The sequence below is a fragment of the Caretta caretta genome, chromosome 9, assembly GCF_965140235.1.
Source record: "Caretta caretta isolate rCarCar2 chromosome 9, rCarCar1.hap1, whole genome shotgun sequence".
In the NCBI taxonomy this organism is placed as follows: domain Eukaryota; kingdom Metazoa; phylum Chordata; order Testudines; family Cheloniidae; genus Caretta; species Caretta caretta.
Window position 1 is genome coordinate 18,284,278 of NC_134214.1, and position 118,362 is coordinate 18,402,639.

The window sequence follows — 118,362 nt, forward strand, 5'->3', positions numbered from 1 at the left end:
TGATCAAGATTTGATCACATTTATAATGTGTAAACAGTATAAAGTCCAAACCAATAATATATATACTTGGTTCTTTAAAAGGGCCAATTTCACAAAGCTGAAAACAAATTATGAGCCAAATTATCAGGAAGGAAGAAATTAGTCAGAAAAATGTGAATGACTAAGTTGTTTAACACTTTATTAGATAGCGAAAAAGCCACAATAGCACAGTTCAAGGAAGAAAGTCATATTGGTTAAAAAATAACCTGGTTTAGAAGGAAAACGAAGGCAGTGAAGGCAATAATATATAACAAATGGAAGAAACAGAACTAGATAGTAATGAATATAAATCAGAAGCTATGAATTGTAGAAAATTGATAAGGGACACAAAGGGACACAAGAAGAAATCTATGACCAGCAGAATGAAGGACAATAAGGACATTTTAACTATATTAGAAACAGAAAGAATCCTAGTAATGATATTGGTCGTACTAGATGGAAATGGTAGAATTATCAATAGTAATGCAGAAAATGCACAAGTTTTCAATAAATATTTCAGTTATGTATTAGGGGAAAAATGATGTCATGTTATATGAGCATACATTCCATTTCACTGGTATCTCAGGAGGATGTTAACAGCAGCTAGTACATTTAAACACTTTAAAATCAACAGGTCCAGGTAACTTGCAATGAGGGTAATATAATCAGAGCCCATCAGCCTGGGTTCATGGAAAATAGATCCTGCCAAAACTAACAACATCTTTTTTTGATGTGATTACAAGTCTGGTTGATAAAGGTAACAGTGCTGATACAATATACCTGGACTTTTGTAAAGCATTTGACTTGGTACCGCATGCTATTTTGATTAAAAAACTAGAATGATATAACGTTAACAGGGTGCACATTAAATGAATTAAAAGCTCACTAACTGATAGGTCTCAAAATGTAACTGTAAATGGGGAACCATGATCAAGCAGTTATGTTTCCAGTGGGGTTCTGCAGGAACCAGTTCTTGGCTCCATCTTATTTAACATTTTTATCAATGACCTGGAAGAAAACATAAAATCACTGATAAAGTTTGCCCATGACAAGAATTGGGGGAGTGGTAAATAATAGGTGGGACAGGTCTTGGAAACAAAGGGTTCTGGATCGTTTGTTAAGATAGGTGCAAGCAAACAATATACATTTTAGTATGGCTAAATTTAAAATTTATACAGTTAGGAACAAAGAAAGTAGGCCATGCTTACAGGAAAGTGGACTCTATTCTGGGAAGCAGTTACTTTGAAAAGGATTGGGGGGTTATGGTGGATCATCAGCTGAACATAACTTTCCAGTGCAATGCTCTGGCCAAAGGGGCTAATGCGATCCTTGGATGCATAAATGGGAATACTGAGTAGGTGGTCATTTTCACCTCTGTATTTGACACTGGTGTGATCACTGCTGGAACAGTGTGTCCAGTTCTGATGTCCCCAATTCAAGAAGGATGTTGATAATGGGAGAGTTCAGAGAACAGGCATAAGAATGATTACAAGATTAGAAAAACATGCCCTATACTGATTGAGCTCCTTGAGTATCTATTTAACTTAACAAAGAGAAGGCTAAGGGGTGACTTGAGCTCAGTTTACGAGTACCTACATGGGGAAACATATGTGACAATGGGCTCTTCAATCTAGCGAAGAAAGGTTTAACACAATACAATGTATAGAAGTCAGGTTGGAAACAAGGCACACATTTTTAACAGTGAGGGTAATGAACCATTGGAACAATTTACCAAGAGTTATGGTGGATTCTCCATCACTGGCAATTTTAAAATCAAGCTTTGATGTTTTTCCAAAGGGAAAATTCTACGAACTATTGCATGAAGTTCTATGGCCTGTGTTATCATAGAATCACAGAAATATAAGGTGGAGGGGACCGTGAGAAGTCAACAAGTCCAGCCCCCTGTGCTAAAGCAGGACCAAGGAAACAAAGTATACAGGAAGTCAGACTCAATGATCACCATGGTCTCTTCTGGCCTTGGACTCTATGGAAATATAAATTCCAATTTCTGAGTTAATTTGGGGGCTGATTAGGAAATAGGATTCTCTGTGGAGGCGATATTGAGGTTGTAAATTCTTACTCAGAGTCCAGAACACAATACATAAAGAAATTTTGTGAGGCCAATTTGTAGCAGTACTGGGGTAGTTCCACGGCAGAAGGTGCTGCTAGATAGTTGCTCAAATGGCTCAGCCTGCCTGAGGGGGTGGGGTGGGGTGGGGGGCGTATCAGCCACTCAGTGGATCCTCCTGCCCAGTTTCCATGAGGCATTTGTAACTAGCCTCCATGGAGAGCGTCATCCTGCAGTATGGCTTGGGAGGTGCGTGCTCAGTTAAGTTTCCTTTCGTTCCTCTCAACGCTTCTTCCCAGCACTCATCAAGCTCTTTGGCCTGAGCACTAGGCTCAAGCTTTGAGCCTGGGAGCATGAGAGAGTGTCCCACGAACAACAAAGTGCCAAGTTTTGGACGTTCTTTCCCTTGTACAGCATGTAAGAAGTGCCTGCGAGGGCTTGGTTTAAACTGAAAACATACCAGGAAATTATGTGAATAATTCCACCTAAAGCTCAGCCAATACCTTTTTCAGAAATTAGGCCTCAGCTTGCTCCCACTGAATTCAAAGGCAAAATTCCTATTGACTGGAAGAAGGAACCACATTGCCTCTTACCCGCAGACTCTATTTTCTGCAATAGACTGGATTCCAGCCCTACCACCTTCTTTCTTTTTCCCTTTCACCTTTGTTAGGAATTACAGTTCATTTTATATTTTACACAATGTGGGAAGTGATAATTATATGTCAGCGTCTGGCACTGGCGGGTACTTTCTCTTCCTTCCTGTGAGTGGGTGTGGCATTTATTATCCCATCTCATATTTAGAGTGGGGCATGTATCATTATGTTCCATCTGGCACTTTGTTCTCAGTAAGAAGTTTAGGAAGAAAGAGGATTAGATTTCATTAGACATTTATTTCACAAACTGAACATCATTTTCACACATTTTAGGATTATCTGAAAGAGCCTTTTTTGTAGACATGCTCTTGTTGCTCACTACTGTGAGAGAGCTGTGGAGATAGAATTAGTGAGTAGAGCCAGGCAAACATTGGGGTGGGGGAGGAGCGAGGCGGGAAAATATCCACAAATATTTATGTGACTATGTAAATGATTTCAGTTCAGTCATGCTCTGTGCTCACTATTCACAAACATTCATGCAATTTGAGTTTTACTGGCATCAGCATTCACGGAAAGTGAATTTTTAAAGTCACATGCAGGAGTATTCATAAAAACAGCATTTTAGATTCACATGTGGGAGTCTTAACAGAAGAAGGGCTACCACAGTTATCCAACAGATTATATGTCACCACGCACGAACTCCTAGCCCCACTGAAGTCAGTGGGTGTTTTACACCGACATCGAAGAGGTCAGGATTTCACCCCACAAGTCTTATCTGAACCATCACAACGAACCAGCACAGTGAATACTAAATACTTACTTTCAGAACAGTTCACAATCAATCCAGAGAGTTAAAAAGATTTGCATAAGAGCATTCAAATAATGAATGAATTACAAGACATTACATTCTGCTTGCAAATATTTCAAGAGAGACTACATTTTTCAAATAATTAATAAAACCAGATGAATAATTTATCAAGTTTTGCCACTGGTAATATTTAAAAAACTGTAGACATTCTAGTCTAGTCTTACTGATCATGATAGCTTTGAGGTGTAACAAATATAGTACTTACGAATTAAACTTTTGCAGTACAATTCACTAAAATAAGAAACACAGCTGTTGACATGTATACAATTTTATTTTAAGGACTGACACAGCAATCACAATGACAGCAACAGAACCATTATTTTAATACTGAAAGCTTTCCTCCATAAACTTGGCTTGTAATTTAAACCACGTTAAATATGGAAGTATTTCAACAGTGTCTTAAGGTACATTGTAAAACACAGCAAACCTTAAATATATCAATTATAAACTCAGTGTGCTTATTTCCCTCCTTTTTAGTGTGTGGCATTATTAAAGTTCTTCAAAGTCATGGCCACTTGTATTCATTGCTTCTGGGTGCATGACTCTTCCCATGAACAAGATAGTACCTGAACCAATGAGAGAACACACAAATCAGAACCACAAAGAAGGACATACACTTCTAAACCACTCTCCATTGTTTGAAGTTATTTGTGATTTATTCATCATCTGATAAGGATACAGATTTTATAGGGCACAATGTTTATAAATTGTGTGCGCACATGCATGTACGTACGTACACACGCACACGTCTGAGTTTAGTATCCATGAGAGGTGATGGATTGATAGCCTTGGAGAATGAGTTCCTCTGTTTGTACTCAGAACAGGTACAGCGCAGACAGAAGCAGTGAAAACTTCTCCACTGCCCTGACAATGCACCTCAACACTCCAGAGGCTTGCTCCAAAGCCCCTGAAATCAATAGAAAGATGCATATTGACTTCATTCGGCTTTAGAGGGACCATCACTGATGTCAATGGGTAGTTCAGTGTCCACATCCATTCAGTCCTTGGCTTCTAGGTGGAGGATCTCAAGAAGGATCAACTGAAATGTGGACACCTGCCCACAGGCAACTTTCATGATAATTTCATGTTTCTGCTACCATTGAATTCCCTGGCAAGGCTCCCTATGACTCCAAAAAGAATGAAACTTTGGTCTTTTACTGGACTTGTTTCTCATTTGAAGGATACAAAGAGGCAAAAAGTTGTATATACAAGTACTACTGTCCTCAGTCATTCAGTCCCCACATATAGCACAGTGCATAAATTGCTCACTACACACTATCAGATTGAGGGTTTTGTAGCCTTCTGTGACGCCCATCAGATTCCCCTTCCCCATCTCTCTGGAAGGGTCTCTAAGGGGACACTCAGTAAATGGACATAAGTTATCGTGTATTAAACCCTGTGTGGATGCCCTCATTCAGAAGTAATGTGATTCACTAATTCACTGTAGCTTAAATCCGCTTGGACAGTACATTGGTAGGGCGTCTTGGACACACCTAGCTCACCATATGCAAGGTTTGAGACAAAGGCTTTTAATGTTTGTACAGCACCTAGCACAACGGGCCCCCAACTCTAGGCAGTACTGCAATATGAATGTTTAATAATAAGAAAGCAGATCTTGCACATGCTGGGCCAGACTGATCTCCGATGCACGAAAACCCTTGTGACCTGCAGCGACTGAATTTTGCTCCAGACTAGGCGAGATGTCATAACAGACCGCTCCAGCTCCTGTGTGGCCACATAGTAACATGCTGTTTGTTATCCAGTCACATCCACAACATTACCAAGAATAAATTACAAATATCAAACCAAAACATTGCTTCATCAGAGGCTGTATTGCCAGCAAGTACTGTTCTCATCATTGCCTGCCACAGAATATATACCATTGGAACCTGAGAATTATTCATAACTGCAATATCTGTCCTTTCTGGAAATCACTTAGTATTGGGGCAAAAGTGAAGCTCTTACTGAAGTCAGAGGGTATGTTCAAAGAATGCTGACTGCACAAGGGGATTCAGGACTGTGTCCCCTGATGAAGTCAAACATAGAGCTATTGTTTAGGATTACAATGACAATTTTGCCTCAGCCCTCAGTAAGTTTATTGGTGAATTTTTCCAACGATCCCTTACCAAAAAAGAGCAATAATATTTTTCAGGCTATTCCTGTGTGAGGTTGGGGTTGGGAGGAGTGTTAAAGGAATGTGTGTTATGAGAGATTAGTTAAAATCCCTCAACACAAAGCATTGCAGAGCAGAAAGTAAAGAAAAAAATTACTCTCTGAGACCAGTTTATTGATCCAAAACAGAGCGCCTCTGCCGCATGGGTCTGATGGGGATTCACTGTAAACAATGAGAAAGCAGCTCGGAAACTGCATACACCTACCTGTTCTCCTGTTTCTGACCAGAAAGAAAAATGGATGATCGACTATAACCTGGGGGTACAGCACAGCCATTCGACTAATGGCAATCATTCCTAACGGGGAGAGAACACACACAAGCAGCATGTCAGGTATTGCTTTATCTTCCCCATACTCTCCCTCTATACAGCATGTTAACTTCTTCACACGTGATATTTGTAAAGCCCCTGAATAGGAATTAAAGCCTACATGACTGCACTGTCACCAAATAGCATGACACTTCTAATCTAAAAGGAAGCAGGCTTACAAAGTAATTACATGTCTATGTATGCTCGGAGAAGGATTAACAATGGGCAATGGCACAATTTATTTCCAGTGATGATGAAACAGCTTATAATTTACAAAAAGGCAGAACCTCTGGATAATGAAGGCCATTCCCTTTCAAAGGAAAATGCATTACAGTAGAAAATGCATTATTGTGCTAGACAGAGCTCTAAGCCTGACCCTGGTACTCACATTAACTGCTTATTAAATAGACGAGTTAAGAGTGTGGGCTGACCTTGCCATTTTTAATTTAGCTCTTTGTTGTTTACTCTATTTTAAAGAATAAAGAGAAAGGCAAAATAGATGAGGAGACCGGCAGACTTTGGCCATTTGGTATTTTCTTATATTTGGAAATCTTCTAAGGTTTTCACTAAGGCTTTATTATTTACAAGTGTTTTATTAACTTTTTCACTTTGACTGCATTGGCAGTTAAAAAAAACACCTATGCATGCCAATAATCTCTGCCCACATGAATGTTAAATGTCAAGCTCAAAAGAATCACTGGGATTGACTATAAAGGATGCTGCTTTTCTCTTGCTCGAAGAATAGTACAAGTACTTATGGAGAGAAATCACATAATAATGCAAGCAAGTTGGCAAATGAAGTAACTCATTTGCAAGAGGGACAATCAAGATTTGTCTGTGACAACCAAGCACTTTCACCATCTGGCCCCTGAAGCATCACTGCTGGTAAGCTAGCCTTTTCCAGCTATTGCATCCCAGCTCACACCCCTGTTTAAGTGCTTATTAAAACACAACAATGTCTCTGAGGTACTTCTAACCATTTTGGAGACAACACACAGACCTTCTCAATTAGCAAATCACACAAGATGGGGAAAATAAAATAACCACAACCATTCCAAATTGCCAAGATTCAAGTTTCAGAAAGAAAATCTATCTTCAAAAATGCAGCACGTACCCTCCCACCTCTCATTAGAAAGGAAATGGGAGAAAGGAGCAATATTTTCCACTGAGCACTTGAGACACTTTATGACACACTCATATCAAGAAAATGTTGGCATTTTCAATTTCCAGCATCCTCTCCGGGAAGGAGGGACACTTGCCAGACTACATCCTCATGCTGTATTGCGCTCAGCTTTTCGGCTCCGCACCAAGACATTTTTAAAATACTAATTAATATAGGACAGCCAGACCCATAATTGAGTTCCTGTTTTCAGAGTCAGATACCTGAGGCAGCAGCAGCTTCGGCACCTTCCTCATTAACTTCTAGGAACGACTTGTGAATTGCTTTAGCAAGGTAAAGCTCTTCGCTATCTGGGGGGAGGGGAAGAAAAAAAAAGGAGACATTTTAAAGTGGGTTAGTAAAAAGTGAAGCTTTTAAAAAAAAAGCTTTATTATTAAAAAAACACCTCCAAGACCTGAAGGCAAAGAACAAATTCAACTGCAATGACTTCCTCCCTCATCTTGGTTTTAAACAGCCTTTTCCTTGTTTATATTTTTATTTAACTATTATTTGTATCACAGTAGCACCTAGAAACACCAACTGAGACAGAGCCCTCATTGCTAGGTTTCATATAAGCACAGAATAAAAGACAGTCCATACCCTGAAGAGCTTAAACTCTAAATAGACAAAGCAGACCAAAAGTTGGAGAGGAAAGGAAAGGATGTAACATTACAAGCAGAGAGTAGTTATTTGTTTCTCCATTTTGAACCAATGCTGAAAGATGCTATATAACTTCTGGGAAGGAGCTTGCATAATCAGGCCCAAATTTTTCATGCATATTTTCTTTCCATCCTGACTTTAAAAATTAAATGTCAGATGGTATTGCAATAGAATCACCACCAGTGATCACCAAGGATTCATCTTCATACCTAGTGAGACCAATGGAAATGATGTAATTGACTCTGAGTTCACTGAGAGAGGGACTGAGCCTTTGCTTTCTCCCTCTTGTGTGCTCACACTCCCATCCCAGCAATTCAGTATGAATCTGACCCAGCTCCTACTGAAGTCATTGCTATTGACTTCAATGGCAGTAGGATCAGACCATAGAAGGGCCTGGCAATAGGCCTTTACACTCCCAGTTACTACAATCTTTAACTATTTTCCACCCCACCTCAGCAACACAATATATTACAGAAAAAATAAATACACACTGGATTAACCTACACTGTACATATACTCTCACAAAAAGAAAAGGAGTACTTGTGGCACCTTAGAGACTAACAAATTTATCTGAGCATAAGCTTTCGTGAGCTACAGCTCACTTCATTGGATGCATTCAGTGGAAAATACAGTGGGAAGATTTATACACATAGAGAACATGAAACAATGGGTGTTACCATACACACTGTAACGAGAATGATCACTTAAGGTGAGCTATTACCAGCAGGAGAACAGGGGAAAAAAAACCTTTTGTAGTGATAATCAAGATGGGCCATTTCCAGAAGTTGACAAGAACGTCTGAGGAAGGGGGAGGGGAGGGAGAGGGCGGAGGGAATAAACATGGTGAAATATCTCATATCCACATAGACACAAGAGAAAAAAATTGAGAGGTGGGAAATTAATAGAATATTCATAACAGGGAAATAAATCAACGTGCAAAATTTAAACTAAGAAGCCAATCGATTCAAAAACCTTCTCTATTTCTGAAGCCTTCCATGACGTAACCCTTAGAACACCAATACCTATCAATCAAATAAATCATTAACTGAACACACTGAATCACCACCATAAGAAAAGGCTGTGGGAATATTCTTGTAGTTGATCTTCATTTATGTCAACTCTCTCTCATAACAAAAGATAATGGTTCCAATGCTAATGTAAACAACTGAGAGGAAAGACAGCCCTGCCTATCACATGACTCCAATACGTCTCATTAACTCAAGATGAGCTAGGTTGGCTCTGAACTGAACTAGATCTCACAGTTCAACTGCTCAGCATCTCTTCAACAAAATCCCCAACTGATTTCCTATGGGATCATATGTGGTAAAACCTACAGGAGACTGCTAAGAACGGTACAAGCTTTAGGCTTCAGTTCTAAGCTTTCAGAAATGCTGCTAATCAAATCCAGACTCCAGCGAGAAACTGTTGAATTGGAATTCATTTGCAAATTGGATACAATTAACTTAGGCTTGAATAGAGACTCGGAGTGGCTAAGTCATTATGCAAGGTAACCTATTTCCCCTTGTTTTTTCCTACCCCCCCCCCCCCAGACGTTCGTGTTAAACCCTGGATTTGTGCTGGAAATGGCCCACCTTGATTATCATACACATTGTAAGGAGAGTGATCACTTTAGATAAGCTATTACCAGCAGGAGAGTGGGGTGGGAGGAGGTATTTTTTCATGCTTTGTGTGTATATAAAAAGATCTTCTACACTTTCCACAGTATGCATCCGATGAAGTGAGCTGTAGCTCACGAAAGCTTATGCTCAAATAAATTGGTTAGTCTCTAAGGTGCCACAAGTACTCCTTTTCTTTTTGTGAATACAGCTGTTACTCTGAAACCTGTCAGAAATGCTGCTGTTGTCTTGAAAGCAGGGAGAAAGAGCCTCCACTGTATTATTTGTGGCACATCTGTCACAAAGCATCTGTTTATCTTATGGATTAAGCAGAACTCTCACTCATTTAGGTATTGACATAACAGCTATTAATAGAAAGATCTCAAAAATATAATATGTGAAGTGTTCACATGTGATTATTACTTTTTGCACTTTACCAAAAAGTTTGTCTAAATGGTTTATTTGCACCACTAATCCAGAGGCAGTCTTCCTGTAAAGCGACCACTCATAGGAAAGTATTCAGACTTAAACAAAATGAATTTTCTGAAGAATGAACTGCAGCATTTTGGCATGTCATGGGGTGTGTGTGTGTGTGCTCCCCCACTCTGAATTTCTCTTTGCAAGCAGTCTCCACACACCCTTACATAAAGTTCACAACAGTGCATTTTATTTACAGCATATCATGCAGCTTCATGTCCTATCACCATATGGCTTTTCCGAAGCTTGAGCATATCCCTTAGATGTGGGGGGGGGGGGGGGGAAGGGAGAGAAAAGTCTCATCTCTCAGATTCTTAACCTTTCCATCCAGCTCTTTTCCCCCTTACTTTCCCGTTGCCCATTTAATGGTCCATAGCAGACTAACTGAATCACATTATTGACTGGTTAATCATCCAGAACTAATCAATTATCTCCCTATTCAGCAGATGGGGAGACCCTTAGGAAGTACAGAGTGCTGAGCCAGCTCTAGGCTACACCCACTCTGTCATGTGGAACAAGTAAATTCTCAGCAGTAAGTGCTATATGCAAAAACAGTTAGTCAATTATAATGGAAATATTCTGATGAACACTTCTAATAATCTACATAGCTAGAAGTCTCTCTTTTACATATCACTCCTATTATAGTCCCCCTTCTATCTATTGGCTGGCCTAGCCTGTAATTTTCCATTCCATCTAGTGTAATTTCAGTTACTCTAGTTGAGAATCTTTCCACAATTTGATTAAATATTTGAGCTGACCAATGTATTTACCAAAAGAAATCCTTTGGAGTAAGAAAAATGCCATCTACAAGCTCATGATAGTCTTAAACCCTAAGGAATGCTTATGCTTGATGGCTGTATGCAGTGTTGTAGCTATGTTGGTCCCAGGACATTACAGAGACAAGGTGCGTGAGGCACTACCATTTATTGGACCAATTTCTGTTGGTGAGAGACAAACTTTTGAACTTACAAAAAGCTCTCTCAAAAGTTTGTCTCTATTACTTTATTAAATTAAGAAATAGGCAAACTATGAATGTCCTTAGACATCTCCTCAGACATTCAGTAGGAAAAATTAGAGCGCGGCAACGTTAATCATTGCTGTACTTAATGCTTTACATACCAATATAAACAACTTAATCTTTAAATAGGTGAGGTAATATCTTTTATTGGACCAACTTCTGTAATAAAAGAAACAAGGTTATGTCTACACTTAAAACGCTACACTGGCAGAGTTGCATCACTGTAACTTAGCTGCTTAGCGCTTCAGTGTAGACACCACCTGTGCTGACAGGAGGGGTTCCCCATCGGCATAGGTGATCCAGCTCTCTGAGAGGCAATAGCTAGGCCAATGGAAGAATTCTTGGGTCAACCAAGTACTGTTTACACTAAGGCAGTTAGGTCGGCTTAATTACATCTCAGAGGTGCTGATTTTTTACACCCTCTGAGACGTAGCTATGCCAAAATAAGTTCCCAGTGCAGACCAACCCTGGCTTTCGAGCTACACAGAGCTCTTAAGGTCTGGGAAAGAGTCTCACACCTGGTGTGCACAAGAAAATTAGGTCGTTTTAACTACGTTGGTGAGGGTTGTGAAAAGTCCCACTATGAGCAGCATAGTTAAACCAACCAGTCCTAAGAACATAAAAATGACCATACTGGGTCAGGCCAACAGTCCATCTAGCCCAATATCCTGTCTTCCGACAGTGGCCAATGCCAGGTTCTTCAGAGGGAATGAACAGAGCAGGCAATCAAGTGAGTCGTCCATTCCCAGCTTTCAGCAAACGGAGGCTAGGGACCCTCAGAAGTCGTGTTGCATCCCATTGTTGGTGCTAGGTGGATGGAAGAATTCTTCTGTCAACCTAGCTATTGCCTCTCCAGGAGAACCCCTCCCCTTGCTGTAGCTAGTGTCTAAAACATAGCATTTTAAGCATGGGCAAGCCCTCAGAGCCTCAGAATTAAATCCACGGTGGAATAGATTGTTTATCATAAGTAGTTAACACATATGCTAAGAGACCAGTGAAGGTGAAGTTGCCCATTAACACTTCTCTAGTCACAGGACACAAAAGGGGGGTTATTGTGGGTTACAGATTGTTGTAATAGGCCATAAATATAGTGCCTCTGTGCCTTTAAATAGCAAAGTTAAATTGTCCAAGCAAGATATATGTGTGGTCTTAAACTCTTTCTTGCTTTTGTAAGACATAATTGTACAAAATATAAATCTTTGAACAAATAACTAATCTCATGGATTAAACACAAACAAATTCAATCCATCTGTTGCACTCCTGTGTGCAGAGCTGCTCACTGATGTTTATGCCTCTGTGTTGTATATGGAGTGAAATAAGGGGACATGCTCCATTGCACTATTGGATACTACATCATAGACAGACTGGGAGGGAGGGCCAGTCCTACCACCACCCAACACCTTAAGTGAACTTCCAAAATTATCTTTGATACATTCATTTTAAGATTTTTCTTGTGTTAGAGCTACAGATTACTGTGGGATCAGCATTTCCACTACAGGTCGTCAAAACAATGGAAGACATTCTTCACGAAAAATGTGGAAAATTCATTCCGCAGGTTTTTAAAAAGGCATAATTTTTTGTATATTCATTTTTATATTTCCTGCCCCCTCCCTTTTCCATTTTATGTAATGGAGAAAGAAAGACAGACAGACAGACAGGGTGGGCCAGAGGGCTGGAGGAAGAGAAAGAGAAAGCTGGTGAAGGAAAAGTGAACCAATTTTTATTTATTTATTTTTTTAAAAATATCTAACTTTGCAAAAAGGGAACATTTGGAAAACAAAACCTTAACATTTCTGGTGAAAGTTTCAGATTAAAACTTTTTGCTGTTGTTGTTTGAAAACCTTCACTTGGCTCTGATTCGCTGTAGTAGGTGATAGAGAAAGGAGACTTCCCATGACTCAGGTATCCATCTGGGTGATTAAGCAGCAACCCAGAAGGGCTGCAGAAGTGGTTCTCAAACTTTTGTATTGGTGACTCCCTTTCACACAGCAAGCCTCTGAGTGCGACCCCCTTTATAAATTAATTTTTAAAAATATATATTTAACACTATTATAAATGCTGGAGGTGAAGTGGGGTTTTGGGGTGGAGGCTGACAGCTTGCAACCCCCATGTAATAATCTTGCAATCCCCAGTTTGAGAACCCCTGGGCTACAGCTTCCTGGGTGGAAGGACAGTGGGATCCCCTGAGGATAACCAAGGTATATAAAAAACAACCCCCCCACCACAACTGCAGAGCTAATGTAGAATAAGGATTGCAAGCGGAAGGCCACAGCAGGAACAATTCAACCAGTACTTCTGTGGGCACTGGGTGGCTCTGGAGTTTGGGTGCTGGATATGGCTTAACAGCTCAAATCCAGCCCAGCATAGCAGTGACAAAGTAATTATGGCTGTTTTCTTTCCACAGTCCAATTCCTAATGTCCACACCACACTGAAGTTTGGTATAGATTGTATATCAGTTTGTTAAGACTAGTGAAGTGTTCTGGGACAAGGGAGACAAAGCTATATAAATGTAAATTACAACAAGGAGCTCACTGGATCATTAATGTTGATTTTCAATAAGTCTTGGAGCACTGGGGAAGTTCAAGAAAACTGGAAGAAAGCTAATGTTGTGACAATTTTTTTAAAAGGGTAAACGAGATGACCTGGGTAATTATAGGCCTGTCAGCTTGACATCGATCCTGGGGAAAATAATGGAGCAGCTGCTATAGGACTTAAATAAGGAACTAAAGGAAGGTAATGTAATTAGTGCAAATCAACATGGATTTCTGGAAAACAAATTCTGTCAAACTAACTTGATATCTTTTTCTGATGAGATTACAAATTTGGTTGATAAAGATAATAGCGTTGATGTAATATACTTAGACTTCTGAAAGGTGTTTGATTTGGTACTGCATGACATTTTGATTAAAAACTAGAATGATATAAAACTAACATGGCACACATTAAATGGGTTAAAAACTGGCTAAATGATAGGTTTCAAAATATAACTGTAAATGGAGAATCATCATCAAGAGGGTCTATTTCCAGTGAGGTCCCACAGGGGTTGGTTCTTGGCCCTATGCGTTTTTTTTTTTTTTTTTTTTAAATCAATGACCTGGAAGAAACCAAAGTTCCAGTGATTTGTATGCAGATGGCACAAAAAGTGGGGGAATGGTAAATGAAGAAAAGTTGCTGATTCGGAGAGATCTGGATTGCTTAATAAAACTGGGCACAATTGAACAATATGAATTTTAATAAGGCTACACATAAATGTATATACATCTAGGAACAAAGAACATATATCCTGAGTGTCTCACTATAAGGCATGTTTTCTAATCCTTTGTTCATTCTCGGTGCTCTTCTCTGAACCCTCTCCAACTTTTCTACATCCTTCTTGAATTGCGGGCACCAGAATTGGACACAGTATTCTAGCAGCAGTCCTAGCAGTGCTAAATACAGAGGTACAATAACCTCTGTACTCCTACTCGGAAATCCCCTGATTATGCATCCAAGAATTGCATTAGCCCTTTTGGCCAGAGCACCACACAGGGAGCTCATGTTCAGCAGATTATTCACCTTGATCCCCAAAACTTTTTCAGAGTTCCCAGGATATAGCCCCCACCCTCCCATCCTGCAGCTATGGCCTTAGTCAATTAAGCTTAACAAAGAGAAGGGGTGACTTGATTAGTCTTTAAGCATCTACACGGAATAAATATTTAATAATGAGTGTTCCAATCTAGCAGATAATGGTATGACAGTAACGAATGGCTGAAGTTGAAGCTAGACAAATTTAGACTGGAAAAGTAGGCATAAATTTTTAATGGTGAGTAACTGGTAAATTGTTCCAATGGTTTCTCCATCAATGCAATTTTTAAATAGAGATTGGACATTGTACCAAGAGATATGCTCTAGAAGTTATTTTTGGGGAAGTTTTATGGCCTGTGTTACACAGGAGGTCAGACTAGATGATCATAATGGTCCCTTCTGGCCTTAGGCTCCATTAAACCATCATAGTCAGCTAATTGGCAATAGCCGATAACTAGAAAGTAGGGACCAAATAAGCCTGGAGATTGAATCAGTTTCTCATCCGTCAGGTCAGGACTGAGTATGGGGGAGCTTGTGCTACAGAACTGCCTGCTACTGTTGCGTGTAAGGGAGTAATTTCCTCAGAGAAGGACGGCACTCTGTCACTTCCTGCAGTTGTCTGCTCAACACCTTTCCTGGACTTCACATTCATTTAAAAAAACCAACCCAGCTCTTTTTGCTGAGTCTATTTGAAATGAATTTTTAAATTTAAAGGATCTTGGTAGGTATGAAAGTGAAATGCTGACAACTGGCTTGAACAGACATGCAGCGGATGTAGTTATTTGTGCTCATGTGCCTTAATCTTAAAAACTTTTCCTTTCCAATGCTTCTTCTACACAGAAGATGATTAACCTTACGATAGCTTTATGCTGTGGACAGATGGCCCCTGGGGTAAGAGATGACAAGTCACTTGCTGTTTGAATTCAGGCTATGAGATAAACAAATCCACTGAACCACTAAGGCCATGTGTATAAGAGGCCTCAATATTGTTCATCATGCCAGTGGCATCCACCTTTTGCATAATGTTCCTTTTTCTCTTTACTCATGCAACAAAAGCATTGCCACTTATAACACCAGGAGTAGAGGGATCTTAAGCAAAGGTAAAACCCACAGATTGGTAAAGCTTGTAAAATAATCTCTCTCAAAACTGTTCTTGGAAAGTTCACAATCCAGTGATAAATGCACACTGTCATATTAAAAGAATGCTGCAGGGTCACAAAAACCTACTATATTATTGGCAAAAACCAATTTCGCAGTCCTTTTTTGTTCTCTCTCTCAATAACGTCGAGACTTTATGCTCTATTGTGAAAGACTGGAAACAAGAGCGTCTTACCAGACATTGCAGTGAGATCAGCATTTCTGCTGAATACTTCTGTGATTCCAAGACCCTTCAAAACATCTTTCAGATCAACTTCCTGTTCTGCTGTGAACCTGGGGAGCATAACAGAGAATTGCAAAATCCAAGGATGTATGAGTAGTATTTATTTTTATTAGCATGTTTGTAAATTGTAGTTAATTGAGGTTGAAACATCAAGTTAAATAAAAAAGAAGCAAATTTAGTACTCAGATACAATAGTATGGTGCTGCATGCTATAGAAATGCTTATAAATACATTATAAATACATATATTTATTGATAACGGACATTCATGGCTAGAATATTCTATAACTATTTGTACTGCACCAGCCCCCGAAATATGCTAACATTACATACATGAGGCATACACAAAATCCCTGCCTTTAAAAACTTAGTAATGTAGTTAGATTAAATAGATAGGAGAAAAAGAAAGCTAGCAAATATCAAACTGAATGTGATTAAGTTTAATCTAGATAATGGAACAATGAGTGATACAAAAAGAGTGCAGAAACTTTATAGGTAGCTGTTAGCAAAAAGAAAGATTAGGAAAATAAAGATGCTCATCTTTTATTTTAAGAAAATAAATAAAAAACACAGAATACCAAGAAGGCTACAAGAAAAGGAGTACTTGTGGCACCTTAGAGACTAACCAATTTATTTGAGCATAAGCTTTCGTGAGCTACAGCTCACTTCAGTAATTCATTCTGGTCCTGCTTCCAATGAAGTCAATGGCAAAACTCTCATTAGTTTCAATGTTGCAGCATTGGGTCCTAGACTAGGAAGTCCTGTAGTAAAGGAGTTTATCAAAGTAATAATGACAAAGGGCTACCTTTAGCTAGATTAGAAATGTCACAGAGGTCTATTGATAGATGAGAAGGCGTAATAGGAAATTTTCGTGTAATAAAGGCTCTTTGTAAAAATGACCAGAACATTAATTATAAAGCGTTTCAATTATGCGGCCATCAACTATAGGGTCACAAAGAGAAAGCACAGAGCATAGAAGGGTTTCATTACACAATTTCTTCAGCAAGCCATATGGCTAGAGACTATTTTGCATTCAGACTGCAGTTCTTAGTAAATCTCTCTCGTATACTCTTGACCCAGTAGAAAAACTATTGTACCACTGTGCCATTTCTTGTAATAAAAATAATTAAACAGTCTTATTTCATATTAACAAACCACGTATAATGCAACATGTGTCAACCATCCAGCAGCAATGATCCTATTGATGTGATCATTGTGAGAAATGAGAGGTGCTGCACAGAATCCTGACCCAGCATAAAGCAGTTGATGAAGTGTGGAGATGATCTCACTGAATGTCAGGGCATGTGCAAAAACTGGAAGCTTAACGCCCCCCTTCCTCCCCCAAAATAAAAAAATCTAGAGATAATGAAGAATGAAATGAAAAAGGTCAGCTGGATTTTCCCATTGTCAAGAAAAATCTAACAGAAGAAGAAAATGGAAAACATGATTCATATTTATGCAACAAAAATGTAAAGGTAAAAAGTGACAAAACAAGCCAAAGAGAATCAACAAAAATTCAGCTAAACAGATGTTAATGTTCTTTACTAAGGAAGAATTTGTCTAAATGAAAAGATGATTTATGAGGGATAGTACAGGAGCAGCTACACCTTATTGGTGACAGCAAAAGAATTAAAGCACCAGGCCCAAACAACCTACAGGAGGATCATGGTGCTTGGGAGGAAAACAGGAGACACAGTCTTCCTTAAGAGTTCATTGCTTTGGCAGGATACCAGAGGACCAGCAAGTGACTAATACAATGTCATTAGTTGGGAAAGTCCCCTCTGGTGATCTAGCAAATTTCACTGCTGTCAGCTTGACATCTTTTGTCAGAGCACTGCACACTCTTCATGAACAACATGTAAAGGCATAGTGTACAGATGAACCAAGGCAGCCAACATGATTTCAGGAAGGGGAAAGTGTCCTTAATTAGCTTTGTTCTTTGAAAGGATGCAGCACTCACTTTGCCCACAGCGATGAACTGGGAGTTCACGTAGAGTGGAATAAAGCCCCATGCAGTTAGCCAATGCAAGGCCCTTTGAACAACTTTAGCCCTGCATTAAGGGCCAAATCCTCAAGTCTTTATTCATTCAAAGCCCCTCCCGACTTCAAGGCTCTGAAACGGTGGGCCAGATTCTGCTCTCAATTATGCCAGTGTAAATCTAGAGAGTTACTCCACTGACTTCAGTGCGAACTCTTAGAAAGAGCTGAAAGTGCTTGGCCCTCGATGCAGGGTTTAACTGGGGTTTAAATGGTGCAAATGGACTTGTATGGGCACCTTATATAGAGGTGAACGTTCCGAGGAATATTTATTGCCATGTTACAATTGAGATAAATTTCAAAATTAAGAGCCCAAGCATGCCCCCTAATCCACCCACACAGGGATTGACATTATTTGGTATTAGGTTAGTTGGTTATATATGCATTATGTAAAGCAATTGGCTATTTTTTAAAAAAAGAGTAAGCATTACAATAAAGGTGCAAACTAATATCTCATACTGCCAGTGTCAAATCAGCTAGATAGGCTCCCACCAGCAATAGACTCTGACAGAGAATAAACATAACTATACACATCTGATGAAACTCAATACTGTTGGTGAATCATTAAAGTGAGGTAGAATGGTAGTGAGGGTAATGGGTTTGAAAAACAACCTAGAGGTTGCAAAACAAACAAAACACACAACCCGCCCCCCCCCCCCCAAAAAAAAAAAAAAAGCAAAGAAACCTCAACTACTGCAAATGGAAACTTCTAACTGCAGAAAGATTACAAGGAGATATAAATGGGATTTAAGTGGATACTACTTGACTACTAGACCGCAAATAACATGCTTAGCAGATAAATGACAAATAATAAACTACCAAAAAAAAAAAGAGAACACAAACGGATACATGAAAAGAGACTTTTGCATACTAAGCTCGGAAGAGATTTGGGAGTTATTTTTGAAAAATCCCTAAACTTCAAAACTGAATATGCTGCAGAAGGGGGGATGGGGCTGGGAGGATGGGAAGGAGGGGGAAAAATTCAAAAAGTTTATCTATCATATTACTAAAGAACTATATAAAATATGGTATTGACAGTATATATAATGTAGGCCCTATTCTCATTCAGACCTCTGACAGGGCAAAATGTTGGGTGGGTGAAGTTCACCAGAAGGCCTGCAAAGGGATCTCATCAGATGATCAGATTTGATCATCAGAAAATTGTACACTCCTAGATACGGACTGAGAAACATTATAAGTGTTTCTTGAACTTTTGAAAAACAAGCTGGCCCTTTAAGAAAAGTGACACTAATCACACCCCATTCACTTTGCCATGTGTTGTTGAAAACCTGACTCAGCTGACTCAGTCTAGATTCTGTAGATCTTTTTAATAGGATGCCTTCTTTCCTTTTTTACATGCTCTGTTAAACGGTGAATTTACAATTAAAATATCACAATTGGCATATGAATGAACTCCCTTTGAAAGTAATGGGTCTGTTCACGCTTCAGGCTCTTGGAAAACTCAGGGAGACATCACGGTATCAGTTACACTCAGTTCACATTTTCAAGGATTTCTTTGCAGCTGTAACAGCTAGAGATTTAAATCAATTATGATGATTACTGCATTATTATTTATTAATTAATTTTTAATTAACAACAAGGGTGATGTCGTGGTGGGAGTCTACTATAGACCACCAGACCAGGGGGATGAAGTGGACGAGGCTTTCTTCCAGCAACTCGCAGAAGTTACTAGATTGCATGCCCTGCTTCTCATGGGAGACTTCAATCACCCTGATATCTGCTGGGAGTGCACAGACAATCCAGGAAGTTTTTGGAAAATGTAGGGGACAATTTCCTGGTGCAAGTGCTGGAGGAACCAACTAGGGGCAGAGCTGTTCTTGACCTGCTGCTCACAAACTGGGAAGAACTAGTAGGGGAAGCAAAAGTGGATGGGAACCTGGGAGGCAGTGACCATGAGATGGTCCAGTTCAGGATCCTGACACAAGGAGGAAAGGAAAGCAGCAGAATACGGACCCTGGACTTCAGAAAAGCAGACTTTGACTCCATCCCCTGGGAGAATAACATGAGGGGGAAAGGAGTCCAGGAGAGCTGGCTGTATTTTAAAGAATCCTTATTGAGGTTACAGGGACAAAGCATCCCGATGTGTAGAAAGAATAGTAAAATATGGCAGGCGACCAGCTTGGCTTAACAGTGAAATCCTTGCTGATCTTAAATACAAAAAAGAAGCTTACAAGAAGTGGAAGATTGGACAAATGACCAGGGACGAGTATAAAAATATTGCTCGGGCATGCAGGAGTGAAATCTGGAGGGCCAAATCACACCTGGAGTTGCAGCTAGCAAGAGATGTTAAGAGTAACAAGAAGGGTTTCTTCAGGTATGTTAGCAACAAGAAGAAAGTCAAGGAAAGTGTGGGCCCCTTACTGAATGAGGGAGGCAACCTAGTGACCGAGGATGTGGAAAAAGCTAATGTACTCAATGCTTTTTTTGCCTCTGTCTTCACGAATAAGGTCAGCTCCCAGACTACTGCACTGGGCAGCACAGCATGGGGAGGAGGTGACCAGCCCTCTGTGGAGAAAGAAGTGGTTCGGGATTATTTAGAAAAGCTGGACGTGCACAAGTCCATAGGGCCGGATGCGTTGCAACTGAGACTGATAAAGGAGTTGGCGGATGTGATTGCAGAGCCATTGGCCATTATCTTTGAAAACTCATGGCGATCGGGGGAAGTCCCGGATGACTGGAAAAAGGCTAATGTAGTGCCCATCTTTAAAAAAGGGAAGGAGGGGGATCCTGGGAACTACAGGCCAGTCAGCCTCACCTCAGTCCCCGGAAAAATCATGGAGCAGGTCCTCAAGGAATCAATTCTGAAGCACTTAGAGGAGAGGAAAGTGATCAGGAACAGTCAGCATGGATTCACCAAGGGCAAGTCACGCCTGACTAATCTAATTGCCTTCTATAACAAGATAACTGGTTCTGTGGATGAAGGGAAAGCAGTGGACGTGTTGTTCCTTGACTTTAGCAAAGCTTTTGACATGGTCTCCCACAGTATTCTTGCCAGCAAGTTAAAGAAGTATGGGCTGGATGAATGGACTATAAGGTGGATAGAAAGCTGGCTAGATTGTCGGGCTTAACGGGTAGTGATCAATGGCTCCATGTCTAGTTGGCAGCCGGTATCAAGTGGAGTGCCCCAAGGGTCGGTCCTGGGGCTGGTTTTGTTCAATATCTTCATAAATGATCTGGAGGATGGTGTGGATTGCACCCTCAGCAAGTTTGCAGAGGACACTAAACTGGGAGGAGAGGTAGATATGCTGGAGGGTAGGGATAGGATACAGAGGGACCTGGACAAATTGGAGAATTGGGCCAAAAGAAATCTGATGAGGTTCAACAAGGACAAGTGCAGAGTCCTACACTTAGGATGGAAGAATCCAATGCACCGCTACAGACTAGGGACCGAATGGCTCGGCAGCAGTTCTGCAGACTTAGGGGTTACAGTGGACGAGAAGCTGGATATGAGTCAACAGTGTGCCCTTGTTGCCAAGAAGACCAATGGCATTTTGGGATGTATAAGTAGAGGCATTGCCAGCAGATCGAGGGACGTGATCGTTCCCCTCTATTTGACACTGGTGAGGCCTCATCTGGAGTACTGTGTCCAGTTTTGGGCCCCACACTACAAGAAGGATGTGGGAAAAATTAGAAAGAGTCCAGCGGAGGGCAACAAAAATGATTAGGGGACTGGAACACATGAGTTATGAGGAGAGGCTGAGGGAACTGGGATTGTTTAGTCTGCGGAAGAGAAGAATGAGGGGGGATTTGATAGCTGCTTTCAACTACCTGAAAGGGGGTTCCAAAGAGGATGGCTCTAGTCTGTTCTCAGTGGTAGCAGATGACAGAACAAGGAGTAATGGTCTCAAGTTGCAGTGGGGGAGATTTAGGTTGGATATTAGGAAAAACTTTTTCAGTAGGAGGGTGGTGAAACACTGGAATGCGTTAACTAGGGAGGTGGTAGAATCTCCTTCCTTAGACGTTTTTAAGGTCAGGCTTGACAAAGCCCTGGCTGGGATGATTTAATTGGGGATCGGTCCTGCTTTGAGCAGGGGGTTGGACTAGATGACCTCCTGAGGTCCCTTCCAAGCCTGATATTCTATGATTCTATGATTATTATTATAATTAAAGCAGGTAGTCCAGAGAACAACTGAGCTGCCTGTTCAGCCCCAGCCCCTAAGCTAGTCCTTTGGGGCACCCCACACTTTGGGAATGCTGCATTACATAATATTCAACCATAAAGTAGTAGTTTCCTCCATAATGTTCAGGAAGTATGTGGGTGCATCATGCAGAGCAGAAGAACTGCATATTCCCATAAGCGCTAAAAGTATCTGTCTTCCAGTCTTATACTGGCAACTGGAGAAAAGGAGATTTACTTTGGAGCTTCAAATGCTACAAATAGGGCAAATCAAATTTCCATACCCATCAGACAGAAGTCATAGTCACTGAAGAACTGCAGTTATTTGACAGCACTTGAAACTTAAGTGGAATCTGACCAAAAGAAAACCTACATGTTAAACCTAAATCTATTCTATCAACCCCGAGACACCATAGGGAGAGTAATGCAAAAAACAAGTGAAAAAACTGGACTCTTCTGCATTGAACAAACAAAACAAAACAAAAAACAAAAACACCCAGACAAGAGATAGAAGAGAAAGACAGGACTAGCTGGACTTGAATGAAAGCTTGTTTGTATAGAATACATTGGAAAAACTGTTACATGACCTCATGCTTCCATGAGAGTGAAAAATGTCAATTATCTGTTCCCTGAGAGAGCACTAACTTGTGAACTGATCCACTTTCAAAGAACCCAATAATGTTTATTGCCATAACACCATAGGTTAAGAGGCGAGATGACTGGCCTGAATTTGTAGTACATTCATAAAAAGGGGAACGTCTAACATCTGCTACACACTTGGGAATTATTTCCTCTATTACAATAGCTTTGATAAGTATGTATTCACATGTTAATATCTCTTTGGAGACTTTTATAAAGAGAGCAGATGTTGGCAAGAGGCAAAGAAGCAGCACAAGTATGAGAAAGAGTCGGGGTAAGCGTTAGTGTGGCAGTCATATTTTTTACTAGGTTTACCTGGTCTCTCTCTTCACTTCCTACCTAGAACTGTGGGCCTGATCCGGAGCTCACTAAAGTAGATGACCACGTTTCTCTTTAGGGCAGGCACCATATCATCTAGGGATAGCAAAACACAGTATCGAAACTTCTCTGATATGATCCAGCTTTCCAATAAATACCAGAGTTATTGAAGATGAGCCCTGAGTCAAGGATTAAAGTTATACAACAGTGAGATTTAGAGGAGGTATTCATTTCCTTGGCAGAACAGAGTCCTTAGTTTAGAATTTATGTAGAGAATTAATTAATACGATTCATTCAAAACCTTCCATGTTCAGAAAGGACAGAAGAGAAAGGAGAGACGGCCCAGTCCCACAAGATGCTGAGTGCCTCCTGTGAGCTGCTGAATTCCCACTGAACCAAATGGGAGTTGAGAGTACTTAGAATCAAAGGGGACTGGGTCTACTTTTTGCTCATACAGCAAAAAGAGTTGGAGCAAAAATTTAATTCAGCCAGAGGTTATCATTTCAAAGTTACTTAGTTTGTGACAGGAAGTTGAAAATCTAGGTTCTCAAACTGATCCATAGCACATACTTTTATGCAGAGCAAAAAGCAGAGCAAATGAAAAAGAGGAACAAGTGCATTAGTTCAGATCACAGGTAAAATTAACACCTGCCTAGGTGGCCAGTATAAGCCCTCAGCATCTGAAGCAGTGTTTTAGTCTAGTGGGGAGCCTAGGCTTCTATATGGTCAGTTAACATGACTTCAGACATATCAGCCTGCATCTTAACAGGGCTTTTCAATGGTGTCAAAGATAACTCATCTGAGCGAACATGACTGAAACAGCCTCCTCCCTCCCCATCTTTGTCCATCAAGACCAGGCCATAGGCATCCTCTACCTCAGCCCTCACTCACGGCAGTCAGAGCTGCTATACCCAGAGTTCTGGACATCTCTATGATCATGTCACAAGAAGAACCAGAGCTGACAAATACCAGAAACAGCAGAAGGGCCAAGGAAAGAATGAGCAGGTAGGAAAAGCTTCCCCACTCCCCTTTTTAAGGCAAACTGTGGCATGTGAAACTCTGAAGAACTGCTCAGACTGCACTCCTGTTATTAGCCAGTAGTTCTCCCTTTGGTTCTCTTCAAATAAATTATGTTTGGGAGACGTTTTTGTAAATTAATTTCATGGTCTGTTTCACTTCTATGCAGAAGTGGATTAAAATGTTGATCACTTTAGCCCTGGTTAAGCTGGAAAAAATTATTTGAAAATGAAAAATGAGAAAGTATAATTGTCCCCTTTGCTATTAAGAGAAGTAATACAGAGTTTCATTTGCACACAGATAGCACAGACAGATATTGGAAAAGTTGTGATTAACTCTGCTGTGACTAGTCATTCAGGCCCGATTACAAATGTATAAGTTTAAAAAATGTTCACTTTATAATTGGACAGTTTCTTTCAGGGGTATGAAAATTTAATTCTATTCCACTGCTGCTTTCAATTTCTCAGTGGACAGAGTCTGCAGGCCACATTTCATAACATGCCTTTTCAATGAGAGCATAAAATATTTATGAAGTGTTTATTTAGTGCACAGATAAATTCTGCAGATCACCTCTGAATCCTAATGGAAATCTAGCATGCTGGGAGTGCACAGTTAATCTCTGCAATTTAATAAGGGAATTACAGTATCTCTATGCTGAATTTCAAGCCCACACTAGTTTTTTTAATAATCTGAAAATACAGAGGGAGATTAATGGCACCCAATTTTATCCAAATTCATTGACGTGTACAAAATGCTTAAAGATTGCTGGATGGAAGGTGCAAACTGAGGTTACATTGGGAGTAGTAAAAAGAAAAGAAGTACTTGTGGCACCTTAGAGACTAACCAATTTATTTGAGCATAAGCTTTCGTGACATGAAAACACGGCTGTTACTCTGAAACCTGTCATTGGGAGTAGTAGATCTGTGTTTCCCAGCTGGTTGGGATGGGCTTCTCCACGTGACGGGACATGAAGACTAGCAGAAGAGGAGCTGTTGGTTTGAGGAAGAGGAACAATAGGAGTGGGGAAGTATGCATAACCCAGCAGGACTGGATTAAAGCCTACCCACTATAGGCGCATGCCTAGGATTCTGACTCCTGGAATCACGTGACATTAGAGAGTCCTGTGTTCCCTATAAGCTGCGCGCTTGAGTGGCTGCGCAGGAGAGATTTAAGTGCTGTGCATGTGTTCAGGAGCCCCGGCTGCAACGTTGCTCTGTCCTGTAGCTGCTCCTGGGACTCTCCTGCTGGCTGTGCAGGGGCAGAGGAGGGTGCCGATGTCAGTGTCCCTCCTCCCCCTGCATTCCATCTCTGCAGAGCAGGGGAAAGGCAGGGGACACAGCCTGACTCAAGACTTGGAGCTGCTGCAGGGAATGGTGAGTGACTTTCTTAAAGAGACTGTGCATTGTTTCTGAGATTTTCCCAGCATCCAGCTTACGGAGTCACAGTCTCTCTGTATGTCTGTGTGTCTCTGACGTGCACACACAGTCTCACTTTCTCTCCCCCTCTCCCTCCCTGCTCATGTACCCCATCTCTGCAGAGCGGGGGAGGGGAGACAACATGACTCAGATCAGAGCAGGAGAGCTTTCAATGAGTGCCTTAAAGAGACAGCACAGGGCGTCTCAGAAACTTTCTCAGCAGCCAGCACGTACGCACGCATGCGCGCACCCCCCCCCCCATCTCTGTGTCACACTCACCTCCCAACACATACTTGTATTATTGTTGTTGTTATGTCTTGGTACTTCCTGCAATGCACATATATTCTCTGTCCTGGCTGAAGTAATTGTCCCTATTTAACTTTTTAAAAATATATAACTATATCTAGGTTTGTTTCTACTGGTGGAGCACATCCGCACATACCTCAGTCCGCATAACAAAATTTATCCTGCAGAGGGATGGAAAAATTAGAGGGAACATAAAAAAAAAGCAGAGACTATCAAAGTTTCTAGCACTTATGGTTGCAAAGAGCAGCTTTAAAAAAATGTGATAGGACTGTAACAGATGCAAGGACACCTGCCTGAGTCTGCAGACAACCTGGAACAGTAGTTCTGAGATGGGTGAACTGCCTCATGCATCTCAATGGGGGCATTGCTCTGGAGGGTCCTGCCAACACCACCCCAGCTGAAGAACAGTGTAGTGGGCCCAGCCCACGTAGACACATGCTGGCTGCTGTGCAAGCCCCCCTGGTGCCTCTCCAGAGTGCAGGGGGCAAGGGTGGTGGTGGAAGAAGTGGCTACTTGTGCTGCTCTCGGGAGTTGGGGGAGATGGAGACCCCAAACTAATGCTTTTGCCTTTCTTGGAGGGGTTTCCCAGCCTCTGCCACTCCAAGTGGTGGTGGTGGTGGGGAGGAGGCATGGCTTGAGACAGGACCAGAATGGGGTGGTATGATGTGCCTAGGGCCCTGGCTTGCCTTCATCTAGCCCTATAACTCTGGATTTGCTCTACAATCCATAGCATGGACCCATGGCTGCAAGGTATCTTCTTGAAAAGGACCTTCACATGGGTACAAGGGTTAGGTTAAGAGAGTTTTATTCGTTTAAAAGAAAACAGTTATAAATTATCCCTTCTTAGCACAAAGAGGCCCTTGGGTTATACGTACACGATTTCAATTAAACATTACTGAAATAAAGAGCAGTAACTACCATTTTATGTCTTTGCTCTGCAGCAACAGAATGGTGGCAAAGCTAACAGTTCCTTAAAACCACTGGACCATAATGCACTTCAGATGTCCTCTGCCACCACCTGTTCCCTGTTTTCAAACCATTCCTTTGCCACTCCCCCCCCCAGCTGTTCAGTTTGTAGAGTGGCCTAAAGAAGCCTTACATAAAACAATAAATGAGAAGCACAGTTATATTCTTAGATATAATGAAATTTCAGCTAGTCTAAATTTAGAAATTAAGATGATTAAAGAGCATCTTTTCAAAAACTGCATACATCACTGAGGGAAGTTCTTGCTGTACACTGAAAAGCTGCCACTGTCACCTAAGGAAAATAGATGCAATGGTTTGATATAATATCAAGTCAATACACATCAGTGGACTTTGCATCAGGCCCAAAAGGAAAACAAATCTGGAGGGATTCCTCTATGTTCCTGTGCTTATTACAGAATAACCTTGCATATTACAAACACTAAGGTTATATAACTGCAAATACTTCCTTATCCAAAAGGTAACTGGCAAGTTTGTAAGGGTCACTACTGCAACAGATGGCTACAGAAAAGCCTGACAAGAGGTTTGTATCCGATGGAACGGATCTGTCATTGCTCCAAGTAACCAGTGTAAATCAATCTTTTAACCTTAAAATCAGCGCTGACAAGAAGAAAGGTTTCAATTTGGATCATCTTATATCAAAATAAAATGGCCTCTTGGATGTAATTTTAATGGGAAATCGCTAAGGATTCCCTCCCTGTTCTCTCACTGCCTAGAAATTTCACATCTGTTTTCTAAACCCCACCCCCCTGCAGAGCACATGACAAATCTCAAACTGTCCTGAAAACAGAAAACGCTGTTGTGATGATTAAAAGCAATTGCTGCTGTGCCAATATGTCTCTGCTACCCTGTACAGTCATATAATGACATAGCAGGCAAAGCACATAAATGCACCCCGTTAAAAAATGCGTACTTGGAAATATAGCCTCACCTTGGTAGATATACCTCCACTTTTTGTTTTTTCACAGAGTTAGCCCATTCCTCAATCAACTGGGCTTTGACCAAGGGCTCCAGTGTGACTAGTGGAACTTCCTGTCTGGAAAGAACGATCATCATACTTATCTCATCGCCTTCGTATGGTATTTCCAGAACTTGATAGATACCGCCTGCTTCATTGGAGCCATCGCTGAACTCCCCTACAAAAAAGGAATATAATTCCACCATAAGCATTTCCTTTAAACTTTGTCTTTACTAAACAAACTGGGGGAAAACGAACACTATGCAACACTAGTAATCTGTCAGATGTAAATTAAACATAACAAATATGTACACCGTATTCAGAAGAAGGCAAAACACCACACCTTAAATTACTAACCTCATCTTGGGTAACATTTTTCAAAGAACCTAAGGAACCTGGGAACCTAAGTCCCACTGACTCAATGAGACTTAGGCTCCCAAATGCCTAAATTATATTTTAAAATGAGGCTTAAGCCAGGCCTACACTACAGATTTGTGCTGGCATAATTATCTGGGTCAGATAACTAACGTACGTAATTATGCTGGCAGACATTTGTAGTGCAGATGTAACTTAAAGGCGCTTTTGAAAATTTTAATCTTTGTCTCAACTATTAAGTCTTTCTTGATACGTGATTCCTTGTGATGTTCAATTAAAAAGTTTGTAATTGTATTTGTATTTCTAAGACAATACATAGTATTTAAAAAAGGAGATTCCCCAACTATGTTAGAAAATGATTCAGAAAAAAAAAACGTGCCAGTAAAACTGAACATAAATCTCAGCTTTCGATACCACTTATCACTTGACCAATCCTCCTCTTATTACCTTAATGTCATCATCAAAACAATTCAGCTATACACTGCTCACATTTACTTGTTTAGCATTTTCTCTCTCCAAGTGTAGTTACATCCTCATGTGGAGAAAAATGACTTCCTTAACTTGCTCCCTGCTTGGTCTGCAGAACCCAGATTTGTTATCCTTCTGGGCACCCCTTTTTTCAGTGAGGTAGATATATTTATAAGCAATCCTTTACTCATTATAATTTATTAAATAGGTATCCAGAGCACAAGACATGCATGTACAATTATATTTTAGAAATCTGAAGCAGTAAATAAGTGGAACAAAAAATTCAATTTCCCTAGTAACTTTCACAACTGCTTTTGAATAGGATAAGAGATGACACCTTTCATCAGAACATGATAAAAATCAAACTTCAAAATCAAACATTTCATAATTTTAAAGTGGCTAGAACTGAAATTTACAGAATTAAGGATGAAGAAAGAAAATTGCTGCTTGAGAACTCAGTAAAGTTTGATTTAAGGTTTTTTATTTTGTATATTTTACATGTGATGTTAACTATTTCTGTTTTAACAATTATAAAGCTTAAACTTATTGACACTCAATGTCTACCATCATTAATTATTTACCCCCATTGTAATTCCCTGCAACTGAAAATTTAAATGGATAAAAAAGAAAAAATGCTTAAAAATAAGCTTCAATATTACCTGTTGAAATTAAAAAACAAAATAAAAAATTAATTCTGTCAATGCAACATGTAATTGACCACGTGTGTGAAGAAATACCCAACAAGGGAATGCCAATCAGGTAACTGCATATAGTTTGTCAATCATATACATACAAGTGCAGAATTGTGCATGGCTGAATACATAGTGTCATATTATCGCTACAATGAGTTAGCGTTATCTGCACTAATTAAGTCAGCTGTCCAGGTCCCAGCTTACCATAATAAAATTCTCCCTGCTGGTACATCATTGGAATCTGCACTTCACTTTCATCATCTTTAGTGAAAGAGAAAGTCCTTGTGTTTTCAGGTCTGAATTGCGACTTCCAGTTTCCCTTGAAGTAGATTGCATTGACGAGGGCCAAATGAGTTAGAGCACTGAAATCCCTTGATGAGGCAAAATCTTTGATCATGTCTGTCAGAGAGACAGGAAAAGAAGGAGTGCTTCAAACTGCACGTAAAATTGAATATTCAATCAAAGCTCATCCAGCTCGCAAAAAGAAAGAAAATAAAAAATAGCACTAACATATAATTTCCAATTCAGATTTTCACATTAAATCCCAAATTAAATTTCCAGCATTTTCAAAACCTAAATCATGGTGTCGGTATGTAAATCCTTCCTTCAAGTGGTTATCAGTCACTTGTTTCTGAGCATCACTTTTAAAATATAACCCACACTGAAACCTTGAGGAAATGTAGGTCAAATAAAGAAAGTTTCTACCGGTGTTACAGTACAGTTCACTATTTTCCTCCTAGGGGATCAACTTTTATGGACTTGGGCTCTAATCTGAAGAAGCCCCTAAAGATGTGCTTAACTTTAAGAACATAAGGAGTCCCACTGATTGGGGCCTTTAATAGCAATGAGTGGGCAGCGCCGTCACCAGGCATTTTAGTGCCTGGAGTGAGCAAGCATATTTGAGCCCCTTACTGTTTCATCCTCTCCCCCTCCTCCCCCCAGTAATTTTTCTGTCCCCATGGCTTTGCACCCTGGGAAGTTGCCCTGCCTTGGTTACGGCCCTGAGAGTGGGTCAGGTACTCAGTTTTCACTCAGGCGAAGGCCCACTGTCTCCAAGATGAGGACTGTTAAAGAGACGAAGCCCTCAGCATTTGATTCACGGACATTTGCTCATGGAAAGGAAAGGAGAAAAGACATCTTACATCTGCTGTAGTCATGAGAGGCTTGTTAGCTGAGCATAGCAGCTGCTATGCTCACACTCCTAAATAAATTATTCCAATCAGAGTGCACTGTCTGTTACCTGATTGGATACAGCTTGTTTTCAGTAAAATAATTTTGATTTTATAACTCTAAGAATAATGACAAATCTAGTCACTGCATTTAATAAATCATCCCAGATGGATTCCTTACTCCCATTTGTGACCGACATGCTGTATAATGGGTTAAAAAAATAAAAGCACTCTATCTGTTATTTATTACTTCTCAATTTGATTTGTGCCGCGAGTGTGTTTAGAGTCAAATTCTGCCTCTGGATGCATTTGCAGAGCTCCACAGAGCAGCCAATTGGTATCACATTTGTGCATCAGAGGGCAGAATCTGGTTCATGCTGTCTTGGGAGTGACTGTTTTTGTTTATACTTCAGTTTATTCAGGGCAATGTCCCTTGAGGCAGTAAGTTTACCACAGTTAAGAGAACACACAAGCACACTCACTCAAGTTCCAACATGAAAGCTTGTTTGAATACAGGAGGAGGAGGAGGAGGAGAAGTAATCAGAAGTCTTTCCTTCCTCTGTTCGAAATTTCATTTTCAGTGATATTTTCCAAACAGTTCTTGGTAACACGTGTTATTGTATATTAAGAATATTCCACACTATATAGAAACCTAAGACAGTTATGTCTCATTTATTTTGCACCTCGTTGAGCGCATATTCCTCAAAGCTTTGAGAGGAGTGTGTTTAACAAGCCATGGATGAAATCCTGACCACCTCTGTGGCACTGTTGTGCTAACAAGGGAAGAGGGTCATCTCCTCCCTTGACAGCAGCCAGGCAAGAATGAGCTCTGGTGCTACCGACATATTAAGCTGAGGGACCCCTACTGCCTGTCAGTGCATCATTGCCCCAGTGGATTGCAGACTGCCAGCTTGGTCAGCACAAAGCATGCTCGTGCAGCAGGCATTAGACAGGTGCTTATACTGCACCTTCTAAAAACACAAAGGTGCACCCAACTGTACATTCACCTACGCCAGCATGATGTGACCTATTGCCTGCTGGTGCTACTTTGTCTCCTCCATTTCTGTGTCTCCAAACAGCAAGGCAGGATTTTACCTCCAAAGTGCGACACATTCCCTGATACCCTGGCAAAACAGGATGAATTCAAACTAGAGCAAGAGCCTTAACATTGAGTACTTTTCCCATTTGAGCCACCAATTTACGTATTAAATAAAGCATTTCTTCCCATTACAGCTCTACAGCTAGATTCTCAGGTATCATGAGGATGTGTATGTGGCAGAAATTCCTAGAAAGATTCTGAGTCTTTAGACTTACAGTATTGCAACTGAGGACAGAATCTGGCCTCTATTGTTAAAATATTAACATCACAAATTAAATTTAAGAGACATATGGTGGAAAAAGAATTAGAACAAAATTATTCTCTGATCCACAAATTGGGACACATGCTGCTTCTATTTGCTTTCCAAGTATGTATGGAACCAAACAATCAATGGGAGCACCACACAGGCAATGATCAGAATTCAACAGCAGATCTGAGCATATACATTTACTTTTTTAGTTTTGCCTTTACTGTTTTATCCTACTAGAGATCTCTGTTCACCTTAGTAGTGATAGTCTTATCAATGGTCAAATTCTGTCTTTGGCTACACTGATATGGCTTCCACTGAAGTCAACAGGAGCTGCATGTGTCAAGACTTTGTCATTGGATCTGCACATGTCTACCAAAACTGACTTTATATTCCTTAATATATTTGGGCCTTATCCTGAGAGGTAATGAGCACCCACAATTCTCATTTTAAGTCATTACTAAGCTCAGGCCAGTAACGCCTTTAAACATTTTTTATGTAGTAACCAACAGTTTAGAAAGAAAGCATGAAAAAAATTAATTTTCATTAATAAATACATTTATATTAAATAGAAAACAGAGACTCAAATCAGAGTGGTTGCTAGTCAAGTGTCATTATTTACCAATAGATACTACAGTTATTTTCTTATACGTAGAAGAGGAAATGACAGTTGCTCAGAGCTGATTTTTGAAAGGACTATCACAGTACAGGAAAAAAAATTATAATTGTATTAAGAACCGATGCTAGAATTCTCGCTGAGAGAGAAGATTTCTTAATCTTAAGTGAGAGAGAAGATGACAGACAAGACAAAGGTCAACCAGTACTGACCTACTTCAGCACGATACAACCACAAACATTTACATTAAGAGAGAAATAAGAGAACCACAGGGACTTACTATTTGTATGATTCTCAACCCACTTATTGATGTGGTTAGCTACAGCTGCACTTTGACTAAAGTCTACATTTTCTACTTCAGCTTTAAAGTATTTTTTCAGCAATTGCAAAAATTTGTCACTGATGTGAAATCCATTCTGAACATAGAGGGAGTTGGCAATTGTCATCACATACTGGTTTTCCTCAGTAGTTGCCATATCAGAAAGGTCCTTCAAGAATGACAATTCTTCACCTGAAAATAAAATAAAAAAACCCATTCAAAAGTAGTTTGTTTTCCTTAGTGAGGCAAACATACTAAAGAAATATTACATATTCTCCGCACTACCAATTCATAATGGTATCTTAGCCTCAAGTACAGAACATCCATTAACATTTTAGAGTTATCTTTTTTTTTTTTTTTTTTTAAGACTCAGACATAGAAAACATAAACAAATCAGAGGTTAATAAAAACAAAAACAAACAAAAAACCACCACACACAGTGACTAAGATATTATACTACATTACACTGACTTGAATGTGCACTTTGAAGATGTGAAGGCCACTGTGCAATGACTAGTTTGGGTTTTTACTATCCACAATAAGTAGCATTAGCGAACCATTTCCTCAACCCCACACACAACCCTGACAATTGTAGTGCTTTCATTTGTCCCAACATCATAATGAATCATTCTGATCTATCCTGAGGAAAAAAAAAATTCTTGCACATATTTCCCTCCCAAATGCTCAATGGGTCTTGTACTGTGTCCTAAATGTTAACAGTTTTGGGCCCAGGGGGCAAGAATGAGTTTCAATGCCAAAGCCCTCCACTGAGAACTCATCAGTGGAACTCCGGTCTAGGGACTTTAAAATTACTTCAGTTAACTTCAGTTGTCAGGACATTGCCCAGGAAAGGAGAAAAGCACTCTCTTAGGTAACCAGGAACTCTGAAAGTAACAGGTTTCATAGATTAAAAATCCCAGCAACCAGAATTGCTCCTGGAGTCAAAACAGAAGCCAATAAAGCATATGGAGAACAAGTGCAGTGAGTTTAATGTGTACTGAACAAAGATTCAAGCAACCTGCTGCTTTCTACAATAGCTGAAGCTTCTGGTTGGTCTTTGCAGATAGCTATTGCAGTGCACTCTACATGAAGCTGAAATTGGAGTTGATAGCAGTGTATACAAAGTAGGTGTCTGAGATCCAAGCATGGCCTTGCTTACGTTAACTGGACTACACTTTCAAATATCAGAGTGTACTTGTCTGCTTTTTAATCCCTTAGAGGCAAAATTGTAGAACTAGACAGCAAATATAATCTGCAGGCATCATCTGTGTAGGAGACTATGCAAAAGGGCTATTGCAGGGCCAGTGGAATTACATGCATATATCTCCAGAGCACCACCTTATTTTCTAGGCTGCCCTCAAAATGCTGCTTCTCAGAGGCCCCCAGGTCCAGAGGATTTTAATAAAGGCCAGAAGTTTCACTCACGGGTTTTCAAGCAAACACCTACGTACAGTGCCTCCCATTACGATCCTTTGACGTGACGGTCTCTAGCTACAGTCATGTTATGGGGTGAGTTACATTTACTCAGAGACATGCGGTAAAGTGGAAATGCCCAGCAGATTCACTACAAACAACCATCACTACTACCTGTGAACCAAATTTGCCCTCAAGTATGTCCACACAACAATATTGAAAGTACACAGATGTAACTGCGGGTGGAGTTTAATTCCTGTATTATTAAAAACAACAGATATTTATACACAAGGATAACGTATAATATAAGAAACTACTCTAGGTTTATGTTTTCTTGTCCCTATATTTCAACTCACAACAACTAGTTCATACAATAGGCATTATCTGCCCATCTGTTACAGATTTTAAATGGGAGTTTCTTATCTAATGATGCTAAATATTTACCCCATTACACCAGCTGCTAAGATTTTTTTCTATTATTCTAAATTTGATCATCTAGTCCCATCAAGGAATCACAAAATAGTTATGCTAAAAATATTTGCATTAGACGTTACACAAATCACATAAAATTACAGCTTCAAGAAATTCTACTACTTTTCAAGTGCAACAACGAACAGGTTTTCAGACTTTCTCCTTAAGAATACCATATTATAATTCTATTGTTTTTGTCTTCAAGTTGCTTTACAGGTATTAACAAAACGATCATTCCCAAAGATATTTGGAGGCTTTTTAGGTGGATGTCATCATTATTTTACAGATGGAAACTGAAGTGAAGAGTTCAAGTGACTTGACTCCTGAACCTTGAGCGCTGTCAGGCCTGGTATTAGATTCCAGGAGTTTACAGTTCTATGCTGAGTCCACTACAATATACTTCAACATGCTCAAATTATAAATCAGAATGTCATTAAACCTACTGGTTAAATAGCAAATCAATGAACAAACCCTTGACATTTCCATGGTTGTTCAATAGGCTCCATCTCTTCCTTTACAACAAAAATACATAGAGAAACACAATTAGAAGACCTTACCATTTTTCAAGCTGTCATATCCCAGGGAATGTCGAATTTCTTTCAAAGTGGACCCATGAGCTCCAAGCTCCACCATCCCCAGGGCAATTGCAATGCTCAGAGGAGAGAATAGAATGTTCTCATCTTCCCCAGTGGCCCGCAGCTGTTTATAAATGTTCACTGAAAACTCTGCAATAGTTTCATCAGGAAAATTTGTGCTGAAGGCCTTACTTTGCAAAACCAGCAAAAACAACAGTCCAAGGAAGTACATGTCTTGTGAGTTTCAGGTCTGCAAGATAAAATTTTAGAGAGGATGAGTAAATTGTATTTAAGAAGAGGTTGGAGGGAGCGAGGACACACCACAGTAAAGCTAATTATATTGTTTTGTACCATGGTTGAAAAAATATAGAGAATTTAAACATGCAACTTATTTATTGGGAAAGGGGTAAAGCTAGTACATGTGCATTCCAAAGAGATTTCTGTAGAAGATCATTAAGATAGATAATTACAATATTTATCTATTCTATTGTGTCCTTTTACTTTCAAAAGTCACCTGCAGTTTAAAAAAAAAAAATGAACACAGATGGACAATCAAAATAGTTTTTGAAGTCTGCAACAATTTCCCTTCCAAATGGATTTTGCCAATAGTATGTGTATTAAAAATGAAGTTACATGCAGGGCTTTGTCTTTGTCCACCGAGCCAAGGTCCTATTTATTTAGCTGAAATTGTGGCACGTCAGGCAGTGGCTGTGGTGTTAAGGCGTGTCTGCAATTCTGCAAAGAAACTTGCTCTTTAGTTGAAAGAAAAGGAGTACTTGTGGCACCTTAGAGACTAACCAATTTATTTGAGCATGAGCTTTCGTGAGCTACAGCTCACTTCATCGGATGCATACCGTGGAAACTGCAGAAGACATTATATACGCATACCGTGGAAACTGCAGAAGACATTATATGTGTATATAATGTCTTCTGCAGTTTCCACGGTATGCATCCGATGAAGTGAGCTGTAGCTCACGAAAGCTCATGCTCAAATAAATTGGTTAGTCTCTAAGGTGCCACAAGTACTCCTTTTCTTTTTGCGAATACAGACTAACACGGCTGTTACTCTGAAACCGCTCTTTAGTTGGGAGATCAAAAAAAGGCAGACTGTCCATGTGCATTGCTGAGCTCTCTCTTTGCCCTCCAGTTAGACTGAAATCAATGTCCAAATCTGATGAAGATATGCCGTTTCCTATTGAAACTGCTTTGGGTGAGCCCACAGATACCCAGATCAATGGAAACATACTAGGGAGGCTGCTTGGTCACAAAGCATGTGCCAAGTTCCTAGAGTGAGTCTTTGAAAGGAAAGTAATTTAAAAGGTTGGTGGGGAAAAAAAGGGTATCAACTGAGTGAAATAAGATCCTTGTTGGTAGCAAACCAGCTAAGAAGGGGTTAGTTTTTCCAGCCAGAGTAAACATCCACCTGGGGACTTTAGTAGTGGGGTCAGTTAATACAGTGTTTGACTGGAGTATCCTTTGTGGAAAATGTCACAAAAGGAGGGAAGAAGAACTCAATAGAACAAGCTCTGGTTCTCAGCTCTCTCTGTCAACGCACTGCAGGCCGGGCTGAAAATGAGTCAGCAAACAGTAGTGCTGCCAGCTTTTACAATTTTATCATGAGTCTCATGATGTTTTTCTTAAATCCTCAGCTCTTAGAGTTATGTGAGAATTTATTTTTTAAATAAAAACTGACGAAGTTTAACTTTCTAACCCTCATAATTGCAGAGAAAAGCTTGGAAACATGACTCAAAAAGTCTCCAAAGCCAGAAGGCAAATAAAAACACTTGAGGGGGTGGGGGTGTTAAATTTCATGATTCTTGTGGGGCCTGGCAACTCTGATTAGTAGTTTGCTTAACTATTTCAGGACACTAGGGACCCTGAAGTCAGTAACCTTAACATAATATTACTTAATATTTATATAGTGCATTTTATCTTCAAAGCACTAAACAAGTGTTATCCAATTAAAACTCACAACACCCCAGAGTGGTAAGCAATTAAGCATTACCACCCTCTTTTCACAGATGAGGAAACATAAGAATTAATCAGATGTGTGTATGTTTTGGCTACAACTCTGATGTAGCCATTATTTAGTGATCTCCCTCACCCTTAGCCACATATGTCACAGATAAGGTTTTTTGCTTTGCTTTTTCAGTGAGTAACCAAAACACTTTAACTTGTTAACTGTTGCGGGGTCTACACAACACTCACAAAAATATGGCCTTATTGATGCACTAAAGGAGTTCACGCATATTAGCCAGGCATTGTTTTATGGATCCATATTCTTTTTTGCTTACATATTTGTATGGGCCTTGTCCCAGCCCATAGTTTCCAATAAATTCCCCCAAAACGGAATTTAACTGTATGTCTCTTATCCCTCCTTGTAGATCAATTATCTTCCCACTTCTTATCAAGACATCAAGAAAGCCTGTAGTGGAGATTTTTATTTCATTAGTTTTTGCTTTATGTAAAACAAATCATCTGGGCCTGTCAGCTTTGACTGTTGCTTATGGCTTGACTACCTACTTTAGCATAATCATAAGACCATCTAACATTTCTTTGTCTCCCTTAGGAAAATGTCTCCCAGTCTTTGAGGCATGACCTTCACTATTTCTTTCAAGAACATTGATGCAATGAATTCATTCTGGTCCAAAATAATAACTTTATCTGTCACTAGCTTCCCACTTACCTTCCTTAATGACGCTAAGGATTTCTTACCTGCCCGCTCGCTACCCAGCAATTTGAGGAATTTAATCTTTTTCATACTTAACATATAAATCATAATAGGGTGAACACAACTGTCTTTGCTAGTTGGGACATTTAAGACTTCCTTCTCAATGAGTGCCTGTGTGTGTGTGCTATTTTATATTATTACAAGAAACTCCAAACAGCAGTGCCCCATTTTGCAAGGCGTCGTACAAACATTTAGTAAGAGACACTCTCCTACCGTGAAGAATTTATAAGCTAAACAGCCAGGAGAGACAAAGAATGGGAGGAAGGCAGTATGATCTTCCATTTACAGATGGTGAACTGATGCACAGAGAGATTAAGTGACTTGTCCAAAGTCATACAGGAAGTCTGCAGAGCCAGGAATTTAACCCGGATCTCCTGAATCCCAGTCCAAAGCCTTAAAACAGACATCCATCGTTCTTCTCCAAAGCAACACACTGCTTTTCTGAGCTTGCCCCCAAATTTTGGGAAAGAGCATATAATGATTTAAATAAAAACGTCATATGCTCTGCTGAATGGGGGTGGACTTAAGCATGTATTTAAGTGCTTTGCCACATCAAGGCTGTAGTTTTAACTCATGCCAGCTTGCTTTGAAAACTGAAAGGAGTAATTAGTTTGATGCACTTGCATCATCTTCTCTGTCATTTCAAAAAAGCTTTCCAATTACTTCTGGTTGTGAAGATAGCTATTCAGCACTCTGATCAACAGTCTGCCGTATGTGCTACAGCCAGATAAGCTATAACAATAGCAGAAAGGGAGATGCACACATCTTCTAGAGAGAAAACTTCAATAGCTAGTTTGAACCATTTAAATGCTAATATTTTTAATCAGGTTTATGCAACACACACATTCCCAACACCACCCCTTTTCGTTGCACAAAAATCACACACACCTCAGATCTTAAACTTTTAAAATATATTTTAGTTGTTTTGCTAATCAGAGCATAATTATTATTATTTTGTAAATGAAGAACAGCAGATTCATGGCCATTAAGTTACCTGAAAAGAAAACAGTGCAGTTTCATTTAGTTCTCTGGTAGATAAAATGCTTCCTTACTTATATTTAGAGTCAAGCGGTATCAATATATTAAAGCAAAAACTGGATGACTATATTTAATTTAATAAGTGAAAAGGCTATCATAAGAACAGCCATACTGGATCAGACCAAAGGTCCATCTAACCCAGTATCCTGTCTTCCAACAGTGGCTAATGGCAGATATTTCAGAGGAAATGAACAGAACAAATAAACATCAAGGGATCCATCCTGTCGCCCATTCCCAGCTTCTGGCAAACAGAGGCTAGGGACACCATCCTTGCATATGGCTAATGCCCACTGATGGACCTATCCTCCATGAACTTATTTAGTTCTAGTTAGTTTTATACTTGTTCAATGCTACCTTTCCTTTTAGTGGCCAGAGACCTTTTAACGGATAGTTAGTTTTTTCCCCCTTCACAATTTGGATATGGAGATTTGCTTTTTTACCCACATCCTGGCACACAAAATTTTGAGAAATAATGAAGTTTAAAACTGAAGAAAGATAACAGATTGCAAACTGATTCAGGTCTCAATTCAGGTAAGCACTTCAATTCAGGTAAAAACGCTTACGTACATGCTTAACTTGAAGCTTGTGCGTATGGCCCATTGACATCAATGTTTAAAATTAACCATGTGCTTAACTGCTTTGTTGAATTGGGGTTTCACATGTTAGCAGGCCAGAACTATAACACTAAGTAATATTTCTCACAGATATGCCTTTAGAAACAATGGTGAACAAGAGCACTGCCTAAAGTACTGAATGTTAATTTCATGTTTCACAGATCAGTCGATAAAGCTTTGCACAACCAGCCAGACGGCTCTGAAAATTTCTGCTGGCATCGCTTGTCAGGCACTGTGACACAAATTTACCATTTTTCAAGTTCTCTTATCTGTTCAACCTGAAATTTGTGGCGACATCATCAGGCAGTGTAAATCCGCATAATTACATTGATTTACACACCACCTGAGGATCTGACTTATCACTACAACCACATAACTGGGATTGCTCTTATACCATCAGCTCTCTTATTCTTTGCTTCAGGCTATACTCCTCTTTGGTATTAGGCTATCCCAGTGCTTTTTTGCAAAGGGTCTAATCCACTGAACTGATGAGTACCTCTACACGGAGCAATACATTCTCAACACTCACTGATTTGAACAGGAGTGGAGGACACTCAGCACCTTGCTGGATTGGATTTACACTGAATTACAAGGCAGTCCAGAATTAACTGTACTGTATACACAAATATAATTTCAGCTTCATTTCCTTCACTTAAAATGCTCTAATTTATGCCTGGAAAATTAGATAATTCTCATGAGTATCACTGGCCTTTTCAGATACATCTTTTCCTTTGAACCATCAGCATTTAGGTGATACTAGATCCTATCAGTCTCTGCATTAGCAGAGGCCTCAAATCTCCAATTAAGTGGTACTGTATTAGCTGCAAAAAAGATTAAAAGGAAAAGAAAATGTTAAATAGAATAAAGAGTGTTTAAAAACCAAGAATAATTTAGTTTCTGAAGTTACTGTGTATACTTATGTGAAATTAAAGTTCTTTTTCACCAAGTTGATTGCAGAGCTAAAAACTTTCAAACAAAAATGGAGAGGACCCCTACCCCAGAAAAGCCAATAGCCTAGTGATTAGGGCACTCACCTGTGAGGTGTCTGATTTGAAACTGGATCTCCCAGATACTTGGTGAGTGTCTTAACCAAGAGGCTATTGACTGTTTCGGGGTAGATGTCTTTGTCTGTTGTGTTTTTAACATGAAGAACATTGAACGGCCTTGCTTTCGTTCCATGCTGGAATGAAAACAAATTCTGAAACCTCAAATTTTTTCATGAAATAGAAACACTTCTGGCTATGCTCACTATGTTTAAGAATGTCATCAGGTGACTCTCAGCATAAACTACAACTCTAGTTTTATGAGCCCACACATTTCTAAGCAACTGATGTACAGAAAAAGTGCTCATTAAATTAGGGCCTGATCCTGTAAAGTTCTGAACAGCTGTTCAGTTCCCACTACGATCAAGCACGGATTCCAAACCCTTTGGGACAAGAGACATATCTAATCTATGGTTTGCAAGATATGTTAAAACGTATGGCTCTAAACAAATATTTTAAAATAAAAATAAGCATCCAATCTGAACACACATAATGGGTACACACAGAATGAGATAGCAAACCCATGGAAGAGCTGGAAATAAAACCCAGAAGAGTCTGGATATTTATAATCCCGTCCTTTCAACATCAGGCCTCATAGGCTCACTGTCAAAACATAGTGATGCGGAAATTTGTGCTGTTGAACTAACTGTTAAAGCAAAACCTCTCCTAATTATACAGCAAAAAGATCCGTCAGACAATAACATCCATTGTTTATTGGCTCCAACATGGCAAAGCAATTTACACATGACAGCTCTGAACATTCTCCTTCTCACTTTTCTGTTGTCCTCCCACATTACCAAGGAAAATACTGCCATCCATTTTAAAAAAATATAAATCAGTATTTTCTGGAACTAGCGAATCTTTTGGTTACAGATTTAGGCCCCGGTCTTATACCGTGAACTTATCATATTGCCCAATATTGTTTCATTTTTTCCTTGTACTCCCCCATTGGTCTGTATCCATCTGTTGTGGTTCATCTTGGGTGGTCAAACGATTTAAAAAGAAAGTCGCAATTAATTGCGAGATTAAAAAAAGCTGCAATTAATTGCAGTTTTAAATCGCACTGTTAAACAATACAATTTAAATTATAAATATTTGTGGATTTTTTCTACACATTTTCAAATATATTGATTTCAATTACACCGAACACCGAATACAAAGTGTACTGTGCTCATATTATTTTTGATTAACATATTTGCACTGTAAAAAAGATAAACAAAAGAAACAGTATTTTTCCATTCACCTCATTTTTTTCATTCATCTCATTCATACAAGTCCACTCAGTCCTACTTCTTTTTCAGTCAATCTCTAAGAGAAACAAGTTTATTTTCATTTACAGGAGATAATGCTGCCCGCTTCTTCTTTACAAGGTCACCTGAAAGTGAGAATAGGAGTTTGAATGGCACTGTTGTAACCAGTGTTACAAGATATTTATGTGCCAGATATGTTAAACATTTGTATGTCCATTCATGTTTCGACTTGTAGGCTCTCAAGTTTTTCACGGTTTTGTTTCTGAGTGCAGTTATGTAAAAAAAATAATTAAATTCGACATTTGTAAGTTGAACTTTGACAATAAAGAAATTGCACGACAGTACTTATGAGGTTAATTGAAAAATATTTTCTCATTTTTTACAGTGCAAATATTTGTAATAAAAAATATAAAGCGAACACTGTACACTTTGAAATCAATATATTTGAAAACGTACAAGAACATTCAAATATTTATAGTAAATTTAAATTGATATTCTGCTATTAACGGTGTGATTAAAACTGTGATCAATTGTGGCTACTTTTTAAAATCTAGTTCATTTATTGCGTGTGAATTGCATGCATTAACTGTGATTAATTGACAGCCCGTCTCATCTTATACTTGGACTGTAAACTCCCTGAGGCAGGAACTGTCTTTTTATACTGTGTTTGTACAGATGCTAGCATAATGGGGCCCATGTCCATGACTAGGGCTTCCACGTGCTACGATAATACAGATAAGTGTAACAACAAAGCCCAGACCCCTCCACCAGGAAGGTCAATGGAGCACCAGGCAGTTACAAGGGTCTGAGAGTTTCTCAGTACAAGACTAGGCTTTAGTCTCTTTGCAACTTGGCAAATTATTTATTTTGCCAGGTGGTTCTTTTCTTTAATACATTTCTACCCCCAAATATTTGGGGCAATGGTTTTTATACTATGATTTTCTGGTTATCTATTTGCATCCACTACTTCCCATTTGTATCTCATTGTATATGCCTAATTCATACAGCATAATTCTCATCTCCCGCCTAAAAATATTTCAGTAATCCACACTGGAGAATAGTGAATTTATGGAGGAATAATTATGTGTGAAATTTAGAGGGCAGCAAATATTCTCAAATACCGTTAAGCAGTTACATGAATACGCAAAAAATTAATAGGATCCCATGAACCATGGTGAAACAAACTTGCTCCTTTTATACAGGTGTATATTTGCAAATCAATTTTTTTAAACATGCTCAACCAGCCCTAGTATTTTCTTGGTTTATTAATATAGTTAGTGTTATAGCCAGGGAAACAATATCTTGCTCTTATCAAGACCAAATTAACTTTTAAAAAGGGGAAAAAGTGTTTCTGCAAAAGACTTATAGTATTTAATAGAAAATTATCACCTTTCTGTAAGTATTTTGGGCCATCCAATTAAATTTAACAGAATTTTATCCCTGCTATAGAATTATATAGGATGGTTCAAGATTCTAGAACGTGTATCACTCTAAAAGCCTAGTGAATGTAAGGGTATGTCTACACTACGAAATTAGGTTGAATTTATAGAAGTTGTTTTTTTAGAAATAGTTTTTATATATTCGAGTGTGTGTGTCCCCACAGAAAATGCTCTAAGTGCATTAACTCGGCGGAGTGCTGCCACAGTACCGAGTCAAGCGTCGACTTCCAGAGTGTTGCTCTGTGGGTAGCTATCCCACAGTCTCTGCTGCCCATTGGAATTCTGGGTTGAGATCCCAATGCCTGATGGAGCTAAAACATTGTTGCGGGTGGTTCTGGGTACATATCATCAGGCCCCCGTTCCCTCCCTCCCTCCATGAAAGCAGCAGCAGACAATCGTTACGCACCTTTTTTCTTCAGTTACCCGTGCAGACGCCATACCACGGCAAGCATGGAGCCCGCTCAGGTAACCGTCACCGTATATCTCCTGGGTGCTGGCAGACGTGGTACTGTATTGCTACACAGCAGCAGCAACCCCTTGCCTTGTGGCAGCAGACAGTGCAGTAGGACTGGTAGCTGTCATCGTCATGTCCGCAGTGCTCCTGGCCACGTCGGCCAGGAGCGCCTGGGCAGTCATGGGTGCTGGGACTACATTAGAAGTGACTTGACCAGGTCATTCTCTTTAGTCCTGCAGTCAGTCCTATTGAACCATCTTATGGTGAGCAGGCAGGTGATACGGATTGCTAGCAGTCCTACTATACCATCTTCTGCCAGGCAGGCAAGAGATGAGGATGGCTAGCAGTCCTACTATACCATCTTCTGCCAGGCAGGCAAGAGATGAGGATGGCTAGCAGTCCTACTGCACCATCTTCTGCCGAGCAGCCATGAGATGTGGATGGCTTGCAGTCCTTCTGCACCGTCTGCTGCCAGCCAAAGATGTAAAAGATAGATGGAGTGGATCAAAACAAGAAATAGACCAGATTTGTTTTGTACTCATTTGCTTCCCCCCCACCCCCGTCTAGGGGACTCATTCCTCTAGGTCACACTGCAGTCACTCAGAGAAGGTGCAGCGAGGTAAATCTAGCCATGTATCTGAGGCCAGACCAACCGGCTTGTTCCAATAAGAACAATTACTTAGGTGCACCATTTCTTATTGGAACCCTCCGTGAAGTCCTGCCTGAAATACTCATTGATGTAAAGCCACCCCCTTTGTTGATTTTAATTCCCTGTAAGCCAACCCTGTAAGCCATGTCGTCAGTCGCCCCTCCCTCCGTCAGAGTGACGGCGGACAATCGTTCCGCGCCTTTTTTCTGTGCGGACGCCATACCAAGGCAAGCATGGAGGCCGCTCAGCTCACTTTGGCAATTAGGAGCACATTAAACACCACACACATTATCCAGCAGTATATGCAGCACCAGAACCTGGCAGAGCGATACCAGGTGAGGAGGCGACGTCAGCGCGGTCACATGAGCGATCAGGACATGGACACAGATTTCTCTGAAAGCATGGGCCCTGCCAATGCGTGCATCATGGTGCTAATGGGGCAGGTTCATGCTGTGGAACGCCAATTCTGGGCTCGGGAAACAAGCACAGACTGGTGGGACCGCATAGTGTTGCGGGTCTGGGATGATTCCCAGTGGCCACGAATCTTTCACATGCGTAAGGGCACTTTCAGGGAACTTTGTGACTTGCTTTCCCCTGCCCTGAAGCGCATGAATACCAAGATTAGAGCAGCCCTCACAGTTGAGAAGCGAGTGGCAATAGACCTGTGGAAGCTTGCAACGCCAGACAACTACCGGTCAGTTGGGAATCAATTTGGAGTGGGCAAATCTACTGTGGGGGCTGCTGTGATGCAAGTAGCCCACACAACCAAAGATCTGCTGATATCAAGGGTAGTGACCCTGGGAAATGTGCAGGTCATAGTGGATGGCTTTGCTGCAATGGGATTCCCTAACCGTGGTGGGGCCACAGACGGAACCCATATCCCTATCTTGGCACCGGAGCACCAAGCCGCCGAGTACATAAACCACAAGGGGTACTTTTCAATAGTGCTGCAAGCTCTGGTGCATCACAAGGGATGTTTCACCAACATCAACGTGGGATGGCCGGGAAAGGTACATGACGCTCGCATCTTCAGGAACTCTGGTCTGTTTCAAAAGCTGCAGGAAGGGACTATATTCCCAGACCAGAAAATAACCGTTGGGGATGTTGAAATGCCTATAGTTATCCTTGGGGACCCAGCCTACCCCTTAATGCCATGGCTCATGAAGCCGTACACAGGCAGCCTGGACAGTAGTCAGGAGCTGTTCAACTACAAGCTGAGCAAGCGCAGAATGGTGGTAGAATGTGCATTTGGACGTTTAAAGGCACGCTGGTGCAGTTTACTGACTCGCTTAGACCTCAGTGAAACCAATATTCCCACTTGCTGTGCGCTCCACAGTACCTGAGAGTAAGGGGGAGACGTTTATGGTGGGGTGGGAGGTTCAGGCAAATCGCCCGGCTGCTGGTTACGCGCAGCCAGACACCAGGGCGGTTAGCACAGGAGGGCGCGGCACGCATCAGAGAAGCTTTGAAAACCAGTTTCATGACTGGACAGGCTACAGTGTGAAAGTTCTGTTTGTTTCTCCTTGATGAAACCCCCCGCCCCTTGGTTCACTCTACTTCCCTGTAAGCTAACCACCCTCCCCTCCTCCCTTCGATCACCGCTTGCATAGGCAATAAAGTCATTGTTGCTTCACATTCATGCATTCTTTATTCATTCATCACACAAATAGGGGGATGACTACCAAGGTAGCCCAGGAGAGGTGGTGGAGAAGGGAAGGAAAATGCCAGACAGCACTTTTGAAGTTTACAACTTTAAAATTTATTGAATGCCAGCCTTCTGTTTTTTGGGCAATCCTCTCTGGTGGAGTGGCTGGTTGGCCGGAGGCCCCCCCACCGTGTCCTTGGGCGTCTGGGTGAGGAGGCTATGGAACTTGGGGAGGAGGGCGGCTGGTTACACAGGGGCTGTAGTGGCAGTCTGTGCTCCAGCTGCCTTTGCTGCAGCTAAACCATACACTGGAACATACTGGTTTGATCCTCCAGCAGCCTCAGCATTGAATCCTGCCTCCTCTCATCATGCTGCCGCCACATTTGAGCTTCAGCCCTGTCTTCAGCCCGCCACTTACTCTCTTCAGTCCGCCACCTCTCCTCCCAGTCATTTTGTGCTTTCCTGCCCTCTGACATTATTTGCCTCCACGCATTCGTCTGTGCTCTGTCAGTGTGGGAGGACAGCATGAGCTCAGAGAACATTTCATCACGAGTGCGTTTTTTTTTCTCTTTCTAATCTTCACTAGCCTCTGGGAAGGAGAAGATCCTGTGATCATTGAAACACATGCAGCTGGTGGAGAAAAAAAAAAGGGACAGCGGTATTTAAAAAGACACATTTTATAAAAACAGTAGCTACGCTCTTTCAGGGTAAACCTTGCTGTTAACATTACATACATTGCACATGTGCTTTCGTTACAAAGTCGCATTTTCCCTCCCCCTACCACGTGGCTACCCCCTCAACCCTCCCCCTCCCCATGGCTAACAGCGGGCAACATTTCTGTTCAGCCACAGGCAAACAGCCCAGCAAGAACGGGCTCCTCTGAGTGTCCCCTGAAGAAAAGCACCCTATTTCAACCAGGTGACCATGAATGATATCTCACTCTCCTGAGGATAACACAGAGAGATAAAGAACGGATGTTGTTTGAACGCCAGCAAACATACACTGCAATGCTTTGTTCTACAATGATTCCCGAGTACGTGTTACTGGCCTGGAGTGGTAAAGTGTCTTACCATGGAGGATGCAATAAGACTGCCCTCCCCAGAAACCTTTTGCAAAGGCTTTGGGAGTACATCCAGGAGAGCCGCAAATGCCAGGGCAAATTAATCCTTTCACATGCTTGCTTTTAAACCACGTATAGTATTTTAAAAGGTACACTCACTGGAGGTCCCTTCTCCGCCTGCCAGGTCGCGGAGGCAGCCTTGGGTGGGTTCAGGGGCTACTGGCTCCAGGTCCAGGGTGAGAAACAGTTCCTGGCTGTCGGGAAAACCGGTTTCTCCGCTTGCTTGCTGTGAGCTATCTTCTTCGTCCCCAAAACCTGCTTCCGTGTTGCCTCCATCTCCCTTGAAGGAGTCAAATGACACGGCTGGGGTAGTGGTGGCTGAACCCCCTAAAATGGCATGCGGCTCATCATAGAAGCGGCATGTTTGGGGCTGTGACCTGGAGAGGCCGTTCGCCTCTCTGGTTTTCTGGTAGGCTTGCCTCAGCTCCTTAAGTTTCACGTGGCACTGCTTTGGGTCCCTGTTATGGCCTCTGTCCCTCATGGCCTCTGTCCTTCATGCCCTGGGAGATTTTGACAAAGGTTTTGGCATTTCGAAAACTGGAACGGAGTTCTGATATCACAGATTCCTCTCCCCATACAGCGATCAGATCCCGTATCTCCCGTTCAGTCCATGTTGGAACTCTTTTGTGATTCTGGGACTCCATCATGGTCACCTCTGATGATGAGCTCTGCATGGTCACCTGCAGCTTGCCACGCTCGCCAAACAGGAAATAAGATTAAAAAGTTCGCGGTTCTTTTCCTGTCTACCTGGCCAGTGCATCTGAGTTGAGAGTGCTGTCCAGAGCGGTCACAATGGAGCACTCTGGGATAGCTCCCGGAGGCCAATACCGTCAAATTGTGTCCACAGTATCCCAAATTCGACCCGGCAAGGCAGATTTAAATGCTAATCCACTTGTCAGGGGTGGAGTAAGGAAATCGATTTTAAGAGCCCTTTAAGTCGAAAAAAAAGGGCTTCATCATGTGGACGGGTGCAGGTTTACGTCGATTTAACACTGCTAAATTTGACCTAAAGTCTTAGTGTAGACCAGGGCTCAGAGTAGTTTCTGTAGAACATTAGTGGCCTTCATCACTGTTAAAAAATATAAGTCTTTTCCATAATAATGAATCTGTTATTTGAGACTGCTGTCTCTTATCCTTGTGAACATTACAGAAAGAGGTGTTTAAAACTAATTATTTGGGAAAAAAATAATCAGTTAACACACAAGAATCCAGCACATTTCTTTTATTATTTCAGTTTCAAAGCAGGCTCCGTCACCCACTTTTCTAAAGTGTTGGAGCTGGAACCTGCCTTCAGTGGAAGAAGCCAGAGAGACTTCTTTACCAGATAAGCCAGGAAGGTGGGTAGCTCATGGGGTGGCCTCAGTGTTCCAAGTGATGTGGTCTATGAAGTTTGCAATGATTTTGTAGCCTTTTTGGGCCCAGGATATGAGACACACAAAATAGGTAAGGCAATATCTTTCATTGGATCAACTTCTGCTGACGAAGGAGAAACTTCTGAGCGTCATAGACCTCTTCTTGAGGTTGGAAAGAGGACTTCTGAATTATTGGAAGTAAAAGGATTTCAGAATCTGATGTTGCCAGGTGGAATGGCCACTCTCAGCTTCCTCACAAAAGAGGTTACATCAGACCTGATGATGCAACCTCGTGTGTCTTGATGTACCAGAAATTAAGTCACTACAGTAGAAAAATCACCACAGCGTGTCACCTACTGTGAAAATAAATGTCTTTCTCCTTCATATTTATTTTTGATAAATGACCTGACTACAGCTTGACATTTACCTAACATTAAGAAACAATTACCTGTGGCAACATTCTGCTTTAGTGACATTTTTCTGTTCATTACCATAGGGTAGCTCAACTTTGAGTATTCACAGTGACCAAAAAATATTAGCATATACTTGGATTAACAGATTATTATTTGTATTTCATCAGAACCACATTGTGTTAGGCACTGTACTAACATGTTGAGAGAGTCTTTCTCCACAAACCTTATAATCTAAACAGACAAGGATGGGAGTGGAAACGAGTACAGAAAGGTGATGTGAGTTGCCCAAGGTCTCACAACAGATCAGTGGCAGAGCTGGGAACAGACCTCATGTCTCCTGAGTTCCTGTCCAGCGCCCTATCCACAGGGCTATGCTGCCACTGGACATGACAAACACTCAGCCCCTTCTGTAAATTATTCTTAACGCCACCCATATGTTTCTTTCCCTCTTTCATTGGGGATTTCCAGCTCTCAACAAAAATTAAGTCCTAGTTTTACCACTGTCAAACAATTGTACCAGGTCTATTTGGCAAACCTGATGCCAATTGTCTAGGGGGGAGGGATAGCTCAATGGTTTGAGTATTGGCCTGCTAAACGCAGGGTTGTGAGTTCAGTCCTTGAGGGGGCCATTTAGGGATCTGGGGCAGAAATTGGGGATTGGTCCTGCTTTGAGCAGGGGGTTGGACTAGATGACCTCCTGAGGTCCCTTCCAACCCAGATATTCTATGATCTATGATGGCCTGGTTTTCATGAATTTCAGTAAAACACATCAGCAGAGGAGATAGAAGGGTTTGAGGCTTGGGCAAAAAGGATTTTAAAAAAGACTTAAAGAAAAGTTTTTAAAAAGAGTGAAACTTGCAGAGAAGTTATTCAATGGAACAGTTTTGATATCATCTCTTTCAGTTCAGGGTTTCATTTAATATTTTTTTTCTATAAGCCACTACAATACCATTTCCCCATCTATATTACGTGTCTCTAATGTACCCACTGCTGTCCCTGCTAGGCAGCATGGACATGATCTATTGCACAAGATGATTCAATAGACTAGACAATTCAGTACTAAGAATGACGCACTTAACCTTTCATCTCGAGGTCTTCACATTCCTGTGTCCCAAGTCTTCCTCCTCTCCCTCCCCAAACCTGTGAAATGGGAACGATGAAGTACTTATATGCCTCACTAGGATGTTGTAAGCCATAACTATCACTTTGCGTTTGTCTGAAGATGAAAAATGCTATGCAAATGAAACCCACTGGTGAGTGTGTGTTACAGAACCCCTCTGTGCAGAATCTAGAGCAGGGGTGGGCAAACTTTTTGGCCCGAGAGCCATATTGGGGTTGCAAAAATGTATGGAGGACCGGGTAGAGAAGGCTGTGTCTCCCGAAACAGCCTGGCCTCCACCCCCTATCCGCCCCCTCCCACTTCCTGCCCCCTAACTGCCTCCCTCAGAATCCAACCCATCCAACCCCCCCTACTTCTTGTTCCCTAACTGCCCCCTCCCGGGACCCCCTGCCCCTAACTGCCCCCCCCGGATCCCACACCTATCCAACACCCCCTTTTCCCCGTCCCCGACCATCCCCACCCCTCAGAACCTCTGCCCCATCCAACTGCCCCCTGCCTGCCCCCCCGGAACCCCCACCCCTTATCCAACACCCCAGTCCTGGCCCCCTTCCCATGCTGCTCAGAGCAGCATTTCTGGCAGCTGTGCTGCCCGGCCGGAGCTAGACACGCTGCTGCTCTGCTCGGCAGGAGCGCACAGCCCCACCGCCCAGAGTGCTGCCCGCACAGCGGCATGGCTGTGGGGGCTGGGGGGCAGCAAGGGAGGGGCCAGGGGCTAGCCTCCTGGCAGGAGCTCGAGGACCAGACAGGACGGTCCCATGGGTTGGATGTGGCCCGCAGGCCATAGTTTACCCACCTCTGATCTAGAGGATATGGGTCTGCAAAAGCCTCAGCTAAACAGGCTTGGCTCCATAACTCAAACTGTAGAGCTCTCACTTTTTAGAGGTCCCAGGTTAAATCCCTAGTATGTTAAACAAGACAGCGGCTATCACGAGTTCTATATAGTATCAAATCCTTAGTTCTCAAAATACTGTACCAGTGTAACTACTTGCCTAGTTACAGCAAAGGGGCTTCCTTAGAGGGAAACATATCTGTATCCTAGCACAAAATTCTCTCTACACAGACCAGCTTATTAAGGTCCCCATCCCTTCCCAAAACACACCAAATCATAGAAGTGTAGAACTGGAAGGGAGCCCAATAGGCCATCTGCATGTTAGTCAAAGCAGGACTAAGCAATAACTAGACCATCCCTGACAGGTGTTTGTCTAACCTGCTCTTAAAAAATCTCCACTGACGGAGATTCCACAACCTCCCTAGGCAATTTGTTCCAGTGCTTAATCACACTGACAGAAAGTTTTTCCTAATGTTCAACTTAAACCTCCCTTGGTGTAACTTAAGCCCATTACTCCTTGCCTTTCTTTAGAGGCTAATGAGAACAATTTTTCATTCTCCTCCTTGTAGCAACCTTTTATGTACTTGAAAACTTATGTTATGTCCCCCCTCAATCTTCTCTCTCTACAGAAAACAAACCCAGATTTTTCAGTCTTCCCTCATAGATCATGATTTCTAAAGTTTTATAATTTTTGTTGCTCTTCTCTGGATTTTCTCCAATTTATCCACATCTTTCCTGATTGTGGCACCCAGAACTGAACAGAATACAAGACTATATCTTTCGTAGAGTTCACTTGCAACACAAACTGTAAGCCACAAAATTTTAATTGTATTTTATTCCCAAGGGACCACTCCATTAGACATCTGTTTCAGAGAGGTAGCCATGTAGCAAAAACAACAAACATAAGAATGGCCATACTGGGTCAGATCAAAGGTCCATTCAGCCCAGTATCCTGTCTGCCGACAGTGGACAATGCCAGGTGCCCCAGAGGGAGTGAACCTAACAGGTAATGATCAAGTGATCTCTCTTCTGCCATCCATCTCCACCGTTTGACAAACAGAGGCTAGGGACAACATTTCTTACCATCCTGGCTAATAGCCATTAATGACTTAAATTCATGAATTTATCTAGTTCTTTTAAACCCTGTTTCAAGTCCTAGCCTTCACGACATCCTCAAGCAAGGAGTTCCACAGGTTGACTGTGCGCTGTGTGAAGAACTTCCTTTTATTTGTTTTAAACCTGCTTGTGGCACCTTAGAGACTAACAAATTTATTTGGGCATAAGGTTTCATAGGCTAAAACCCACTTCATCAGATGCATGGAGTAGAAAATACAGTAAGAAGATATATATAACAGTACATGAAAAGATGGGAGTTGCCTCACCCAATGGGGGGTCAGTTCTAACAAGACAATTCAACTTGAACTGCCTTGTTGTATCCCCCCAAACCCTCAAAGACGACCAGGGTAGGGGGTATTCAGGAGTGGCTTTCACTTACCCTCCCCCTTGGCTGGAGCAGTTTCAGTTTTGTTCCTGTATGGCAACAGGTGGAGTAACTTCTGGTCTAAATGGTGTAAGAGAGCGGTGACTGGGTCAGGGGATGGGACAGAGGACTGCACTCCCTGAACACCAGGCTGGCACTAGTAACCACCCCAAAAGGACCTGAGAGGAGGCAGAATCAAAGCTCCTACTCTACACTGTTTGGCTACACTACACAGCTCATTGTACACACTGTTAAAGAGACACTCAAGTGGCCTAGCATCACCTGCAAGCCAAGATTTTTCTGAGTTTCTAAATGAGCAGAACCAAAGTGTCAAACTCTAGTCTTCTGCATGCCCAGACAGGTTAAAAAAAAGTGTAGTCCTTTGTTTGCCCGGTCACACATTCAATGCACTTATTAATTTTATAAACAAATAATCCTTATGACTTTTCAATAAAGTAACTTTCCATAATAAACTCATGATCCTTATCCTCAGCTCCCTGGCACACAGGGATTAGACTAAGAATTGTCATTTTATAGATCACACTTAGCTACTTGCAAGCAAAACAACACTTGGGGAGTGGGGAGCAGGAAGCATCAGCAGCTTTTCATTTCTGATCTGAAGAACAGAACTCCAGGCAACTGCTAGGGGAGGCGTTTGGGTGCAGGCGACAGAACTGACTGTGTTCACTTGTTCAGAGAGGAATAAATAAGGGATAGATGCAGAAGTTTGACAGAATTGCTTCTGTGCTACAAGATGTTCTCAATTAACTTGCTGCCCTAACATAGGGAGACTGACAAAAAGATTGTTAGAGGGGATTCTGGTGGAGCTGCGCTCGCGGTGGTGGGGTTTTTTGTTTGCTATGTAGAGCAGTAAATCCAGGGTTCCAACTCACGCTCAAGCCTAAATTCTCTTCTGTCTACACACAAATCATGCTAACCTACGGCTCAGATCCAGTGTCCCAGAACCCCAGAGGGGTGACGGGTTAAAGCCAGGAGCCAGGGTTCAAGCCCTCTTGCTTTGCAGTGTAGACGCAGCCCCACTGGACTCATGCCCTGGTAGTTTGCCAAAAGTATCCCACAGGCCAATTGTCTTTGTCCTCTGGACAGTCAAGTTTTCCTATACTGCACCATGAACATACCCTCCCCCGTTCCTGCACTGCCCTGTCTGCCCCCAGCCTCCCTTCCTGCAGTGTCCTCTTCCCTTTCTCTTGTTTTTTTCTTTAAGTAATCACCTCTCAACTAAATTCCACCCCCCCCCCCAACCCAACAACATATCATGGATTTAACATGACATTTTCCCTTGTCATTTTGTTATACCCCTCTGTTATACCCCTTTTCCTCTGCTCTTTGCCGATCCTGTTTACTCAGATGTAAGCTGTTCAGAGCAAGGACTGTCTACCAGGTGCTGCAGAAACACAGAACAATAGGGCCTTCATTTCAGTTGGTCTATAGGCTTATATATATTACACACACACAGAAAAGTATATTTATATGCCATTTGATTTATTTTATAATTATATGGTAAAAATGAGAAAGTAAGCATTTTTTCAGTAATAGTGTGTTGTGACACTTTTGTATTTTTATATCTGATTTTGTAAGCAAGTAGATTTTAAATGGGAGGTGAAACTTGGGGCTACACAAGACAAATCAGAACCTCCTGAAAGGGGTACAGTAGCCTGGAAAGGTTGAGAGCCATTGGTTTAAAGGCCAGATTTTTAAACAAAAATTAGAGTGTGGGCAGCCATGAGAAGAATGTCTGAGGGTGAGGAACAGTAACCAGTTGTCAATAAAGTTGTCAGATACCCCTATTCTGAATACTGCAAGAGTTGTATTAAGAGGTCTGTAAGATAGCTTGGTTGGTACAAAAATGATAAACACTGATTCCAACCCCCTCCTGCTCAGAGGTTTCCATAACTTGCGATATTATTACCATGGCTTTTCCCAAAATTTACCATGACAACCCTGCAAGATTGCTCACCCATGTAGGCATTATTACTGTGTTTCATCAGTAGCATTTTAGTGCCTGTTATACTCTGGTTGCCCATAGTCGGTGAGTCAGCTGGTTCATGATATGCACATTTGTTTGACTTGCTGCATCGGAAGAACTGAGTATTCAGGAGAGTTTAATATAGTTATATGAGCTTATGATCTTGTCACAGAGTTGCTATGGACAGATGTCAAGCATCAAACTTGTTTGAGTATGTTTGCCTTAGCAATGTGCAATTACATTTATATTTTAATCTCCATGAATATTAATAATAAAGTTATGACATTTTAACACCAGCTGTTGATTCACAGTCATTGGCTTCTGAAGCAGGAAATCCTGAAGTCAATTTCATTTTGTCTGCAGTTCTGTACACCTCACAGAAGTATTTAAAAAGTGACAGCAAAGTTATTTCAAAGACGATGGGAGATTAGCCAATAGAGCCAATGTACATGGAACTAAACCAAAGAAAAAAAACAAAACAAAAACAAACAAACAAAAAGAGTCCCCCTAAAGATAACATTTAAAGAGATATCACAAGGTTTGGGATTTTTTTGGTATCAAGCATGCTATTTCAAGATGTCTGATTGCCTAAGCTATATATCTGCTAGGGATGAATGGAAAGTGCCATTTAAAACAAACAAACAAAACAAAAATGCAAAGATTTTTTTTTAAAAATCATCTTCCAAAATGGGGCTCAATCCTGCAGGGTAGTTAGCACTTGGTCCCAAAAAGCAGCTAAGCAAATCAGACAGCTTATTCAATCTTCTTATTCCCTCAATTTTAACAATTAATCCAACAATAATGCTCTCTCCTCCACAAGAGTGTTGTGAGGCTGTGGCCAAAAGACACAAGCTTGGATACCCTATGGTTACAGTAGGCACTTAAATTCATATTCAGGCACTTAAAGAGAAGTGGCCTCATTTTCACAGCTACCAACTTCTGTGGGTTGTGTCGGTTAAGGGAACCTGTTTATATTCAGCCTATGAATGCCGTACCTATTTCAAACTAGAACCTACATTTAGCCTCCTAAACACCATTTCGATTATAAGACTGTACAGATCCTTCACTTGGGCTCTGTACCTTCCCTATTGAGCTGAAATGCACAGGAGGTGTCAGGAGAAATTCTTGTACCTAACAGAAAGCTAACAATGGAGGTAGTTAAACCCTGATGATTGTCCATTAAAATGAAGATCCTCCCCCCCCCCCCCCCGGGACAAAGAGGTGGCTACTGCCCAGTGTAAACCAGTTTTTCAAATTTAGACTCCAGGTCGATGGTGCCCAAGCTACAGATCACCTACAACTGACTTGGATCACAAGATGGGGCTTGAGGCTAACCATAGCGATCACCTGATGGGGTACTGGAAGTCTCTAGAAGGTAGGTTCTGTCACTGGCCATTTTTAGAAAAATGACCAGAAGCAAAAGACAGGTATATGCAGGAAGAGAAGAGAGACAAGGTCCTGAACTCCCTAAAAGACTCAGCTCCTACCTCCACCTGAAGAAAGAGTGATCATTTTAGAAATCCTTCTGCAAAGCCTAGATCTACTTGTTTCAACTATCATTTGTCCCCCAAAGGGTAAACCAGAGTAAATATAAGGGTGGTGCTCTAGGAAAAAAGGTATCCTTATGCTACTGGGGAACTTGTTTCGGAGGTCGTGAAAAGTGTGTTCAGCACTGGAATAAAGGCAGCAGGACTGTGAAGCCATATCTCCAAGAAGGGCTACCAGACGGAATCTATGCCTATGGAGTGAGCCTGGAGGAAAGGAGTCCATGCTTTGGGTCTACCCAAACCAAAGGAAAGTTCTATAGCACATTGGACCAGCATGTGGGTCCAAACCCAGAAGCCTAGTGATGGTGTTCAACAGTGAGAGCTTCAGCAGGGCTGACACACAACGTGTGTCGGCTTCAATACATGCTCTGGGTGCTCAGCACCTCTCACAATGAGACTACTTTTGTTTGAGTTCCGAACGTTAGCAGAGCCCAAGTTTGAAAGTGTTGATCTAAATTTACCAAGACTTTCAGAAGCGACTAGTGATTTTGGGTGCCCAACTTGAAACACCTTCAAGGGACCCAGTTTTTAGGAAGTACTGAGTAGAGGAGGGTCGAAAAAACCTAAACATTTTGGGTGCAGTGTCAATTTCAATTATATAAAATTCAAAATGAAATGAAGTATATCAATGCTATTGAAATGGAATGTTTTAATTGTCTTAATTTAAAAAATTCAATTTGCATTTTGTGGGAAGTTTCAGAAGTGTGTTGTTTGTTTCAATTTGGCACTAAAAAAAAGTTTGATATGTTGGATTTCCCACAGACTGGAAATTCTGGTTCCTGACCTGTTCTAGTACTGAGCATCCTTAAAGGAGGGGAAGCCCTAGGAGGTTCCGTTACAACTGTGCTAAGTTGGAGAAGGAGAAAGCTGCATAGAGTCTGGAGGTGGGGCCTTAGCTTCCAGAGGGTCCTAAGATTGCCACCTGTCCAGATTTTCCCAGGACCGTCCCTTCTTTGATGTAGCTGTCCTGGGAAATCTATAAAGGCGCTCAGTACACACTGCCAGCTGTCTAGTTTTATGGCTCAGGATCATCCCAGATGTTCTTTTTTGTACCTCAGAGATGGGGGACCCAGTGGGCTCCCTGAAATACCCACAAATATGACAGATCTGCAAGAGCCAACCCCTTGCTTTTTTCTATGGGTAGGTGGGTGCAGTACCCTCCCCACAATGGGCTGACCTGGGGAAGACTCCTCAAAGGAGACATGGAGATGTGAGGGGTTGAACAACACTGGGTCAAATAATTTTCCATCAGAGGCAGCAATGAGTTCTCAATTTTTAAAGAAACTCTATACGTTAAGAAGATCTTCCCCTCTGCTCTCCGACATATCACAGATTCCATCATTTAAATGAGTCACATATTTTGTATTCTACTGTGAAATTTGGTAGATCAGTGTGATCCCAGAAGCTAACTCCCAACTGTAATTTAATTAAAAGGGCAGTAGCTAAGTTTCACCATACGCAGCTGCCAGATGGCATCACTTCAGTTTAAGTCTAAAGGCGATGTTATCGCATGTACTGAAGTATGCTTTTATAAGTAATGAAAGCTGTCACTTATGCTACAGAAATTGCTGTAATGCCTTCTGATACTACAGTATCAGCAGAAAATAAAATTATCAAATAAGACCTGAAGAAGAGCTCTGTGTAAGCGTGAAAACTTGTCTCTCTCAACAACAGAAGCTGGTCCAATAAGAGACATTACCTCATTCACCTGGTCTCTCTTACTTTGTGAAGGCATTTACAGCTGCCAAACTTTGAAAACAAAGATCAAAGCACATACACAAACTCAGAGACTTAAAACTCCATGCATACTCTCATATATTGAAAGTGTCCCAAAGTGCTTCACAGTGATGAACTACATGCTAGTACCGTAGTGGGCAATTCCTGGGCACACATCAGCTATTACGTGTTAAACGAGATGATAGCTGATTTTGAATATCAAGAATTGGAAGACTAAAGAGCTCAACGAATTGGAGGCTCAAGAAGACTGGGAATAGAATAGTGATTCCATCTCCTCTAGATGGGTCATGCGAATGTGTGCTAGGCTGATAGTACCCTAAAGTTGTTACTACTTGGGGACTGATCCTTCTCTCGCTGAAGTCACTGTTAAGAGTGCTATTGATTTCCATGTTGAAAAAAGTCCTATAGGGTTCTACTGGAATCATTCTAAAACCTTGTATAATATAATGAGAATGATATCCTTAAACCATGCCAGAGATCCTGTACCTTCCTCTGTGACTGAAGAAGTTCCCCACGGCTGTTGCACGTGTTCTCCACTGTGAGCAAAGGAGCTGCATAGCACTGGATCATTTCCCTCTTTGCCCATCCCCATTGCATACTGGAATGCTAAGGGGCAGCGTGGTATGCTAGGCAGGGGATATGTGCTGCCTTTTGGCCCCCTTGCTCAGAACAGCATTAATTCTGCTGCCATGGGAGCCTCTCCAGCCAGGAAGAAGTGTTTCTCAGGAAGGATCTGAATGAGTAGATCGTGGTGGCTTGGCAAACAGGAATAGCAAGGGAAATGATGCCTGGAGATGGAAGCAGCAGATGGAAATAAAGAAGGCTGATATTATTAACAGGGCAGGAAGGATGCGATGCCAAGTAAAGTTTGAGGTGGAGCTGATTTAAAATGAAACCTCTGGGGACAAAGGACCTTCTTCTGTACATGATATTTTCGGATTTCTTACTATTTAGTTTCAACTATGTCAGTGCTGAGTAATCAACATCCTCTGCATCAAAAATGGTACAAAGTCTTAAATTTTTTTGTTGTCTTTGGTCTTGTCAAGGTTCCTTCCCCACTCTGAACTCTAGGGTACAGATGTGGGGACCTGCATGAAAAACCCCCTAAGCTTATTTTTACCAGCTTAGGTTAAAACTTCCCCAAGGTACAAACTATTTTACCTGTTGCCCTTGGACTTTATTTCTGCCACCACCAAGCATTTAGACAAATATATAACAGGGAAAGAGCCCGATTGGAAACATCTTTCCCCCCCAAAAAATCCTCCCAAACCCTACACCCCCTTTCCTTGGGAAGGCTTGATAAAAATCCTCACCAATTTGCATCAGTGAACAGAGACCCAAACCCTTGGATCTTAAGAACAATGAAAAAGCAATCCGGTTCTTAAAAGAAGAATTTTAATTGAAGTAAAAGAATCACCTCTGTAAAATCAGGATGGTAAATACCTTACAGGTAATCAGATTCAAAACATAGAGAATCCCTCTAGGTAAAAACCTTAAGTTACAAAAAGACACAAAACCAGGAATATACATTCCATTCAGCACAGCTTATTTTATCAGCATTTAAACAAAACAGAATCTGAGGTTATCCTAGCTTCTTAACCCTTTACAGGTGAAAGGGCTTTTCCTCTGGCCAGGAGGGATTTTATATTCCCTTTATATTTATGACAGGTCTCTTTCACTATATGAAGTTACAGTATATAACACTTCAGCCTGACTACATGTTGGACATCCAGTCTGTTGTTCAGCAGATCTAAGAAGGAACGCTTCATTAACTTATTTTATGTCAAACAGATCTTGTAATGGGATATCCCATCAGAGACAGAGAAATACTTGAGGAATGTGGTTAATTGCTCATGATAGTTCTTGTATCTCCATACAGTTCAGATTTGTAATGAATACACCTATGTAGACTGAATGACTCCCTCCCTTTTCTGCGATCTCCTTTTAGAAATAAGTATCTATCCAGTTACTTTTTTCCTTCCATTTTTCTTTAGGTGGTTTTTGGAAGTTTTTGCACAAGTCCAGTTTTATGGGCAAGCTTGTTTCAAACTTGCAGCCATTGCAGCTCTGCTGGTTGGGCTTCACATCCCTGCTAAAACAGCTCTTTCAGCAGGCTTTGGTCGCAATCATTTATAGTTCTTGGCCAGGTTCAGAACCACTGCCAGTACAGCTCTATTAACCGGATGGTGATAGATTCAGCACTCTGCCAGTACAAGTCTCATAGCTGTCTGGCTTCACAACATCTGCCAGTACAGAAGCTGCCAGGACTAGCTCGGTCCCTTCGGAAGCTTTGTTGGCCTATTGATGTGCCTTGTAGTCCCACTTTTAAAACATGTCTGTTGGTTGGCTGTCAGCATTGTGGCTATCCTGACAGTTTGTTGATTCATGTAATCACGTCCAAGGATAATTGCAGTCTGTCTGGGAGCTCACCAATGGCTGTGGCTGCTGCAGTCTTTCATCTTGTATACAGTAATTGCCTATAAAGCTGAAAAACGTTGGAGAAGCAAGGTCTGCTAGTTATTTTATAACAAATACTTTGTAATAATAAACTGGCATTCCTCACACATTGTGTGACATCTTTTAATGCTAATGCTCTCTTTGATGCCATCCTTAAATAAATAGAATCCACTGATTCCTTATTTTATTTTTGTGGAATTTAATGGTCTGAGTTACACCAGCTTAAATCAAGAGTAACTCCATTGACTTCAGTGGAGTTATACTGGCGTAAATGTAATCAGAATCTGGTTCTAAGTCCTTGATGCAAATAGGGCTTCACAGGAATAGGGAAATTGTTTCAGACATAGATTTGCATCCAGTAGCCAAAGTAATACTTTTTCCCCCCTTGAAGTTTGAAATTTTTCAGTTAATTTTTCCCTCTGTTTTTGTACTTCCCGGCTGTGGACTTACTCATCTGACTTAAGTCAGGTCTCCAAATAGCTGTGAGGGGCCTGATCCTGTTTCCATTGAAGCCCTTAGGGATAAAACACTCCATAGAATTTAATAATTATAATCCCATAATATGGGAACAATTCTGTCTTTGTTCTGAATGGTTTGTTTCTCTTGACTTGGGAGTGCTGCTGGAGCAGATTCCTCCCACTTGGCTCCCCAGTGGAGTCAGCAGTCCAGTACCCAGGCTGTGTATTGGGAGGGTGGCCTTGGCTTTGACATACATCTCTATTCAAGTCTTCCTGATAAAAGGTTCAGCACAATTGCTGCTGTTCCAGGAGTTCTCTCTATTCTCCAAGTGAAATTGCCCACCACATTTTATTTATGTGGGACAACTGGCACAATTAAAACAAAGAAGTCTGTACAGGGTCAGATCTGACAACTTGTAACTGTTGGAATAGTTCTCACAATGAGCTAATTTGCACCCTCACTGCCACGCAATCTCATTTGTGACTGGATGGATATAGCAGAGGGTAGATTTTGGTCCCAGGTTTGTTATTTAAGCAGACAATAGTTAAAACATTTAGTTAAAAAGGGCATCTATGATTCATTTAAAATCTGAATGTTACAATAATTTATAGCAAATAACCAAATCATATCATTAAAGAGATACTGTGCACTGCATAATTTTTACAATTTTGAGGACAAGCTTTCCTGACTGACAGAAATTGAACCCAGTTTACATCCATGGAGTTGTATAATCGTGGCATTGTTTAAAGAAAAATAATAATTCTCAAAACGGAACTTTTTTGGGGAAGGAGGTTGTTTGGATGAAAACTTCAGAAAAGAAAGATGTCTTCTCATTGAACCAGGTTTTTTTTGGCTTTTTCAGTTCAGCCCTTCAAACCAAATAATTCCATTATTCTCCCAGCTCTACCCTCACAGCCCCTAGCATACAGGACTCGTTCGGAGAGAGTGGACCCAGAGAGGGCCATTACGAGCCAACTTAACTTACAGTAGCCCTAAGGAAAAGGGTTAGAGGCTGATCCGACTTGCAAGTGTCCAGCCTCGTTTAAGTGCACAATTACATGCCACCAAACATTTGATGTTTCACTTCCATTTTTGTTTAATATGGTAACAAATTAGTTGATTAAGTACAAGAGCCAAGCCTCAAACGGGATATGTTATTGAGGGCTTCCTAGAAAGGACATACCCATACAGGTAATGGGGATAAAAATGCAGGCCCTGCTTGGTTAACAGCATATGCAGTTGTACTTTGTGAGAGTGATGTAGTTTAGTTTACATGGCCCCAGACATGCTTACAGGAGTTAACAAAAACAAATACTACTACTGCTATAGCAACCATTATTATATTTTATTCTTTTGCTAGACTAGGTAAGATTAAACTTATGCTGCAGCAACCTGAGGTGGTCTTTTTCTGATGATCAGCTGAATTTCAGGATTGATTTCTATGTATCAGGAGTGACACTGCAATGACTATAGATAAAAAAGGATTTAAAAACTTAACTACGAAAGAGGAATTACTAATACAATGAGACTTGAAAACTCACTTATCACAGCTGCAATTATGTGCATGAAAGGTCACAGCGGATCTCTAAACTCACATGCTTCTAATACTAAACACTTCTTGTAAATTTGTTGGTGTTAGACAAAATCTTTATTCTGCACTTATGCAGCAGATGTTTTCCTTGTATCTATTTGAAAAACTAAAAATCTAACCTTCTTCTGTAGTGAATCAGCCCATGACATTACAAATGCTACAATGTAACCACACCTTGTGCACCATGGGTTATTTGTCTCTCCCTGTATCCACAATGTCCCTCACCATTGCCATTCACTGAACACTACGGGGAGGGGGATTGCAACTCACTTTGCCTATGACTCGGTGCTTAAACCATTCGTTACTCCCTCCCTCTGTTAATCTCTAAACTCAGTTTCCTCAGTTGCTCATCAGCAATTCCCTCCACTTAATATCCCATATCCAATTGTAGTGGTTTCAAATAATAGATTTTATTGGTAAATTGTCAAGAGAGAAAAAGTATGACCAAAAGGTAACAGGAAAGAGAGATCTAGTTAGACACTACTAAATGTAAGATTTGTGCCCCCAAATGATGCCTTTCAGAATACACTACAGGAATATTACCTATATTAAAGTAGGTCATTTGAAGCTTGGCCACTTTAGCTATCCCTTTTAGACTGACAGTCCACACCACTGAACAGCGCACTAACCCACAGAAACCTTCCTACCAACGTTACAAGAAGGATTCTGCATGGACTCCTCCTAACGGTTGAAATAACAGAGTGGACTTCTACATAGAGGTCTTCTACCAACGTGCACGGGCTGAAATTGTGGAAAAGCAACATCACTTGCCCCATAACCTCAGCTGTGCAGAACACCACGCTATCCACAGCCTCAGAAACAACTCTGACATTATAATAAAAAAGGCTGACAAGGAGGTGTTGTAGTCATCATGAATAGGTCGGAGTATTAATGAGAGGCTGCTAGGCAACTCTCAGACACCACATTCTACAGGCCAATACCCTCTGATCTCACTGAGGTGTACCAAAAGAAACTGTACCATCTGCTCAAGAAACTCAATGAAGAATCACAGGAACAAATCTATACAGATATGCCGCTAGAGCCCCGGCCAGGGGTATTCTATCTGCTACCGAAGATCCATAAACCTGGAAATCCTGGACACCCCATAATCTCATTGGCACCCTGACAGCAGGATTGTCTGGCTATGTGGACTCTCTCCTCAGGCCCTATGCTACCAGCACTCCCAGCTATCTTCGAGACACCACTGAATTCCTGAGGAAACTACAATCCATTGGTGATCTTCCAGAAAACACCGTCCTAGCCACTATGGATGTAGAAGCTCTCCATACAAACATTCCACATAAAGATGGACTACAAGCCATCAGGAACAGTATCCCCAATAATGTCACGGAAGATCTGGTGGCTGAGCTTTGTGACTTTGTCCTCACCCAGAACGATTCCAGATTTGGGGATAATTTATACCTTAAAGTCAATGGCACTGCTATGGGTACCCGCATGGCCCCACAATATGCCAACATTTTTATGGCAGATTTAGAACAACGCTTCCTCAGCTCTCGTCCCCTAGCGCCCATACTCTACTTGCACTACACTGATGGCATCTTCACCATCTGGACCCATAGGAAGGAGGCCCTTAAGGAATTCCACCATGATTTCAACAATTTCCACCCCACCATCAACCTCAGCCTGGAGCAGTCCACACAAGAGATCCACTTTCTGGACAGTACAGTGCAAATAAGCGATGGTCACATAACCACCACCATATATCAGAAACCTACTGACAGCTATACTTACCTACATGCCTCTGGCTTTCATCCAGGACACATCGCACGATCCATTGTCTACAGCCAAGCCCTAAGATACAACTGCATTTGCTCCAATCCCTCAGACAGAGACAAACATCTGTAAGATCTCTATGAAGCATTCTTAAAACTACAATACCCACCTGGGGAAGTGAAGAAACAGAAGTCACATACTACAGGACAGGCCCCAAAAAAGAAAGTAACAGAATGCCACTAGCCATCACCTACATCCCCCAACTAAAACCACTCCAGTGCATCGTAAAGGATCTACAACCTATCCTGGAGGATGGTCACTACACAGGGCCAGATCTTCAGCTGGTGTACACTGATACAGTACCACTGAATTCCAAGAGAGCAATGCCAATTTACTCCAGATAAAGACCTGACCCCTTTTCTTTTGTTCAATTTAATTGTTCTATAAACATGACTCCATTCAGTATACTATGTTGAAGAAAATCTACTGAAAATCAAAAATGTTCCATTGAGATTAATTGAACCTGAAGGGATAATTGGGCAAGCCAACAGGCAATGCAGGTGGAACAGTAATAAGTTTTCTTCATATAAAAAGGTATCCAGCATATCAACTCATTAACATACGACCCATGTATCCAGATACAACTATCAGTCATATATGGACAGCGCAGCGACTTCTGGTATTTGCAGTGTTAATTTCTGGAATATATTTAGCGAACTGGAAATGTTGAAAGAGGATTTCACTAAATATAAGTTTTTAACATTAAATTATTTTCAGGGTGGATGAGAGAGAGAGAGCGAGCGAGCACGAGAGAGCGAGCACGAACGAACGCACACACACACTCCTTTTCTTTCCAGTGACGAGAGAGACTTTGGGAAAGGTTCAAGTTTCCTGACCTCTATTAGCCAGAGGCTGATATGCAAATAATCATGGCAGGAATCTCTTTCCCAGCAGTTTGGGGTGGAAGAGGGATTGCCCTCTCCAATATTGCAAACTTCAAATATACCAAATTCACGAGTCAGGTGCCCAAAAGTCATGAAATTTGGTTAAAAATTGTTAAGTTTTAAAAGTAATAAACCTGCGCTTCTTTTTCTTTGCTGTCTCATTTTTAAGTCTTCAGGGTTTGCATTTTCAAGTTTTCTTTACAACCATGGGGGCTAGAAACTAATTTCTTTTAAAAAATAAAAGCTAGGATTCTAATATAATCACCTGACTCCAGGAGCTGGGGCTTTAAAAATACAAAATATCACAAGACTTGTGAGAGTCATGAGAATTAGCAACAATGTTTCTGACATTGGGGTTACAGCTGAAAAACCAGATCATCTTCCTTTCGTCTTTCTTTGTGTCTAATAGATTTAAACCGTTAGGTGTCTGGAAGAATTTCGAAGTCCCACATGAAGGTGCGTGGAGGGGGATGGGTGTGAGCATAGAGAAAGATTATGGCTAGGATTTTCAACAGTGCCTAAGGATAAATGAAAGTTAAGGGGACTTGGGATCCTAAATCACTCAGCTGCTTCTGAAAAATCTCATCCTTAAAAGGATAAGTTAAGGAAAGACACTGTATGTAGAAAGGAGACAAAATATAGGGAAGGAGAAAGGGAACACAGTGTAATATTGGCAGCGAGTGAGGGCAGGGGGGAGAATTTAGGCACTAAAAAGGACTTAAGACGAGATACAGCATCAGCCTACTGTAGGAAAGACGGGAGGCAGGAAGTGGAATTTAAGCCTATGGCAAGTAGGGTTGGTCAGCTATTTTATTTGATGAGTTTTTACAGAGATGTTTCAGATAATTTGACTGCATCATAATATTTGTCAATGACGGATTAGCCAATGGGGCCCATGCCCTGGGCCCTGGCCAACTGGGGGCCCCTGGAAAAATGGGTGCCCCCACACCCTGACCTGCTCCGCCCGGCGTTCCTGCCAGGGAGCAGGATCGGGGCACAGGAGCTTGCCCTGCTGCACTCACCCACGCTCCGCTCGGGGAGTGAGGGCTTGCCCCTGGATCCCAACCCTACTCCCTGGCAGGAGCGCCAGGGGGCCTCCACTTGCTCTGGTCCAGAGGCGTCACAAAATCCTAATCCGCCCCTGGATGCAATGATAGACGAGGTCTCTAGCTGGTTGGATGTTAGTTGTCATATAGTGGTAAAAATAAAGTCAAATAAAACAGTCAATTTTTTTTCTGCTATTTGATCAGCCTTAATAGTAAATTACTTTCCAGTCAAGTTTAGTACAAGAAGCTGCTTTATTGTTTTAGGGCCAGGTACCAATAACTTTATTTATACCAAGTCGAAAGATGTCCCACTTAAATTAATAAAACCATCTATGGATTAAGGCATTCAATACGAGTATCAGAAACTCATGCCCCTGCATGGGGCCATGCAGAGATTTTCCATCCTAACCCCTGAGCTTAATCTTCAGATTAGTAGGAGCCAAATTTGTCAAACCCAGATACTAATCTATTAATTATTTATTGGGCAATATGATGGATGAGAAACCTGTCAACAATGTAGATCTCTTCTCTGTCAGTCATTTTAGGAACTCACCGTTTCACGTTTTATCTGTTTGGGGTAGTTACCACAGTATGGACATTTTACTAAACTCCTGAGCTTCCATCATTCCACTAGTATGTAGTGTTGTTTTAAAAACAACAAAAACAAGTAATACATCATAAACAAAAAATAAAAAACACCCTGATACACATAACCCTAAAGTCTATAGAGATTTATTTTCACCAGACTTTCTATGCTGGTCCAGAGGAGTCCATTATGTTCAGATTTAACTTTTTTCTGCTTTCAGACATCTGGATACCTATAATTACTTCAAAAGTGCTTGTCACCGTATAATTTGAGTGTTGGTTACATTCATGTGTTAACACATGTACTCATTTGCACAATCAATATTTCAGAAATTCAAGTGGAAAGTCAGTTATGATATTCCAATGAGCCACTTCGCTCCCTTTCCTCCCTTGCCACTCAACGGATAAATGGATGTATTTTTAATGTTTCTCCCTTCTAGAGCAGATAACATGGCAGTACAACTTATTCCTGTAGGTCTTCATACCAGCCCATTAAAGTCAATAAAAAGGCTCCTACTGACTTCAGTTGGCTTTGGAACTGGCTACCCAAGCACACATATAAACAGGCATGCAAAAGCGAATGCTCATTTTTGAAGACTTTGCCATATATATACAGGAATCTCTCACCTGCTACAGAAATAAAACTATCTTTAAGAGTGAACGTGGCAGTCATTTAACACCACCACACTACACGAGGTTTTTTTTTGTTTTTTTGTTTAAACGAATAAGCAAAGAATATCTTCTCCAGTTAAAAATGCAGGGGAAATTTAGATATAGGAGTAAATATTGACAGAGCATAACATCCAATACACGGGGATTAAAATAACCCCACATCTACTTGAGTACCATGGGATCTTTAATGAAAACAGTTAGGTCCTTGGTTACATTTCAACCAAAATAATGAACTTGCCACCACACCACAAAAGAAGCACTGTGCCTTTATTCTGGGATATTGATTCAGTACCAATTTGAAGGCAAGACTCCCACCATCATTCCCTGAGGGTTGTGTTGAGAGTTCCCATCCAAATACTAGCCCAGCTTCACTTTGCTTATTTTAGGATAGCTGAGGAGGTCACAACCTATGGCGGAATGGCTGCAGACTAAGTAGACCTTAGTAGTTTAAACCCCATTGACAACAGTAAAAATCCAAAGAGGCCAATGTTACTAAGCCCTGGTCTACAGCGGAGGGGAGTGGGGGTTGTCGACCTCAACTGAAGTTGGCGTATCTTAGGTCGATTTACCTGGCTGTGAGGACGGCAGCGAGACAACCGCTGCCGCTCCCCCGTCGACCCCACTTCTGCCTCTCGCGAGCTGGAGTTGATGGGGAGTGCGGTCGGGAATCGATTTATCGCATCTAGACGAGACGCGATAAATCGAACCCCGATAGATCGATCACTACCTGCTGATCTGGTGGGTAGTGAAGACCTGCCCATAGTGTCATTTTTCCTGCCAGGTGAGGTAGCCATAACTACTAGGGAGATTATAACCTGATTTATGAAGCCCTTTCAAATGTTATGTGGTAAGCTATACTGCCTCACAGTTTATGCCCTTCAGAAAAGTATAACTGTCATATATATATCATTAAGTAATCATTTACTATATTAGAACAAAAAACATAAAAAGGTTAAATACAGTATGAGTTTAATTTTTTACACATTGAGTATTAGTGTTTTGTACCTGACTGATCATATCACTGCTTATTACCGTACTATGTTAATGCTATCCATTTTCCAAATACAATATTTATCATATGCAAATTAACTTTTGCCTTTTAATAAACTTATTCATGATTTCTAATTTTATTTCTAACCAAAGCAACATGCATCATCATCCATTATATGTACCAAAGGAGGAAGAGGTTAAATTAACTTGAAATACACAGTTTCAGAGTAGGATATGCATTTATTCCCTCCAACACCTATTTCCTTTATTCAAAGAAAAAGTTAGGAGAAGTTTACTTAAATAAAATTGCTCCCTTTCAGCTGTTTAACCTCAAGCAAATCTGGTTCACAGCTTACAGCCCAATGCTACCCAATGCATAAAGCATTCTAAAATAAATAAATGAATTATAAAATGCGCCAGCAAGAGAAATAAATTATTTCCCTGAACATTTTCATACCTTGCAAGAAGACACAATTACTGTAACTGGTCTTGTAAGTTAATGATTCACAGTGATGGATTATTCATGCATGCCAGCCAGCTGAACATTATACTTTGACCCTAGCGGGGGTGGGGTCGGGTGGGGGGGAGTGCAACAGGTCTTAATTATGCTTTGTGCAAGCTAAGAGACAGTCAAACTTCGATGATAAAGTGTTTCAACCTGGACAAATTTTTAAAAAAATAGGATTAGTAGCAATTTAAGAGTAAAAAGTCTTCATTGGTCTCCATAATTCCAAATAGGTGAAACAGCCTCTTACAACAAGAGCACATTGCCTCAAGTGATCTCCCTAAAACAGCCCTAAATTGTTGTTTTAGAAATACACATTTTGGTTGGGTGACTTGACTTCACACTTACTCTACTCAAGCATGGAAAATTGATTTAAATTCCATGTGAGCATGTCTGTCTTATGTTGTTTCCATAACTTCACAAAAAACTTAAATGATGGAACAATTTCTTGCTTCCAGAGCACATCAAGCTAATTTGCTTAGACTTTTCAATTCCACTCAACACCATGAATTTCTATATGAGCGAACCAACCAACCAACCAACATTTCAGTCTCTTGTGCTTATTTTCCAAGTAAAAATAAAAAGAACAGTTTATTTCCTTCTGGAGTTCTGACGTTCTCCTATAGCGTCTCCATTTCCCGCTACATTTACAGGTGCGAAAAGATACTTTTTGTATTATTTTGATCAGAACTGTGGAAAGCGTTGTTTGTACTGACACAAATCTAGGTTGTTCAGTAATAGCCACTTCATTTTGGGTACAACAATGTTATTTCAAGCCATTACACTCAAAGTTCCTAAACGTTTTACAAAACATTTGTTTAAAATTGGTGGTAAGAAAAACTAGTTTATTATAGTTTATGAGAGAACCTAATATGAATAGTGTTTCTAGTAGATTACCACTGGGAGGGGAGTGGGAAAAAAAAGTCACTGCATTTGATGAGTATTATGGCCATCTAATAAATTATGGTTTATGAGTTTTATCCTCACAACACCCTTATGAGGTAGGTAAGTAGGTGGGGAAACTCAGGCATAGAGTAGATTATATGACTTTCCCAAGGTCACAAAGGAAGTGTGTAGCTAAGCTAGGAACTGAACTCAAGTCTTCTGGTTCCCAGTTCAGGGCTCTAGCCTCTAGATTTTTCTTCTTTGTGCTACTAGTGGGCAATGCTGGAGCCTGAAATGATCCCTGAAACCAAGATGCCTATTTGCTTGCTTGCTTTTCCCCTGCCACACATAGGTACCAAACACTGAGGCCACTCTGTGGGCCCTCACTCCCTTTTGAAGTTATTATACTCATAACTACCCTAAAGTCTCCTGCTGCCTTTGTTTTCTTGAATAAGATACCAGCTACAGTTCAATTATTTTCTTATTAACTTTCACTAGATGCATCACCATATGTTTCCTAACACTGCAAATCTATGGGCTAGTTTTCTGTAAAGGGCAGATCTACGCTTGAAAAGCTGCAGTAGCAAAATGAAGATGCTAATATGACGATGGGAGAGCTTCCACTGGCAGCGCAGTTATTCCACCCCCGTGAGAGGCAGTAGCTATGTCGACAGGAGAAGGCCTCCCATTGATGTAGCACTGCCTACACCGGGGGTTATTTGGCAACCCTAAGTGGCACACTTATATTGATGTACGTTTATAGTGTAGACCTGGCCTAATTTACTGCAGAATACTTTGCTAGTAGATCCTCCAGGGTCTACTAATCCTTTCAGGGCCTATCTTCACAGGCTGATCAACAGTGGATAACATTACAATCAAGAGAAAAGCGTCTGCCATGTAATATGATCCCCCCCATCCCCGGCCCCGGCATGTGCAAACAGTCCCTTCGTGTCATCTAGGTCAGGAGAAAAACAACTAAAAGCAGAATTAAATGGTCAATTTTCATCATGGCAGAAGGTAAAAGTGGGGTGCCTCAAGGTTCTGTAGTTGGTCCAGTATTATACACACAAACATATATACTATATATAAAATGTAATTATTAAATGATGGAAAATGGGGAGGTAAGTAGACAAGAAGCAAAATCAGCAGATGACACAAAGCTATACAGGTTATTTGGGACCACAAAGGAGTCTAAGGAATTTCAGAAACACCTAAACATGCTAGATGAATGGACAGCAGGGTACTAAATGAAGTTCAATGTCGTTAAATGCAAAGTTCTGAACACTGGACGGAAAAATGTAAACTACTCATACACTTTACAAGATTCTAAATCAGGGATCAGCAACCTTTGGCATGAGGCCTGCCAGGGTAAGCCCCCTGGCGCCCAGCACAAGCCCCCTGGCGGCCAGCACATCCCTCAGCCTGTGCCACTTCCCGCAGCCCCCATTGGCCTGGAGCTGTGGAGTTGGCACTTGCCTGTGCTGCGAACAGGGGCAACATGCGGAGCCCTCCTGCCCACCCTTGCGCTGAGGAACCAGCTGGACTTTTAATGGTCCGGTCAGCTGTGCTGTGCTGGTGCTGACTGGAGCTGCCAGGAGCCCTTTTTGACCAGGTGTTCAGGTCGAAGACTGGATGCCTGGCAACCCTACAGCAGCACAAGTTCTAACACCTTCTCTTTGCTAAGGCAGAACTTGTATTTAGGTGAGCTGTTCTGTACTGAACAGAAGCTATCTGCACCTGTTCTACACTCAAACCTCAGCCTACTTCACAGGAAAAAAAATACTACACCTGATAGGTTTTACAATTCCTTTACCCCCGGTCACAGCCCCTTTGCCCCAGGATTCCATCTAACACACTAGACTTTCACATACCTATCACTAAAGCCAAAGACCACTCTCATATCCCATCTCAAGCCTCCAATCCCCATACCAAGAAGACTTCCCCGCTGCCCCCATGTCCCATTACTGAAAACCTACAGAACTCAGCGCTAAGAGGAGGCATACTGGATCCCTCAGGGTACACATGCATTTCTTTCCTTTGATCTCACACCTCCATGGAGCTCAAACCCTCCTTCTCCAAGGACCCTAGACCTGATATCACAATCTCAACTCTGCCAAGTAGCCCCAACTGATCTCTGCACCGTTCAGTACAGCTACACCTAACATAGCCGAAGTGCATGAAGATAATTACCATTGGTTATTGCCAGCTCCAGAAGGGTAGAGTTAAGGTTGCATTAGTATGTCCTTTGACTCTGAATTTCCTTGTTTTCTGAAGTTTGAGTTTCACTGAACTCACTTTCTGGAAGGGCACAAGACACCACCAGGCAACCTTAACTGCGTTAATGAAGTTTTCTGTCAGTGATTATTACACTATTCAGGGCTTTGAAAGCCAGTATAAGCTAATTACACAATTAGAGCTCTGTGAACAACTGATTGTTTTGTATTTTTGGTTTTTTTTGGGGGTGGGGGGCAGGCAGCCAAGGCCAGCAAACAAAAACAAAACAATCACTTTGGGTCAAACAAAAATATTTAATTCAACCCAAAATGAAGTGATTAGTTCTGAGCTTTAAAACAACCTTTTATTTTTATACATTTATATAAAAATTAAGTAAATTTTGAAACAGACATTTTGAATCACAATAGTTAAGTGGTTTGTTTTGACTTTTTGAAAAACAAACGTTTTGACTTTTAAAAAAAAGCACAACAATTTGTTGAGTTCAACATGAATTTGCAAAATATTTCGGTCAACCCAAATCTCCTTTTATTTTTGGCAAAAAGAGAAAGTTTTGTGCACAAAATTTCATCCAGCTCTAGCTACAATCTGCTTTTAAAGATTATCTCCCAGCAGTTTATTTTCCTTCACTATATTTCTATTTATTGTTTGAAAGATCTCCTTAGAAGCCTCTTACTCCCATTGATTTTTTCCTCCTTGTCCACTTGGCAAACTTTGATGTTTTCCCCACTCTTACCTTTTGAATGAATCAGAAAGTAAGACGACAATAAACTACTATATGTACAGTAAAGTGAACTGGGATTTTTCTACATCATCTATCACAGGAATTCTCAGGTGGATAGCAAAGAATATCTTGGTTTTATATGTAGCTGATCATTTTGGTAGACTACTATGAATCTCATTTAGAACAAAGTGATCTCATGTTGAAGATTTGCTATTATAGTAAGTTGATCAGCCTGCCTTGGGTTTTGATTGATTAATATTTATAAATAGTAGAAGGACTAAGAGAGGGTGCTTTTATCTGGAAGACTGAATATGTCTGCGGAAAAGAAAAAATATGAACTGCTTCAGTGATCTTAAATTGCTATGTGAAGTACACAACAATTAAATGCTCCAATAACTGCTTTAATGTGGACGGAGGGGGAAAAGCACTCTAGAAGAATAGATCTATTAAGCCAGTTAAAAATATATAAGTTGTAGTTAGATATATAAAAATACAACTAAAGTCTTCACTGGATAAACTGGGGTAGGAAGCATCACCATAAAATCTTCAGACATGGAAACGGATGTTGTTGGAAGATGCAATTTTTGCTGTTGTGCTGAGAAATGTGGCAGATGTGTAGACGCCTTTGGTAACTGTGAGACAGCAAGCAATTCATCCTGGGCATCTTCAGATAAATGTATCTAAATCACCCTTAGACTTAAATGCGGCCATGTTCAGTGAAGAAATAGTAAACAAAGAACTGGTGCAAAGATGAAGGGCCAAATTCTGCTTTTCTTACATGAAAGATTACCTCACTCCTTGCTTCCAATGGTACTTACTTATGGAACTGGGTTCTACACCACATGAGTACAAGTGCCAGGATTTGACTCTCCTGGGCAAACGTGGGGAGCAAGTTAATTACTGCTAAGGCAGCTTAAGTCATCTTGCATTGATGAATACAGAACAATAAAGGGAAATAAACTACAGGGAGATACAATTTTGATAAATGAAAAGTAATGCATATTGGAAAACAATCTCAACTATACAGATAAAATTGTTGTACCAATAAAATAAAAACCAGCAGGATCTTATTAAAGGGAAAAAGGCAAAATACCACATTTACTGTGAATACAGAAAGAATCATAGTAAGCAGTTAGTTATAGTTATAACATTCCATTCAATCTCATATTTATTCACACATTCATTCATACAAACATACACACACACACACACACAGGTTCTGCAAGGTTGTTATCATAGTTACCAGCCTTAGAGTTGCTCATGCCAAGCCACTGGCCAGGTGGCCTGGACATGAGGAGGGAGCAGGGCCTTGTCAGATGCTCATCTGATGCTCCTGGAAGTTGGTTTGCAGAATCAGACCCCAAAGTTCTCACTTTTTAGAGTCCATTTTTATAGGAATTTCTTCCTTTGCCAGTCTATGGGAATTGCTTCATCATGCTGTTGCTGAATCAATCAGCAGATGGCACATTCCTGACGGCTCCAAGATGTTATCTTGTTCTTTGGTTTTCCCATTCTTGAGGCTGTTGGGTGGATTCCAGTCTGCCCTCCGGGGGGTCCTCTGGTTATTTCCACTTGACGCCTTCTTCAGCCGATGGACACTGGATTCTTAGGCTGGCACCTCCCTGATCATTCAGTTATCCACACCAAGCATCCATCCACATACATCCTCTATCTCTATTTTAATCACAATTGTTAATACAACAAAAGGGCGGGGAGTCTCTGGGTGCTGTTTCTGTTGTTAGAGTATTGGTTTGAGTCTCTCTCTCTGTGAATTGCTTTGAGAATAGACTCTGTCTTAGAATGTACTAACACAATTAGCAGCTTGCAAGTTTCACATATAGAGGGAGAGAAACAGTACCAAAAACCAAGAGACCTCTTAATTAGTAAGACCCTGGAATTTAAACTCTGGGGAATCAAACTCATTTGTGATTTTAATACAGAACTTCTTTAATATGATCCAACAAAATGATGAGGTCTAAATTAGCTGTTACCACTCAAGAAAGATCTTGGAGTCATTGTGGATAGTTCTCTGAAAACTTCTATTCAATATGCAGTGGCAGTCAAAAAAGGGAACAGAATTAAGAAAGGGATAGATAATAAGACAGAAAATACCATTGTACACCCACATCTTGAATACTGCGTGCAGATGTGGTCGCCCCATCTCAAAAAAAAGAAAAAGATATATTGGAATTAGAAAAGGTTCAGAAAAGGGCAACAAATATGTTTAGGGGTATGGAACGGCTTCCGTATGAGGAGAGATTAATAAGACTGGGACTATTCAGCTTGGAAGAGAGACAACTAAGGGGAATATGATTGAGGTCTATAAAATCATGCCTGGTGTGGAGAAAGTAAATAAGGAAGTGTTATTTACTCCTTCTCTTAATACAAGAACCAGAGGTCACCAAATGAAGTTAATAGGCAGCAGGTGTAAAACAAACAAAAGGAAGTATTTCTTCACACAACGCAGAGTCAGTCTGTGGAACTCTTTGCCGGAGGATGTTGTGAAGGCCAAGACTGTAACAGGGTTCAAAAAAGAACTAGATAAGTTCATGGAGGATAGGTCCATCAATGGCTATTAACCAGGATGAGCAGGGATGGTGTCCATAGCCTCTGTTGGCCAGAAACCAGGAAGGGGCGACAGGGGATGGATCACTTGATGATTACCTGCTCTGTTCATTCCCTCTGGGGCACCTGGTATTGGCCACTGTCGGAAGACAGGATACTGGGCTAGATGGACCTTTGGTCTGTCCCAGTATAGCTGCTCTTAAATTGTTATGAAGTGGTGGTGCACAAGCCAATGCACCATGATGAATTCAGTCCCCTTTGTCAAGGTTGCTGAAGCAAAACAACTCTAAATCCATTTAATGGCAAGTCAATGGGAGTTTAAATGTTTTCCTGTCAAATACGGCAACACAAAAGTTGTGTACATGGATTAAATCCATGGAAGGAAAGGGGATAATGTGGAAGGGTTAAGGAAACTGAAGTCCCTCTCAAGCATTCTTGTCAAGATTAAACCCAGTGAGGGAGAATTCACACTTTTATATCTAAGGAACCCTACTTCACATACGGGACTGTATTGTGAGTATTTGCGGACCAGTCTGGTTAAGTGCCAAGATCTTCCTGGAAGGAACTGAGTGCCCTTTGTGTTTATCAAGTTCATGAAGAGTTGAGAGATGTCAGCAACTCACAGGGAATTCTTAGCACTTTATACTATTAGGCTCTTGTTCAGTGAAAGCATAACTATTACATTTAAATGAACAACTGCATGAGTAAAGTACAGCACCACAACAGACCTGTATTTCTCTCTCTCTCTCCCCAAGTTAGTTTTAGTTAGCATTTTAGTATTTGCATAAAAAACTAAAATATGGCTATATTGTTTACCTTTCTTCAAGCTTGAATTCTAATCAACATAGAATACCATTCCTTTGGAGAGAATTTGTCTTAAAAATGGAATATAGTAGGTCAGTAACCTTTTGACAAAAAAATATATATGTTGTATTTAATGCATTAACATTTCCCCCCCGCCCTTTGAAAGAGAATCTGTCTGACCGCTTTGCAATCTTGCAATGATCGATACAGATCAAGAGCATCAAAATGGAAATCTTAAATTCAGTTTGCAGCTATATTCATTTATTCATATAAATTTATGAAATAAATATCTATGGACATATGACATGACACTTGAAATTTTAATTACTTCACAAAGGTGGTCATCATACATACTTGCATAAGTCTGATAGTGAAGAATCATTCCAAGAGCAGCTATTTTAGAGCCCTGTGATGACAGGAATGGCCACTCTGTCAAGTACCATGACTGGGTATTGTTCAGCACTGAATGACAAGACAATTTTTGGCACAAGTGGCTCTACTTTGATTTTGTCTGTGATGAAATGAGTGACAGGATGTGGAGTATAATATAAGTGTGTGTGAGTGAGTGAGAGAGACACTTTCACTCCAATCCACCAAAAGCAGAATGACGCTTTTGCTTTTGAAGCACTGCAATGTAATGTAGCTTTACGGTTTTGAGCACCGCTGAATAAAATCATTGGAGGACAAGTTGTATGGGCTGTCTTCTTATCTGGATTTATAGCTGATATGATCTCTCCCTCCCCCCCCCAAAAAGTGTTATCTGAGTCAGACACCATAACATAAATTTCCTACAGGTATTGTAATTCAACCCACTTGCATTGGTGTATATGGTTAATGCTCGAGAGATTCTTTATGGACACCTCCATCCCAAAAAAATCTACATAACTGTCTCCACACCTTGTCTGTGATAACTGTAACGTGCATATGTGCATGCATGCACGTGCGCACACACACAGTATAGAAGGAGCTAAATAAACTCCTTAATGCAACTTGCTCTGTTATCTCTGCCATTTCATATGTGTCATTTCCTTTTCACTGGGCCTAAAACTTTGCAGTTTTTACTGCTGGCATTACTATAGGAGTCCAAGCAACAACAGTTGAACATAAATTTGTTTTGTTTGTTTTTTTAAATACCTAGGAAGTTACTTAAACAAACAAAAAGCTATGTTGAAAGAAATGTGTTAAGGTCGCCAAGTCAAGCACTCAAGAGTTAGGAAGTGCTAAAATTAAGTTCCCCTATGGTACCTTAATTCTGTCCTCTTGAGCGCATGCAGTACGATACCATCTTTAACTACACGATCACATACTACTTTTTCCACAGGACCCCTCGCTCATACAGTGCATAGGAGGCTCAGTGCAGTGTTCCAGGAAAGAGGTGGCTGTTTAGTATTGCTTTCACCATGTAAAGCAGAGGTGGGCAAACTACGGCCTGCTGGACCCTCCTGCCCAGCCCCTGAGCTCCTGGCCCAGGAGGCTATCAGCTGACCTCGCCGCCAGCGCAATGCTCTGGGCAGTGGGGCTGCAGAGCCGTGGCTGCTTATCCTGGTGCTCTGGGTGGTGCGGCTGTAGGACCGCCAGCCACCGGTGCTCCAGGCAGCGCGGTAAGGGGACAGGGAGCAGGTGCAGCTGGACAGAGGACAGGGGAGTTTGTAGTGGTGGTCAGGGGGTGGTGATGTGGATAGGGGTCAGGGCGGTCAGAGGGCAGGGAACAGGGGGGTTGAATGGGGGCAGCGGTTGGGGAGAAGTCAGGACGGGGGGGGGGGGTTGGACGGGCTGGCAGGGGGCAGTCGGGGGCCGTTCTAGGGACTGTGAGGGGACAGGGAGTGTGTGGGGGGGTTCTGTCAGGGAACAGGGAGGGGGGTTGGATGGGGGCCGGGCCAGGCCACGCCAGGCTGTTTGGGGAGGCTCAACCTCCCCTAACCAGCCCTCTGTACAATTTCAGAAATCCGATGTGGCCCTCAGGCCAAAAAGTTTGCCCGCCCCTGATGTAAAGTAATACAAGAATTCTCAGATATAACAACGTTTCATTAAAGTTTTTTTACATTTTCCGTTTTTCATATAAAGAAAAGTTAAAGAGTCACCACTGATCACTGCTGATGACAGGCATATACATATGCAACCAGATACACAAACAAAAATTATATTATTTACACATATATAAAATATGATAATTCATAGTGTATAAGTTCTGCTGAGTTTATTTGGATATGCAAAGTACCAGATACCAGTACAGGTGTGTGAATATTTAAGGCAAGATTTTAAAAAACAGGTGCCTAATGTCAGGCTCTAAGTCCATATTTAGGCATCTGTTTTTGGTAAGCTCTTAAGCACGGGCTCTGCACCTTGAGGAGAAACTGTACAAGGTCATGCAAAGTGCATTTCACCCATAAGTGTGCTGTTACAAAGTTAATGGAACAAAGTATGTCGCCTATGAAATACATGGATTATCAAATGCTCTTTTCTACAGCAAGTTTTTCAAATATGCCAGAGACATTTCTTTGCCGGTGAGGAGTAATTCCCTAGCAAATTTGAAATTTTAACTTGACACTTTATTCACGTGTGAACAAAATGTTTGAAAAGCTAAGGGTAACAGTTTCCACATCAGGATCAATCAGAAGTGGCTAAATAGAATATTGGCAAGCTACCTCCAGCCCCCAAAATAAAATTCAGCTTTGGCTAAAAATAAGCACAAGACATTTAGGTAATTTTCAATGAGCTATTAAGGGCCTGTAAACAAAGGCTTACTATAAGTGCCTTCTCAATAACAAAATCACTAGCACAATGCTATAATGAGTAGCCATAGGTTTAGTTGTACCTGAGATATGCAGTAAGACGGCCCAACCCTGAAGAGTGATGGTCTCCAACAGAAAGTGAAGAGGCTCAACACTTCAAAGGAGGCGCTATACAGCCACTTTCATGCAAGAGCTGACATCAAAGTCAGAATTCCTGCAGCTAAGAGGTTGCTCTATGAAAGTAATACTCTCACTATGTAGTATTTTGACTATAGTCATTGGACCAAGAAGGGACATGGGATCTACTGTGAGTAAATGGGGCTGGAAAATATACCACTTGTGCATTACCAGGTATTCCCCATATATGAAAAGTGAATGATTTACTCACATGTATTAAAATGGACCACAGGATGAAACAGGCTTAACCTCAAGAGATAAGGTTTACATAAAGGATGGATGGCCTACCTCTGCCAGATTTTCTGTGTCACCCGAGACAAGTCACTTACCTGCCCTGTGTAGTACTGCAGATAATATATACTTACCTACCTGCGTGTGAGGCACTCAAAAATTGCAAAGAATTTTGAAATACACCCCCAGATTATAATTCAGAACTAGCATACCCATAAAAGTATATAAATGGGAATGCACGACACATTTAGCCAAAATTTCTATGACTAAAACATCCGCTTTAACCACTGTTCCCGCAGGAGAGGAAAACATTCCCTCCTTCATTATCGCTCAACAATTACACAAACAAGCCTTTCCCTTACTGATACAAGTTAAAAATCTATATGAAATTGATCTGATTTCATCCTTGATAATAGTTTACATAAATGTATTTAAAAAACCTGTACATCTATCTTCTCTTTAAATTGATAATGCACACTCAAAGATATTTCCTTAGATGATCAAAGACTCAGTTATGAACATCAGTTTAGAATTAAGCTCAAAAGTACAAGGTAGGATACAAAACATACCATATCCCTTAAACCACTGTTTATATAAAAAAATTGAGGTTTCCTGTCCTTCTCCCACAGTTACATAAAACATTCCAAGACCGTGCTCTTGACATACTTAGCTACTTAGTTGTGATAAAGGGCAGATCTTAAATATCTAAACCTTAAATATCCAGATTAACCAGAAAAGATACTGTCAACATTAATAACTCTAGGTTTCAGAATAGCAGCCATGTTAGTCTGTATTCACAAAAAGAAAAAAGGAGTACTTGTGGCACCTTAGAGACTAACCAATTTATTTGAGCATAAGCTTTCGTGAGCTACAGCTTATGCTCAAATAAATTGGTTAGTCTCTAAGGTGCCACAAGTACTCCTTTTCTTTTTATGAATAACTCTATTTTCCTCTCCTTTGTCAGTGTACCTCCACTGACTTCAAGGGAAATATTTCTGATTTAATTCAGAGTGATAGGAGAATCAGTTTTTAAGTAATCCCCTCACTACCACCACCCTTATTTTACATGGAGATTTGTGACTTTACCCAAATCTTCACATAAATGTTTTTGGTAGGATTTTTTTAAAGCAATATTTTTACTGCATCTTGAGATTGTTTTGTAAGCCTGATTTTCTTCACATCATTTTCATTTTAGCTAATGTCATTAAGATTAAAAGAGTAAAAAAATTACCGTTTTAACATTAATGATACTTGCTGAACTCTCATTTGCAGTTTACTGAGCTTTTAAACTTTTCATCATGACTAAAATATCCTTCAGAGGTCGCTGGTAGGAATATTTTCTACATTGGCAAGGTGAGGTAAAGACACCATATTTTGTCTCCATATTTCCCCCACGGAGTAAGGTGAAGTGGGGGAGGGAAATCATACGTAGAACCCTGCGTGGATACAAAATTTGTATCCACATAGGATTCGCAATCCATGGATGTAAAACTGACTGATAGCTGCAGATTTGCGGGGCTCTTGATATAAAATTTGGATCTGTATCCATGCACAATCAGCAAAAATGTTCCGCAGAGATAAAGCGGATATTCACAGATTTGCAGGGCTTTAATCATATGGCTGTCACTCACTCACCTGAGGCCAATCTGAATGTAGCTTGTTCAACCATTTATCTATACTCCTCCCCCCCCATCCCCGCCCATGTTGGAAAGAAATAGTGGAAATAGCTGTGCCTTAGGCAAAACCACTTAGTGCTGTTACATGTCTGACTATCTATGACCTATACCAGGGTTCTCAAACTTCATTGCACTGTGACCCCTTTCTGACAACAGAAAGTACTACACAACCCCAGGAGGGGGGATGAAAGACTGAGCCCGCCTGAGCCCACCACCCCAGGTGGGGAGGCTCGGCCCATTGTTCTAGGCAGCGGGGGCTGTATCCTAAGCTCTGCTGCCCAGGGCTGAAGCTCTCTGGCTTTGGCCCCCATTAAAACAGGGTCACGACCCACTTTGGGGTCCCAACCCACAGTTTGAGAACCACTGGCCTATATTATAAAAGAGGCCTAAAGAGATCATAGGACTTGCTTTATAACAAGGCAATCATCTATAGTTGCTTTTCAAAAAGCTCCCAACTCCCCCTCATGCTCCACAAAACCACAACAGACAGCAGTTTTGAAAAAACCAGGAAGCGATAAGAGAATGGAAAACGTATTACTCTCTGACTATAGACTCTTGTTTTGGAAAGTCAATTCTGTGGTTAAATAATTTGAGGGAAGAGAACCAGATATTTAACAGAATATTCTGTTCTATGAATTTTTAAACAAAAGAGTGTGCATTACTACACAGCTTCATTTAAAAACATACTTAGTTTAATTTCCTTGTGCATGCGCTCATATGAGAGAGAGAGAGAGAGAGAGAGAGAGAGTCTCACACCCCCATCCACCCCTTGATTTATTTTATGGACTTTTCGAAAGCCAAAAAAAAAAAAACAAAACACCCCTGTCCCAAGCAGTAGTTTCATTTTCCATAGGATTTACAGATTATTATTATAAGCCTACAATTATTAAAACAAAAATATTTGGGATGCCAAACAAAGTTAAAAGCTATTAATGATATAAATATTTTTGTACACTACACAAATTCTAGATCTACCCCACCAATAGAGAGGGATGTGCATGAGTTGGTGTTCGATGGATTGCACAAAGATAGATTAAAAATAATAAAAAGCAGGGTAGAATGAGGGGAATATTGTTTGTTTGTTTGTTTTGAAATGAAGCATAACATTCAGATGTCATCTTGGGTATTCTGGCTTTCTTTATGCATTAAGCTATCGGGACCTAACAGGTGATGGATGGTTTCATGGTGTGTTGCTGTCCCAAATATTTGAGATCTCTGTTCCCACACTGCAAAGCTAGGAGCCTCAAATGTATGCATGGCTTTCCACAGACAGTCCCTTTTTGTTACCAGAAGTTATAACCAATGGTTGACAGATTTAACTGTCATTTACCTATTCAGTCAGTTGCTGGCACTCTTCCTACACATCTCCTGTTATATGAAGTGTTTACATCTTTATCACACTATACAGTATTCTTAAAAAAACCCTCTTTTTACATGAGCTAACAAATTTAAGAAACCTGATTTTTTTAAATTTTTAAAAACGCATTTATTTTTTTCATATGCTAATTAAAGTTCTAAAGCTTTTCTGTAACAGTTGCTCTTAGCAACTAACATATGTTACCATTGTTTAAACAGGGAAATGCAAGGACTTAAAACAGTGATACTATTTTGACCTTTACAGAACTGTTCATTTAAAGATTTCAAAGTGCTTTACATAATCATCATCATTATTTATTATTATAGTATCTTCATTTTTATTCATAATAAAAGGGGTTAGAAATAAAACTTAGTTTTTGCATTTTTTTTAAACCTTGGGATAATTATTGTATTAGAAGGCTGGTAAATATACACTGCCAGAGATTGCTATTCATTTTACTGAGGTGTCAAGATGTGCGTGAGACTTTGAGTGAGGGAGATTTCAAATTTGGTGTGTTGCATGTTTAGTGAGCCACACAATGCAAAAATTTTATGTTGTAAAGAGAAAGGCACTTTAAAATATGTTCAAATTGAAAAAGTTTTTCTCCAAATAGGGGACACTTACGAGTTATATATACACATGTACCCACCCACCGATACATATATACACATGCAGATATACACACACACATATACATATACACACACAAATAGCTACCTGTTTTAAATACCCTACTTCTACACTCATTCTGAATTAACTTAAAACTGAAAGACTTGTAATTAAATTTTTTGAATTATTTTTCAGTTTTAAGAACTTCTTAAATCTTCAGAGTTCTCAATATTATTTTCTCCAGCAAAGCTAACACACCCTGAATTGCATCAACACCAGATGTTGGTCCCAGTTTACAGCGAGTCATTGACAGAGTCGTGAGGCAAGTACAACAAAGCCAGGACTCAGATTTACAAATCTATAACGGATGTGGAAATAGCCTCTGTCAAAACAAACACTGGGGCGTGGAGAGAAACAACATTTTAATAAAATAGAAGATTAAAAAATGCAATGGGTGGGCTGGGGTGGGGACAAACATACCACTGCACTAGGTCACACCCATACCCAGATTCAGGGATTTATTTCACGGGGTTTGGGGCTCCACGAAACTGAGGGAGGTTTCTCAATAACGACTCACACGCATTGCAATATATGGAGGTGCAGCAACAGTCAGAGGGAGACTTTCGAACGGATCCCAAACAATGACTGCCAAGTCCACTGACATGCAAACCTCTGCCACGCATGAAACAGGGCGGGGGGCAGCTACCAAATGATTTCCTAGGGCGGGGAGCCCCCCCACGCACCCAGGCTGCCCGCACCGCGAGGTACCTGCGTGCGCTTACCTCCCTTGGAGCGCTCCTGCAGCCGATGGGGACGCCCTCCCGCCGCAGCTCCGCTGGACTGGGGCTACTCCCGGGGCCGGAGCAGCCGCGAGCACAGAGACCGCCTCAGGAATCGTTTCTGAGGCGTCCGCCGACGCCGGCATACTCTCGCGCCTGCCCCGCCCCTCTCGGGGCCACGCCCCTTCCTCCAGACCGACACTCCGATTGGGTTAGCTCTCCCCCCGCTCCTCCTCCAACTCTTCCCGCTCCGCCCCCTCGCATTGCCTGGCGGGAGTTGTAGTTGTTTGGAACGGCACTACAGGTCCCAGGGGCCCATGCGGCTGCGGGCTGGTTCCGGACAACGCCTGGTGTGTGGTAACCGCGAGGGACGCTTCCTTCTCGGCAGGCACTTCCGGCGCGGCAGCGGACCCCACTCAAGAGCGTTAAAGTCCCCGAGGAGGGGGGGGGGAGGTAAGGTACCGGGCTGTGTGTGCCCCTTTTCGGAGGGTGAGGAGGAAGCGCTCGGCTCCCACGGGCCGGGCAGGGTCACTAGTGTGTTTTCCTAGGGCCTGGTGATTCCCTCGCGGCTACGCTGCGTTAGGGGCGTAGGACGCTTTGGAGAATCCGGGCCCCGGCTGAGGGCCTCGCTCAGAGGAGCTGTGGGTCTCCGGTGGGGCGGGGGCGGTATTTGAGGCCTGGCAGTTCGGGAGCCGCTGTGAGGGAGGGGCTGGTAATGCCCTAAGATGGGGAAGGGGTCTGGGATCCCAGGGGTGGGGGCGAGCATCTCCCCACCCCGGCTAACAGCAGCAGGCTGAGGGGGTCAGCTGGCGGCGGCCAGGTGTGCAGCCAGACCCGGGCCCGGAGGGGCTGCCCTTCGGCCCTGTCGCAAGGCTTCACCCCTGCCCGTCCTCTGCGTGCCGGAGGCCAAGGGGTTAGTGATTCTGTGTGGCTCTTTCCCCTCTCCCCACATTTTGAGTCCTCTTTAAGGGGGCCCGATTTTCGGATTTATTAGTTTCTGAATGGCAAGTTGGGCACCCTCCCTCACTTGTGAAAATCTTGGCCTGGATGTGTATCTCGTGTGTCCTTGGCATGTAATATTTTAAGAAGGGGCTTTGGTTTGATTTACAAATGTAGGTTTTATAAAATATTTACATACTCGAATGATGGGAGTCATTCATAACTTCCCTTTGCTAGTCTTTGTAACTCCAATCTTGCAGTAGTGTGCATGAGAAACAGAAAGTGAAATGGACCTATTTGTTATTCAAGTTGAATAAAATGCAAAAAGTAAACAGCGTAAATGCTGATGTGTTTTTCCAGTTTAATAATTGAAGAGCAACTTAAGGAAAATTTAAAACACATAGTTTGTAACCTGGCTGTCCCTTTAAACAGTACATCTGACTGTCAAGGCTGGTTGACTTCCCTCCTCCAGCCTAACGGTATCAGGGCCAAGGCTCTGTTGCATCCCTATCCCAGGAAATAAGCTCACATGAAGAAGAGCAGTGTGCAGGTTAAAAACTTGTCTCTCTCACCAGCCAAAGTTGGTCCAATAAAAGATAGCAGAGGAGTAGCTGTGTTAGTCTGTATCCACAAAAACAATGAGGAGTCCGGTGGCACCTTAAAGACTAACAAATTTATTTGGACATAAGCATGGCACCTGAAGAAATGGGTTATGCCCAAATAAATTTGTTAGTCTTTAAGGTGCCACTGGACTCTTCTTTTCAATAAAAGATAACCACCTTGTCACAGCCTCACAATATCAATTTACTTGGTGGGTTGTGGTATCATTGAGGTTAGTTTTACATTCTGGTTTCTAAAATATATGCTACATTTTAATTTCTAGAAACATCTGATTAAATCACAGGGATAGGAACAATAGCTTTATATTCAAATTCCTGAGACTGCATAGGGGGAGAGAACTTGATAAAGAAACTGATGCATGCTGTTACCTTCACCATGGTCATTGCTGTGGTTGCATTGCATCCATGCCGATAATTTGTTGCTTGACTAAATGGTGGTGGTGTGATCTTTGCTAATTCTTTTAGGTTTTGTAATCATTTTAATTTGGCTAGGTACAAAAATTGGAGCCCAATTTAAGATGCCTTTCTTGTGTAAGTGATAGGTAGAGAGATATTAAAAATGGGTTTCAGAGGAACAGCCGTGTTAGTCTGTATTCGCAAAAAGAAAAGGAGTACTTGTGGCACCTTAGAGACTAACCAATTTATTTGAGCATGAGCTTTCGTGAGCTACAGCTCACTTCATCAGATGCATACCGTGGAAACTGCAGCAGACTTTATATATACACAGAGAATATGAAACAATACCTCCTCCCACCCCACTGTCCTGCTGGTAACAGCTTATCTAAAGTGATCAACAGGTGGGCCATTTCCAGCACAAATGAGAGAACCTGGATTTGTGCTGGAAATGGCCCACCTGTTGATCACTTTAGATAAGCTGTTACCAGCAGGACAGTGGGGTGGGAGGAGGTATTGTTTCATATTCTCTGTGTATATATAAAGTCTGCTGCAATTTCCACGGTATGCATCTGATGAAGTGAGCTGTAGCTCACGAAAGCTCATGCTCAAATAAATTGGTTAGTCTCTAAGGTGCCACAAGTACTCCTTTTCTTTTTATTAAAAATGGGCTATATGTTTATCTGCCTTTTGACTGTCTGAGGTGCTAATCTCACATTGAAGTTCACTATTTCAAAATAATGTGTTGAGATGGGAGTGAATTGCAAAACTGATGAGATTCAAAACAGTTTTAATGAAGCTGACTGGTAGACTTTCATGTTTTCTGTAAATTTTTCCAGAGTAGCAGCCGCGTTAGTCTGTATCCGTAAAAAGAAAAGGAGTACTTGTGGCACCTTAGAGACTAACCAATTTATTTGAGCATGAGCTTTCGTAAGCTACAGCTCAGAAGTGAGCTGTAGCTCATGAAAGCTTATGCTCTAATAAATTTGTTGGTCTCTAAGATGCCACAAGTACTCCTTTTCTTTTTTTTGTAAATTGTTCGCACAACTTCTTAAATGGTGGCACTCAGCCACATTCACAACAGTGAAGTGTACCTAATTTACAATATGCACTTGCATTTTTATCACAAGTAAACCAATTATAATTATAATTGTCTATATGTTTTCTATATAAATATAACATTTATAGGTTATAAAATACCTGATTTATTTTTTTTTGTTGGTTTTGCCATACACATACAACTTTTTTTGAAATAGCTTATTGCCATACAGTTTCTCAAGTATAGCCTCTGCTTAGGTGGCTCTTTATTTTTGGAACGTTTTTTGGGCAAGCCCATTTTGAAACTTTAATGGGGTATTATTTCACTTTCTGATAACATTTTTTTAGTACCCTGATAAATGAAACTGCTTGGTGTGTGAGGCAGGGGAGACCAGAATCTATACAAATGAGTGCATGTTCCTTTTTTATTTTATTTTTGCCCAGTTAGACTAGCAAAGTTTTAGTTACAGTGGTTTAACTTTTATTGATCTCATCATGTTTATAATGTAAATCAGTGGTCCGGTAAATGTAACAATATTTGCTCTACATAAACTAAATTTTCATTCTTTAAAAGAAAAGATCCTTCAAAAGTGAACTGATCATCAGGTTTGTCACAATTTTTCCTAAAATAAACAAAAATTGTTTAGTATAGTCATTTATATTTTGGTTAATCATTTAGAAACTCAAATATAGTTAAGTTACTCATAAAGTTGGAACATGATTAAAACAAACCACATTTTACTATTTTTCATCAAATCACAAACATTGCCACCTGTCTTCACTTGGTGACTGGATTAAGCCCTTCCTGTTAGGAAGTTTCTGATTACTCTGCGGATAAAAATAGATAAAAAGAGCCAAACTGCCTGATTCCATGAATACAGGATAGGATCTAGTCAGGACAAATGCTAATTTTTTTTCTATTGAGTTTAGGCCGGTTACAATTTGTTAGTCTCTAAGGTGCCATAAGAACTCCTTTTCTTTTTGCGAATACAGACTAACACGGCTGCTACTCTGAAACTAGGGTTGTTGAGGGTTCATTGTTCCTCAACCTGGCCTTTTTTGAACCCTTATCTTTTTTCTGTCTAGAGAAAGTGAGGAAGAACTTGCTGCAGATTAGCAGTGCTTCCCATAGTCAGGGTAGGATGGTGGCTTCTCTGAGGAAATTGTTATGCAGCCTCTGCTCAAGAAACCAACACTTGACACTGGGAATCTGCTAAATTATTGTCTGATGTCTAATCTTCCGTTTTTGGAAAATATTATAGGGAAGGTTGTGCGGAGACCATTCTGAGTACCTAGATACCTCAGATGATCTTGACTTGAGACTGTACTGATGGTATTGGGAGACCTCTTGCTGGTGATAGATGAAGATTTGTCTGCATGCTGATAAATACGTGCTGCTTTTTGATGTACTTGATCATGAGGAGTTGATGGGATATAGCCTCATGTTTTCTGCATTTTTCTAAAAAGTGATGTCGGGCAACTGCTTTTCCATACCCCAGGGTGCTGTCATGTAGAATTCCACAGGGTTCTAACCTATCTTCCCACTTGGGAAGATTATTGAGGCGGTGTATGATATGTGGTGTTTTTAGTATGCTAATGACATACAGCTCGAAACTTCCTCTGCTTAGCCTAATGTTTGGAGCATGGATGGAAATAAGCTGCTGAAGTTCAATCAGGGTAAGACAAAGGCAATGCTGGTAATTTGAGGGAAGCAGCCAGAAGACAATTAAAAATTATCATGTCTCTCTTATTGAGGATTGGTATATTCTGTTTGTAGATCTTGCAAACTGGAGTTGATGGTAACAGTGTCTAGGAAGACATTTCCCCCCCTTTTTTGCTTAGTTATGAGATGGACCATTTTGTTTGGATTGCTACTGCAATCCATGCCTTTGTCACTTTAAGGTTATAGAGATGCACTGTACGCTGTCAGCTGGCAGGATGCAGCAATCTGCAACTTAAGTGGTGTACCTTGTATGGGACACATGACATCAGTGCTTCGTGATATGCACTGAATTCTTGGTTTTCAGGTGGAGGTTAAGGTGTTGGTTTAAAGTGCTTGCATTGAAGCTCTCCTGTATAAAGGAGTGGGAGCTGGGGCAGGCATTTTTTTATGAGGGGCTCAGCATTGGAGCATGCCTTTTTTCCCCCCTTCCCTTTAGGCCTGCAGTCTGAATAACCTGATTTTGTTAATCTTTAAGGTATGCTGTAATGCCTCTCTAATTATCCAGGATTTTGGGGTGGGAGCAGCACAATAAAGGCAGGTTTTTGCAATGGTATTGTTAGGATTTGGTTTTTATTGTAGTAGTAGGCTATTTTCCTGGTTTTGGAGTAAGGATAACCTGCTGATTTTACTTCTGACTTGACTGTATGTTTAATTTTTGGCAAATTCATCTACGGATTAGAATAGGTGTGTTTGTATAGATGTCTGTGTGCTTATATAAGTGAGCTGTAGCTCACAAAAGCTTATTCTCAAATAAATTTGTTAGTCTCTAAGATGCCACAAGTACTCCTTTTCTTTTTATGTATAATAAGACCATATAGTAAGGTCCTCTGTAGAGGCAATGTTCTAAGTTTTTTGTAAACTCAAATAAAAAAGAACCTGAACTCTGCTGGAAATCTAGAATTTCCATGAGCTCATGGTAGCTGTGCTTGTAACTGAAGTGGGTTCCCAAGGTGTGCCAGAGATTTCGCATCCTACCTCATTTCCATTATTATGAGCCATATACTAAATGCATTGACCTGTGAATCCTCATCCACAGGGGTTCTCAAACTTCATTGCACTATGACCCACTTCTGGGGCCATGTAGTAATTTCTGTTATCGGGATCAATGCCTGAGCGTGTCCAAGTCCCTGGTTGGGGGAGCCAAAGTCAAAGGGGGGCCTATAACCCCAGCCCCACTGCCCAGGGCGGAAGCCCTCACACTTCGGCTTTGGCCCTGGGCCCCAGCAAGTCTAAGCCAGCCCTGGCAACCCCATTAAAACCCACTTTGGGGTCTTGACCCACAGTTTGAGAACTTTCAGAGTAACAGCCATGTTAGTCTGTATTCGCAAAAAGAAAAGGAGTACTTGTGGCACCTTAGAGACTAACCAATTTATTTGAGCATGAGCTTTCGTGAGCTACAGCTCACTTCATCGGATGCATACCGTGGAAACTACAGCAGACTTTATATATACACAGAGAATATGAAACAATACCTCCTCCCACCCATTCTTTTTACGTATTCTTTTATCTCTACGTAAAAGAATAAATGGACACAAATCAGATGTCAAGAATTATCACATTCATAAACCAGTCGGAGAACACTTCAATCTCTCTGGTCACGCAATCACAGACATGAAGGTCGCTATCTTAAAACAAAAAAACTTCAAATCCAGACTCCAGCGAGAAACTGCTGAATTGGAATTCATTTGCAAATTGGATACTATTAATTTAGGCTTAAATAGAGACTGGGAGTGGCTAAGTCATTATGCAAGGTAGCCTGTTTCCTCTGGTTTTTTCCTACCCCCCCCCCCCCCCCCAGATGTTCTGGTTTAACTTGGATTTAAACTTGGAGAGTGGTCAGTTTAGATGAGCTATTACCAGCAGGAGAGTGAGTTTGTGTGTGTATGGGGGTGGGGGGGATGTGAGAAAACCTGGATTTGTGCAGGAAATGGCCCGACTTGATTATGTAAAGAGTTGTCACTTTGGATGGGCTAGCACCAGCAGGAGAGTGAATTTGTGTGGGGGGGTGGAGGGTGAGAAAACCTGGATTTGTGCTGGAAATGGCCCACCTGATGATCACTTTAGATAAGCTATTACCAGCAGGACAGTGGGGTGGGAGGAGGTATTGTTTCATATTCTCTGTGTATATATAAAGTCTGCTGTAGTTTCCACGGTATGCATCCGATGAAGTGAGCTGTAGCTGACGAAAGCTCATGCTCAAATAAATTGGTTAGTCTCTAAGGTGCCACAAGTACTCCTTTTCAGTTTGAGAACTGCTGCTCTACCATACTGGTTCAGAGATACGGCATTCCTTCAGCCCACCTTCCTGCTATGGGCCATAGATGATAACATTACATCTTATTTTTCGTATACAGTTGAGTCAATATACTTCCTCCTCCACCACCATATTATGAGCTGCAGGGCCAACTTCAGCTCAACTCCTTGGAGCAGAGACAATATCCTATGTTTTTGCAGTGCCAGGAGTGCACTTAGCTCTCTAATTATCTTCGCCAGAATAGGAAGTTTGAACATCTCTACCCTAGGTTTTGTACTGGCTGTCATTACCATTCTAAATACTTGTCCTTTTAGATTGGCATAGGTAGTCCCTAAGTGACTTCTTAGATTCTTTGGCTGTTTGGGTAATAGGAAGCTCTACTTGGGGTAGGTTTTTATTTTATTTTAGGGAGGCTGGGATTATTCATTTAAATGTAATTGTGGAAAAGCTTCTATAAGAAAGTCTTGCAGCATATCCTGAATATGGTCACTGAATAAGCTTCTAATATCCTCTGGAAGTTTGTTCCTCAGCTAAATCCCCTCAACTGGGAGTGCCTTATCTCCTGTTCACCTGCTTGATTCTGTGCTTTGTGATCTGCATTGTACCAGAGGAATGCAGCTGTCTTGATTGTTCATGAACACAGAGATAGTCTCTACTGTAGGTGAGATCTGCTCCATTAACAACTTTAAAAGTTAGAATCAAGTCCTTGAACTAGCAGCAGAAGCAGATTGAGTCAGTGGAGGGACTGGAATACAGGCTTGAATGCACACTGGTTTAATCCTTGGAGGAGGCAGACATCTGGAGTCTTTGTACTGTTTTCACATTCAGCCTCTGGAAAATGCACTGTATGTATCCTGTTCATCCTCTACATATGTGTTGAGAGTCCCTTTCTTTAGATTTAACTGAGGTCCTCCTTTACCCCATATACTCTATACGTATTGGCTACACGGCACAGACTATACTTAAGCCTGAGTATGCATTCTACATGCAAAAAGCCAGTGATGAGCTGGTTTGAATGCAGACTGCTTGTCAACCTTCCTTGTGTCTCAGGCAGTGTACAACTGCCAGCTTGTGCTTGCCGTTTCCCTCAGATCAGTCACTAAGGCCACCTCTACACTACAAAGTTTTGTTGCCCACAGCTGTGTTGGTCAGGGGTGTGAAAAAAACCTCATCTCCTAGCCAACACAGTTATATTGGCAAAACCCCTGGTGTAGAGACAGCTATGCTGACAGAAGAGATTCAATACCTTTTAAAATGATATCTCTCCTAAAAATAATATGAAATGTTGCATAACAAGATTTTATAACACAAAAGTAAGGCATGCAAAGTTAGGTGATAAAGGAGGTATGCAACGATTCTGTAATGAATAGCATTAACTGTCATTCTGTTGTCAAGCTTTCCCTTTGGAATATTAAGATATATATATACAGCTTCGAAAACTTTGTTATATCAACACCATATTCTAAAACTGTTAACATGCAGCCCAAATTAACTTTAAAATGGGGGCTATCATGGTTGATAGAAACCAGAACATAAGACAAAGGGACAGATGAGTAAGAAAAATGGACTGATCTGTTGACCTATAATAAGACAATTAAGTCCCTTATTAAATTCTATATTTAAAAATCCCTTAATATTTGTTACAGATTTGATGTTTGAATAAAACACCCTTTCACAGATAAATCCTCAAGTTGGAATAATATGGTACGGGTATTTACCTCTGTCATGTGGGTTTCTCATGAACCAGATTATGTAGAGGTATGAGTATTTCCCTTTCAATACAGTGCTCATATGCAGATCTCTTCAAGTTAGATGGGTTGGATAGGGTGGAGAACTTCTAAGTACCAGATTCAGTTCCTGGAACAACTATTTTCCATTGAGCTAACATAGTTGCTGACACACCCTGAGTAGGAACAAGACATAAGATTTCTGTTTGTTTAAAGGCAAGATGTGATATCGAGGACTGAGCTAGCAGGAAAAAAGCGTGCAGTGATGATTGATTGTATCTTGTAATGAGTGATTATTAGGATTATATTGAAGAAAAAGAAACTAGATACATGCGTGTATAGATTAAAATGTGATTGTATGTTTTTATTTCTGTTTATAGTAATTGTGCATCTGTAAATATATATTGCCATTTCAGGTCTATAGTACATATCACTTTAAAAGTGTGCATTTTACATATGTGAATTATATTGTCTTCAGAAATCTTACGTTTCTGCTCACTGGTGGTGGTGAGAGCTTCCAACCTGAATCCTATAAGGAAAAAATCAATTCATTCTCCTTTTCCATACTTTTTTCAAGAAAAGTTGCGTATGACAACTTGAGATAAAGCTGTAGCCTTTCCAGTAGTGCCTTGCTTATCAAAACAAATTCTTGCATGGGCTACAGTGACTTAAAATTTTGGAACTTCATTAAGTAGAAATCCCATTCACTGAGGGATTCTTTTCTTGTGAACGTAATGTGTTTTTCTCTAATTATCATGTGGTACTACATCTGCTACTTGAAACCTTTTGTAGGAACGTTTCATCTGAAAATTGTGGCAGTAGTTCAGTGTTTATAATATGTATTTTCTCCTCCCTCCCAGGGCAATTTATTTTTCAAGTCCTTTAAGTATTCTTGCACGACGAGGAAAAAGAAGAAACACTTCAGTGAATGAGGAGTCTTTGCTTTTATAGCATTTTTCCTGAGAAGTGGATCTTTGAATGAGGATGACAATGGAAGAGATGAAGAATGAAGCAGAGACCACTTCTATGGTTTCCATGCCACTCTATGCTGTTATGTATCCTGTTTTTAATGAGGTAAGCTGTTTTCTCCTGTTCATAGCGTAATACTCTGTTCTGACTTGGAGGTACCTGAAACCAAAAGGCAAGTGGCACACTAATTAATACATGCTGTTCGCCTTGATATGCAAGGATGTCCTACCAAGCCCTCAAGTCCAACATCTACCATACATTCTTTTTTTGTATTTCTTCATCCTCCTTATCCTTGAAAGCCATCAGCAACCTTTAACATAATCTTCAACAATTTCAGTTTTTTCTTTTTTGCCCCGATCTTTTTCTTAACTCTGGTTTTGCAGAGAGAAGGAGGACCTTGAGAGAGAGATGTCAGGCTGCAAGTATAAAAAACGTAAACTTAAAGTAGCAGTAGATTTCTCCCCTCCCCCTCCAATCTTAGAAGTGAGAAAAGAGTAGAATGCAGCCTGTCTCTGTAAAGTAAGGCCTATTTTAGAGAATACTGTTCCATTGGGAAAATTATTTCAATGCTCCAGTTTGTGACTGGGGGAGTAAAGATGGGATTTAACAGCAAAATATAATTTTAAAGTAAAAGAAAATGATCTCCTGGTGCTAGAAATTAATGCATTTTGTGGTACTCGAAGCAAAGCTGAACACCTAAATGGTCTGATTACTGTTTATAAAGTTAGATTTTTTGCTGTGTTTAAGTGGTGGGAACCTGAAACAGATAGTGGTAATCAGTTTCATTACTGATCACTGTAGTGCATCACTGATCTTTTAATCAGAGTACATTTTTAAAACTCTGTGTAAAATGGTTGATGAATAGATCCTTTCCTGTAAGATCAGAATAGAAACAGCAGGTAATTCATGGGTCACTTCAATTGTTTCATATTCAAGACGTGCCTTAAGATCACTGTATTGACAGCAAAGGTTATCTGCAAATGTTGTATAGGTGGGAAATTTAAATCTGAATACAGGGCTAATCCAGAAATGTGGTAAAATGAGTGCTGAATTATCAAAGTTGGACATACTTTCTAGTCCATCAGTAACTAGGCAGGGTATTAAACAGCAACTATTAAAGTTAAAAACATTAACTTCTGTAGAACCAGAAAAATTCCATTCAAGAGTACTAAAGGAATTGGCCAAAGAGCTCTTTGAATAATTAATGTCGATTTTTAATGGATCTTGAATCATTAACTTTATTCCAGTTCTCTATAACTTCCCTAAAGTCATAACGATATTTTAAAAGGTTAAATGGCATCCCTGAGTTACAAGGCCAGTTAGGAAGACATTGATCCCAGGTACAATCATAGGCTGATATGGGACAATCAGTAAAGAAATAAAGGGTAGTAGCATAAATAATGCTAATCCACGTGGTTTATGGAAAAGAGGTCTTGTTGGATAAACTTCGTATTTATTGATGTGATCACAAATGTGGTTGATAATGTACTTTCCCTTCTTTGACTTAGTTCCATGTGGTATTCTGTTTTTTTTTTTTCCCTTAAGAAAAAGAAGCACCATTCAAAATTAGTGGAGCCCAAATTCAATAGATTGAAAATTGGTTAACTGCTAGATCACAAAAAGTAACTACATGGGGAATTGTCATCTCAGGGGTATGGTGTTCCTAGTGGAGTCCTGCAGTGGTCTGTTTTGAATTATTACTAATTAGTATCTTTATCGATGATCTAGAAGAAAAGATAAAATCATTACTGGTGAAATTTTCAGGTGACACAAAAATTGGAATGATAAATGAGTTAGAAACAGATCAGTTATATGGACTGACCTGGATCACTTGGAAAGGTGGGCCTATTTGAACATTTGTTTTAATACATCCCAATGCAAGGTCATACATCTAGGAACATAGGTCTTACAGGATGGGAGACTATCCTGGAATGTAGCCACGCTGAAAAGAACTTAGTGGTCATGGTAGACGACAGTTGAATGAGTTCCCAGTGTGATACTGTAGCTAAGAGGATGAATGTGATCCTTGAAGGCTTAAGGAGGGGCATAGCAAGTAGAAATAGGGATGTGATATAACCTCTGTACATGCTATTAGTGTGACTTGCTAGAATACTGTATCCAATTCTGGAGTCCACACTTGAAAAAGGATGTCGAAAAATTGTGAAGGGTTCAGAAGAAAGCTACAAGGAAGATTTGAGAGCTCAAAAGCATGCCTTATAATGAGGCTTAATATGTTCAGCCTTCTTAATTTATCCAAGGTTATGAAGTGACATGAACAAGGTCTATAAATACCTACAGAAGAAGAGATCCATTAGTAGAGGAAGCCCTTTAAACTAGCAGAAACAGGCATGTTGAGATCCAGCGGTTGGACTCTGAAGCTAGATATATTCAAACTAAAAATAAGAAGCACATTTTTAACTTCAAGGCTAATTAATTTTTTGTAACAATTTACCTAGGGAATGCGATGGATTCTCCATCACTTGAAGTCTTAAATCAAAATTGGATATCTTTTTAAGGTATGCTGTAGCTCAAACAGAAGATACAAGTGTGATGCAGAAGCTATTGGGTGAATTCTTTGGACCTATCTTATGTAGGAGGTCAGATAAGATTATCATAACGCTCCCTGTTGGCCTCAAAATCTGTGAAAGCAGATGATGTTGCAACAATTAAACTGGCTAAAATGTAAAACTGGTGAGCGTATGTATTGGTCCTGTGACTCTATGGTCTCAATTAATGGTAAGGCTTATCTTGTTGAGGGAATAATGATCCCAGGAGAATGTTAACACTGGTAGAAATAAATATAGACAACACGCATGCACAAATTGAAACTTAGAAAAAGCAAATAACAAAAAACTTGTTACTGGCATGAGTAATTTGAGCTTAGTTCTTTTTTGCTGCCCCTGAAAGTTCTAGTTTGAATAAGATGAAAAGGACTAACATTTTCCGTGGCATAGTTTACCCTAGAAGATTAAGTATTATGCATATTCCTGCTGCTGCATGATACACTTAGTAGTCTTCATGCCTATACTGAATTTTGTCAATCCTTTGTGATAATTGTTCACAATTCAAAATGAATTTTTACGCTCTGCAAGTTCCTAAGACAGCAATATGTGCTAATACTTAATTTTAGTTAAATAACAATGTGCAACCCAGTTTTCCTGATATGAAGTATCCCATTATCTTCCCAGTATGGACCAGATTCAGCTTAGGTGATGTCCTTGAGGTTGGCAGGGAACTTGCTTTATACAAAGTGAATATTTTATTTTTATAAAGGCCCAGTTAAAACATTTTAAAACATAATTTTAATCTAAAATGTAACTTTCTATATTGTAAGGTTAGTGTTAATTCTAAGTTGTGACATCTTTTCCCCAATCTGGACCATGTGTCTTCCTGCAAATACTGGAAATAGTTTAGACTTGTTCATGGGGCTCTGGGTTTTGGTCAACCTCCTTCTGTCTTTGGGTCAAATTCTCTGACTTCAGGAGCACACAGTGGAGAATCAACACTCCTGCCTTATCCATGAGCATTACAGTTTTTAAAGCTTATTTTGGGACAACAGTGTGCAAAATCTTCCCCCCCTTAGTGGTCGGATTTCCAAGTCTCTGTCCCACAACTGAGACCACCAACTGCGTGCTTCTTGTTTGTTCTGGCCTTCCCCATTATGACAGAGAAGGCCAAACAGAGGCTCAGAGGTAACTACTGACTTTTCCTGATTTGATGAACTTCATGTTACTAATGGTTCTAAACTTTCATTGCAGCTAGAGCGAGTAAACCTATCTGCAGCTCAGACCCTGAGAGCAGCTTTTATTAAGGTGAGAAACTAATAAAGAAAGATTAAAAGTTGTCTCTCACTCAAAAACGCTATAAATAAATGTTTGAAGCACAGTTTAAAATGTGTTTTCAGCTTTATTGCTCTATTTTCCCTTTGTGCCATCTTGTTTTAGAAGCAATATTTGGTAAGAATCAAATGGTCTACAAGGAGAGTACCCAGCTTCCACTTCTTTGGAAAGACTAATGGATTGGTCTGTCTCAAACTTGTATGATTGGTTTTAAAAGTTTGTGCTATTCTGTACTGGACTGATGGGGGAGATGGAGTTATTTTGTCATTGCTAAATGTACTGATATTAAGCACCTTTGATGTTAAAAAAAACCTTAGTAGAGGATACTTATAAAAATCATCATTCGTATAGACTTACTGACAACTGCTACTTCACATTAAATGTACAGTAGGAGATGGGTGGATTGTAGGTTCTGAACACTCTGCTCATTGCTTAAGACAGACAAACTTTATCTCCAGTAAATCATTTCAGTGGAAATTCTGCAAGGATCCTCTTGAGTTTTCATTCTACTGTGTATGTGATTCACTTCTGCCCCCAGCCTCCTTCTCTTCCTCTTCCCCCATGGCAGGAAGTAAACTGGCTTTAGGCTAGTTAATTTTACTGCTTTTATAGATTATACAGATGAAATCTTGCCTGGAATTAAGATGGGAAAACAATGTTGAAATTTCTTCTGCAGTAGGCGTGAGATTCTGTGCTGTGCCTCTAAGGGTATGTCTGCACTACACACTAAGCCTGGGCTCTCACTCAGGCCCCACTTCTGCCCACACCCAAATCAGTCTGACTTGGGTCAGCAAGCACTCGTGACCAGAGTCCTAGAAACCTGCTAGGGCAGAGGTGGGCAAACTGTTTGGCCTGAGGGCCACATCTGGATATGGAAATTGTATGATGGGCCATGAATGCTCACAAAATTGGGAGTGAGGGCTCCGACTGGGAGTGCAGGCTCTGGGGTGGGGCCAGAAATTAGGAGTTCAGGGTGCTGGAGAGGGCTAAGGGCTGGGGTAAGGGGGTTGGGGTGCAGGAGGGTGTGAGGGCTCCGTCTGGAGGTGTGGGCTCTGGGGTGTGCCAGGGATGAGAGGTTTGGGGCTGAGGCAGGGGACTGGAGTGTGAGAGGGGGTACGGGTTCTGGGCTGGGGGCACGGGTCCAGGATGGGGCCAGAAATGAGGGGTTCATGTGTGGGAAGAGGGTCCGGACTGGGAGGTGTGGGGGAGGGGGCTCTGGGCTGGGGCTGAGGGGTTGAGTTTGGAAGGGGGCTCTGGGCTGGGGGAGGGGGTTGAAGTGTTTTTTGGGGGGGGTGAAGGCTCCAGCTGGGGGTACGGGATCTGCGGTGGGGCTGGGGATGAGGGGTTTGGAGGGTGGGAGGGGGATCATGGCTAGGGAAGGGGGTTGGGGCAAGGGAGGAGGTCGGTCTGCAGCTGTGCTACCCGGCTGCCCAGAGCATTGCGCCGGCGGCGCAGGACACTGAGGCTGCAGGGGTGGGGGCTAGCCTCCTGGGCCAGGAGCTCTGGGGCCGGGCAGGAGGGTCCCGCGGGCCGTAGTTCGCCCACCTCTGCCTTAGAGGCACAGAACATTGCTTCGATACCATTGCTATTGCTTGTTAGCAGCAAATATATCATGAAAGTATTACCTCAAAATTACAATTAAATAGTGAAATACTTCACTTGATACAGGGCTTAGAATGTGCTCTGCTATACAGAATGCTGTTGGCCATCCCTTGTCATTGGCAATAATTTCAAAGATATACTGTGGAAGTAATAGCATTTGATAAGTCTCTGTATATACCGACTATCTTGAGAAATCTAATTTATATGCTCTAAAGAGTCCATTCTATGAAGGATTTTCACTTCAGAGTCTTAGCTCTCTAATATGAGACTGGTAGTTCACTAGCTTTTAAAGTTCTTTGATCCTGTGGGTAGCAGTAGCAGGGTAGAGCATGAGCGAGGTACTCTGTGGAGTATAAAAGCTGCCCTCCAAATGTTCCAATCAGTTTCTTCTTAACTGTGGTTGGAGGAGGAGCTCCTTACAGGACACTGGCCTCGAGCTGGTCATTTTTCCAGCTTTTCATGGGATCCCAACAATGTTTTATTTGCTCTCCACCTGCAGTAACCCTGACTTTCAGTCAGGTCTGATGGTGGTTGTATTTTTGAAGTCTTTTCATCACTGGCATTTTTTTGGCATTCTAACATACATTTTTTTCTTTTGGTCAGAGCCTCAGCACTACTTCAGCGTTCTCTACTAAATGTACAATGCTCCAGTGTCAGCATTGTTCTCTGTCTATTCCCGCTTGAGTCTAGAGGCTCTGGCATCAGATTTGTTAGGCACCTCAACACCTTCCATCTCAATGCCTTGTTCTATACATGTCTCAGCACTTTTTCTGTATATATTGGTTCAGTGTTTTCCTCAATGCCCTTAGAGGCACAGCATACTGGTGCTTCTTTTTTCTTTATTTTAAGTAAGGCCTCTGAGAAAGGAAGATGATCATGGGTTCCAACCTTGTCAGTGCATGACGGACCAATGTCAAAAAGCTAGTGACCATGTTTTTGTTCTGACTTCCTCTAGGTCAACCCTGATGAGTAGGAGGGCCACATATGTCTGTAGATGTCACATAAAACACTGAAGAAATGGGGGAAGTACCTTCAGGCTCTCTTTGAGGCATTCCCTGGGAGACTGTTGTGAGTCCAGTACTGAGGCTGGTCCAGAATGCTTTGAAGAGTAAAATCTTCAAAGCTAAAGCCCATCAGCCAAGCCTATTGAGTACTGAGATTCAATGCCAGCACTGCCAATGTTGATGCAGACTTGGCTTCATCTTGTAAACCTACTAGGGTAGCTTCAATACCAAAGTGCTCTATCTCCTCACCAGCAAACCTGAGGATTACAACTGCACACAAGGGTCCCCAAAAAACAAAACAAAAAAACCAACCCTTAAGATGTAAGAGTGAAAATCTTGCAAGATGATGGATTCAGAGAAACAGAATTACAGATAAATAATCCCCCCCCCCCCCGTGTTCCCGTCTAAAAGCTTTCCAGGTATTCTTTCTTGAGTTCTAATTAAATGCAAGCTGGTATATGGGTACAAACTTGTGAACTCTGATACTGGAATGGAGTTTTGGACAGGCACAGAAGTTTTCCTGACTGTCAGTGCAGTACAGTGCAACATGTTGTTGTGAGACTCAAAACATGACCTGACTGGAATAAAATAAGACAGTAGAGATATACTATCCATGTAATTCAAAAACTAAGAGGAAGAAGTCATCAGTGACGGTGGATGGAAAAATTGGTAGATGATGGAAAAATTAAATCCAGATGTATGACAGTTGACTTGTATAATAAAATAGTACGTCTAGGCTGCTGGTGAGAGAACTGAGTTCAAAATAAAACTGATAATTTAACAGTATATAGAAAATTTTTATTGATTACATGGATAAATATAGAATTAACATCTTATGCTTACAACAACAGTTCAGTGTAAAAACATCTCTAATTTTTGTTTTTCACCTTTTTAGGGGGTTCTGTTTTGTGTGTACTTTGTTTCTTTGGATCATGTTATTGTAAGATGTTTGAATATTATGTGGTAATGATTTTGAAAACATGTTAAACAAAAATATAAATCCAAAATAAATCTTACAAAATTTCACCCTCCTACATGTTTTATTAGACCCAAGGGGTAATAACGTTTTTGTGTTTAGTGCAATTAAATGAATATTTACATTTAAGGATTATTGAGTTTAAATAACAAAATCTCTTTATAAAGGGAATGTATTGTAATAGTAGGTGGTAGGGACTAAAGTAAACACGAGTAGTGGAAAATAATTTTTAAGACAAGAAGGCGCAATAGCCATGTATGAAGCCAGTTATTGGATTATGCAGATCTGTTGTAACACCTGCAGAGAGTGTCCTCTTCTGTTACTGACACTCCATTAGAAGAAACACTGAAGCATTTGAAAAGCTATGAAAAAGTAATACTAGTGATATGTGAGAGTTATGATATGAGGACAAGTTGAAAATCACAATATCTGTGTAACCTGAAAAAAATACAGTTGAGAGGAATTAAATAGAAATATACAAAATGTCTTCTCGCCTTCTATGTCAATATAATTTTAATGTTTTCAATTTTTATTCAGAGGGTAAAACCAGGTAAAGGGAGAGTGTGAGATACCCGTAAATGCTTTTCATGGAAATGGGTGAAATTACTTATTGGGAAAATTCCTGATGCAAAAACACTTCAGTAGTTCAAGACCCATTGATGCGATTGTGGAAAAAATGTTTTACAAAGTGGTCTGCTGTTATGAGCCTATTCAACTTCTCTAGTCCGTAATAATTTGATCTTGTATGTACAATCTGTTGTCCCATTGAAATTTAGCTTTATGCTTTAAAATGTCACTCAAGTCCTAAATATTTCTTAATCAAAATATTCTTTATAATATAGGCTGAAAAAGAAAATCCAGGTCTCACACAAGACATCATTATGAAAATTTTGGAGAAAAAAAGTGTAGAAGTGAATTTTACAGAGTCTCTTCTGCGTATGGCTGCAGATGACGTAGAAGGTATTTATCTCTGGGAATGGGAGGTGGGAATTGCATTTAAACCCATGTTCTCTGATATTGATGGGTATAAGCCTACTTTTTTATGCTGTTTTTCAGAGACAAATGTTACATTAAATCTGAAAATTAGAATAGAAAATCTGTCAGTTTTCTTTTTCGGGACAGGTTTCGTCTTAGCATTGGAAGTACAGGTTAATCCTGTTCTTGCTGTAATGAATCCCCTATAATAGTGAGCATTTTTTTTTTTTTTACAAATCCCGTTGCAATATAGGAAAAACCATATTATAATGAGCACTTGTGGTGGTATGGGTATTTTATTGGGCATAGTAATTTAACTTACATATTTATTATACTCTGTAATTCTAAAAGCATAATTAACCTTGCAGTGAAAATGATAAATTATTAGAACGCACAGTGCATGTTATTTACTCACTATAGCATTAAATCTGCCTTTTCCACAAGTTAGGAGGCAAAATGTTCTTTCTAATATGGTGGGGTGTGTTTTCCCTGATAGAACCAGGAATTCACTGTAAGAGGGTTTCACTCCATTTGGTAAACTTCTTTCATACTGTATTGGATTAGCACAATGCAGTCATTCCATTCTGTGGATCTTCTGTGGATTTTGTTTTTTATAAATTACATTAAAATAATGAATGTTCTGGGTTTTTTGGATTGAGTGGATAAAATCAAGTAAAGGCATTTATAACAGACTATGCTTCTATTGATATAGAAATCCATTGCACATGCGTAATGCTGATCTGTGTACCTCTTTTAAAATACTGCTTTGAAGTACTGATGGAACTTTATGAATAGCAATATCCACAGTGTCACTAAAAATATACTTGAGGGTAAGTCTTTTCTTGTAATTTTGTTTTGCCTATCAGAGTATATGATTGAAAGGCCAGAGCCAGAATTCCAAGACCTAAATGAAAAGGCACGAGCACTTAAACAGATTCTCAGTAAGATTCCCGATGAGATCAATGATCGAGTGAGATTTCTTCAGACAATCAAGTAAGTGCTGCATTCTGTATTTATCTGCAGATCAAGCTGGAAGCCTTGACTTGGATATTAAGATATTACTACATGTGCTTTAGTGATGTAATGTGGTGCTTTCAGTGCTCCTTGGGCTTTTGGCAGAACTGTGGTCCTCTGGAGGAATGGACCAGCATGTTCAGAGATGCTGTACATTGCATCTTTGTGTAGCATGTGGAAGAAGCACAGGGGCATTAAGATGTTTTGTACTACTTTTGCTTGTGCTGCACTTGTTTTGGGCTAAATAGGACATTGGTTGCAGTTTGACTTTTCATGATCATAGAAACTAATCTTGCTTATATATTAAAAAGTAGTTTTGTTGTAATGTGTGATAAATACCTTTACAATATTTCACTTACACATAGAGACTGTGTGTCATAGTAATAAAATATAAATCACAGTATGAATAAATATAGGACAGGATTGATTATGTAGGTAGTTTATAATTGCATGAAACTAACTAACTTATCCACACAACCGATGAGTGACTTGCCTAAGACCATAAAACAAATCAATGTCACAGTAGTAACACTGTTAATGTCCATGAAATATAATAATACTAATAATAATGCTATATGTGCTAACAGTTGTTAACTTAGCACAAGATGCAGCTTATTTGAAAATGGTTGAATCTATAGTTACATGCTTATGCTCAAATAAATTTGTTAGTTTCTAAGGCGCCACAGGCGTTCTTTTTGCTCATACAAACTAACACGGCTACCACTCTGAAACCTAGAATTACATGGTTAGCCTAATTTGATGATATAATGCTATTTAATTTGTACACTTTTTATATTTTGATTACTTGCTTTTGTTTGGTTTTTTTATGGGGATTTTGAATGCACAGATGGGGCAATACTGACTGAGAGATTTTAGAGGGGTTTGTGTAATACATAATGTATAAATCTTAGAACTCAATTTTATTGGTTTTGCGGCTATCCATACATGTTATAATATCTTGTATCCAGGTAAACGTACTTTTGTATCTAAATGTCAAGAGTTGATCTTCCCTGCCACCAACACAACTTACTAAAGTATATGTGTATGTAATGGATACTGATGGATGAAGGGGTAAATTTTCTTAATGCTGATTGGCTTATACATGCCCATGTTTGTACTGCTATTTTTAAGTCCTTTTGTACAGTACTGACTGAAAACTCCTGGCTTTATAAACAGCACTGGCTTACTATATTGGTTAACCATTCTCGATTTCTATTTCCATTGCATATGTGGGTTTGATTTGTTTTTCTCAAGTCGTTGTCTTACAGTGTGGCAGTCTTCACTTTTAGAGCTTGACATTTCAATAGAAGGGTTGAGGCAGTGCCTTTGCTTTTTATAAAAGGGGGTGGGGTGAAGGAAGATATGTTCATGTCCCAATAATACAGCAAGCTTGGGTTTGCTTGAAATTCACAAGCTAAGGGGAACAGTTATATAACTGAAAACCGCTAATGTTAAACATGAAACAAAAAGGGTCAGACAAAGATGTCATTTCTATGCGAAAACTTAATCTTGATTAGTTGGGCTACTTTCAATGAACTTTGGATTCACTGTTCTGGACTGATACAGTGATACAAAGTGTCAGCAATTTCTCAAGCAGGAAATAGCCTGTAGCACTTTATCAGAAGAGTACCTAGATCTCTGCTTTCTGCTCAGTGACTAGGAAATGGGATTATAAACATCCTGAAATGCAATTTTTAATTTTGGTAAGATAGTAGTAAAATTGCATATAGAGTGTAATTTTTAACATTTTATATAATGGTGTTTATAAAACTGTGCACACTATTGTACAATTTTGATATAAAGAAAGTGGCACAACACAGTAACTACTCTCTTCTGACCACTCTTAGTACAATAAGAGAGATGCTAGCTGGTCTTGTTTCAAATTGATTTTAAATCCTGCAAAACTAGATACTGTTGTACACATCAGTCCTATGTGTGGGTTAGTGGCATCAAATTGCTTTCAAAGGGACTGGATGTGAACATTTTCTGCCAGGCAGTTTAATTTTTTTTGGTGTGATTGGGCAAGATACAAGGAATCCCAAACTGTTTTGAGCCCCTTGGTACCCTAAATGTAAGGCACATAATGGATGATTTTTTTTTCATATTTGGAACAGACATTAAGGATCTAATTCTGCTATTAGATCCACACCTGCAACTACCCCTTAAGTTGCTAGGAGCTGTGTGTGCGTACTGAAGGCACAGTTTGGTTCTTACTGTTAAACAAGTGAGTACAGTATATAGTATTGTTTAACATAGGTTTCCATATTATTGGGCAGATGCTAGCTCTCAGAGTCTAAGGAGCACTTTAAACTTAATTTGGATTTAAGTACTATATAATCTGATTAGTTCTTTGCATTTGGTCTTCCTGCATCATATCTATATTATTTCTATAAAATTCTTTAGAAGTAAGTATCAAATATGATTTTTTTCCTGAAAGTGATTAAAATTCAGCATTAAATAAGGCTAATTTAAAATGTTATGATTATCTTTTTTTAAATCAAATAGGGACATTGCCAGTGCAATAAAGGAACTTCTTGACACAGTAAATAATGTCTTCAAGAAATATCAATACCAGAACCGGAGGGTACGTGAATTAAGATTTGCATGTAGTATTGTATTATTACTACTAAACATAAATATGAAAGATCTTTCGTTCTTATAGTGTAAGGGTGAGTGGTGGAATTTAACTAGTCATTGACAAGTCAGAAGGAAGTGTAAATGAAAAGAAAAGATAGAGCAGTATAACCAACTCAAATCTGTCACTAAGGCCATATACTTTTTTCTATTTATTTCTTCCAGTATGCATGGGTTTTTAATATGTATAGATGTGTCAGTGTTGTATCATTTTAAAAATATTGTATTAAAGTATAAATGTTTCATTTTCTGGAAACGTCTGACAAGAAACTTAGAAATTCCATTATTACTTACCTTTTCATTTCAAAATCTTTTGAATTCCTGGATCTGCATGTCTTTAATTCACTCTTTTTTTTGTTTTGCCCCCTAGTCCTTTGTAGCTTGTTAGTGATGAGTTACTATAAGTATGTTGTTCTGTAAAGGTATTGAATCAGATTTTTTTGTTTAATTGTGGATTTGTATTTTTTAGGCACTTGAGCACCAAAAGAAAGAGTTTGTAAAATACTCCAAAAGTTTCAGTGATACTCTGAAAACCTATTTTAAAGATGGAAAGTAAGTATGCTTTTGAATGCAGCTTCACAACAACAAATGTGTGTTTTCCCTTTTATGTGGTGTTAAATTACTTGGCCTCATATGGCCATAGCATCTGTCTGTCTTCATTTCTCCGTGTGTCTGTAAAGGGAGAATAAACCCATGAATACTTAAAAATCAACCACAAAGTAATCAGGTGTGTAATTTTGAATATTGTGATTCACTTTCTATAGTATATGTAGCTATGAGAACAGGACAATAGTAAGGTAAGCCAACTAAAAATCTGCACAGATATTTAATGTTTATAACTAGTGGTTTGTGAATGGCAGTTTGAATATAGATGTCTACATTTTTTATGTGTCTTCTAATTTTTCATCTATTTAAAAAAAGGCAGTTCATTAAGGTTCATGTCTTTTTGTGTTTTGGAATCCACTTGTGCTATGGTATTTCACTGTCACTTACTGTTATGAAGATGATCTGATTTCATAGTCCAATACATGTCTTGGAGGCAGGCGGAATCTTCAGCCAACTGGTATTGCTTGTCTTTCATTTTCCATTCTGTTGTGTCAAAGTCAACAAAGGCTGAGAGCATTGTTGAGACATTGCACCATTATATGAGGGAAATTGTCCTCAGTGATCACCTCCCCTGCTCCCTTTGAAATCAATGGTAGAACTGCCACGAGGATGCAGGACCCTGATAGTTTACATTTAGAAAATTTCCTTCATACCACAATATCTCCAAGTACTTTTCAGATAATATAAGCACCAGTTAGATGTAGTCTGCAGACGAATAGGAGAAGAGAAGAAATTTTGGTCAAGGACATAGCAGCAAATTTGTACTGTTGGTTAGATCTTACAGAGATAGGGATGTACTTGGCCAATATTTCTCTCATTACACACATTCATGCAAGTGAATGGAATCTTTAGTATTCATGCAGAGTTCACGATATGTTTTTTGCCAGAGCTGAAAGATTATATCTGAGGTGAACTGTATGGTGTTTCAACTAACTTTGGAGGAAGGGGAGAATCATTCTTGGTATTCCATTGTGTTTTCAGGGAATCTTTGTATTTGAACCAGATGCTAACTGACAATGTGCGGGAATCCTGTCCCCAGCCTGAAGATGGTGACTGCAGTGCAGGGCCTTGAAGTTTCAGGGTTAAAACTGTAGTTCTGAGTAGTACAGTTCTTAAGTCTGTACTAGGAATGTAAAGAACACCAACAAACTGGAGAAATAGCAAGCTTCCTATAATAATCAGACACCAGTCAGGAGTTATAAATAAGATTTTATTCAACTTTGAAAGGGTCTTCTAGTATAGGAATATGCCATAATATGCATGGTAAAATATATTTGAAAGTAACAGGCTTACACAAGTGATAGAAGGCAAAATTAGCAGGGGAAACTAGAAACCTGGAATAATGATGATTAACAAAAGCTATCAGACCAAACACAAAAACACATTAATAATTTACACTTCTGTAGTGCCTTTCATCTGATAATCTTAAAGCATAGAAGAGCCAGTGCTAGGATTTGGAGAGTCTGAAAAATACTGCATGAGATCCCATCTGAGACTTGAATTACTGACTATGTTGGGATACAAGAAGTGATATAACCTGCATAAAACTGGCCATGGCCCGAAGCTAGACTTTTTAAAAGGCACGAGAAAAAAGTGCAACAATAATGCAAACAAAATGACAGCAGTCTGACAATTATGGATTAGGGAGGTGAAAAATCCCATCTGTGTTGACCTCATTCTTGGTCTTTTTTAAGTTAAAGATGACTAAACAATGCTGAAGCAACACAGTATAGTTGCTCTGTTATATGGGGATGAGGGAGAAAATGGCAAACATCAACTCCTGTTAACTTCAGATGGACTTGTAAGTGCTCACCACTTCTGAAAATAAGGCCTTTAATGCCCACTTTTCTCTAGCTAGCTTTGGGTTTTTTAACTAAATTTTCAGGAGCCAAAAATACTGAAGATCCTACCATCAGTTGCTAGTATTCTTTGCATGGGTAAGGCATGCAAGACTGTGATATCTAGTCATCAGCTGTAAATTGAATGGAGGCTGCTATACTGCAAAACATCTGAATGTGCTTCACTGTGATGTTTTGCTGAGCCAGGATGCATGTAGTTGTCCAGATTTGGTACTAAAATTTATTGCATAAAGTATTTCTAAAGCAGTCTTTGTCTGAAACCGTTCTTAGTGTTGAAATATGTTTCTTTTCTTACAACAGGGCAATAAATGTGTTCGTAAGTGCCAACCGACTAATTCATCAAACCAACTTGATACTCCAAACCTTCAAAACTGTGGCCTGAAAACTGTATATGTTGAGAGTTGTACTTTTCAATGGTGGATAGGATACCTTTATATGTAAATTTTAAAGTTTTGACTGTATAAATTATCAGTCCCTCTTGAAGGGACCTAATGCAGGATTTTGAATGGGATTATTGCCATCTTACACCATATTTTTGTAAAACATTGTAGCTTAATCATAATCTCACGATGAAGATTTTGCATCACTTTGCTATTATCATTCTTTTCAGAATTATAAGCCAAAAGAATTTACGCCTTAATGTGTCATTATGTAACATTCCTTATAAGAATTGTAAATATTTGGTGTTCTATTTCTGACGTTTTAACTTGAAAGCGAAAAACTACAAGACTATGTATTTAACAATATTGGTGGCAAATATTCAATAAATAGTTTACATCTGTTAGTTTGTCTGTTTGTATGTGAACAGAAAATGTGTAACCTGTTTCCCTATAATTTAAGAATATACACTAGATGTAAGAAGTAAAAGAAAATTATGTGGGTGTTTTAGGTCAATGGCATTTTAAATCACAACATTAAAAAAGGGAGCTTTCCTGTTTTCCATTTAAATCTGAGAGCAAACTTTTTTGAAATGTATGACCAACTGTTAAACTTTGAGTAAGATACTAAGCTACACGTCTATTAGTCAATCATAAAGACAAAACAAAGCACCCCAAAGTAGCCATTTTGTTTTTAAAAATAAAGATAGATTAAAGGCAAGGCAAGGTACACAGGTAATTTGTCAAATCTGGTTTTAAATCTAAAATAAAGCTAAAATATGTGACAGGCAACCTAGAGAGCATTTCTTTATATCCTAACTATGACATCTAATTAACATATATCTTGTAATTGCTGAGGCTGTTGGCCAACAGGTCTAGGTACGCTGTTAATATTTGTTCAGGAAGGAAGCTTGCACAACACCAATCCATATCACTTCATTTTCTTTATTACTATCTTAAGTATTTAAAGTTTGAGCACTGAATTACAATACTTTATTTTTTATATGTCTCTCTATATACACACACAGCTGACTTTGTTCAGCAAATAACATTCTGAAATGTATATCCATTATACATGACAATTAGCTTTATTTTTACCCTTTCCCATGAAGAACTACTGTATTTAAAACTATCCTGTTTTAGGAAAGACAAGAGTTGTTTCTACCTTGCAGGCAGCCAATTTTTCAGTAACGGCAAGTCTATAATAGTGGTGAGGGACACACTGTATCTGATTTACCTAGAGATTCAGGAGCCCTAGAATGGGTGTTGGGCAGAAAGTTCCAAATGTTACATCAGTTAGGCTTTGTGGTGAATTTTTCAGATGTTCCAATACACTTGAGTCTAACGTGGTGATGCTTTAAAGTTCACAGCTTTGGCGCAGTACAAAACATGAAAACAATCTTCATAAAAAGATTTATCTAAAAATCTCAAGCTCAACAAGTGGTTTAGATCCTCCCTGTGTTGTCTAGTTTTTGCCATGTTGATGTAAAGCATCCTTAAAACTGGTTGCTGGCTGCGGGAGGGTCAAGGTAGGTAGATACTCATGTGGCAAAAAGGCAGTGTGATGGTTCTGGGTTCATTACTTTTTGTTGGTGGAAAAGAGGCATGAGTAGACCATCCCCTGCACATCATGATCCCTAGCTGCAGTATCCAGCATTTGGTGCAGGTAGCTTACATTAGAGCAACCACTGGGTTGCTCTAACTTGCTCTGGAGGGGGCTATTTTAGCACAGACCTAATTTAGGATTAGGGGATCATAAAAGTGGTTTTATAGGTACCCTTGCATCCTATCCAAATGTGCTACGCAGTTACAACAGAGTTATCAGCCTGTATGTTTGAACTGGGATTGTAAAGTACATCTTCACATTTGATAAAAACTTCCTTGTCCCAGCTTCTATGTAAATAAGAGTAACCTGGAGTAACTGTTGAGAGGCTTACTTTTTGCAGTGTTCTAATATAGCAGTTCAAGCACTTCAGAAGAGGTCTTCCTATAGCAATCCGCTCTGAATGTGAGTTTTAACAAAGATATTACAGAGTAAATGTGAAAACCAGTCCAGTAAACAATGTTAAACAAAATTTAGAAAATCTGGGATTGTAAAGGGGCAAAGAACCACCACTTCTTGTGAAAGGTACTTGCTTTGATATTTTTCTTAGCATATGAATGAAGTAAAAATGTAGAAGTTCACTTATGTTTAGCTGATAGTTTAATGAATATTAAATCAAAGTTCATTATAAACAAGTGAGCGACTCATTTTAAAATGAGAGTAAATGTGGTGGTAGTCAAGCTCAACAGAGATGCTTACCCTCCATCTGAGATGTAACAGCAGCAGGCATGAACTCTCCAAACAAACTTTGATTCCCCAAAACAATGGAATATGGGGGTCTGCCTGGAATGAGATAAATAGCATTTTCTATGGATATGAAAAAGCCTGTTTTACCCATCCCTTTCTCTTTCTCCCCTACCCTCCTTCTCGGTTATCTTGACTGGCATTCAATTGCATCCTGCTTTCCAGTGATCTTTCTCTCAAACCTTTTGTTACCTATCAGTTCTGTGTTCTTGGGGAACCAGGGCGCAGTACTGAGCCTGTTTGTCTCACGGAAGACCTCTTCTCCCTCCACCACCACCCTCTGGCCTCTGCTTGAATCAAAACCAATCAGAAGAAAGATTTACAAAAAGCAATGAAAACGCAGTGGGAGACGCACTGAAACCCCCTGGGACAAGGGTGACAGGATTAAGGAAACTCCCCTAGCCTCATTTGCATTGAAGATGGGACGGGGAGGCATCTCCATTAGCATACAGAATGGAGAACAGAGATTCCAAGGCAAGAACCTCATGGAACTCTGGGATCAGAAAAGCAGGGAAGCACTGCATGATGGGGGATCTCTGCTCCAGTTGTTAATGAACCGACACCTGCACACACCGCGCTCAGTAGTTATCAGACCAATTCTAGTAATTTTTTTTTATTGTTATCCAAAATAGTGAAACTCCCTAATTGCATTGTGTGCTCACTCCAAGGAACACTACTTATAGCCAGGAATGATCAGTTCATATTGTCTAGCCAGCACTCCAAACCCTCAGCTACCACCACCACCTGGGACCCTCGAACGATTCAAGCTTCACAAAGTGATGGGAACCCAGCACTCTCTTTCTCTAGGTATAGCCTTCTGACCTGACTTCTGTGATCAGTTATAGTTTTCTAAACCTGACTTTTATAATCAAATTTAAGTTAGTTTTATAACTGTTTTGTTTGTTTGGCTCTATGATAATTACCTAGCAATGAATAACTTTCATGGTTAAGCTGGTTGCTTGCTTTTCTCTCTCCTCCCAAACCCCCTCTCCCTCCACCCCATGGGTTTTTTTGGCTTTCTCGTTTGCTCTGCAGAAACACTCCTCGTACCTAAACTAAAGATCCCTGCAGTGGCCAAAAGTACTGTGAGGTTTGCTCATCAAGTGGGTTACGACCAGAACAATTGTAACATGAAAGTAGGAATAGAGACGTGCTGAACCTGGGACATGAGGGTGACGGCTTGGAAATGCTGCTCGACCCAGCCAGCTGAGTCCAGGGACGTATAAGGGGTTAGCTTGGGAGTGCTGATTAACCCAGTCCTCTCAGAGGCTCTCTGTTAATGTGTGTGTTTGTCTGATTCTGGGGCTGGAAGAACCCAGCCCTGGGGAACCTAGGTCCTGCAGGAGAGCTCCATTGGGAGAGAACTTGCAGCAGGGAAAAGTAGAGCTCCGTATGAGAACAAAAGTGACACAAGCAGTACATTGATAGAATTACAGAGCCCCCTCTACCACCGCCCCCAAGAGTAACCCTAATAAATGAGCATACCCCAAAGTAACGGGCAAATCTGGTAACCCTTTTCCAACATATCTGGGGGAAATACTCCTTTTGTATTTAATTATCTGGAAGAAATTGTCTACGTTTTTCATTTTACAGGGATGATCGCACATGTATGTTCCACATAGGAACACTGTCAAAATAAGGCTTTGATTTATGAGGCCATTGCTTTCCATTTTAGCTTCATGAACCTTTGACTTTTTTTTTAATCAGCTAGACAGAAACAGATCACAAATCTAAGCCTTAGAAAAAGGATATAAATGACCAAATTTTAAAGGGACAAGGTGGGTAGGTAATATTTATTGAGCCACCTTCTGTTGGTGAAAGAGACATGTTTTTGAGCCACACAGACTTCTGGGAAAAGTACTTTGTGTCAGCTGAATACAAGGTGGCACAAATTGTTTAGCATAAATAATTAACTTGTGTTTTAAGGTTAACAACCCTGTAGTCATATGACAAAAATGAGGAGTTAATGGGTACAGATTGTTGTAATAAGTCATAAATCTAGTGTCTTTATAAAGACCATAATTTTTAGTATCTGGCAAAGTTATGAATTTAAGCTCCCAGGCTTGTCTTCTGAAGATGTTTTGCAGGTTTCCTTTGAGGATGAGGATTGAGAAGTCAGCTACGGAGTGATAGTTTTGTGAAAAGTGTTTGCCCATGTGTGACATGTTTTTGTTTTTTATCATTTTTCTATGCGAGTTCATTTGAGAGCATAGTGGTGGTCAGGTTTCAGCAGCATAGTTGTTAATGGGGCATTTAGTGCACTGGATGAGGTACACCACTTGTGATAGGCATGTGTAGGACTCAGGGATCTTGAAAGGTGTGTTGTGGGGGGTGGAACTGATCATGTAGCAGTGGAGATGTCTGCAGGTTTTGCATCTGTTCTGGCAGAGTCTGGTGCCATTTTGAGTTTCATAGAATATCAGGGTTGGAAGGGACCTCAGGAGGTCATCTAGTCCAACCCTCTGCTCAAAGCAGGACCAATCCCCCACTAAATCATCCCAGCCAGGGCTTTGTCAAGCCTGACCTTAAAAACTTCTAAGGAAGGAGATTCCACCACCTCCCTAGGTAATGCATTCCAGTGCTTCACCACCCTCCTAGTGAAAATGTTTTTCCTATTATCCAACCTAAATCTCCCCCACTGCAACTTGAGACCATTACTCCTCGTTCTTCATCTGACACCACTGAGAACAGTCTAGAGCCATCCTCTTTGGAACCCCCTTTCAGGTAGTTGAAAGCAGCTATCAAATCCCCCATCCTTCTTCTCTTCCGCAGACTAAACATCCCCAGTTCCCTCAGCCTCTCCTCATAACTCATGTGTTCCAGTCCCCTAATCATTTTTGTTGCCCTTCGCTGGACACTCTCCAATTTATCCACATCCTTCTTGTAGTGTGGGGCCCAGAACTGGACACAGTACTCCAGATGAGGCCTCACCAGTGTCAAATAGAGGGGAACGATCACGTCCCTCGATCTGCTGGCAATGCCCCTACTTATACATCCCAAAATGCCATTGGCCTTCTTGGCAACAAGGGCACACTGTTGACTTATATCCAGCTTCTCGTCCACTGTAACCCCTAGGTCCTTTTCTGCTGCTTAGCCATTCGGTCCTTTGTCTGTAGTGGTGCATGGGATTCTTCCATCCTAAGTGCAGGACTCTGCACTTGTCCTTGTTGAACCTCATCAGATTTCTTTTGGCCCAATCCTCTAATTTGTCTAGGTCCCTCTGTATCCTATCCCTTCCCTCCAGCATATCCACCTCTCCTCCCAGTTTAGTGTCCTCTGCAAACTTGCTGAGGGTGCAATCCATGCCATCCTCCAGATCATTAATGAAGATATTGAACAAAACCAGCCCGAGAACCGACCCTTGGGGCACTCCACTTGATACCGGCTGCCAACTAGACGTGGAGCCATTGATCACTACCTTTTGAGCCTGACAATCTAGCCAGCTTTCTATCCACCTTAAAGTCCATTCATCCAGCCCATACTTCTTAAGTGTTGCGGGTCCTGGTCAGTGAGGAGGATGCTTCTGATGATGAGCTTGATGAGGTTGGGGGAGGGGGGTATTGAAGTCCAGAAGAGGGGATTTGGGAAAGATTTTTTTCAGAATATATGGTTCCCATCAACTGTTAACTGTTTAATGATGTCCCATATGGGTCCCAGTGTGTGAGGGTAGGTGACAACTAGGGGTGTGTGGTGTTGGAGGCAGGTTGTCTCTTTCACCAACAGAAGTTAGTCCAATAAAATATATTAACTCCTCCATCTTGTCTCTCCAATCTCTCTTGGGACCAACATAGGTACTTTGGGGAGACATTTCATTCAAATCTTGATTTGCTCCTAAATCTAACTGAGACCTGTAGGCTGGGGGCAAATTCTGATGTCAGTTACACCAGTGTAAAATTGGAGTATCTCCACTGACTACAGTGATCTCAGGATTTACAGTTTTTCCAGATTATGTCTGTGTAAATTAAATCAGAATCTGACCCACTTCCTTTTCAGTCTATCTCTAATCATGACATCTGTTGTTGGAGTGCAGTGGGCAAACAAAATTTAAAGGGAATTTTAAGGGAGGTGGAATTACAGTGGCCTTGATAGGTTAGGTCTAGATTAATTTCTGTGGGTGCAAACTGATGATGGTTGCTGCAATAACCTTTTCTCCCCAACCCAGCTGTGATGGAGTGGGGGGTCAGCCTGACATCATCCTTCACTAGGTGTTGTGCAGGATAGGGTAGATTTACTCTCCGCTTGGATCTTTGTAGGCGCCCCTTCCGAGGAAGTGGCCCAAACTACCATATCAATGTTCCCCATCAATCTGGCCCGACCTTTCTGTAGGCAATGATTACTGGCTCTGTAGGCAATGATTACTCTCTCCAGCAGAGGGGGTTACCGATGATTTGCTCTCTTGACCAATTTACCCTGTGATGGGATTCCAAACTGGCTTCTGCCAGTGAAATTCAAGGAGTGATCAAGCCTTGCATGTTTGTATCTATAGGTTCTGCCATGCTTTTATTTATGATATATTGTATCGTTTTCCCTCTCATTCCCTTTTCCTTAGCAGAAGCTTCTTTCAAAATAGGCCATTAGAAGAGGTGTAGGAGGAGCAGACCTCCCTTCCACGTCCAACCACAGCACCTGTGTGATGCCTCTGAGCACCTCCCACTGATGGTGAGTTTTCAGGACCCTACTTTTTTAACATCTCACATTTTTACTTGGACAGAGCAGAGAGAATATAGTGGAATCCTTTGCCCAAATGTAGGGGCAAAAGTGAAAAGGTAAAACAATAGGCATTGCAAATAAATCCAGCTACATTCTCACAAAATAGAAAAGAAGGTAAGATAGGGTTTACATGATTGCTGGAAGGAAAAGAAAAGTAATAGCTATTTTTCCATAAACTCAACAAGGGACTTAAAGAAATCCCCATGCCTGGGAGATACAGTGGAGTCACATCTTACACAGGGTTAGGTTCTAAAGTCAGCGCAAAAGGCTAAAATCGTGTATAGTCAAAATTACCCTTGAAAATCCCTTAAATTGCCCATAAAGTATAGTATACTGTACATGGTTTTGTGTATACAACCTGTACAGTAATATGTATAATGTATACAGTAATGTACAGTATATAATAAAGAGTACATATGCAAAATACAATTTTACAGTACTGTATTTTTAATTACAGGGGGGTAATTACAGGGTGTCGTCAGAGCTTGATGTCAATCCAGGAGACAGAGGTGACGGAGAGCTTGGGTGACGGAGAACGAGTCGTAGACGAAGTGGTGGGCTCTGGTTCAGCTCGAGAAGTTGATTGCGTAGTCTCATCTGCTGCTGGTTGTTTTTCCTTGAAAAACATGGTGATCGGCAACTTTCACTGTTGTCTCTTGAACTGCTCAAACATTTCTTAATATGGTCTCAAATCGTCTGTAATACTATGTGTGGTTTTGAGGCTTCATTCCACATAGGGATCGTATTCAGAAATTAAATCATTCTTCATTGGCAGGTGCAGCTTCACCAGTAGTCTGCACTTTTTTGAGGTTGAAGCAGTTCCTAAAACTGTTAAGCCAACCTTGGCTGGCTTTGAATTCCTTCTCGTCAGAAGGCTGTCCCTCTTCGGCGGGAGGTTTGGACAGCGCGTAGAGGTGAAGAGCCTTTTCTCGCAATGTGTTGCCATCGCTAGGCACACATTTACGGTTCATGTCTTCCAGCCATAAGTTTAATGCCTTTTCAGTCTTCACTAAAGTCTTATCATGCACCTGGCTCATCATCTTAGCAGTTATTGGAGCACTTGATGCCACGGCTTGACGAATTTCTCTCTCTCAAATCTTGATGGCATGGATGCTAGATTCATTGAGGCCATATTTACACGCCATGTTGGAGACCGATATACCGTCTCTCAGTAAGTCCAACACAGCCAGTTTTTCCTGCAGCATTGGAACAGATCTGTTTCTTCGGTTGAGCACCAGATGAAGTAGTTGTCTTGTGTTTAGGGGCCATGTTGTCCGAAAAATATGTATCTTTAAACACTAGACTCACACTCAGAGCGGCGAGATGCTCACACTATGAGAGGCATGCGGGAACTGAGACCGACTGAGGGAACAGCAGATTCACGTCTCCCATCTCACGCTCACTCCAGGGCATACGCTCCTTGAGTGGAATGGTGGGTGGAATTGCCCACGCTATTTACAGGTATCTTGTTATTTTTCTTTGCTGAGCACGTATAGTTGAATTCCCATACGTTAAATGCGTGTATGATGTGACTCATCTGTACACTGAGATCAAGCAAAGGTGACTGTAATCTGGCTACCACGCTCTCCACAGGAAAGAAAGAGGGTACTATGGAGGATTTAAAGGGACACTTCCAGGTTAAATTTGACCCCGAACTTCAGTTAGGTGAGCATAATCTTCTCAAAAACTAATGGGAATAGTTCCATTGTTTTGTTTAGTTCCAACAAAGACAATTTTTAATAAACCCAAATGCTCCATCACTAGACCAGATTCTCAGGTAACATAAATCAGCTACGAGTTCTGCACAAAACAGAGTATCATAGAATCATAGATTTTAAGGTCAGAAGGGACCAATATGATCGTCTAGTCTGACCTCCTGTACAACACATGCCACAGAATCTCACCCACCAACTCCTGTAACAAACCCCTAACCTATGCCTGAGCTACTGAAGTCCTCAAATCCTGGTTTAAAGACTTCAAGGCGCAGAGAATCCTCCAGCAAGTGACCCATGTCCCATGCTGCAGAGGAAGGCGAGAAACCGTCATGGCCTCTGAAAATCTGCCCTGGAGGAAAATTCCTTCCCGACCCCAAATATGGCGATCAGCTAAACCCTGAGCATGTGGGCAAGACTCACCAGCCAGACATGCAGGAAGGAATTCTCCATAGTAACTTAGATCCCACCCCATCTAACATCCCATCACAGGCCATTGGGCATATCTACCGCTAATAGTCGAAGATCAATTAATTGCCAAAATTAGGCTATCCCATCATACCATCCCCTCCATAAACTCATCAAGCTTAATCTTGAAGCCAGATATGTCTTTTGCCTCCACTGCTTCCCTTGGAAGGCTGTTCCAGAACTTCACTCCTCTGATGGTTAGAAACCTTCATCTAATTTCAAGTCTAAGCTTCCTGATGGCCAGTTTATATCCATTTGTTCTTGTGTCCACATTGGTACTGAGCTTAAATAATTCTTCTCCCTCTGTGGTATTTATCCCTCTGATATCTTTATAGATAGCAAAAGAAATTAGATGTTTAAATTTCTTTCCGTTTTAAATGACTAGTTATGGGATTTAGGTCCTAGGAAAGGAAATGTCCTTTTAATTATTCATAATTGGTATTTCAAAGAAATATAGTTCCACTCTTCCAACAACCATGTTTGTGCTTTCTTCAACCCTGCCACTATGTCTGGAACACCCTCCCTGAAGTAATCAGTAAGGGCCCTACCACTTTGTCCTTCAAATCCCTTCTGAAGATCTGTTTTCTGCCTGATGCCTGCAAGAAAACACACAGTTAGACTAACACCCACTTGGCAAAAGTCAGTGTAATTACAAACAAGCAAGTGTATACACACATATATAAAATGGTGTATATTTGTTTTTCTCCTTCTTCCCAACCCTGCATATGTTGCTTTTCTGCTCCATCACCAATCCTGCAAAACATATGCATGCAAGAAACTTTTCTTACCATTCATGGACAAGTATTGGCAGGGTTGAGACCTCATAAAGTAGACCCCTAGCAGTAAGTCTCAGAGCTGAGGTCAACTGATTTGCATGTGCAGAGCTCACACTATGGGGCTAAAAATATCAGTGTAAACATTTGGGCTCAGGCTGGAGCCTGGGCTCTAAAACTCTGACCTGGGTTCTGAGACTTGCTGCCTCTTTTTTTGGCGGGGGGGGGGGAGACAGGACGGGACTAAGGGGACGCTTGCAGCCTTGACATACCCATAGGCTGCATACTCTTTAGGGCAGGGGAACCTGGTCTACCTTTGTGCTTATACAGCACCTTGCACATAGGCATCCCAACCTGATATGGGTCTCCGAGTACTACCGTAATATAATTATGATCTAAACCCAAACATAGGATAAAAGGTCAAATCTTGCCCACTCTTTTTG

General features: G+C 40.7%; 2 protein-coding genes across 2 annotated transcripts; one reads left to right on the forward strand and one right to left on the reverse strand.

Moving 5' to 3' along the window:
- Positions 1-2,956: 2,956 nt before the first annotated feature.
- On the reverse strand, positions 2,957-83,529 carry SERPINI1 (serpin family I member 1). The gene is made up of 9 exons (XM_048864007.2): positions 83,364-83,529; positions 35,141-35,408; positions 32,661-32,891; positions 29,454-29,648; positions 27,688-27,892; positions 15,856-15,953; positions 7,411-7,497; positions 5,926-6,015; positions 2,957-4,113 (listed from the first exon to the last, which is right to left on the reverse strand). Exons 2-9 carry the CDS (start codon positions 35,388-35,390, stop codon positions 4,037-4,039), a joined length of 1,233 nt encoding a protein of 410 aa, XP_048719964.1. The 5' UTR covers positions 35,391-35,408; positions 83,364-83,529; the 3' UTR covers positions 2,957-4,036.
- A 9,363-nt stretch (positions 83,530-92,892) lies between these two features.
- Positions 92,893-108,316, forward strand: PDCD10 (programmed cell death 10). Its single transcript, XM_048864013.2, has 7 exons — positions 92,893-93,128; positions 96,782-96,835; positions 101,287-101,404; positions 102,286-102,412; positions 104,939-105,017; positions 105,537-105,619; positions 107,833-108,316. Exons 1-7 carry the CDS (start codon positions 93,033-93,035, stop codon positions 107,912-107,914), a joined length of 639 nt encoding a protein of 212 aa, XP_048719970.1. The 5' UTR covers positions 92,893-93,032; the 3' UTR covers positions 107,915-108,316.
- Positions 108,317-118,362: the final 10,046 nt, after the last annotated feature.

Excerpts from the sequence above, each read along its gene's own strand:
- PDCD10 (XM_048864013.2), top strand. The coding sequence starts at position 93,033 with ATGAGGATGACAATGGAAGAGATGAAGAATGAAGCAGAGACCACTTCT. Across the intron at positions 96,836-101,286 it reads TGAGAGCAGCTTTTATTAAG|GCTGAAAAAGAAAATCCAGG; the intron begins GTGAGAAACTAA and ends TTTATAATATAG. Across the intron at positions 105,620-107,832 it reads ACCTATTTTAAAGATGGAAA|GGCAATAAATGTGTTCGTAA; the intron begins GTAAGTATGCTT and ends TTCTTACAACAG.
- SERPINI1 (XM_048864007.2), bottom strand. The coding sequence starts at position 35,390 with ATGTACTTCCTTGGACTGTTGTTTTTGCTGGTTTTGCAAAGTAAGGCC. Across the intron at positions 29,649-32,660 it reads GGTTGAGAATCATACAAATA|ACATGATCAAAGATTTTGCC; the intron begins GTAAGTCCCTGT and ends TCTCTCTGACAG. Across the intron at positions 6,016-7,410 it reads CGAAGCTGCTGCTGCCTCAG|GAATGATTGCCATTAGTCGA; the intron begins GTATCTGACTCT and ends TCTCCCCGTTAG.